General features: G+C 36.7%; 2 protein-coding genes across 8 annotated transcripts; one reads left to right on the forward strand and one right to left on the reverse strand.

Annotated features, from left to right (window-relative positions):
- Window positions 1-2808: 2808 nt before the first annotated feature.
- Window positions 2809-73126, reverse strand: SERPINI1 (serpin family I member 1). 5 transcript variants are annotated; one of them, XM_064585732.1, is made up of 10 exons: window positions 72601-72933; window positions 30719-31066; window positions 29664-29930; window positions 28403-28633; window positions 26211-26405; window positions 24445-24649; window positions 18279-18376; window positions 5087-5173; window positions 3371-3460; window positions 2809-3132 (listed from the first exon to the last, which is right to left on the reverse strand). In XM_064585732.1, exons 3-10 carry the CDS (start codon window positions 29911-29913, stop codon window positions 3056-3058), a joined length of 1233 nt encoding a protein of 410 aa, XP_064441802.1. In that variant the 5' UTR covers window positions 29914-29930; window positions 30719-31066; window positions 72601-72933; the 3' UTR covers window positions 2809-3055. The 5 variants fall into 5 exon arrangements, with proteins under 5 accessions (XP_064441802.1, XP_045759392.1, XP_064441807.1 ...); XM_045903436.3 differs by lacking the exon at window positions 30719-31066 and having other exon boundaries at window positions 72601-73126; XM_064585737.1 differs by lacking the exon at window positions 30719-31066 and having other exon boundaries at window positions 72612-72934.
- A 349-nt stretch (window positions 73127-73475) lies between these two features.
- Window positions 73476-121620, forward strand: PDCD10 (programmed cell death 10). 3 transcript variants are annotated; one of them, XM_045903439.3, is made up of 9 exons: window positions 73529-73627; window positions 74087-74170; window positions 91878-92088; window positions 100838-100891; window positions 105862-105979; window positions 106632-106758; window positions 112470-112548; window positions 112841-112923; window positions 115704-121620. In XM_045903439.3, the coding sequence occupies exons 3-9, from the start codon at window positions 91993-91995 to the stop codon at window positions 115783-115785; spliced, it is 639 nt and encodes a 212-aa protein (XP_045759395.1). In that variant the 5' UTR covers window positions 73529-73627; window positions 74087-74170; window positions 91878-91992; the 3' UTR covers window positions 115786-121620. The 3 variants fall into 3 exon arrangements, with proteins under 3 accessions (XP_045759394.1, XP_064441812.1, XP_045759395.1); XM_045903438.3 differs by lacking the exon at window positions 74087-74170 and having other exon boundaries at window positions 73476-73627; XM_064585742.1 differs by lacking the exons at window positions 74087-74170; window positions 100838-100891 and having other exon boundaries at window positions 73476-73627.
- The last annotated feature ends 276 nt before the right edge of the window (window positions 121621-121896 follow it).

Genomic DNA, 121896 nt, shown 5'->3' on the forward strand with positions numbered 1-121896 from the left:
AATCTTTATTTGAAACACAAAGATTGTATGATCTCATTCATAATGTGGAATCTTAAAAAAATAGTAGAACTCATAGACTGGATATTGCCAGGGGCTGGGGGGTGGGGGAAATGGAGAGGCATTGGCCAAAGATGAACAAGTTATAAGATGAAAAAGTTCTGGGATTCTAAGGTACAGCATGATGACGGTAGTTAAGAATACTATATTGTTTGCTTGAAATTTGCTAAGAGAGTAAATGTGATGTGTTTATCAATTTGTGGTGACTATTTCACACTGTATATGTGTATGAAATCTCATTGTACACTTGAAATATACACAGTTTTGTCAATTACACCTCAATAATAAAGGTGGAAAGATTTAAAAGCAAAAGATTTATAATTGTTGTTGATTTCTTCCCAAAATATATATTCAGAGAGAAAGAAATTTCCATAAGCTGTGTATAATGTGTGTGTGTGTGTGTGTGCCTGTGTGTGATCAACTACACTTTTTAAAGGAAGTGGAACTGAACTATGAGATGTTACCTTTTTAATAGAGCAGAAGATATTAAAAAAATATAAACAAAGTCAAACAATAGAAAAAACCTGGTACTATCAAGTATTCTATTTTTATGCATTCCACAGACATGCTAATAACAAGGCAGAATCCATTTTAATTTAAGGGAGATCTAAATTGTATTGAAATATGTTAAGGTAAACATTCTGGATGATAGAGTTTAATCTTATATCGGCTAATAAAAATTGCATTTGGGGCATTTTAAAATTCATATGCTCATCTAATGTTTACTCTTCCTTATAGGTAACTCATTTAGTTGACTGATGGACATACAGATATAGCAATGTATGTAATGCTTAACAAGTAGTGATATGGTAACGAAGAATATCACAAACTCTGAATATCAATACGGAATCAACAACAGTTAGCCCAATCTGTGTACCTTATAAATGAAAACAAGAGCACTGTTCTACAATAACCTCAGCTTTATGAATAAACTATAAGTCTTCTGAAAACACAAGCTGTAAAAGATTCAGTGTTAAGTATTGTGTCCTTGGGTATTCATAAATATTTTTGTGCACATTGCCTATAAATGTGTCTATATTTTTAAAAAATATATTTCAAGTGTTCTAATATGCAGAGGAAGTCTGCATTTTTCCATAGTACGTACATAAAAAAGAAGCTTTAGAATAAAACCATTTTTTCTCTTTTTGTGTAAGTGCATTGCATTTTTAATGTAGACTACTAGCCCACCCCCAAATCTCTCCAAGCTGTATGAATATTATGCAGCTTTCCTATTTCTACATATAAAAGTATCAAACATGCAAACCCTATGTTATGTGAAGTTTTGATTCCAACCTGAGTCCATGTGCCAATAGCAATCACATCACCTGGGAGCTTGTGAGAAATGCAGAATTTCACGTCCCACCCCAGACCTACTAAATGAGGATCTGCATTTTTAATAAGATCCCCCAGGTTACTCTCTCACACATAAAGTTTAAAAAGCTCTGATACCTTACGATACTTTATTGATTGGTCTAATTTTCTATAAATTAACCATATCTAAACAACTACTATGTAAGTAAGCATTCCATGTGTATCCTTTATTTTTGTGATATTTAAGATTTAGTGTGTAACAAAATCACCAAGGGAACTTGTTAAAAACATAGATTTTCAAGTTTTTCCCCAGAGTTTAGAATTCAGTAGGTCTGGGGTCAAGCCTGGTTTCCCCGAACGGTTACTCCCCTGAACAGAATTAAAGTTAGTGATAATATCAGTTCTTGTTGACAGTTCCAAATCATAGCAAAATACCTAACACACAAGAGAGTCTCTGTTAAGTTCTGAAAATGTTTCAAACTTTTTCTGCAACCATTAATCATAGAATCAGAAATGTGGTGTCAAATGGGCCTGGTTCCGTTCATGGAACCTGATGAAATCCTTCTCCCTCAGCAACTTCCCCCACCCATCTCCTAGCCCCAAGGAAGATCATTATCTCAGCCAAAGGATAAGTCATTTACTGGCGACCTTAAGAAGTAGGACTCCACTGGAATTGACTACTTCTTGTATTAGGAAAAAAGACGAATACATTCTGCAAAGTACTTACTGTACTCTCTAGGGGTCCCAAACACAAATGCATCCAAGAGCCATCAGGTGACCAATGGGAGAAACCAGGACTGTGATACCCTAATTGCAGACATTCAAGTTCAAAACACAAAAACCTTCCACAAGGACAAACAAGAACCTCTCTGAGGGCAGCATTCAGCCCCTGACCTGCCAGTTTCCAGTATCTGCACTAGTATGGTTGTTCTCATTAATTTTCTGGCGACCTATTGAAGGGCATATTTTTATTATTAATTTGCTCATATGGCTTATTTGGGGACTTTGGGGAACTTTGTTGTAATTTGGATTTTACTAGCAGCACCAAAACACGGTGATATACCAGGTTTCTAATCTATATCAGGCTGCTGAAGCCCAGGGAGTTTTTAAAGACAGTAAATACGTTATAGCCATAATCTAGGGGTTTGCACAGTCCTATTTTTTTCTATCAAGTTTTATCACAGAGCCTACAGAAGATGTTCAGTTTATATTCTTGTATACTACACTATATACCATCTCTGGAGAAATAACAATTAGAAATTTGGAGGACTGCTTGTCTTCATCTGACCTGTTACTGCTTTATTACGGTAAGCATAATAAATAGTGCTAAATTGACTTCACGGCTTTGCTTTTGCCTGATTATGAAAGATTTCAGATGTCCCAAAACATTACCATTTCCAAATTTTACCTAGAATTATCCTTATACTACAATTTGTAAAATGAAAACAGAGTTGTTCACATTATCAATATGCACTTTTATTTTAAATACCAGCACAGTAGACACAATGACACCACGGGACTATTACCTCAATAATACTGAGAACATTCCTTGGCTTATGATTTACGTACATTGTTTTATCTGGAACTATTTTTAAATATTACCATAAGATATACTGTAAAACACAAATCTTAAATATACCAGTTGCAAACATAATGTGTTTAGTTACTATTTTGCATATGAAATGATTTAAAGTTCCTCAAAATCATGTCCACTTGTGTTCATTGTTTCAGGATGCATGACTCGGCCCATGAATAGGACTGTACCTGCATTGGGTTGGAAGTGAACAAAACAGGGTGTGAACAAAAAAATGGGATGTTTACTTTCCTTCTTGCTTACAATTAGCAGTATTCTAAAAATAAAAATATAAATAATTCTCTTTTTAAAAAATCATTTGAATGTTAGAAATTATCTGGTAAGTAATGTGGAAAAAATGCTCTCAATTTTAAAAAAGTTATCTCTTTTTGGCCTATAAATAAAGTTCTGTTCTCATAACAGACTTACCTGTTCTCCTGTTCCTGATAAGAAAGAAAAATGGATGGTCGACAATAACTTGAGGGTACAGCACAGCCATCCTACTAATTGCAATCATTCCTACAGTGCAGGGAGAAAGCAATTACATGTCTGTGGATGTGCAGAGACTAATGAGTAATTTCTCCAAGACCATCTACATTTAATGCAAAGGCAACAATTTATAGGAAACAAAATTTTAAAGACTTTAAGAGAAAAAATTGTAAAGGTGGTAACATTTCTACTTGATCTTTAAACACACAACACACACACACACACACACACACAGTTTCCTACCTCCATTCCACCAAAAATACTAGAAAAATTTATTCTACCTCTTACAAAATTTTTATTCTCAGTTTCAGATAAATACATATGTCTTTACTAAAATGACCTTTGAGCTAAGGAAAGGGGGCAAATTAACAAACACCCCAAACAAAAAACCAAGTTTCCTTATATTCCCAAATCATTATTTCCTTTTGCGTAAAATGGGGATTTTTACACAGCAAGTCACCAGACTTCGAGTAAGTGACCAGAATGGTCGTGATGAAAGGGAAAATTCAGCAGTAAGAGAAGCATGATGTTTCCTACAGCTGAGAAACTGCATTCCCCTGAGATCCTTATTATGGGATAATCATTTTATACTTGCTGCAGGGTGATTCATTGTCAGGAAAAGGTCAAGATTAAATTATGTAAGATTTTCAGCTTTCATGATGCCCCAAGACCACTGTGTTTCTATTTCCTCCTGAAAACACTGTTTTAACTGGTGATATCCTTTTATTGGACAAATTTATGCAGAAGTCAAAAAAAAAATGATAGTTTACATTCTACCAGAGGAAGGAAAAATCCTACTAAAATTTGAACATAGCAGTTGAACATGAGATTGAAACAGATCCAAAAAAAAAAGCGGGGGGGGAAAATCATTGGAAAAAATCATTCTTATTTAACTGGGGAAATCAAAACATTCAGAATAATCAAGGACATTTAACATTTTGCTTTGAACACATGATTTAGGTCAAAATTTTAGAATTATTTATTTAAAATTATTTTATCAGCATTATTCAGTTAAAATTATTTATTACATCTTGTTTATGTGTGTGCTTTTAAAAAATCATTGACAAAATTAAGAATTAGTTTCCAGGGGTGCCTGGGTGGCTCAGTCGGTGAAGTGTCTGCCTTCGGCTCAGGTCATGATCTCAGGGTCCGGGGATCGAGCCCCGTTGGGCTCCCTGCTCAAGGGGGCAGTCTGCTTCTCCCTCTCTGTTTGCCCCTCCCCCCTCTTGTGTTCTCTCTCTCTATATCTCAAATAAATAAATAAAATCTTAAAAAAAAAGAACTAGTTTCCACAAGTAATTAGGTAAGAAGAAGAATGTTTAAATGGGCGACAAGAAAATACTTAAAATATTTAAACAGGCAGCGCAGCGGGGAAATCTATTCCACAGAGCCCCCAGTGTCCTCCTGCCTCTCATTAGATATGGGAGTTACTCTGTATCGGGGCACTGCAGTTAAGTGCATGCTTCATATTCTATTTAGAAAATTCTAGCTGGTTCAGCATTAGCTTGATTTCTAAGTTAGAGCAGAGTCAGGTTTTTTTTTTGTTTTTTTTTTTTAGCTTGGTTCTAAAAATGACCCCCACTCTTCACCCAAGATTGTTTTAAAAATACAAATCAAAAAAAGGTGAGAAGATTGTAGAAAATTATAACTTGGCACCTGAGGTTGCAGCAGCTTCTGAGCCTTCTTCATTAACCTCGATGAAGGACTTGTGAATTGCTTTGGAAAGGAAAATCTCCTTGTTATCTGCAAAAGAAAAAAAGAGAGAAAAGAAGCATTTCTTCAGTATCAGAAATAGAGGAGCATTTTACCCTTTATTTAAACAGCTTTGGAAAATATGAGTGACTTAAGGGACTGATATAAAAAGAAGCGATAATGTTGTTAGATTATATTATGATTTCAGAGAAGCCTTGAAGATGTGTTTTCTGATTTGTCCTTATTTTATATTCTCTTGTTAATGTTTCCCTTCATTTTTATTGATAATTTTCCCATTGTTTCTTATATTGCCAGAGAAAGCGGAAATGTGGCTCTGTTTTTAATAGCAACTTCAAATTAGTTCATAACTCAAGATAAAAACATTTCACACATTGCACTCTAATCTGAAATTTTAAAGCACAAAATTAAAACAGGTAGAAATCCACATATAATCAGAATAAGACATTTTAAAAATCTGATCTCTAATTACCGTGATAATGGAAATATCCTTGGCAAAGAAAAACAAAATTGACTCCTAGATTGTAGAAATGTGAATATAAAAGAGTTACTTTCCATTCCAGTTAATTGGCTTATCTAAGTATTCACAAACATGCTTTATCCTCATGTCAGAGGACAGAACACATTTTCAGTGTTAGGAGGGCTCTTTTTCCCTTAGAGTTGTCTTTCTATGTATGCTTACTTTTAAATGAATGGCTATTATGGGCTGAATTGTGTTCTCTCAAAATTCATGTGTTGAAGTTCTAGCCCCCAAGACTTCAGAATATGACTGTATTTAGAGATAGAGTCTTAGGTTAAAATGAGGTCATTAGGACGGGCCCTAATCCAATATGACTGATGTCCTTATAAGAAGAGGAAATTTGGGGCGCCTCGGTGGCTCAGTCGTTAAGCGTCTGCCTTCAGCTCAGGTCACGATCCCACGGTCCTGGGATCGAGCCCCGCATCGGGCTCCCTGCTCCGCGGGAAGCCTGCTTCTCCCTCTCCCACTCCCCCTGCTTGTGTTCTCTCTCTCGTTGTCTCTCTCTCTGTCAAATAAATAAATAAATACAATCTTTAAAAAAATAAATAAATAAGAAGAGGAAATTCGGACACAGAGAGAGAGGGAAGACCATACCTGATGGCTAATTTTATGTGGCTAGGCCGGGATATCAGTACCCAGATACTTGGTGAAACTATTATTCTGGATGTTTTTTGCAAAAATGTTTTTTTGGATGAGATTAACATTTAAATTGGTGGACTTTGAGTAAAACAGATGAGGGCCTTATCCAATCAGTTGAAGGCTTTTTTTTTTTTAAGATTTATTTATTTATTTGACAGATGGAGAGAGAACACAGGCAGGGGGAGCAGCAAAGAGAGGGAGAAGCAGACTCCCCGCTGAACAGGGAGCCCCATCTGGGGCTTGATCGCAAAACCCTGGGATCATGACTTGAGCCAAAGGCAGTTGCTTAACCAACTGAGCCACCCAGGCGCCCCCAGCTGAAGGCTTTAGAACAAAGACTGACCTCTAAGCAAAAAGGAATTGTGCCATTTGACTGCCTTTGGACTCTTCCCTCAATCTCCAGCTTGGCAGCCCACCCTGCAGATTTTAAATTTCTAAAGTCACAAGTGTGCCAGCCAGCTTCTTAAAGTAAATCTCTCAGTCTCATTGTCTCTTTCTCTGTAGAGATGTAGATATCTCTCTCTATATAAACACACACACACACACACACACACACATCCTGTTGGTCCTATTTATCTGGAGAACGTTAATACACTATAAAAAGACAGACCTCTACAAGCCAAGGAGAGAGGCCTGAGAAGATACCAAGCCTGAAGACATCTTGATCTCAGATGTCAAGCCCCCAGAATCATGAGAAAACAAGCATCTGTTTTCAAGTCCCCCAGTCTGGGGGGGACTTTGTTATGGCAGCGCGAGCAAACTATGCAATAGCTTTCAGCGATGAGTTTCCAACTTTTGTCCTCAGATTGAAACAAAATGAAGAGAAGATAGTTCAACTACATAAAAAGAAAAATAGCACAAGGAAGCAAGATACAAGATTATTCAAGTTTCTGCCACCACCACCCCCAGCCCCCTTTTCCCATTCCAGGAGGTCAAATTCAAATTTAAGATAACCTTGTTGCTGATGCACCATTCAGTAAAAGCACAGTGCATTTCTCATTAGGCTACTTAGTAAGACTTTGTCAGGAACCAAGTCCTATCCACAACATACATTTTCCTTTCAAGTTTTCAAAAACAGGTAATTATCTTATACTGATAGGGACTAATGTTCAACAACGTTTTTGGTACATCTGTTGCACAACACCTGCTTATTTTGAATAAAGCTCCAAGACAACTGAGTGGCAACTCTGAATATACTTTTAATAGGGATATTACTTCCTCAGCTTATGTTTAGTATTAAGATATAAGCATTGCATTTTGAAATAGTCTGTCTCACATATTATGATATTTTCTTCTAGAATGCATTTGATGACTAGAAGAAAAATAAAAAGCAATAGAGCTTTTACATTAAACAATTAAGTATAATTAGCTCCCTCAAATCCAGAAGACTAGTTTTTTTTTTTTCAACAAATAAAAAGAACAATATAAATTGCATTAAGTAACTAGTCAGATATATTTCGCTGGCAAAACAAATACATGAACTCCAAGACAGTAAAATATATTAACTATTTAGGAGTTAACTGATGCTGTGTTATATTCAGATTCAGCTACCCATTTTGTTCAGTCTGCCAGTGAAGGTGGGGTCACGCACCAAGAGCCAGTATTATGGCCCTGAATGCAAAAGTGACAGAATGTAGTTCCTAAAGGGTAATGAGTGTCCACCTTGCCAGCTAAGCCCTCTTTAAATATTCTGAGGGGAGTTCTCAAAGATAGAATGATACTTTAGCCATGTCAATTTGCACAGGAAAACCGCCTCCCAGCTCCTGAGCCTGATCTGTTGACTGCACTAGACACCTTGAAAGAAGGAATCTCATCCGTTCAACGCTGGCTTCTGCCACAAATGTACCCTCTTCCCCCAGTCATCTAACCTCCTATGTGCCCTCATTTGCCCCCACAAATGGTGAGAGGCTGGGGAGGAGGTGAGAGGCTGGGGAGGAGGTGCCAAGGCACCATGGCAGATAGATCAAGAAAGCAAGAATGCTGAGCATTCTCCCACAGAGCTAGTTATTTAAAAGATCATGAAATGGACAAACCTTCAACAAGATTCACGAAGAAGAGAGATTACCCAAATAAACGATATTAAGACAAGAGAACATGTCTAAAGATAGAATTTTTAAAAATCACAAAAAATACTTTGTATAATTTCCTGCAGATAAATGTAAAACAGCTTATGAGGTATAACCTATTTACTATGAACTGCATGTATTTACAATACAAAAATTAGGGGCGCCTGGGTGGCTCAGTCGTTGGGCGTCTGCCTTCTGCTCAGGTCATGATCCCAGGGTCCTGGGATCGAGCTCCGCGTTGGGCTCCCTGCTCAGTGGGGAACCTGCTTCTCCCTCTCCTACTCCCCCTGCTTGTGTTCCCTCTCTCACTGTCTCTTTCTCTGTCAAATAAATAAATAAAATAAAATAAAATAAAATAAAATAAAATAAAGAGTTACAATACAAAAATTACAATAAGGGAAAACAAAAATATATTTTACAGTCCACACCACAATTTGGTTAAGATTTTGTTTTCATTTTGGTTTTTTTTTTTTAAAGATTGTATTTATTTACTTGACAGAGAGAGGGAACACAAGCAGGGGGAGTGGGAGAGGGAGAAGCATACTCCCTGCTGAGCAGGGAGCCCGACACGGGACTCGATCCCAGGCCTCTGGGATCATGACCCGAGCCAAAGGCAGACATTTAACCAACTGAGCCACCAGGTGTCCTTGGTAAGTTTTGACATATCTGTGAACCCACCTCCACAAATAAGATACAGAATATTTCCATCTCCCCAAATATTCTTGTGCTTCTTCATGCAGATAATTTTGAAAATAAAGAGATTTGCCATCAACCGGACAATTTTATAGAAATGTATAAATTATAAAATTGAATGAAGAAAAAAATAGAATATCTGGATAATCCAGTAACCATTAAAGTAGTTGAATGAGTAGATGAAAATTTCCTCCTTCCTCAAAATTAAAGAACGTGAGCCTAGGGGCACATGGGTAGCTCAGTGGTTTAAGTGTCTGACTCTGGATTTCAGCTCAGGTCATGATGTCATGGTTGTGAGATCGAGCCCCGCATTGGGCTCTGAACCAGGCCTGCTTGGGATTCTCTCTCTCTCTCTCTCTCTCCCTCTGGCCCTGCCCCCAGCCCCCTGTCTTAAAAAAAAAAAAAAAAATCCAAGCCTAGATGGTTTTCTAGGTGATTTAACCAATCCTTCAAGGAAAAGATAGGATTTTCTATTATAAATCCATTTTCAACTCTAGAAAGAGAATAAAAGCAATCTAAGTCATCTATGGATAGTCTTACCTTGATATTAAAATTGAACCAGGGCAATCTAAGAAAAGAAAATCATAGGCCAAGCTCACCTATTAATGTAGAGATGAAAGGTTTTTTTTTCTTTATTTTAAATCAGGACGTTAAACCCAGCAACATAGGCAAATACTTTTTTAAAACGAGTTTCCAAGGGACGTCACAGTGTATAATGGAACAGCAGTTGAGAACGGCTCTAACTGCCTCCATTTCACATCAAGCTTTCCTCTGGGATGATCTCATCAGACAGAAGCCAGTTTATGCCTCTCCAACCCTTCTTAAAACCCTGTCTCCCCTCTAGTGCTGGCTCTGCCTCCGACCTTTCCTTCCATATACTGTGTACCTGCAGACCTAGGGTACAATGTGAGGGTCTGTGAGGTTGCCCCTGCGTCACTCATTTAGTGTGCTTCACCCCACCCCCTATGCTCTAGGTGATTTGAACTGGAATCCCTAAGCATACCACCCTCGCTCACTTCTGTGTCTTTGCTTCCCCACAAACTCCCTCAACATTGTACAGTCGACCTAATCTACTTCTGAGGCTCAGCTTCAAGCCCTAGCAGGCCTTTTCTGCCCTCTTCTGGTTGCTGTTCCCCACCAAGGTAGAACGGACCACTCTCTCTGACTGAACCAAGGCTCTGATTCACATACAGCCTTTATGCTGTATCATATTTGCATCTACATCTCTCTCTTCCTGGACTGTCAAATTCCTGAAGGCAAGGATTGTGCCATTGCCCTTCATGTACCTGGTTTCTGGCACGTGGTGGGCCTCATGACTGAACTAACCTAAGAAAAGAGAGTTTGCTGGTAATGTGTAAGCTTCCAGTATTTAACCTAGCACGAACAGGAATTTAGGAATTGTTGAATGAAAGGGACTAGATATTTCCTAGTGTAAGACTTTGGAGGTTGTCCCTCTATGGGCACCATGACCACAATTCTGTTCACAAGTGTGCCTATAAAGTTTATTCTTGTAATAAATAAAACATATGACACTAATCCAAAAGTAGATACTCTAGAAAATGGATGGACAACAGCACTAGGGACGGAAAGAATACAAAGGCCACACAGGCTAAAAACTTAAAAATCCAATCGAGTAGAAGAGCTAAGGGAATGGGATCCAACAGACCGGTCATCATGTGTATTTCAAAGACAGCAAATAAAGATTGAATCCAACGTTCCAACTCCCAGGAGTGATTAACTGCTACACAATGGACAGCAAATATCTGCAGATGTAAGTGAGACCTCAGGACTCTTAAGTTGTAGAAAACCACCACCCCTTTAGATATACCAGTAGGAAAAAAATGTGACAAATAAATCACATCACAAATCCTGAGGGGAAAAAAGAAAATGAAATTTTTTCTCTTGGGACAAACTTCAAGCAGTCACATTCAAGTATAAGCTGAAAGTGGTTTAAACAAGAATGGGTCTGCTGCCCCGATCGTTTCGTACAGGGCTTCCTATACTTGTCCCGCAATATTACTCATCCTGATGTAATTATGTGCCATCAAGGCCACCTTTCCTGCTGGGCCGTTCACCTACTCCTTAAGGGCCTGGACCTTGTTGGTCCAATTTATCTCCTCCCTGCAATTCTGTGCACACTGCCAGGCACCAAGTAGGCACTCAGGTATTTGATGAACCAGAATGGGAGGGGAATTAAGGAGTTTACACTGATGAGCCCATCTTATCAATTAGAGAAAGTTCATTGTTCTCTAAAAAAGAAAATAAATCAAAGACAAAGCTACATTAAAAAAAAAAAATCCATGCACTGGCCCCAAGCAGTCTTCCCCTCTGGCCACAGCAGACATTGCTGCCAAATAACGGGTCCTACTTTCCTCTGGGCAGTGAAGAGCTGGGCTTTTCACAAAGGATAAGATCGGAACGGGGCCAGCAAACCCTAGGTTTCCCAGAGAAGAGCTGGGCAATAATTCAAGCTCTTCTGAAGAAAGCAGGGCAAAATACGAAGGCATTCATTCAGTCACTGAGCAAATATTTATCAAGCACTCTGCTTGTATGAGATATTGTGCAGGGCACCAAAGGCTCCAAGTATCTGTGATTCACATAACGTGGCTGGCAGGGCGGCCACCACACAAGTGCGTGGCCCCCGCTTCCTCTGTGGCACTGTGTCCTAAACACAGCCAATTGAAATAGATTTCTGCGTCACCAAGGCCATGCTTAAAATAACAAAATGAAGAGAGTTCCATAACAGAACCCAAGAATACTAAAAGCGGCTCTGTACTTGAGTTGCTAAAATATTTTTAGCGTCAGTCCCACCCATGAACTTTAGAAAGGTTTGTAGAATTTGAGCTCCAAGGTAGGAATCGTGTGGGTTTGTTTCTCTGGAGAAATGTTGTGATAGACTAGTCATTCATTCATTCATTCATTCATTCATTCATTTGGGTACTAAGTACCTCCTGTGTGCCAGACATTACTGATATACTGGATTTACTATGGTGAACTGAACAGTTCCTTCCTAAGAGGAGGAAAGCAAACATTAAGTAACAATGACAATAAAAAAGCAAATGGAGAAATGGCCACAATTTCAGGGTCTGGTTAAGTGTTATGAAGAAGCAAGATGAGGTGATGCGTTGGCTGGTGACAAGGGCAGGGAAGAGGAGCTACTTGACTTGAGGTGTTGGGAAAGGCATATCTGAGAATGTCAACTTGGCTGAGACCTAAGGAATACAAAGGAGCCTGCCATGGGAACACCTGAAGTTAGTTTCCAGCAAAGGGAAAAGCTAGTGTAGAGGCAGATACAAGCCAGGTGTGTTCAAGGACCCAAAAGAAGGCCTGTGTGGCTGGAGCGAGGATAGTGAGAAGGGCCAGAGGTTTGAGAGAAGCCTCCACACTTGGAGTGAGGTGGGCCCAGCAGCCCTTCTTACCACACGCACCCACCCAGCATCTGTCCCGCTCTCCACACCACTTGGGGCTCTAAGGACAGAAAGTCATCTATGTATGACACAGCCCTGGCTTCTGAGGAGCTCTAAGATCAGAAACAGGTATGTGAACAATCTAAGGAAAAGGTAGAACATGTGATAGCACTTTGCACTATGACAGTCCGGAGACGGGAAAGTAAACCATTTGGAAGGGAGAGATATCAAGGAGAGCTTCTCGGAAGCGGTGCCATTTGGGCTGGTTCTTGAAGGATAAGTAGAAAAGGGAAAGTCAGAGAGTCAAGGGAGGGCATTCCAAGCAGAGGATTGTACTTGTGAAGTGAGACATGCAAGCAGCAATGACTTGAAGGTCCATCTGGAGCCTGATTACATCATAAGGAGGTGGGGAGTGGCAGGGGATGCACTCGATTTTAAGAGCTTGGACTCTGAGGCTGGAGAGCCTGGGCTTCCTCCAGAAGTAACAGGGCACCTCTGCTTTGATTTTAGAAGATACCTGTGCCAGGGGCTGTAAAGAGTGAACCAGATGAGCAAACAGCTAGGGGCAGGAACATCAAGTTTGCTAGCTGTTACAATAGTCCAGGCAAGAAAGGAGAGGGGAAATGGAGGTACGGCTCTGGAAGAGAAATACAGTCCTCTGGCTTACAGGTGCAAGGAGAAGCAGAACAAACAAAGGCAGGATGGAAGAGTCAGTCCGGCATAAATCTAAGCACTTGAGTCTGACCTGAACGTGGCTTTTGCTGTGTCTTCTTAATTCCTTTACTTTATTGGCTCCTTTATTAAAGCTCGTACTTTGTGCTAAAGGATTTAGTACTCTCTTTCTCCTTCCCCTTCCACCTTCCAAGAGGATTATCTATTAATCCAAATGCTGACAGTCATTCATTTCCATTACAAAAATAGCCCTACTCTATAACAGGATCCTCGCTGCAACTAGATGAGCATTTTAAATCGAGCCTGAGAAGAAAATGATTCTCAGCACTCTCTAGATTCCATGTTTATTGTATAAGTCTTTGCTGTGTTTTATGTTAATGGAATTTAGTGTAAAAAGCCATGGACATCAAATTGAGATGACCAAAAATAAGCACAATAAATACAGAGCATCTCATTCATTTCATTCAGTGAGTACTAGGCAGAAAGCACAGAACCGTGTGCTTCCTGAACACACATAAGGATCAATCTTGGCAGAAGATATCCGATGCATAAATAATGATAATATGAGGTCAGATGTGATATGCAGCATAAGAAAAAGTACAGAATGCTGTAGAATTTACGAAGGAGTTATTACTTCTGGTTGGTGTAATCCTGTGGCTTGATGAAGCTGGGGATATTTGTGCTGCAGATCCATTCAGGAGATATTTCGGGTGGGAGAGATTTTATAAAGCCGGGGCCCTGGGGAGACGTGAGGTGCAGCAAAAGCTGTGTGCGAGGAATCAGCCAGAGTTAAGGCTGGAGTGAGCTGAGGTCTGAACGCCCTGTGGAGTAGCAAACAGTGCACACAGCAGAATGAAGGGAGGCTTTGAACGGGAACTGGGATGATCTGAGAGCAGGTTTTAAGGTGATTAATCTTGGCAGTGGTAGCGAAGCCAGATTAGACAGAAAAGAGATTGGAAACCGTTTAGGAGGCTGTTGAAATCGTCTGGGGCAGCAGTAGTGAGAGTCTGAAATAAAGGTGGATGCCATGGGATAGAGAATGAAAGAGTGGATTCAAGAGGTCTTAGCAAAGGACTCTCAAGTCACTCAATTTTTCCAGAAGCAAGAAAATGTGGAGCAGGGTTGTTTTTCCACTGCTAACTCATATTTGCTATTTTTAAAGAAAGATAAAATTTCATTGCATAATTTAAGAATGATAAATTCGTACTTTGTGCTAAAGGATTTAGTACTGAATTGTTTCCTGGGTGCTTTTGAATTTACGAATTCTACTATGCGATTTTTAAAAATTTTTCCCAGTTTTCAACTAAGAGTTTTAATTGAAGAAGTAATACGTGCACAAGGCAAAATCCCAAACAGTGCACAGTGATAGACGAAACAAAATCTCCGCTCTCATCTAGGGGCCTCTGTTCTGTATTCTAGAGGCAACCATTGCTATCATTTTCTAAGACATTATTCAAAAATGTTCAATGCATTTGAAAGCTTAAATGCATACCTATATTCTCCCCCTCCATCCTTTGAACCAATACGCTCCCATTCTGCCCGTTGACTTTCTTTTCCCTCTCTGCCTCCACAATGCTTTCTCTAGTATGGGGTTTCTTGGTTCATCACTATTGACATTTGGGGCTGGATTATTCTTTGTTGTGGGGTGTGTCCTGTGCAGTGTAGGTCACAGGAATGTAGAAGCATCCCCAGCCTTTACCAGATAGGTGCCAGGAGCTCTCTGCAGTTGTGACAACCCAAAAGGTCTCCAACTATTGCCAAATGTTCCCTGGAGAACACAATTGTCCTGGTATGTCCTGAACACACTGCTCCAATAAAACATTTCTATCCTGCTTCTTTTTATTAAATCCAACTGTTTATGTCTTTCTCCCCCCAAGTCTGTATCCTTCTTTAGAGCAGGTATGATATCTTAGTCATTTCTTCATTTTTATGACCTAGTCCTGTGCTCACACCAACTGACTCACGAAGAGTTATTAAATGAAAGGAAGAGACAGGGCATTGAATGTAATTAATGTATATCTGAGACACCATGAAATTATCCCCATGAAATTCATTAAGGTAGAAAGTAATAATCAAATACATGCTAATAATTTTCCTGGGTACTTGTAGGGGTTATTAAGCATCACAGACACTTTAATCAGTGGGGTTTTCACATCATTTGGAGAGGCAAAAACCTAGACATGTGAAAAGGACACCAACCATGTGGGGCAGAGCATACGGTGCCCAAATGAACGATGCAGGGAATAAATACTTTCAAATCTAGCGAAAGCAGAGAGGCAAGTTTTATTGTTGTGTCACTGGTTTTTGAATGAATGATTCATAAATTAATGTGTATGTGCGTGTGTGTGTGTGAGAGAGAGAGAGAGAGAGAGAGAGCAACTGAGAGAGCAAGGGGGAGAGAGAGAGGGAGGGAGGGAGGGAGGGAGAGGGAGAAAAAGGAAGTATTGTTTGGGGTGGGCTGACATGCCAAGACTACCAAGGTCTTGGCAAAACTAGGGAGTTAAGAATGAAAGAGTTCCCACTGAAAGCTTGAGAAGCTGACTTTAGACCTTTCATCAAGTTATCCTGAAGACTTGAATTGGGTGGTGGTTGAGGATGGCCAATCCTGGATTTCTTACTGATGTTTTAAGGAGTTCGATGTTTCAAGAAATGTAACGTAGAAGGTGGCTATGAAGAAATCTCTTGTCTCCTTCCCTCCCTCGTTTTGCTCCCTCAGTGGACATTGACTGTGTTCCGACTAGGTGTCAGCCAGGTGCCAGGCCCTAGGAATGCAGCTGTAACCACTCTGAGAAGGATTCAATTCTGACTGAGGTCTGGTCGAACAAACAGAGCCTTCACACATGGACTATGTGAACTCTGAAAGATCCGAGTGGTATTTCAAATTTCCAAACCATCTGCATTCATAATACATATTTATTCTCTATTGTCTCTGGACATACTAAAGGCAATTAAATATTACGTCATAAACCTCCCACATATGTCAAAAATTTTAAGCTACACTGACCACAATAATTGATTTACCACCGCGGCATGACTCCCTCAGGACTGAGAAGCTGCAGATACTCTATGCAGGGGAAATAACTGCCTAGATGTTTGGGTGAGACAGTGAGGAATCTCTAATAAAACAGAAAATAGAGCCACAGTAAGAAAGTGGAATTTGGCCAGTATGGTAGACAGATTCTCTCAATTCCTGAGGAAGGGAACATAAGAACTTTAAATTACACTATGCTTGAGCCATGAATATATTTCTGACTCAAGCACAAAAGTACCCATTAGCTTTTGAATATCCACCAGTCCTACCTCCTTGACAACCCCACTGAAAAGTTCAGAGCCGTAGGAGCTTGGATGTGAGCCCTGAAAACCTTTACTAGGGCAAAATTTGCATTTCTCTAGTGGACAGGAACATTTATGTAGTAGACAGAAAAATTCTACTAGTGTTTTGAGATGTCAGTTCTCTAATTAAGGGGTAAAAGTTGTGGTATCAAATACATGAACATCATCTCATTGCTGAGTTCTGCTTGGAAAACAAGCTGTCCAATTCTAAATCTGGGAGTGCAAGGCATTTTTTGATTATAAACTCCTTGAGAATTTCCTGAAAGCTATGAACCTATCTCCACTCTCTTTTTTTCTTTCGTGTGTGTGTGTGTGCATGCAAAGGCGTGCACACACACACACACGTACTTGAGTGCACCCCTATATGCAATTTCCGGGGTAGAGCACCCACTTCACTGAACTCAATCCATGGGTCCTCATATTCCAGGTTTAGAAGCTATTATTCAGTCGGCTTGATTTTCTATAGGCTCTTACTTCAGGAGAGAAAAACTAAATTCCCTCCCATAGCATTTGAACTGCTAAAGAAACTTCTATGCCTCAGCTCTCTCTGGTTGGAGAGTTGGGTCCAATAAATTGCATATATAGAGGACTTAAACACTGAGTTCTTTTTTATCTTGATCCCATCAGAAAATAGATTCTTATATTTTCCATATTCTATAGAAATGATAGAACATCATTATATAAGCTAAGTCTTAAACTCACAGGTACCTTAAATGTCTTGGGGTTAGATGCTTAAAATATTTCCAGAAGGATTTTACATGTTCTAAGTACTTAATGTTGCTAATATGTTAATGATTTTTACCCTGAACAAATTAGGGCATCTGAATCCAATAATTCAACTAGGTCCCCCGCTCCAGGATTTTAAAAATAAATTACTCAACACCCAATATGCCAGGTATATTTTGAAGTTATTTCTTCAAAACCGCTCTTTTCTTATTGAAGACTTGAGATAATCTTTATATCATCTCACTAGATATTCCTTTAAAAAGTGGTTCTCACAACAGGCATGCATTTATCCTCTCTTCCTTCTTTCTTTCCCATATAATTTACTGTAACTGGACATATTGAGGTATTAAATCAACATGTTTATTGATTATCTACAAGGCATTGTGTCAGATAGGATGGGGAATCTAAAGCTGTGTAAGACAGGTCTTCTGGAGAGTATCTACTATTGAAGATAAGACATGGACCAGAATAATATAAACTTGCTGTTCTCACTGTTATTTATAGCTTTGTGTATAGAAGGTAAATCTATTTGTTATATTTATCTGGCAAATGATAACTTTATTTTACCTCAGAACTCCATAGCAGATAGAGGGTTCGACATCATCACTTTTTTTTTTAAATTTATTTATTTTCTTAAAAGGAGCTAGAAGTTTAGTGACTGTTCCATAAGGGGGCAGCAGGAAGGACAGCAGAGGGGAGGCTGCTTGCCAGGAGGCAGTGGGCAGGGGCTGCTTCTGAAGGAGGAAGGGGAGGAGGTATGACGACGTATGGAATTTTCCCTTTTTTGGTAACTGTGCCTGGTTGCAAGTAGCCCATTGGTTAGGTAGGGCCTATGAATACTTTGAGGTGGGCCACCTGATGTGCCTGTCTACATTCAGCCAGGTGGTCACTGTGGGCCCTTTTGCCTTGATCAAGTTTTTATTGGTCAAGCCTGTTGCCTGAAAGCGGCCTCTACATCCCCCCCCCCACCTCCCGCCGCACAATTTCAACCCTTAAATCTTTAAGGTGCTTGAGAACATCGTCATTTTTAAAATCTTTCATGAAATAATAACATTTTTTAAAAATCGATGTTTATTTCCTACCAGACAAAGCTGTCAAATTTGCATTTTTGATGAAAACTTCAGTTATTCCAAGAGCCTTCAAAACATCTTTTAAGTCAATTTCCTGTTCCACTGTGAACCTGGAGAACACAGAGGGGGAAAAGCATTTAGTTACGGCATTTTAAAAGTTTTTAGTTACAGCATCCTGTTACCTGGGACAAGAATAAAATGTTGGCTATGTTGATTTTAATGGTAAATTATACTAAAACTGGCTTTTGACTGCAAGTGGTATTCGATTGTGCTTATAAAAAGAGGAGACAGCAAAAAGAATAATGTATCAGAATAATATTAAATTATTAAGTAGGAACACTATTTGATGTGGACGCAAAACTGTAATATATAGGGTGAAATAAGTGTTTTGAGGTCAAGGATGTCAAACCTGTAAATGGGTTGCCTTCAGAATCATGTGACCTGGTAATAGATTTGATTTTTTAAGCTGTCAATGTCTTATCAAACATTTATCCAAGGCATTTCATTCTTTTCTTAGTGTCCTTACTCAGCTCCCTGTGGAAAGGGAGAGCCAATGCTGTATCCAATTGCTGTATAATGGATACATCTTACATTTCAACTCCATACACTCAGAGAAAGGAAACATAAAAGCTATTGTGTTAATAATATATATCTTCCTGGTTATTTTAACCTCCAGGACCAAAGCCTGTTTCCTTGGTACCATCACAGAAAAGATGTTCATCAACAAAAGTGAATTAAGGATTACATCTTAAAAACTGTACACTTTTACAATTATATTAGAGATTTTTTTAAGCAAAAGAATAACAAATTTGTATTTTTTGTTCTAATGGGCTTTATGAATTATACATAAATGTGCATCACATTTGCAAGAAGAAATAAAACATTACTTAAAACTGAAATGAAAATAAGTACAGTGGTCATGAGCAGAATATTAATTAAAAAAAAATGGTTTCCACAGAGAGCCTCATTGGTCCTAATATAGTCTTTCCCAAACCAGTGAATTGTATCTCCCATCTTTCTAGTGAAAAATACGGAGTAAACATGGCTGCATTAACACACAAATGCAGTTTTTTTAAAGCAAAGATTATTACTTTTTTATAAAAAGTGAGAACAACTAGAAGTAAATGTTTCCTTTTTTTTCTAAGATGTTGCTTCTTGATCAATAAAGATCATAAATGTAAGTTTTTAGGCAATGGGCTATATCCTTAAAAAAAGCTAAGTTTGTGACAGTCACAAAACATTCCATTAGCATCATTTCTGATGTCTGGTTTTAAGAACAACAAGGGAATGGTTGCTATAAACAAGACTCAGACATCAAGAGGAATAGTCAGGGGAAAATAGTTTTAGCAGGTTCATGTTTATGGAAAATATGACAAATAGAGAAATAAATGTATAGCAAACATATTAAACCAAGTCCTGAATTTTATCTGTATCCTACACTTTTACTTGGACTTAGCACAGTCTCTTTTGTTTTCTACAAAAAGCAGATGTCGGTTGTGGAAGTAGAAAAGGGGGATGAGTAGGGAGGTATGGGATGTCTCAAAGAATACATTCAATGGCTTGATTAAGGTGTTTTGTGTGTGTGCTTTACATTTATTATTGATTGATTGATTGATTGACTGACCTACCAAAAACTATTCTAAGACTATAACAGATTAATTTAAATATCCCTAAAATCCTTGGAGGTCAGTATTATTATTATCCTCAGTTAAGAGAAGAAGAAACCAAGGAAGAGAAAGATGAGATAACTTGACCAAGGTCATGTGGCTAATAAATGGCAGAGCAGGGGCATGGATCCAGGTCGTATTCTGTATGTCCTGATCCACCTAAAATAGGAAAGTGAAGGGAGAGATCAGTAGAGGATTCTTTGTATTTCTTAGGAGCAACCTGGTTTGTTTCACACTTCTGAGGTTTGCTGTTTCAGGTGAGGATGGTAATTTAGCCAGATTGAATTTGGGCAAGTTCCGGATTTGGCATGTAGAACATGATATTAATAATACCTGCCTCATGGTATTGTTGAGGGGATTAAATAAGGTTTCTAGAAGTCTTTTTTTTTTTAAGATTTTAATTATTTATTTGACAGAGAGAGAGAGAGAGAGTGACAGGAAAGGGAGGAACAGGCTGGAAACAGGCTCCCTGCTGAGCAGAGAGCCCGATGTGGGGCTTGATCCCAGGACCCTGGGATCATGACCTGAGCAGAAGGCAGACGCTTAACCCACCGAGCCACCCAGGCACCCCCCTAGAAGTCTTTAAAAAAAAAAAAAATTATTTTTAAGTGATCTCTACCTCCAACATGGGGCTCAAACTCACAGCCATGAGATCAAGAGTTGCAAGCTCCATCAACTGAGCCATCCAGGGGCCCCAAAGGTTCCTAGAAGTCTTAGGATGGTGCCACTATGTAGGAGGCATGTAATAAAGGGCAGATTGTATTGATAACACTCACAATATTGCAGTTATGTATAACATTCACGTTATTATAGATGTTAAGGTGTTTTATATTTGCATTTTAGTAGTGGTGGAGTAATTTGATTAAATAGCTGTTTCATCTCTGCTGCTTTAGCTGTAAATTAGTCAAATACAGTATCTTTTTTTATTTCAATATCTGTAGTATCTGGCATAGGACAATACACATAGGTTGAAGGGAAAAAATCTAGGTGACCAAAAAAAAAAAAAAAAAGAGAGTGTTTGTTCAAAGTTGAAGATAGGATGTGAACAATTTCCACTTATCCATTTCCCGTCTTTGTTTCCTTATCAAATTACGGGAAATAGCTATTATCCATTTACTCTTTCCTCTTAATATAGACTAATATGCATATAAATAATCATTATCATCTCCCATACCTGAGGGCTCACTATATCCCAGACACTATGCAAATCCTTTTACATATGGTATCTCATTTAATCATCCCTATGATAATGTCACAGAGTCCTGTGAGATTATGTATGGTTATCTCTATTCTACAGAAGAACAAACTGAAGTTCAGACAAGCTAAACAACTTGCCCTAGTCACACAGCTAGTGAGTGGTAGAATGAGGATATGAGCTGAGGTCTGTCTGACCGCAAAGTGCCCCACCACTAATAACTACAATTCTAACAACGGCTATTTAAAAACAATCAAACTATAGGTAGATTTTACATTTTGCCCACTGAATTTAAAAATAAAAAGCCACAACACTGCTTTTTTAAACCCAAAAGGCAAGCCTATTTTAACAATGTAATCATGCATTTGCAACTTTCTGAGTAAGTTGAAGAGGTATGTTGAGGGCAGAAGCATGAGAAACTCAGGTGTGGAGAGCAAGTGTTAGGAAAGTATAAATATATTTTACATATAAGGAGATTTATTCACCTTGTAAGCAATTAAGAAACTAATCAAGACACCTTCTGTAGAAAAACCTAATAAAAAGCACTCATGTTAAAGAACAAAATCAGATGGCGTATGTATTAGTTTTCTTTTATAAACATGAAACTAAAGTGCTTTATTTCTAAGACAATCATTTCAAAATAACAGGATGGTCTCTGCTTACAAAATAGAAAACCACTCTCTATCTGTTGATTTCCAGCACTCTGATCACAAATGACAAATCTGAGACTACAAAAGTCAGAGTGGAAAGATACGGCAGCCAGGTACCTCTGCATTCCAAGTATTAAGATATTTGATTTTCATTTTAAAACAATCTTCTTGCACCTTATACAATGAAGAGGGTAATGTTCATTAGAACGAGGTTTTTAAAAAATCTTACTGGAAGAAAAGTATATATAAAGCTACCCATAGGGGGCGCCTGGGTGGCTCAGTTGTTAAGCGTCTGCCTTCGGCTCAGGTCATGATCCCAGGGTCCTGGGATCGAGTCCCACATAGGGCTCCCTGCTCGGCAGGAAGCCTGCTTCTCCCTCTCCCACTCCCCCTGCTTGTGTTCCTGCTCTCACTATCTTTCTGTCAAATAAATAAATAAAACCTTAAAAAAAAAAAAAAAAGCTACCCATAGATTAACATAAGGTGAATACTAGGACTTAAAATGTACACTGAAAATAAATAATAATAGTGATAATAGGTAATAACTATATGATGCTTACTCTGTGCTAGGCATTATTCTAAAGTGCTTTTTAGATATCTTACATATATTTTTTTATCTATATTGCCAAACTGTTTTTGCTACCATGAATAAATTGGAAGAATATCTGGTAATCTCATTTAAATCTTAGAAATGTATGACTGTGCATTAACCTTTTAGTATTTCACTGGATTTATGGTATCACATAGGTATAGCAATTTTACCCTCTCCTGAATAGCGTTTTGTATTTTCGATAAAAATACAATTTCAATTCAGCATCTGATTCCTGTAGGACTTATTGTTCAGGGGGAAAACTAATAAAAATGCAAAAGTAGTTGTCCCTTCTCCCCCCCTCAACATACCCTATACCTTTTAAGAAAGGCATTTAAAACCTATATGCAGGGCGCCTGGGTGGCTCAGTTGGTTAAGCGACTGCCTTCGGCTCAGGTCATGATCCTGGAGTCCCTGGATAGAGTCCCGCATCGGGCTCCCTGCTCGGCGGGGAGCCTGCTTCTCCCTCTGACCCTCCCCCGTCTCATGTGCTCTCTGTCTCTCTCATTCTCTCTGTCTCAAATAAATAAATAAAAAATCTTTAAAAAAAATAAATAAAATAAAACCTATATGCATAAAATCTAATATAATAGAAAGTAAAAGTACCTGTGGAGCAGGACAAGAATGTGGTCAAATTACAGAAATGCAAAGTTGCTGTTTCAGAGTAATATCTCCATGCGAATAAATCTATACAAACATTTTAAGACAGACACTTGAGTAAACCTAGGAAATGGCTATTAAAACATTTTTACCCTTGCTAAAATGAGGTCACAAACATCATTACCGTCATTGGACATTTAGGGGATCCTAATACTGTAAAATGGAAGGGGTAGATCATTTCCTATTGATCATTACCTACACATAAGTATTTGAAAACAGTCAATTTCTTAAAAAGGGAAACCAGATTTGTGGTATCTAGCTATTTAGCCTTGCTCTCTATGCATTAACCAGGCAGAAGGAGAGTTCATAGAACTTCTGGAGAAATGGATACATGGTAATTAACTGTGCCTAGTTTAGTATCAGGCATTAATATGAGCAAGCAAGCTAAACTATTTCATAATTGAAGAGGATCTCTTAGAAAATGAAAATTTAATTTTCTTCTGCTGCCACATTCAATTTCTCAGTGGACAGGACCTGGAGGCCACATTTTTAGTGAATATGGTTGAATTAGAATATGTGATACTTATTAAGCATTCATTTAGGATTCTGTTAAAATACCCCTAAATAACTTTGCATCCTCACAGAATTGAAGCATTTGGACATGCTGCACTTAATTTATGGAATTTAATAAGGGAAGCATTAACACTGTACTGAATTTCTCATTTTATCAAAAAGAATTTCTTTAAAAATATACAGAGAAGTACACAATATCAATATCAGGCAAAGAAACATGAGAAGAGTATTTTAGGCCAAGGCAAAAACATGCATAGAGACCCAGAGGCAGGCAAAACCATGCGACTTGTATGTAGCATAGCAACAAGCACATGGATAGAACATGCTACAAAGTGTTTGTTGTGGTGAGTGGCCAGACACAGGGTTGAGAAGAGCATCAAGGCCCTGCATAGATTTTATTATTTAATCCACAGGGAGAATTATAAGCTTTTTCCTGCTTATTTATGGTTGCATCTTGGCACCGAGCACAGTAACTTGTTTGTGCTTCTTCCAACAATGTGGGAGATTATTTTCTCTCCAGCTATAATCAACTTTAAATATTAATGAAATACAGAAGACTGCCAAAGCAAATGATATTCAGAGATGATCTATTGAGAAATCTTCTAAAATGAAGCTAAGAATATTGAGTAGGATCTGAAACTAAGTCTTGGTAAATAGTACTGAGTGAATCGATAAGTGAGCTTGTATCTCTGGGCAGGACGTCATGAGTACAAAAGACTACTTTAAAAAAGGAGAAGGGAGAGAAGGAGAGGAGGGAAGGGGAGGAAACAGGAAGGGGAGTAGGGGGAAGAGAGGAGCTAAGACTTAAAATTCAAAGGCAGTGGCCAGAGTTTTCCTGAGTCGGAACCTACATTGAAATCTCTCCCTCCGTGCTATCAGAAGGAGTCCCACAGGAGCCTCTTACCTGGGCAGGTACACTTCCACTTTTTGTTTCTTCACAGAGTTTGCCCATTCTTCAATCAGCTGTGCTTTGACCAATGGCTCCAGAGTGGCCAGTGGAACTTCCTGTCTGGACAATGCCAGCATCATGCTTATCTCCTCTCCCTCATAGGGTATTTCTAGGACTTGGTAGATACCACCAGCTTCATTGGAGCCATCACTAAATTCTCCTAAAACAAAAAGAAAGGTGATAAAAGGCCCATATTCAAGCTCAAATAAAAGGTTTAATTTGTTATAACTCTCTTCCAAAATAGTATATAGAATATAAGAAATTCAGGCATCTGAGAAAAAAGGTGTTTTTTTTTGTTTTTTTTTAAAAGGTCCTGAAATCAAGTGAATCTTCAGTCCTAAAGAATTTATTTTATTTTAGAATCCCCATAATTATATCACAATTGTTATAATATGTTCTACAGACTTACTTTTTATTTTTAAATGAGATACTTCAAATGAATATATAGTTAAAGAACATCTTTAGAAACGATGGTAAGTCCTGGTTAGAAAAATAAAGCCCTAGATCCAAGTAGTTGTAATTCATATTTGCCAATACCCACCTGATTTCTAAGAAGGGGGAAATTGACTATGTAATACCTGGGACTTTATCATTACCACAGCTAAAAGTTTTGAGGCCAAGATAGCATAGTCAAAATGAAATCTATTACATTCTACAGTAGTTATCCACAGTAACTGTGTTGCTTAAGACCTCCAAATTAAATAATGAGGTTAGTAAGGTAATGGGCTTTCTGTTCTAATAATTTAGCTAAATTCACCAGCCTTCCATAAAAAAAATAAAGAAGTCTTTAAAAAAAAGAGATCCTGCTGCTACCTCAAAATTACGCCATTTTCAAAAAGAAAATGTAATGCTTTTGTTATGAGTATTTTCCTATAACTGATTTAGGTCCTTTAGACCATTAAACATTTTGGTTCTCAAATATAGCGTGTAAGAATACAGTCCATTGTAGTGTGTAAGAAGGATTAACACTCTAAACTTCTGAAAAGTCCAATGAAATATCTTTGAAAATAATGCCAAGGATATTGAGTTGTATCACAAGTCATAGACTTTCAATAAACAAAACTATGAATGATTATGTCTAACCATACATACACAGTCTGAAAGCAAAATTTTATTTATTTATTTTTAAAGATTTTATTTATTTGAGATAGAGAGAGACAGAGAGAGAGGGAGAGAGAGCACAAGCAGAGGGAGCTACAGGCAGAGGGAGAAGCAGGCTCCCAGCTGAGCAAGGAGCCCAATGCGGGACTCAGTCCCAGGACCCTGGGATCATGACCTGAGCTGAAGGCAGACACTTAACTGACTGAGCCACCCAGGCATCCCTGAAAGCAAAATTTTAAAGAAATGCTTGTAATTCAAAAAGTGGTAAGGAATCCAAGCAAGAGCAAAGTGGAACATATGGGTCACTGACAACCACCCCAAAGCCAATAGCTTTTTGGAGTAACTCAGAATGTTCTTATACAAGGTCAGGTGTTTACCCATGAATAAAGCCATTCTGCAGGTGTAATCAACTTTATAATTTAAAGAAGTATATTAGAAAACTGTCAATGCATATAATATTCACTTAAGGTCTAATTAGAGGCCTTTGAAAATGGAGCCAGGGAAACTGAATTGTAGCCCAAACAAGATTGACAAGATATTTGAGTAATAAATGCTTCATGTTCTTTCTTAAAAATTTATTATACTGTAAGAAGAGAGAAATAAAAGCCAGAATGTCTTACCATAATAAAATTCCCCTTGTTGATACATCATTGGAACTTGGACTTCACTTTCATCATCTTTAGTGAAGGAAAAGGTCCTAGTATTTTCAGGTCTAAATTGTGACTTCCAGTTCCCCTTGAAATAGATAGCATTGATGAGGGCCAAATGAGTGCCCGCATCAAAATCCCTCGGGGATACCAAATCCTTCAACAGACCTATTCAGGAAAAAATGAATAGATGAAAATTTATATTAAATTTGAAGGTGAATGGGGACCAAAAGATTATCAAACTACCATCTAATACAGTAATCCAGAAAAACTGTATACCACTACCAAATTTACAATAAAAATTAAAAGTATCTTGCTTTCAAAGGAAAAATGTTACACACACACACACACACTTACAGATTAAGGGGATCTAAAACACACCTACCTGTAATAACACTGGTAGGATCTTGACACTTGCAGAAACTATAGAACCAAGTACAACAGAATCTCAGGCTTTACTACTTTCTAGTTGTAATGATGTATGCACATCTCTTAACACAGAGTAAGCATTCAATAATGATTACTGAGTTTATTCTTGAACAATGTACATGATTAAAATGTCAGCCAGTTCAAAAATTTCCCCCATATATATTGGATATCTTTCCACTAAATATAACAACTGCATTCGACTAGGTGAAAACAGACGAGTGAAAGCCAATTGAACTAGTGATGCCTTATTATTGATCATTTGAAATATTCCTTTACAAATCTATTGTCAAAGATACTGGCTCTTTGTTGATAGCTAAAAATGTGTAAAAAGATTTTTGAAATAGCTTGTAATCATTCAATCTATTCAAAGTGGATTATTATTCTTGACTTATTCTTTGAATGTTAAAATACAGACATAAGTTTATTTTATCCTACGTTTTAATGTCATAGTTGAAAAAGATAGGACCAAAATTTGTATTCTCTCATTTTATTAATGATAGCACTTCTTTAGGTGCTTACAAAGGTGCCTCGGAATTTTTGGGATTATAGGACATAGGGTATGTGGTCAGGTTTTTTTGTTATTGTTCCAAAATAAAATATATTAGATTGACATTATTTGAGGAGTTTTGACAATATGAATTAATTTAATGAACATCTGCAATCTACTTTCAATTTGGCTTCATTTTTTAAATTCTAATTTCAATATTTTGATGGTAAAGTTAGAAAATAAAATGGTAAAATATGAAACATTTGGAAAGCTTAAATACATTTTTAAAGACTAGATTAGAAACAAATTTTATTTATTTTTTAAAGATTTTATTTTTTTATTTTTTTACACCCAATGTGGGGCTCAAACTCATTACCCCGAGATCAAGCATCACATGCTCCACCAACCAAGCCAGTCAAGTTTAGAAATAAGTTTTAAAATAAATGTTCAGATTAGAAATAAATTTTAAATTAGATTAGAAATAAATTTTAAAATAAATGTATCTCTTTCTCATTCTCCACTTATTTGGGCTTAAAATGGGCTGCTCTTTTTTTAAGAAATCCTATACAATTTTTTTGATTACCAATCAAGTTCTGTTGTTTAGAAGCCCAACTTTGAGGGTGCCTGCCTGGGTAGTTCAGATGGTTAAGATGGCTAAGCATCTGCCTTCAGCTCAGATCATGATCTCCAGGTCCTGGAATTGAGCCCTACATCAGGCTCCCCGCTCAGCGGGGAGTCTGTGTCTCGCTTTCCCTCTGCCACTCCCCCTACTTGTGCTCTCTCTGTTTCTCTCTGTCTCTCAAATGAATAAATAAAATCTTAAAAAAAAATAAAAGCCCAACTCTGATTTTTAACTCTTTCTTACATTCTATTTTAAGTATATTTTTAAGAGGCCCACCAACTGCCATCCTAATTGGTATCTAACTTCTTAAACAAGTCAGCTCAAGCAAAATTCCATATAGTAGTTAAGATTACCATGCAGAGGAAAACCATGATTGGAGAGACAGATTTCAGACTGATTTATCATAGTGCCTAAATTCTTCACATGCCAAAAGATTTAAGTTCTTTCAAAAATGTTTATTCATAAGCAATGCCTCTAAAAAGACTGTAATCTATACAAAATAATTATTAGATACTCAACTAAATGCTAACATTCAAAAATTCAACTGGAGTGAAGAGAAAATAATTTCAGAAGTAGAAGAGAGTTAAAACTAAGCCACTAGAGAAAGAAAGGAACCAAATGACATACTATTTGTGTTATTCTCCACCCACTTATTGATATGGTTAGCCACAGCTATATTTTGACTGAAGTCCACATGATTTACTTCTGCTTTGAAGTATTTTTTCAGCATTTGCAAAAATTCCTCATTGACGTGAAATCCATTTTGCACAAAGAGGGAATTGGCAATTTTCATCACATACTGGCTCTCTTTAGCAGTTACCATGTTAGAAAAATCCTTCAAGAAGGAAAATTCGTCACCTGCAAAATGACAAACAATAAGTTTATTAGTGGAACAAACACAGTGAATGATCATGGGGATTGGAAAAGCACTAAAAAACAGCAAGGAAGATTGATGAGACAGGGGCCCAAGGGAAGAGCACTAGTTTATTCCCCATATCGACATGACTAGGAGGTTCCAATATTTGTGCCATTTCTAGATCTTCAAATTAACTTTGAGTATTATGAACTGGTATTATTTTTCGTTTTAATTGATGTCTTGGTAGAATCTATAGAGATTTTTTTGGTTGTCTCCTTTCAAAGTACTTAGGTTATTCTCATTAAATTGGTCTTCATTTTATAATTAATAGGAATAAGAATTAAGCTTAATTACCTAATTTAAAAATCAAAATATTCCTTGAAATTTTACTTTCACTGGACTTTTTTGCCTTATAACTAGAAACATGCCTTAGAAATCATCGAGTTCTTAACTTTTTAATGAGTCGATTCTCATGTATATTAAAAACATTAAAATAGAAATCATACATCATGTCAAAATGATTACAAGAACCTTTTGGCTAAAAACTTTCCCCAATACATAACATTTTCATAATAATAAAACATTTCAAAAAAATTCTTGGATGCTGCTTAAAAAATGAAGATACAATTGGTTTTAAGCAAAAATTTATAATATTCCTAGAGAATCATGTTGCTTTTCTTCATAGCAGTTATCACAGTTGTAAATATTCATTTATGTGATAATTGATTGATACATGCCTCTCCCTCTAGACTGGAAAACTCAGTAAGAACCAGGTTTGATTTTATTTGTCACAGTGAGTTTTATTTAAATAATAATAATAAAATCTACAATTTCCTTAGATTAACTCAGCTAAGGATACAGCAAGGAGTTAATACCTTCCTTGGGTTTCCTGATGGTTCTCCTAACCATACCATCTCAATGAGATCACTTTCTCACATTGTGTGAATATTGCTACCTGTGGCCTAAGATGACATAACTGAGTTGAAAGTTAAAGTCAAACCACCTTGAAAAATTAAACCTAAGGACACTCACCATTTTTCAGGCTGTCATATCCCATTGAATGACGGATTTCTTTCAGGGTAGAACCTTGGGCCCCAAGTTCCATCATTCCCATAGCAAAGGTAACACTCAATGGAGAGAAAAGAATATTTTCATCTTCCCCTGTGGCTCGAAGATGGTTATACATATTCACTGACAACTCAGCAATGGTCTCATCAGGGAAAGTGGCCCCTAAAGCCAGACTTTGCAGAACCAGCAAAGAGAAGAGTACAAGGAAAGCCATGTTGGGAGAGCTCAAGCCTGAAAAACAATAATTTCCATATTAATTATTAATTATCTCTGACAATGGAGTGAAAGGCAAAAAATAAAATAAAAATAAGAATTATTTCTTGCAAAGCTGTAAAGCAAACCAAATTTCTAAACATTTACATTGTTAATATCTCCTAACAAAAGCCCCTTTAAAGGATATGTTGGGAGATACTATTTTTAAAAAGGCAATTAATAGTCAAATGAACAAATAACATTGCTAAATTCTGAGGATATTTCCAGGAACAGGTAGCCCTGGTCCCCACCTTCATGGGGTTAAGAGTATGTATAGCTACATATATAATGGAAAATTTAGACCATGTTTGGTGAGGCAAATATATCAATTTTTCATATCTTCACCATATATATTTTGGTCATGATTTTAAAACAATTTACTCTAGCTTACACTAAACTACAAAGGTCCAGGAAAACTATAATGGAAACCAAAAGATATTTACAGGGTTTAAGATGAACTAGTGAAGTCAGGCATTTGAAAATGTCGCTCTACTCATTCACTACAATTTATAAAATTAATGCACCATGCAACTGGGTTGCCAACTGGCAGGAAAAGATCAGACACACACCTGCCACCGGCCCTAGTTTGTTCAGCCCAGGCTGCAGAACCCACAGGAAGTGGTAACCTAGAGAAACACATTCAGCACATCCTTGTGCTCCTTTCTCTTCCACTGTGGCTACCTATGAGGCTGTTACTCCTAATGGTGAGCTCGGGGCAGGGAGGGGCCTTCTACCACACTGTCCTTTTATACTTAGGCTGATATTACCATTTCAGCTTATACCAGAACACGATGCTTCTATTTCTTTCTTTCTTTTTTTTTTTTTTTTACGATGCTTCAATTTGAATGAATATTTCTAAATACGAGGTTTATCTGGTTCTTGAGCCATTTCTCTGTGGAAAAGAAAGTGTCAGTGCCAGACATCTCTGGTTGATAGTTCTTCCTCCTGGCACACCAGTGTTCCCGAAGCCCTGTCCACCCACAAACGGCACACACTGACCAGCACACAGCTGGGACAGAATTTCCTTTTTCCTTGTATTCTCCTTCTTTGTCACTGCAGGCATCTAAAAGCTGAACTGCCTAGTCAAACAATTAAGCAGCTTATTTGTTCATGACCTTCAAGGAAAAAAAAAAAAACTATCATGAAAACAACATGTAAAGTGATACTGAGCGAACACATTTGGAAAATTGTATTTCAACGAGCATGGAACATTAACAATCCCCTTTCCTCAGTTAACAGAAGGCATACACATTTTACTTAAGAGCAAGGTGTTTCTGACAGGGGTTTGAGTCAGAATGTCCTCCTCCCTCCTATCACGTTTTTCATTCCAACTTCTGGAGAGCTGCCTATTAGTTTGTAAGTCCTTCACATTTTAGGGTTCAGTTTTAGGGATCAGTTTTGTTTTGTTTTGTTTTGTCTGAGAAATTCCAAGCACTGCTGTCATCCCTCTGCTTTTGTATTAAGGTTTAGATCAGTCTCCTTTGTTTAGGAAGGAAAGGCTCAGCCTGCATGTAAATACGGACTCTCACAACCCCTGCTGTGGGAGACCCCACTGTGGGAGATGGGGATGGCTGCCTGTGGGAGATCAAGTGCACTGCTGCAGAGCAGTGTCTGTGGTGGGACTGAAGCCCGGGGCAGAGAACACAGCTGCCCTGCCAGCCGGCAGACTGAGGCCATCAATGCGAGGCTGCCCCAAAATTTCCACCCCCCCAACCCCCTGCTTCTGTACTCCAGAGGACTCCAGGAAAAGGTGGAAGCAGAATAGGGGAACTTTCTCAATGTCTAGATTCAGATGGAAATTTAGCAGGTACCCTTCTAATTTGAAAGAGACCCTAAGATATATCCGGTATTTAATACTTAGGTTACTAGAACTCAGAAATCCAAGTCAGACTCAAAGCCATGCTCTTAATCATGACACTATCCTGCTATCTGACATACCCTACAAAGACCCAAAGCTGGGCCTCATTACTTTCGTTTAATGTTATCTAGTAGTTAATGAAGTTAAAGTCACTATATGGTGGTGGTATCTGTCCCTCAGTAACATGGCTATTTGGAAACCATTGCTTTCAACATGAGTATCAAATTTTAGATGAACAAAAAGATTTCATTCGGGGCGCCTGGGTGGCTCAGCCGTTAAGCGTCTGCCTTTGGCTCAGGTCATGATCCCGGGGTCCTGGGATCGAGCCCCGCATCAGGCTCCCTGCTCTGCTGGAAGCCTGCTTCTCCCTCTCCCACTCCCCCTGCTTGTGTTCTGTCTCTCGCTGTGTCTCTCTCTGTCAAATAAATAAATAAAATCTTTAAAAAAAAAAAAGATTTCATTCATATAAAACAAAAACCAACCTATTGCCAACCAACAAGCATTCTAGAAAAACAAGGTCAAGTCTATCATATTCATCAGCATTTTTATTTACAAATGAATGTGCCATGAGATAAATAAGCTAACACATGATGTATGACCTTTGGCAAATCACATGCCTTCTCTCGGTCTTAGCTTCCTCATTCATGAGATGAAGATGCCAATTTCTACGCCACACAATTTTTTAAAAGATTTTATTTATTTGAGAGAGTGAGAGAGCACACATAGGGGAGCATCAGAGGGAGAGGGAGACACAAGCTCCCCGCTGAGCAGGGAGCCCAACTCCACACAATTATTGAAGATGTAAATGAAATAGTGCCTGTTTGAAGCATTCATTTTAAGCTACAAACGTACTAATAAAAAACATTGTCATTAGAGAGTATGTTTCCTAGGTTTGTATATTTGCTGTCAGGGAAAAGGCTCTAGAGCCAAAATGAGTATTTTATTCTTCCTGTTGGCTCATCTAATGTAGCACTATTAAATGCCATTCATTCAGCCAAGATTGAAAGAGGTACCATGAAGATACTCAAATGTACAAGCACGGGATCTTGTCCTCAAGAAACTCACGGCATTGTACAAGAACATGTAATCTATTATAGTGGTTCTTCTCTTTTTTAAGAAAAGAGATTCTTTTAAGAATCAGGAGAAGGGTAAACAATCTCTTCAGAAAATGCATGCATATGGCTAACAGAACATTACTTTCACTGGCCAGGATATTTACTGGCCTCAGGTTAAGAACCCCCTGGTCTGTAGCAGATGGTCCAGATGCAGAAAGAAGCAGTGTTTGGTGGACCTGCAGCTTACTGGGGGAAAGCAATGTCAAAACTACTAATGTATCTTCAGGCTTGTGGCAGAATCCTGGAAAAAACATCCGTATGTCTGTGAGAAAGGGCTCTTCCCAGGGTAGTGGGCAGCAGGCCACGATTTACATGCTCTGCTGGGGAATTAGAAGCATTATGGCAAGGAATGGTGGAAGTGAGTTATATCAGGAAACTCTTTAGTCAAGATTTAAAGAACTCTGTTCTGGAAGCACACATTTTATCTATATTTAAGTGATCTTTCCTTCTTTTAAAGGCAAAATGTCCAGTGTGCAAGAAAAAAAAAATGGCTTCTGCCAGACTGGCCCAGCCTTTCTGATGCTACCTATCCCACCCCTAGCCCCTGGCTCTTTCACCTCCGCTGCCTCCGATTACTCCTTCTGAGGATTTTTTCTGGGGAGAAGGGAAGCTTCCCCCTTCTTCTACCTTCTAAGTGGGGAGTGTTCTCCAGGGTTCTATTCCTGGCCCTCTTCTCTTCTGTGTACTGTTCTTCTCGTGCCTGCTGGTGAACTTCCCTCAAAACAAAGATACTTCAACTATTATCCCTGTTCATATTGTTCCCCAGTAAGTAAAATTCTAGCTCTGGCTTTCTTTTTATCTTAATTCCTGATGTGCATTGCAAATTGTTTTGGGAGTGTCTTAGTCTTTGATTCTTGTCAGCACTTCAAATTCAAGGTGACTCAAACTGGGCTCCTTGTTTATCAATCAGGCCCATTCTTTTTTTTTTTTTTTCCTTTTTTTCTTAAAACATCAGAGTCCTTTGACTCCTCTCCATGTCCCTTTCCCTTATGTTCGATGAGCTGTCAACACTTATTCCATACTGTGCTCTGGACACTTCTACCCATTATCCGATGACCATTTCCATAGACGTTGTGGCAGTTCTTCTTAATGCATTCTCAAGGGCTCCACCAATGACTTCCATCCATTCTCTGAAGCCCAGGGTACTGCCCTCCTCAATCCAATGGATGCATAGTCTCCGGATGAATTGTTTTGAATTACTGTTATGAACAGGTATTCCTATATTTACAAAACCTCAAAATCTTACTCATGCCTGTAGAGTAAAGCCCCAAATCTTTAGTCTCACTTTACTGTGATCCAACATGTTTCTACCCACTACTCCCCTTCAGGGATCCTCCAATTCAAGCCAGACTCCTTTTTGCAGTACATATCCCAGAATTTCTGTCTCATGGTGCTGGCTTGTGTAGTTCTCTTTCTGGAACTACTTCAACCTGGTTCCATATGTTCAAATCCTAACCACTCCTCAAGGTTCTGCTCCACTTCCATTTCCTTCATGAATACCCTCCTGGTTCTTCAGTTACAACAGCAATTTCCCCCTCTGAAATGTTGGCACATTTTATCTCTACCTCTCCAACAGCACATATCACTGCTTCCCTCTATTACAGATAATTCTGTACACGAGTCGGCTGGTTTCCTCAGCTTTTTGAAGACACAGATAGAAGTGCATTCCTCTTTGTCTATCTTAAAATAATCAGAATAAGCACTTAATACATTAGATATCGTAGGTACCAAATATTTGTTGAATGAATGTAGCTCGAGATGTACAGGCTCACGAATGCTGCATTGGAAGGAATAGCAAGAGTAGCTGCTTCTCCTCAATTCTCGAAGCTAATTTAATCTTAGTCCACAGGTAGTGGCTCATTTCCATTTTTTATTCCCTTTGATAAAGTGTTTCCTTATTGAGTCTGAGACCATCTTTCCAGTCTGACAAAGTGGTACTGTCACCAATGCTGGCCTACTGCAACGCTTGGACATGGGATGCATTAACAAACAAGTGCACCACCTTGAAAAATCACAAAAGGTGCTACCCAAATGTTACTGTATTAACATTAGTCTACAGAATGCCAGGGCCCCACCACTAATCATAATAACCAACACATTCTAAAATGAATTACTCTCACATGGAGCATTACTTTGTAGTTCATTATTTTCAAGCTACTGAATAAAATGCTTTACAGAAAAACAAGGGGCCGCAGGACCAGCGTAGTAGTAGATTGTGCTGCTGTGCTAGAAAAGGCAGAAGTAGTTGAGCTACTAATAAATTGCCATTAACTCTTGCATCTCTCCTTTACGTGGTTTGGGGCATGTGTGCGTGCATATCCTGCTTTGTCAAACACTTCATTCAAACAGGCCAGGGAAATAGATCTTATAATTGAGGTGTGAGTGATCACAAAGTGGAAAGCTAGCACAATAAGGAAGATGAGTTATATCAGGAAGATTTAAAAAAAAAAAAGCTTTCTTAGTAGTTAATCTTATTTATAGAAAGATTGATACTCATAAATGCAACTTGTTGTTTTTTTTGGATAGCGCAATTATTTGAAATGTAAAGAAGATGGTTTCGTAATTGTGAGCTAAGTAAAAAAGGAAGGTATTCTTTAGAAGGTGAAAAAAAATGGCTGAGGAAGATCCTTTCTCCAACAACAACAACAACAACAACAAAAAACAGCCATACAAAATAACTCAGGAAAAAATGCCTAAAGCAAAGAACACTATCTTGAATCACTCTGGCGTATTAATTCTCAGATTTTTGCATGTAGTTATTTTTTTAATTGAGGGAACCAATATAAGGTTGCTCAATTTTTATTTTATTAAGCAAATACATTGGAATGGGGGCAAGTTTAACAAAAAGAATGCCTCTGACAATCACATAAAAGAATGAACATTTCATCATGAAAAGAAGATAGTTCTTCAAAGTGGATATGTTTGAATTCATGGTTTCACTACTTTTTCTTTCTTCTCCCCCCCGCCCCCACCCCCCATGGGTTGGCACTGAGTGTTTGGAAGCCACTTCCAAAGTGGAAGTGTTTGGTTAGTACCAGTTCACTTGGTGAAATTTGGAACAGGTTGGTCTCCAGATGTTTGTTCTCTGATTTACTAAGAGAAAGGGTTGACCTAGATCAGCCGCAGTGAAGCTGGAAAATTTGTCAAAGAATTTGTCACACACAAAAAAGGAATCATGACCGGGATGCCTGGGTGGCTCAGTCAGTTAACTGTCTGCTTTCGGCTCAGGTCATGGTCCCAGGGTCCTGGGATGGAGCCCTACATCAGGCTTTTTGCTCAGTGGGGAGTCTGCTTCTCCCTCTGCCCCTCCCCCTGCTCGTGCTCTCTCACTCTCTCAGATAAATAAATAAAATCTTTAAAAAAAAAAAAAAAGGAGACATGACCTTGTGAAACAACCTGTACTTTAGCAACCTGTAATTTAGCACAGTTCCTGAACCGCAACATATGTAGTGTACCTCCCCACACCCAATTTTAACTCTTCAGAAATTAGAATAAATCTTATGATCAATGTCCAAAGAAACCAGTGGATCTCAGAGATGCAGCTGTGCCACTGTGATCATTTCCTGTGTAAGCGTCATAGCCTGGATAAGTGTAAACTTTTGGCTACTTGTTTATCCTTGTTTCTTCAGTCGACTTATTTTCATTGGTGCTGCCTCCCACAGTCGAATTTTTGCTTAAACTTGGACCCAGAATTGTCCTCAATAGCACTGTATTGTATGGCAGCACTGAAAAGAAAAAGGGCCATGGACCCAGGGAACAGAGGGGAGAATGTAAGTTTACTGTAAGTGATGCAAGCATTTATCACTTGAGAAATGAACCAACTGATTTTCTTGTAACACAACAACTGAGTATTTTACAAGGATCCACGAATATAAGACCCATGTATGTAAATGAATTTGTGCAAGAGATATATCTCTTGTCCTTAGGATATGTACAAAAGAACTGTTGGATGCCTAGCAGCGCAATTAGAGGCAGACGAATTTGCCAAATCTCTCAATATAAATCATAGTGCTTTCAAAGTGAGGAAAGGTGAATGACCAATGCATGCTTTGTGAAGGACTATTGCTCAGGTGCTAGGCTGTCAATAGCTTCCTGGTAACTTTCAAATTAGCTGTATAAATGTGTGGAGGGGTGTGCAGGTGGAGTAGTCAAATAATCAAATGGAAATGGAGAGAATACACCAGTAGTCTTTGAAATGCCTTAAGATTATATTTTCAATCACAAAGGTGCTAAAAGTTTTTATCAGAAAATGCATTATGAAAAGTATCATGTCATGTGCCTGATAAACAATGGCCAGAAGTGATTCAGAAGGATGAAAAGAAGGCTCAGACTTAAAATCTTAGTTATTAAGGGCATAATACGCTAGCGTATAAAGATACTCCATTGTGTTATTTTAAAAAGAACTGTACATTTTTCTCCTTAAAATGTTCTTTCTCCCTAAAAAGAAGATGCTATGTAAATTGAGATATATTTTAATACCAAGGGACCAGAATCAAGGAGAGAAAGGAGTGCAGGAGGTTTAATTCTGTAATCATGGTATCTATGAAATTATGATTCTTCCATCTTTTCCTCTTTCTTTTGCTTCTCCCCCCAGCTATCTAGCCCACTGTGATTCTTTCCATACTCTCTTACACTTTGCAAAAAAACACATCTTTATGTCCTTTTTCCTGTTCTATTGAATCATGCAAAAAGGAAAGCTTATCAGGTATCTCTTAAACAAGGAGTAAATGGCCAGGTAAATCAAAGGGACAGAACTATGGAGAGAATAAGTTACAGATATGTAATTTACCAGAAAGAATTATGAAAGACTTGAAAATGCCCCAAGATGATTGCTGGATGTCTTCAATGAAAAACTATGAATTATCTAGAACATAACCTTCCGGGGTATCTGACTATGAGTTTTGGGCACTTCGTTGTCTTTGAACAACTTCACCGTTCTCCAAGTTGAAGATAATTGATAGTGATGCAAATGATTCTTGTCTATATAAATGCACAGTGTACATGTATGATTGAATGCAATTGATTGTTGCCCTGTGGATATTGACCAGTTCTGCATTTATTAAGCAAATGTGTTTCAGTATTCCTCATGAGTTTATATATTCATCTGCTTTTTGGATTCTTTAATGAATTGGTTGTAAGAGCTTACTGATTCTCTCATTAGTTAATGAGCTAAATAAAATCTTTGATATCTTTTCATTTTATATTTGTTTGAGAGTCAAGATTATAACCTTTTAACAATAATTATCCTTTAACTAATTTTAAAAATCCTTACAGTTAGAAATTTTTCTTTCAAAAAATGTTTATTTTCATGGGATAATCCGATAATCAGAGTAGGAGGGAACTGGAATATTAGTCTTTTCTTAATCACTGAATATTCCTTAATCATTGGTTGAATTAGTACTATACCACTGGTACCCCAAAATGATTTAGTAGAACTCTGTGGCTTGGAACTACTGATCACATAGCAGCTAGCACTGAGCTGGCGGTGCTAGAGGTCTAAAATTCTTCGGTATTTTGCATGCATCCAAGAGGAAGGTTAGGTCTGGAAGAGACTATGGTAGTCTGCTCATTTAGGGACTAAACAGTCCTGGAAATGTTGAGAAACAACCAAGGGAAGATGTGCTCAAACTCCCCAGAATTTTTAAAGTGCTTTGGTAAATATAAATATATTAAGTCTGAATTCCTCAGCAACCAGAGGGAGGCTAATTGGAATGAAGATGGACCGTGACTCACAAGAGTTCCTTTCTTTGCTGATACGCAAGGCTTCCAAGGAGCTTTGGTGATTTTTTGGCACCAAACATCCTCTAACTAGTAGGAGATAAGGGTTATAAACTTTCAAGAACATTTCACAATAAAGATAACCTCTTGGGAAATTGTTTGACTTAATAAATAGATGATGAATAAGTAAGTCTCTAGTCAAACATTTTCCCATGTTAGGCTGTAACAAATTTCTAAAATCAAAAACCAAAATACTCAATTATTCTGTGTCCTTTAAAAAGTTGGAAAAATGCCGTCCAACAGAACTTTCCGCAATGACGTAAATATTACATATGTGTACTGGTCCAATAAGGTAGCCATTTGCCACTTGTGGCTATTGGGTATTTGTAGTGTGGCCAATACAACCGAGAAACAAGTATTTTAATTTTATTTAATTTTAATTAATTTCAATAGCCATATATGGCTCGTGGTTACCATATTTGACCATGCAGAGTTAGAAGTAGGCCACATAGATCTACTTCTCATAACATTGGTTCTTGACCAAATACAAGTGTTTAAAACAAAAACAGAAAAAAAACATAGGTTCTTGACCTAATACAAGTGTTTAAAACAAAAACAGAGAAATTAGTAGCATGAACTCTATAAAACATGTCTCCTTACATAAGCAGTTTTATTTATAAACATACTCCTTTTCTTCAAGAGATCTCAATTGATAAAGAGGCTCCATTTGGAATTCCAAAGGCTTTTGATTAAAGTAGGTGACTACTGGGAAAATAAAGGTGATGCCAACAAGCATCAGTGAGCTGGCAGATCCCAGCCCTCCTGGAAACGTGACTTGGGCTTTTCCATAAAGTGGTAATGAATAATTCTGTTTGGCACAAGCAGGGAGACTTTGTCCTTGCCAATGAATGACTTCCTTTGGAATACTGTCAGGAGAGCTAAACAAGTGACACACAAGCCCTAAGGCAAGATTCAGGGAGTAGTTTCAGAGAGATGGGTTAAAAAGTCATCATCAGTCAAGGTCATGTGTGGCTCAAGGCCATTTTGGAAGAAGCCAGGCATTAATGGTCTTAGCTTACCCATTAATGCTTTAAGAAATCCCTGCTGATTGCTCTTACCCAGCCTATGGGCTTAGCTGTTTAAAAGACTGCAGAATGTTCCTGCGGGAAACACCTTGACCAGACCCTCATTTTACAGGTGAGGAAACTGAGTCATCTGTACTGAACAACTTTTTGTACACAAAAGATGTTTAATGAGCTACTATAGATACGAAAAAAACATAAACTTTAAATGTGAACGCAATACCTAGAATTTAATTTACTCATTCATTCATTCATTCATTCATTCAATAACTACTTATTCTTGACAACTACATACCAGGTCCTGTACTAGGTGCTAGGGATACAGAGGATAACAGGATGATGCAAAAGATATGCTTTTGTGGTATTTTCCTTCATGTATTAGGTATATATATTCTTTAAAGAGATCTCCAACTTTTTATTCAGAGTTTTAAAAATATTGGAATTTCTAATAAATAAAATCTTTAAAAAAAGGGGGGGGGCGCCTGGGTGGCTCAGTCGTTAAGCATCTGCCTTCGGCTCAGGTCATGATCCCAAAGTCCTGGGATTGAGCCCTGCATCAGGCTCCCTGCTCAGCGGGGAGCCTGCTTCTCCCTCTCCCACTCCCCCTTCTTGTGTTCCCTCTCTCACTGTGTCTCTCTCTGTCAAATAAATAAATAAAATCTTTAAAAAATAAATAAAAATAAAAATATTGGAATTTCTAATTTCTCAATATTAAAATATTGCTTGTGTAATAAAGTTTTTAAAAGCTGGCTATGTCCCTGAAAATCTGAAAATACTCAGATATAAGGTTGCTTCTCAATTACTTTGTTAATGGAGGGAGTATTAGCCTAACTTACCCTCCAATTATTCGCTAATGCTTGAGTATATCCTGAAGGGCTGGGAAAGGAGGTAAAATATCCAGAGAAATTATTTAAAGAAAAAATTCTCCCAGGAAGACTTTCAGAGCGTTCAAAGCCAGTTTTAACCTGTCTTGATAATGCAGTCAGAACTGTAAATACAGTATTGTAATGTGATGATACCCTAACAAAGGACAGTAGTAGTTAGGGCTGTTGGCCATACACACCAAAATAGCCCAGATTCAAAGCATTTATTTTTGTATTAAATTATATTTGGGTTATATTTATGGTGTTTCTTGTCTTTCTTTTTTGAATTCTCCATCTCTCTGCACTATTTTACTGTCTTAGCTTTAAGAGCCCTCACAGCTATTGTTATTTTTCTCTTTTAGCTTTAACCTCTTGCTTTATTTTATAAGATTAAGTGGGAGGGTTTGAGGACATCCCTAAACTCTCCTGAGGTGAAATGCGTAGTTTCACTTTGCCTCAGTGTCTGTTGAGACCACACAAAGCTATTTTCTTATCTTGGCTAATAACTATAATATTCCCAAGACCCAAGTGTTCTTTTAGTAAAATGGTGTAGGCTCATGGGTTTCTTTTTCTTTTTTTTTTAAATTTTTTTTGAAGATTTTTTATTTATTTATTTGACAGAGAGAGACACAGCGAGAGAGGGAGCACAAGCAGGGGAAGTGGGAGAGGGAGAAGCAGGCTTCCCGCGGAGCAGGGAGCCCGATGTGGGGCTCGATTCCAGGACCCTGGGATCATGATCTGAGCTGAAGGCAGATGAGATGCTTAACGACTGAGCCACCCAGGCGCCCCTCTTCTTCTTTTTTTAAAAGATTTTATTTATTTGAGAGAAAGAGAGAGAGAGTGAGAGACCATGAGCAGGGGAAGGGGTAGAGGGAGAAGCAGACTCACCCCTGAGAGCAGATCCCAGCGTGGGGCTCCATTCCAGGTCCCTGGGATCATGACCTGAGCCAAAGGCAGATGCTTAACTGGCTGACCCACCCAGGTGCCCCTAGACTCAGGTTTCTGACACCAAGATGATTATAGAATTATTATATATATTAACAATAGGCTGAATTTTGTGAAATTGCCATTTTTATAAGTCAAAGTGGTCAAATATTGGCATGTTCATATGCTTCAACCTACTATTTAGTGAGAATTTATTGTGTGTCAGGCTGAAGATTAGAATTTTTGTATGCTGTTTTGCTACCTTTTATTTAATACAGTTATTTCAGTGTTTTGAAAAGGCATCATATCTCACATTTTTAAAATGCATACTAGTTTAGAAATCTGGAAAAATTTATTATGATTTTCTTAGAATTCTTTTCACTTTGTGCTAGAAATGCTAGAAACTGATGGAGAGAACTCTCTAACTGACACAAAACACAAACTTAAATTAGGTGGCTCTTTCTTTAAAAGAAAAAACAAAAAAATACTTGTGGCTTACTTACTGTACCCTGGGGAAATTAAGTTACCTACATTATTTTCTAGACAGTCTTTTGCAGGACTACCATGGTGAAAATGAAAGTGAGAAAGAATGTGTCAAAAAATAATTTTACTGCTTTGTTTTTTAATACTCCTATAAACAAAAAATACAAAATTACCTTGATATTGACTAATGTATTAATGTTACCTGAAAATATCCACCTGTTAAGTCTATTTATAAACCTGCCTCACACATTGTAATAGGGGGATTTCTAAAAAAAGTTTGGTTTCCTCTTCCTGTTCATCACTGTCAGTGTCTGAAAAGGCAACTTGTAATTTTTATTGCAGAGTGTGGGCAAACAAGTAAAACATTAAGTGGATATAAAAAGGCTCCATGAAAGTATTCTGGTTACATTTCCCTGTAATTTTCAGAACCACATTTACAATATAGTAACAGCGTTAGAAAGTGTGTAGAAAGATGAATTAAGGAAATAAGCCAATGTTAATGTCAGATAGGAAAAAAAAAAAAGAGAGAAAGAAGAGGAAATTTGGGGAGATAGTGTACTTCTCCAAAAAGCAGTTTCAAGCAATCTAACTAATAATCAACCCCTCTCATTTTCAGAGATCTGGAGAGACATGGATATAATTATTTTCTTCTGAATCTCTTCTAAGTTTAACAATCCTCACTGACAGGAAATTGTCCCTTATCAAGCTCCTTACACAGCAGCTCGAGGCTTTTCCGTCATTGGGTGGGTAAAATGGGAGGGATATTTTATGGATCTTATGTTGAACACTAGCGCTCTCTACCCTGGCACCCCGTGAGAGTGTGTCGCTCTCCTTAGTTAACCACTGAAAGATCGCAGAAGCGTCATGGTGAAATGCAGGCAAGGATGTTGGCTTTTCATTGGGGGGCCGCTTCTTACACGTCTTAAGCATTATTGAAAGTTAAAGCTAGGTGTGTCAGAGAAATTACACAGAATATTTTTAGGACTCCAAGATATGTGTCAGGGTCTTTCTTGCAAATGACTTGTCTATAAGTTAATTAGAATAAAATGAAATAGTTCTCTCAAGTTGGCTTTTTAAAAAATACATACAGATAATTGGCCCTGCAGAGAATGACTGAATGATGGGCATCAGGTTGATACGAGCCTCATAGATTTTACACTGAAACACATCTATAGATCTATCTTTTAAATATACAGTTATAGTTCCCAGTAAGAAAAGCAATGAGAGTCAAAGCTCAACTTGAGTTAAGCTCAAGAGAGGCTACCCAAATAGGATGGGATATGCTGTTATTATTTTCTCATTTCTGGTATTGCTTGAGAGTCTACATGTGAGAGTCTGGGAGCTTGAAGACTAGGGAATTGTTAATAAAATTCAAGAATATGCTAGGAATATCTAAATTTCAAAATGAAAAGAGAAATTCTTCCTATAAAATAGATTCTCTTACCTCAGTTTTCTCCCCAGAGACCAATTAACTCAGGGACTTCTAGAGCTAAAATCATATAATGAACTAATCATTTATACATAATAACAAATTATTGTTAGTCTTCATAACAAGCTCGAAGGTAACCCCATTTTGCAGATTAAGAAACTGAAACTTAGTGAGTTTAAAAAATTTTACCATGTTCACACACCTTACTAAGGAGTAAAAAGGGGATCTGAGCTTTTATCTGAAGGCTTCAAATCCCATGCTACTTTTTAAAAAGATTTTATTTATTTATTTGAGAGAGAGAGAGAGAGCAGGGGAAGGGGCAAAGCGTGAGGGAGAAGGACAAGGAGACTCTGCCCTGAGTCAGAGCTAGATGTGGGGCTTGATCTTGGGATCCTGAGATCATGACCTGAGCCGAAATCAAAAGTCGACCACTTACACAACTGAACCACCCAGGCACCCCCCACCCCACCCCATGCTATTTTTGCTATGCCTTGCTGTCCCAGTTGGATGGGATTTAGAGGTCACTTGATACACTTCTCATACTGAATTCAGGAATTCCCTCCACAAGACTGACTCCGCTCAAATTCCTTGTGTGTATGTCACCTTTGTATTTGTGTGTGTATGTGTATGTGGGACATCTCAGTGTTTGACTGGCTTCCATGCTGGCAAGATAGCTCATAATGTTTGGATGAAATCTCACTCCCTTTAACATACTGACCCTACGTTTGCCAAATAACACTACAACAGGCTTTAAGTATAAAATATATTAATTAGGATCTTAACTTGCTATATAGAACATTACAATACTTCAACTTTTTTAATAAAAAAAAGCTAAATTGGTAAAACATTCACAGACAACAAAATTCAAAAGTTATGAAAAGGCCTATAGTGAAGACCTCTATCTCCTATTCCCTAGTTAGCCAATTTCTCTTGGTGGAGCCAACCAATGTTATCATCCAGAGATACCTTATGTATATACAGTATATATAGTTCCCCTTTTCTTTCTTCCAGAAATAGTAACATAATATACATCCTATATACACTGTTTTGCAACCTCATTTTTTCATGTAGCAACATATCTTTTTTTTTTTTTAAGATTTTATTTATTTATTTGAGCCAGAGAGAATGAGAGAGAGAGAGAGAGAGCACATGAGAGGGGGGAGGGTCAGAGGGAGAAGCAGGCTCCCCGCCGAGCAGGGAGCCCGATGCGGGACTGGATCCAGGGACTCCAGGATCATGTCCTGAGCCGAAGGCAGTCGCTTAACCAACTGAGCCACCCAGGCGCCCGTGTAGCAACATATCTTGAAAACTATTTGCTATCATACATAAAGAGCTTCCTCATTTTATTTTATTTATTTATATTTTTAGCAGATTCACAGCATTTTACTGTATGGGTATGCCGTAATTTACTCAATTAGTCTCCTACCAATGGGAATTTAGATTATTGCAATCTTCTGCTATTACAAATAATGAGGTAATGACTAATTTCAGAAATATATCATTTCACAGATGTGCAATTATCTCTGCAGGATAAGTTCCTCGAAGTTAAATTGCTAGGTCAAAAGGCACAAGTACTTGTAACTGCCCTCCATTGAAGTTGCATCATTAAAAACCCTAGGAATATACTTAGAAAGAAATAAGGAAGAAGTATACAAAAGAAAAATTGAAATGCTGCTTAAACATAGACACAAAGACTAGAATGTTTCATCTTTTATGGAACACTCTTCCTAAAATAAGGACAGATGAACAAGTTAAACAACACCATAGGGTTACAGTTAGCAAGATCCAGGCCATGGGAAACTCCACAGTACAACTGATTCAGTTTCAACAAATAAAATGCAGGAATAAAGGGCAGCGAGAGCTGGGAGGCAGGAAGCCAGTGGCTTCGAAGAGACTTGAGAGACATATCAATAGATTGCAATGCCTGGCCTTTATTTGATGCTGGTCAAAACAAACAAACTTTAAAAATTACATATGGTATTATGAGACAATGGGGGAAATGACTAGGATAAATGGAAATGGACACCTTATTCTTAGATAGGAATATTCAAGATCATAAAGATATTATTACTCTATACATTTAGTGCAATTTCAATAAAAATAGCAACCTTTAAAAATTAGACAAGCAATTCTAAAGTTCACATAGAAAAATATTAAGCAAGAATAGCAAAAAAAAAATTCTGGGGAAAATATAACAGTGATGAGATACTAAAATGCATTTAAAAACTATAATAATTAGAAGAGGGTGGTGAGAAATATAATTTAGTATATGATAAAACTTGGCATGTCCAATCAGTGGAGTAAGAGATCATCCAATAAGTGCTAACTGGTGTTGGAAGAACAGAATATCTACATATTAAAAAATAAAGAAGATAAGTGCTTTGTACTTTAAATCGAAATAAATACCAGGTGGGTCAAACTTTAAAAGTAAAAGTCGAAGCTTTGGAATTCCAAGGAGAAATCCTGGGAACTTACAAATATATTTATATGTAAGTATACACACATACACATATATTTTCCATACATAAAACATGTATATATACATATGTATGTGTGTATATGTTACATTTACATATACATATGTTATGTGTATATATATGTATATGTACTGTTTAAATATTTAAAGAAGTATTACACACACACAGTGTTGAATTAGAAAAGGCCTAAGTGTGACAAAGACCGGGAGCCATTAAAGAAAAGATTAATATGACTATAGGCAAAAATTAAAAATCTTTACAGCAAAAACATGAGTGAAGTCAAAGGCAAGTGGCAAACTAAAAAATCTTAAATTACAGATAAAATGATAATTTTCCTACTTTATACAAGACCTATATAAGTCAGTAAAACTAACAAAAATCCTATGGAAATTAAGCAAAGGACATGAATAGATCTTTCACCAAAAAACTCTTAAACACATAAAAATATGGTCAAACATTTTGATAATTATCACTTAAAAGTAAAACTACACTGAGGTACCATTCATTAGTTACATACCAGATTGATAAAAGTAGTATTAAGGCCTTAGCTCTTAATATTTAAGAATGGCCCTAAGGCCATCTGACTTGTAGAAAAAGTGGTTGGGGCAAAAAAGCAGTAACCTCTTAGAAATCCTAGAACACTCCAGTAATCTCTAGGATTAGTGCTATGGTTCTATCTCACACAAAGCTTACGACATCAGGTGATCTCTCTAATCCAGAATGCAATGGAAAAACTAGAAGAAACAAAATCTTTAAGTTTTTAAAAATAGTCAAAAATAAAAATCCATAAAAATACACATTTTTTTTGAAGCTTGTATACTTGACTCAGAAGGGCATACTTTGGTCCCTACTCTTGAAAGCTTATTTTTATTCTATATACAATCCTAACATAAATGTTTGTTTTGGTTTGGTTCCCCATCTTTAGCAATTAAAAGAAAAAAAAAAATAGAGGGCATCTGGGTAGCTCAGTCGGTGAAGCGTCTGCCTTCGGCTCAGGTTATAATCCCAGGGTCCTGGGATCTAGTCCTGCATTGGGCTCCCTGCTCCTCGGGGGGGCCTGCTTCTCCCTCTGCCTCTCTCTCTCTCTCTGTCTCTCATGAATAAATAAATAAAATTAAAAAAAAGAAAAAATAGAGGAAAAGGCTTCTGGAGACAGGCACAATGACTTTAGGGAGAAGCCACAAAAAATGTTGTTCTACAATCAAAGAAAACCTATGCAGATCTGACATAAAGACTGAAAGCCGAGGACGATTTACTATAGGCACATTTCCTATGAGAATCATGGTATTACTGCAGCACCCAGTGTAAGATATTCATGAGGATGCCCTTCAGCCATCTCAAAAATAATTCTTACTCTGTTCAGTACATCCCTCCATATGGGATGTCTGATATATGTGTGATAAACTACCATGAGCCATCAGAAACAAAATATTGGGGTATTTACCAAGATACATTTCATTTGTCTGGAAAACTCAATTGTACAGTAAAACAAATTTCTCCTGGGACACAACTAACCTGTGATATGACTGTAGTTTAAAAGACAAACAATAAATTGTCATTGGTGTGCTTTTGTTTTTTAACCCACAGGTCAGATTTTCCAGGCTTCAATAATTCTGAATTGAATAAAACCTAACTTACCTTGTGATTACTTACTAAGGAATAGTTCTGTGGGTTTATGACCTTATCACAGAACATGTCGTATTTCAAAATTACTTGCCTTAACGTAATGATGTTAATGAAATGAAATTACGTTCATATTTGAATCTGCATGGCTTAATAATGGCAGTAGTTAGCATTGTCTGTTGATGGCTCTCTGCAGTGTCTATGGTAGGAAGGCTCCCTTTTCAATTTTCTTTTTTGGGTTGTGCTTCTCTTTGATGTCCCTCACTTTTTAGCAATGAACATGGATGGCATTTTAAAATTACTCAAGTATTTTTTTGCAATGAAGCTACTCTACTAGGCAACAAAAGATGTCCTCAGAGGGGCAAGTTACTTTAAGACTGAGAATCTCGTAGGATTAGATAGCGTGTGTGTAGCCTCTAAGGATCATTAATATCATTAATGTGAGGCAAAAATCCCAGACTAAATGGCTTCTGGGGAAGCATAATTTATTCAGAATGACATGACTCTAAAATGTTTTTATAACCTAATATTAAAAAGGGAACTAATAAAACTATTTCTCTAAATCAGCACTTCCCAGTGTGTGGTCTGGGAACTTCCCCATCAGAATTTCCCAGGAGAGGAGGAAAATGCAGGGTAGGGGCCACATCACCAACCTCTTGGATCAGAAATTCTAGACATGGGCCCCAGTGTGTTTAAAAGATATTTCAGGGGATTGTTTGACATACCCAAGTGTGAAAACCAAGTTGGTAAGATACCAACGAGGATATGCAGAGTGCTAATTAAAACGAGGCATTTCACAAGCCAGCTCGTTTACTCCTTTACAATGTGTTGGGCTGCTATGTTTATTTAGCGCATTGCTTGGCCTGTCTGCCCTCAATATTTGCTGAATGAATGATTTATGTATAATATCTCCACTCACAGAGGAGCAAATTGAGACTTGGAGAGGGTAGGTAGACTAAGACCACTTTGTTTATAGTGAGTAGAGACTCAGGGCTGGTATCAAAGCCCAGGTGGTTTTCCCTCAACAGCCCTACCTTGTTGTGGGTCATTGGATTTGTTTGTAAAGGAGACCTATATCAACTTAGCCTGTTAACACTCAAATCCTCAAAAATCCCTGTAGTGGAGTTTATTTAGAAAATATAATAAGTTATATAATATTTTAGAATGTGATAAATATCCTAGGGTGGAGGGGTGGGGACAACTGAGCAAAACGGGATAAGAGAGTGAGAGGGTGATGAGGCCTATTGCAGGTTTGTTTTTTTTTTAGTTTCAGAGGTAGAATTTAGTGATTCATCAGTTGCATATAATACCCAGTGCTCATTACATTAAGTACTCCTTAATGCCCATCACAGAATTAATTATCCCTGCCCCCATCTCCCCTCCAGCAACCCTGTTTCCTAGAGTTCAGCATCTCTTATGGTTTGCCTCCCTATTTTCATCTTATTTTATTTTGTAATAAAAAAGATGAGGAAGGCTTCACTGAAAATATGAAGAACCCCTTCAAGCTCCTGATAACTAGAGCCAGAGACCAGGGTTTAGCAAGAGCATATGCCTGAGGAAGGAGTGTGTCTGTTTGGTCCCAAGATCAGCAAGAAGCCAACCCAGGTGGAATGGAGAGGGCAAGGAGGAGAGTGGGTGGCTATGGAGGAATGGGAAGAGAGGATCTAGGAACTGAGCAAAGACAGCCCCTTTGAAGAACAGAGAAATCTACCAGTAGCTGGATGGACACTAGTCAGGAGAGGGTCTACTTTGTTTGCTTGTTTGAGGTACAAAAGAAAACAGGATGCTCGTCTTCTAGTAGCAATGCTCTGAGAGAGGGGGGATTGATGATTCAGGAGAGGGCACTGTGGAAGGGGAGAGAGGATGAGCACCTGTGTAGAGGTAGGGAGTGGCCTTGCGTAGAAGCACAGCTAATTCATCTACAGACACAAGGCAAAAGGCAAAGTATGTGGGTACCAATGCTCTTAGGTGGGGAGCTGTGGTAGCAGGAGACTGTGGAAGATTTTTAATGGGTTCCCTTTTCTCCATGAAATAGGATGCAGGGTCATTAGCTGAGAACAAGCCAGGGAGCAGGTGTGAGAGAACCTGCCTTCAGAGCATTTTTCACTGAGCTTACTTGTATATAAGCACTGAACTTGGTACTTCTGCTTAAACATATGGAAATATCTTATGCACATACTCTTGCCAAAGCAGCGTTACTCATCTTTGGTTAGAATTAGCTTGGAAAGTAAACTGTGCAAGTAATGAATTTTGAAAATAAATTAATACAGATTGAAAACCTTCTTGTCTGCTCCCACTTGTACTGTAAATTTATTCTCTCAAAGTTATTTCATGTTCTGAATGTCATTGAGGAATTTAGTAGATCACTGAGCTGCACCCCAGAAGTGGGCTTCCAACCATAATTTAATTGGAAGGGTTGTAACTAAGTTTCACCATATGGGACTGCCAGATGTAATCAATGCAATGTAAGTTTGAAGACGGCATTACTGAGTGTGTCTAAGCACATTTTATAAGCAATGAAAGCTATCATTTATGCAACAGAAATCACTCTAATGTCTTATGAAATTAGGACATCAGTAGAATATTTAAGTGTTAGAGGGTTAATGTAGATCAAGTAATTTTGGTTGAAAGATAACACACTATTTAAAGACAAATATTAGTCAGATAATACAGGTATTACTCACCCCTCCTCCACCCTAACACATCAATCAAATTTGTAAGGCTAACATGGCTTACAGTTTTTATACTAATACAGTTAATGATACACTTGGAAGCTGATACAGTTGGGACTTTAAGTTTATTAAGCAGAATATCTGGGCAAATTCCTCAGTCAGTAAGTAGAGGCCCACAAAATTTTTAATTTGGGCCAATGAATAGTTTAACACGCTGAAATTGCCACTCCTGAACTTTTAGTTTGTTCTTTGGACTCTTCAAGACTTAAATGTCTTGCAACTCAGTGGTTAATCTTGCAATGAATAGACTTATAACAAAATCGTGATCCCAAAAGTCTATTACTCACATACCTAAAGGCAGGCTCAGAACAACAACAACAAAAATCATACCTGAGTAAACCATATAAGCAGCACTGTTTTCCCTCTGCTCTGGGTTAGGCTGACGAGGACTCTTGTACAAGCGAAGAGTTCATTGGCACTAATTGTGTATCGGTAACTGTAATAGTATTAAATCTTGCTGAAATACAGATGCATATATCCTCTATGCTATCAAAACAATGGCACTCCAAAGCTAAAGATTCAAGACTATCCACCATTCAGAGATTAATCCTTTGGTCTTATTCTCCCTGACTTTGGCCACTGTTATTTGCAGAATTGTGGTGAATAAAACATAAATGTTAACACCTTAAATGATCATGATGTTGAACTCATCCCCTGCAGAGGCTAATGAGAACATATGTGTGAAACCAATGAAGGAAAGGCAAATTCAGATCCTTTGAACTGTATAATCTTTGGTCAGATTAGATAAATACAGGAGAGATGTTCCACTTAAATAATCCATACAGTTTAAGCAGATTAAGGATTTTAAAGCCGTTAAGACCACACATGTGCGTGCACATGTGCACCCCGCCGCCCCCCCTCCCCCCACACACAATTCAGAGCAAGGCTACCAGAACTGAAGAATCTCCTGCTGCCAGCCTATGAATTTTCAACCCAGGAATAGTGTGGGAGGATTGGAGGCCTGACTTATTCTCTGGTCAGTTGCCTTCCTCTGCCCTGGTGTCAGGACAGCTTATGATGAGTTCCAAAGCCAGGTAGGTGCATCTTCTTTTGACTTCAGTTGTCTAGCTGGTGGCTGGCTCTTCTCCTACCAGAACCATTATAACTTTAGTAAGATCTGATTGATGGCACCATACAGAGGAATTGATGAGGCTAACCAGCTGGACTACGGGGATATTCAGGCAGCAAGATGAATTTAGGCTTGCCAGTGAAGTAGGATATAAGTAGATTCTAAAACAATCCCCAGAGCAAAGTCAATATGAAGAAACTGAAGTATACTTTTCAATAGTCTGTAAGTGGCCTTTCACTGGTGCACGGGCACTAAAAGTTTACAGAGAAGTAATAAATGGGACCTCGAGGATGCTGGGGTTCAAGGCCAATTCTGTTGTACTTGCTGCCATCTTTGGAGGCTGAGTTACTATGGTTCCTGCTTAGAATGATATTTCTAGCCCTTTCCCCCTGGTTAACTTCTATTGCTTCTTCATAACCACCTCATTGAAGTCGGCCCCCCAAAGTCATTTCCATTTTTGTATGCATAGTGCTCAGTACAGGGTTTTGACTGGAAGATTCTAAATAAGTGTTTGTCGAATGAAAGAGAGTAATAGAGAAATAGCTATATTTATGGAATATGAATGAAAAGAAACTGGATTAAGAGTAGGAAGACTTGAACTTGAGTTATAACTGTACCACTCACTAAGCAGCAAATCTTTTCCTCTTGCTGTTTCCAAGTCTATTAAGTAGGAATAATAATGCCTTCTCCATCTTCTTTGTGAAGCAGTTATGAGAACAAAGGGGCTAGAAAAACGAGATCTAACAGAAACCTGGCTCCATAATGGGCAGCCTTAGGCAAATCACTGAAGTGGCTGGCACGTATTTCGTATTTCAAGTGTGGATCAAAAAACTTCTCTATCTCTTAGGCTTCTTTTATAAAAGGCCATTCAAATATCAGAAAGGGTTATGGCCTTTTAATTTATTTTAAAAAATATTTTTAAATTTTAATTTGAAATAATTTTAGACTTATAAAAGACATTGAAAAAAAGTAGGGTTCCCATATATCCTTTACCTAGTTTACCTAGTTTCCCCAAATGTTAACATCTTACTTATAACTGATGCACAATCATCAAAACCAGGAGATTAACTTTGATATGTTACTATTAACTGATGTATAGACCTTATTCAAGTTTTTTCCAATTATTCCATTTCCTTTTTCTGGTCCTGAATCCTTTCCACGGTCTCACACTGCATTTAGCTGTCATGTCTCCTTAGTCTTCTCCTTTATTTATTTATTTATTTATTTATTTATTTATTTATTTATTTATTTATTTATTTTTGAGTGTGCACACACGAGAGAGAGAGAGAGCGCGTGCATGTGCATGCACATGAGTGGGGGGGTGGGGGCAGGGGGAGAGGGAGAGAGAGAAGCCCATGCAGGATCCACTTCCAGTGCACAGCCTGATGCAGGGCTCAATCTCATGACCCTGAAATCATGAACTGAGCCAAAATCAAGAGTTGGACACTTAACCAACTGAGCCACCCAGGCATGCCAGTCTCCTCCAATTTTTTTAAAAAGTATCTTGTGGGTAGATATACTAAGACTGTAAATATCCTATTTCTCAACATGTTTTTGGCCACTAATTTTCACATCCGTTGATTATTCTTATCTGCAACAGTTAACAGGGTGTTTGTCAAATGGTGATTTTTCTACTTCCATTATTCTTTGTACATTCATTAATTGGAATTCTACTGTAAGAAAGAGCTATCCCTTTTCTCTCATTTACTTACATATTCAAATTATTTATTTGTATCAGTATGGATTCATAGGTAGTTATTTTATTCCATGGGTTATATAGTCCATCACTATCATTTATTGTCCTTCTCAGGTTGTCCTAGATTTGCTATGGCCTTTTTAGATGGCTCAACTCAAACGAATCAATGCCTTGCTAAAAATCAATCTACCCCAAGAAATGCCTGTTTGGAGATGTGGCATATGATAAAAAATTAAAATGTATAGCTGAAAAAAAAATGTCTGGGGTATCAAGGACACAGGGATCCAGATACTAGCAGCTCCAAAAATGAAGACAAAAGACCTATAAGGATACAGAGGTTCAGGGTACTGAATATCCTAGACATTTGTACTCTAGCTGGTGATTTACCCATCTGGCAATTCGCAAGAAGTGTGTGTAGGGACATTTATATCCCTGGTTCATCTGAATATACAGAGGCTGGCAATAAGTATTTAAAGATCAATAACTATATCTTATGGTGTGTATGTACGTATGTGTGGGTGAGAGAGAGAGAGAAAGAGAAACAGAAAGAGAGAGATTATTACCAGTTTAGGCTACTTTAATGCAAACTTTTTGAAAACAGATAAAGCCAGTCTTGAGTATGATTTGTGTAACATAAATCCCTGTGCAACAGAGAGGTGATCGTGTTTGTTCATAAAGTTACTTATTAATTCATCACACACTTATATTTTGAATGTTTAATATGTCCCTGGCACTGTGCAAACACCATGGATATAAACAATTACATACTGTCTTTAGTGACCTTGAAGTTCAGTGGAACTGAAGTCCTTTCAAAAAGCTGAGATGTTCCAGGTGGTCCTAGAAAAAGCTCTTGGCTTTATCAGTAAAACAGGAGGGTTAGTCTTTGATCTTTAAGATTCTTTTCAGCAGTAAAGTCATTTGATACTGTGATTCACTGATTTGATTATTTAAAAATTGCTGTTTAATGTGCCTTTCTCTCAAAATATCCTAATCAGTAATAGATGCACTTTTCTCTTTAATAAGTCCTTTGTAGCTGTTTAAATACTTAATCTCACAGAGCTGATCCCCTTCGGGTGGAAAACCTCATTTATATATAGCCCTGGACTCTATTTTTCACACAGAGGTTCAGACTTGTGACATGAGAAAAGTCAGTGGAGACTCAGAATACATTATTTTTAAAGTCAGAGGCAGACAGTTGGTTGCGTATTGCAGTTACTTAGTTTTCTTCTTTTGATTAATGGAAATCAAATAGCTAATCTAAATAATTATAGTGGTAGACTAGAAATTGCTTTCATGGCTATGACTGCCATATTAATTACAAGGGGCATTTGCTTATCTGCCTCTTCCAAAATCAGAAAGATGACTTATCCTATGACTGATGGCCAGACAGACTCACTTGGAAGTTTAATTTTTTAAAAAATTAGAAAAACAGTATCACCTACTCATTTTAATAGCAAGTAATAGCTAGTACTATAATCTCAGAGGTTACAGAGAAGAAAAGTAAAAAACATGAAAACCAAGATATTTTTAAAAAGATGATTTATGTCACATCAAATTCACATTTTATATTTGCTACAACTCCAAGTATGAACAGTGATATTGGTCTGCATTATACAAGGTTCCAGTCCTAACCACAGGCTTCTTGTAGTTCCCTCTCTCCCTAACATGTTAACCTAAAATAACAGATCTTTATATAAAGCATAACAATACATCAATGAGCTCATCTGAAGGAGTCTAATGCTGTCATTTAATTTCTTTAAAACAAGAACTTATTTTCACATGTAAATTGATTTTAAAATATTGAATCTATCAGCATGATTGGTTACTTGCCAACTCCAAATCAGAGGTGAAGCTGTGTTGCAGATAAAAAAAATCTTAACTTACTCTAAAACGAGGTCAGGTTAGAGGGATTACAATACCATGTGCTTTCTTTCCGTTCCTTAATTAGGAAGTGCTTCCAAACCTCTGTCCTGAAAAACATTATGGATTAAAATGTATCATTTTTCCCTTTACAGATACACTTATGAAATGTAGATGGGGGGGTTATATGTGTAATGCTTATTGTGAGAGGTATGACCTAGTAACCTGCTAGACTTGAAATATTAAAGCACAAGAGGAGGAGGAGTAGAGTTGCCGAATGAATATATATCTTGACAATATTAGTTCCGACAACAGAATGGCTCATTGTGCTGCCTGAGGCTGCAGGAAAGTCATCAAAGATGTTTGTGAACAGCAGGAAGGGAAGAAAAGAAGTAACTCAGGAAGGCCAACGAGGTTAGGTGTCAGTCACAGGCAAAGAGAAAGTGCTAGAGGGAATCCAGGGGGCACACAACTACTGGAACCTGGGGGTGGAGGCTGGGGACAGGACAAGGTCAGTTTAACCTTGAAACCCATGGGTGGGCAGGTATGCAGACCAGCAATGAAAGACTGAGAAACCCTAAAATGGAAGGAAATGAAAGGATTTAGTTGTTCAGATCTGGGAGCACTGCAGAGTGGCAGCAAGAAAATGACAGACGGTACAACTGCAGGGAATCATAAGGATGTGTTCAGTTAACTTCTCTTCTTGAATATAGCTCTACCAGAAGTAGTTTTACTTCTAATGGATTCATCTGATTAGTGACATTCCCAGGGTATCCCAAAGATGTGCAAATTCAGATTTTGCACTGTGGGTTTTCTTAAAGCCAGGTCATAAACCTTTATGTTATTCTATGTTGACATTTAAAATGTTCAAATTTGAACAGCCTCCATAGACTATAGAAAGAAAAGCTTTATGCTAGAAACAGCAACTTATGAAAATATGTGCTCCACAGAAGTAGGGCACTTTGAATTGCCTAAGTATTTCAATTGCATAAATAATCCAACTGCTTGTCAACATTTTACAATTATAGACCAGTAGAGGGCTTTAAGAGGAGCTTTCATCTATTCTGATTGTCGAAGTCGCGTCTCTGTAGCCAGGGGTCTGGCTGGGATGTGTGGCTCTGTTGGCTGATGAATTCCCACTGCTCCAATTTCTGGGATTTGTGGACATCCTGTGGTGATTCTAACCCTCATCCCTCTCTCTTGCCTGGATTTCATGCCTAATTAACTGACATAAAAATGATTGCAAAGCTCACAAATGCTTAAACTGAGATAAAACAAAGGTAAATGTGGCATAACTGAGTCTCTTCCGATCGGTCCTTGGAAGTATAAATAGTTCCCTTGAAAAAGGAGCTTGAAGTAAGGTTCATACATGATTTCAGAGAGGAAGAAATGTACTCTCTTCCCTCCTTTCCCCCCTTTCTAAGAAAAAATTATGGACTAGCAACTGTCTTTAGGATTAAATCCAAGGTAATAGATCCAGAGGAACACTCTACCAAGCACACATTCTGGTATTTCTCACCAAGAGAAAGACAGTAGCACTGCTAAAGAATCACTGCAGTTCCATACACACACACACACACACACACACACACACACACACACACTTTTGACTAACAACATTAATAGCCTTCTGACATACAGCCCTCATTTATCAGATATTTCAGTGACACTGGTTCTGCCTAGTTCTGCCTAGAACTAGGTGTTTCTTAACCTCTGCTCTAGCACACCCGAGGAACAGAATATGTTCAAGAATAGCCACTCTGTAGTAGGCAGTGGAGGTGAGGCGAGTGAAGTTTAGGTAGTTTGAAAAGAGCCTCAAAGGTTAATGCACCCATCTCACTGCCCCTCATTCTCAATCTTTGTGGGAGCCCAGAGCTTTAGAGAATCAGTGGTGTAAAAAAAAAAAAAAAATCAGAATTACATTTTGAAGATGTTAGGATTTCTGGCATTTAGGGAGTAGCTGCTATGTACTAGGCACTTACTATGTTTGTTTTTTAATTGAACCCCTTGTCATGAGACAAGAACTTTGCAAAAGAGGAAACAAGTTCGTTCATTCAACAAATATTTATTAAGCATCTACTATTTACCAAGCACTTTTCTAGGTGTTGGGGATACAGTAGTGAACAAAAGAGACAAAGTATCTGCTTTCAAAGCTTATAATTTAGGGCCTCAAATAGTTGTGTTAACTCACATGAAGTAAAGACGAGATTTGGGAGCAGCCCGTATTCCATGTACTATATACCATACTTCTGGAGGACTGTCATATCACAACCTCTTCCGAACAATCTGGTCTTCTGCAAGTACAAACATCTAAGATAGACTGTTCTTCACTTTAAGCAGGTACCATCTACTATGTTCTGGGCCCTCACAGTGGTGAGCACAGCAGACAAGGGCCCTGCCTCATGGAGTTTACACCAACCAAATAAATATACATGCAAATATCTCATTGTAAATTGTGTTAAGTGCAATGAATAAAACATACTGTGCTATATGAAAGATTCATGGGGGCCTACTTCTTATTGGAGAGGGGATCAGGCAAGGCCTCTCTGAGCGAGGATCATGTAGACTGAGGGCTGAAGGATAAATAAGAGTTAAAGAGGGAAGCAGTATTCCAGACAGAGGGAATAACATGAATGCTCAAGGGCAGGAAAGAGCTTTGTGACTGCGAGGAACTGAAAGAAATCAGTAAACAAAAGGGAAAGAGGAGTCCAGCTTAAGTAGGTAGGGGCCAAATCATATAGGGCCTTGTAGGTAGCAAGGAGGCTGCATTTTCCTAAAATGTAGAACAATTTAAGAAGCTGATATTTACAAAATGGATTATAGGGAGTCCAGAGTAGAAGCCTAAGGACAAATTAAGTAGTTATTACAACAATCTACGTGAAAGGAGATAGTAGCTGTATTGATGTAGGTAGAAAAGGAGCAGACAGATTCTGGACATTCTTACTAAGAGAGAGACTGGACAGGCCTTAGGTAACAGAAAGGAAAGATGATTTCCAGGGTTCTCCTAGACCACTTGGGTGGGTGAGGGTGTCCTTCTCTAGATGGAGAAGGTTGGACCAAAAACAGAGAGGGTTGAGAGAAGGTCATCAGGAATTGTGCTTTGGTTAGATAAATCTGAGATGCTTACGTGACATCCCCTTTGGGAGTTAAGGAAGCTGTTAGATAAACAAGGTTAGCGTTCAGAGCACAGGACTGGGACAGAGATATATTTGGAAGTTGTCAGCACATTTCAGACTATCAGGATGGATGAGATTTCCTGTGAGGTGTGGGGGAGATGGCCTATGGCGAAGCTCTAGGAAATTCCATTATGTGTAAGACTTGGGAGGATAAGGAGAGAAAATTATCATCCATGTGAGAACAGGGCCTGGCAAAAGGGACACAAGGCATGTTTATTACTCACCTAGAAACAGTTTCCCTTGAAAAACACATTCCCAGTTTGGAACAATACTATGTAGGTTGGAATAGCTGATGTATTAGGTTGAACCATGTGAATTGCCTTTTTTTTTTTTTTTTTTTTTTGTTAGGTCAAAACTAGTCAAATCTTGGCAACTTCATGAAGTTCAACCTAATACAAACACAATTTGGAAAAAAAAAAACAAAACATTTAAATCATGGGATAGTATACAGTTCTAAAATGTTGCCCTTTCACATATGAAAAGTAATCTTTTGCTTACATTAGAGGCTCCTCTATTACCTGAGATATTACAAAAGACATTAAAACAAATCATACACACTAATGCTATATACCACTTACCCATTAGTTCTACCCTGACAATCGGGCTGACAGCCTGAAAATGCCATTGACAACCTATCACCATATTCTGACTGTTGAGAACCCCAGGAATCCTATTCCCTGGTAAGCACATTCAGCAGGGTAAGCACTTGCAATTTCACACATCTCCAATTTTCTGTCTGGCTTAAGACAAATCTCTTCACCAAGTTGTCAAGACATGTGCCCTTCTGACAACTACACTTTTTTAGTTTTGCAGTTTTCTCCCCCTCTCATTTATATCAGAGAGGGTTTACATTGAATCATGGTTAATCTGTCTACACATACAAATTAAATAGTAAACAGTCAATTAAACAGTTTATTGGAAGTAAACAGGCTCTGAATAGGACTTAAGGGCCTAACAAATAAATGTAACTTTTACAGCAACAAATTTGGCTGGGTTGTGAAGCTTACTTCCTGGGTTCTAAGGTTTGGTGTTTTGGTAGGAATTCTGGATCCATTTGATAAGTGAAATCTTAAAGCTTTTCATTTACAACTTATTTTGATGGGGAGAAAGAAAACACTTCTTAAAATATTAGCTGGTATACTATTAAACAAATACAAAAAGAGAAACTTGTGTTGTCAGCCTTACAACCAAATGCTTGTCTTCACTTGTATAAAGATAGCAATTACTCTGGTTTGTTATATATGGTTATTGATTCTCAGGGATGGATTGATTACTCACGCTAGTTAGCTAACTGAACGTTATGTTCCTATAAGGGTAAAATACATAATTAATATTTTGTGGCACTCAGAAAGCAGGTATCAAACCAAAAACTAAAATTTTCCAAATAGGGTGACATAAAAGGAAGGTGATATGAATATAAACTAGAGCAACAACAAAAATTTTAAGACTGAAAAAAGAGGAAATGAGAATTTTAAAGTTGACTTCTTTGCTTTGAAGGCAAAGGGAAATTTTTACATAGTCATGTATCAATGTCTCAATAAGCCATTACTTTTTATAATATGAACCAAACTGAATGCAGATGAATAAATACAATCCCCTTAAGACAAACAAATTTAAATGCTTCAGTAGATTCATAATTGTTGCTATCTCTTTAGGTTTCTAAACTTACATTTTAACGTGATAAAAAACATATTAAAATTCTCCCATCTTAACCATTTTTAAGTGTATGTAATTGTTACTTTTTGAACAATTATTCTCTTATTTCTCAGACTCATGACTTTCTTAGTCATTCTTCCTTAGCCATTCCCCTTATCTTATTCCAGGAGTCACAAACTGAAATGCCTACAGAAGCTGGGGGCGTAAGGTAAATGACCCTAAGTAGCCCCATATAAGACAAAAGGGAATGGTGGTGATTGTGGAAAACTGGTATTCAAATACAGTAGACAGACACAGACACACACAAACACACACACAACTTACCTGTGGGCTGACTTCTGACTTGTTTCGTAATCTCTGCACAGTAGCTAACACAAGGACAAAAACTGTTGTGTATCCCACATTTTCCCTGAATCTCCATCATCATTACTGCCATTTCTGGGTCAGCACCTTGCCTCTGCTTCTTCCCAAGTCCATTTCTGTCCTCTCTTTATTCTTTACGTTGTATGTTTACTTGTTTCCCTTGAATCCAGATCTGATACCAAGGCCATATTTTCTTTTCCGTATTTTAATTCTATATTTTAATTCTACACAATCAGGATAAATAGGCTCATGGCTATTAAATGTTCAGTATGGATTACGTCTTTACCAATATAAAATACCTTTTTTTTTCCACCAAATTAAAGCCCTTGCCTTGAACTCTGTCTTGTTTTAAAAATATGGCCACCTTATATTTTTAAATTAATTTTTGTCTATTAGTGCTTTGCCACCTTTTGACTTTAAACTGGTATCATTTTGCCTAGCTTTGTTTCTTTTAAAAACTAATAGTTTTTTTTTTTTAAGATTTTATTTATTTGTCAGAGAGAGAGAGCACAAACAGGGGGAGTGGCAGGCAGCAGGCTCCCCACTGAGCAAGGAGCCTGGGATCATGACCTGAGCCGAAGGTAGCCGCTTAACCGAATGAGCCACCCAAGCGTCCCTAAAAACTAATAGTTTGATTTTGTTTTTCATCCAGTGTGGTGATTTCTACCTTTCAATAAAAGACTAAATCTATTGGTAATTATAATACATGTGTTTAGCATTTTGTCATGCTGTTTTTCTTTTTGCATTGATCACATTTCTTTCCTATGTTCTGAAATATATATTTTCTATGAATGTGAAAAAAAAATGTCTACTGAATCCATGATTTACACAGTAAGGCATTTAATTAGCTTTCTTATATAGCCTCCTGTTCTTGAAGTGATCTGAGGTATTTGATCCAAAGTATTATTAACTTTTTCCTACCATAGGAATCTTATTTCATAAGAATTAATTTTAACATCTTGTTTTAAAACAATAGCAGCAACTATATAAATGTCATTTGTTTCATTATTTCATAGTCCCAATCTTGAATTCTTAATTCTCATTATTTGGCAAGTAAGTATGCATTTTTTGTTGTTGGTGGTGATGGTGGTGGTGGTGTGTCTGCCTTTGTATGACTGAGACATATTGTTCTTGTTCTTATGAACACTGAATCATAGCCCAGCTGGATAAGCAGTTTTGAATCATAAACTTACTCCATTGCAATTCTGTACACATGGGTCTATTACCTTCTATTACTAAATGCTGCAGAAGGAAAGTCTGGTGACAAGCTGATTTCCACTCCCTTTATTTTTATTTGCAGTTCTTTAAGGTTCACCCTCCCCTTCATTTTAAAATAAAAACTAACAAATGAAAAAACAACTTTAACAAAGTGTGGCTAGATCTTTGTCTCTGTTCATTAATTTTGCCTGGTGTTCTGAGATTAAATTATATAAAATGAGACTATTTCTCTATTTTGTCTGCTAGTCTGGGTTCCTTATAATTCAATCTTTCATAACTCTTTCCTATATATTTTTTTCAACTTTATAATATATAGTTGGCCTGTGAACAGTGTGGGAGTTAGGGGCTCTGACCTCTGTACAGTAGAAAATCTGTGTATAACTTTTGACTCCCCCAAAACTTAACTACTAATAGTCTACTGTTGGTCAAAAGCCTTACTGACAACTTAAAACAGTCAATTAATACATACTTTGTATATTTAAACACTGCATTCTTTCAATAAAGCTAGGGAAAATATTAAGAAAATCATAAGGAAAATACATTTATAGTACTGTATTTGTCAAAAAAATTGACATATAGGTGGACCTGTGCAGTTCAAACTTGTGTTGTTCAAGGGTCAACTGTATTCACATTTTTACATGCACATTTTTAAGGTATACAGCTTAGTGGGTTTTAATGTATTCATTAAGCTGTACCATCACCACTATTTAATTTTAGAACATTTCATCATCCCAGAAAGAAACCCTGTAACCATAAAATTAAAAAATTAAAAAAAAAATAAGTGACTCTACATTTCCCATGTCCCTTGGCATTATCTGTCTTTATGGATTTGCCTATTCTGAATATTTTATATAAAACAGCCTGTTGTATCTTGTTTTTCTTTTGTTTAGCCTACTGTATTTAAGAGACATACATGCTGTAGCATCTATCAGTTCTTCATTCCTTTTTATGGTCAAATAATATTCCATTGATGGCTATACAAATTCACTGAGGGGCAGTGGGCTGTTTCTGTCTTTTATTTTTTAGAAGGGGAGTAGGGAGAGGGAGAGAGAATCTTAAGCAGGATCCATGCCCAGCAGGGAGCCCGACACGGGACTCGAACTCACAACCATGAGATCATGACCTAAGTTGAAATCAAGAGTCGGATGCTTTACTGAGGCACCCTAAACCACCCAGGTGCCCCTATTTACACTGCTTTTCGGCTATTAATAATGGTTCTATGTAACATTTGTGTACAAGTTTTTGTGTGGACATATTTTTTCAATTCTATTAGGCATATGCCTAGAGTGGAATTGCTAGGTCACATGCTAACTGTATAGTTAACATTTTGAGTACTAGCCAAATTGTTTTTCAGTGTGGCTGCTCTACTTTGTAATCCCTCCAGGAATTTATAAAGGTTCAATTTTCTTTACATCCTAATACTTGTTATTGTCTGTCTTTTTTATTTTAGCCATCTAATGGATGTGAAGTAGTATCTCATTGTGGTTTTGATTTGCCTTTCCCTAGTGACCAGCATTATGTATCTTTTCATTTGCTTATTTGGAAAAAGAAATGTCTATTCAAGTCCTTTGCTTAATTTTAATTGGGTTGTCTTTCATTTTTGAATTATAAAAAAGTTCTTTATGGTCCTTTGGCTGTAAGTTTCTTCCCAAATATTTGATTTACAAATATTTAATCCCTTCCCGTGGTTTGTCTTCTCACTTTCTTGATTTTGTCTTTTGAATCACAGAAGTTTTAAATTTGATGAAGTCCAATTTAGATTTTCTTTTGTCACTATGCTTTTGGTGTCATATCTAAGAAACCGTTGACTAATGCAAGGTGATGAAATTTACTCCTATGTTTTCTTCCAAGCATTTTACAATTTTAGCTCTTATGTTCAGGCCTGTGATCCATTTTGAGTTACAATTTCTGTACATGGTGTGAGGTAGGGTCCAATTTCATTCTTTTGCAGGTGGATGTCCAGTTGTTTCAGTATTATTTGTTGAAGACTATCCTTCTCTTGTCAAAAATCAATTGACCATAAATATAAGGGTTTGTTTCTGGACTCTCAACGCTACTCCACTAATAAATGTATGTTTGGGTACACTGCATTTTCACATAAGTTTTAAGATTATCTTGTCAGTTTTTTCAAAAAAGATCTATTTCGATTCATTGGATCTGCAGATTAATTTAGGAAATAGCAACGATATTGAGTGTTTCAATCCATAAACACAAGATATCTTTCAATTTTTTTAGGTCTTCTTTAATCTCTTTTAGTGATGTTTTGTACATCATTTTATGTTTTTGGAGTACAAGTCTTGTACTTCCTAAGTATTTAATTTTTTTGATGCTATTTTAATTGGATTAAAATATTTTGGTTTTGGATGTTCTTAATTTTTTGGGTGTTCATTGCCAGTATATAAAAATACAGTTGATGTTTTTATCTTATATCCTGCAACCTTGCTGAACTTATTAGTTCTAATAGTTTTGTGTGTGTGTGTGTGTGTGTGTGTATGGATTTTTTAGGGTTATCTATATACAAGATCATTTAATCTGTGAATAAAGATAGATTTACTTCTTCCTTTCCAATCTGGATGTTTTTTATTTCTTTTTCTTGCTTGACTATGCTGGCTAGAACCTCTAGTACAATGTTGAATAGAAGGTGGGAGCAAACATCCTTCTTATTCCTGATCTTAAAGTAAAATATTCAGTCTTTCACCATTAAGAATGCTGTTAGCTGTTGGGTTTTTGTATACGTCCTTTATCGGGGGGGAGATTCTTTTCTATGCCTAGTTTGTTGAATGTTTTCATCATGACAATGAGTTGCATTTTGTCAAATGCTTTTGTGTCTATTGAGATTATCATGTGCCTTTTATTCTACTAATATGGTATATTACACTGATGGATTTTCATGTTAAACCAACCTTGCATTCCCAGAATAAATCCCACTTGATCATGGTATATAATTTTTATTTGTTGCCAGATTTGATTTACTAGTATTTTGTTGAGGATTTCTAAGTATATATTCATATTTTCTATTTCTTTTTCTGTTTTGGTAGTTTGTGTTTTAGTAGCAATTTGCCCATTTCATCTAGGTTATATAATTTATACCATATAATTGTTCACAGCGTTCCCTAATAATCTTTTATTTCTATAAGACTGGTAGTGATGTCTCTTCTTTAGTATATTTACTTTTAAATATCATTTTCTTCTAAATTCTAATAAAGTATATTAACTTCTTTCTTAATTGACTGGCATGGCTTCCTACAATATTCAATATGCTGTTCACTCTTAAGTGTATTTTAAAGATTGGGCTTTACTTTTCCATACATTGAAGTTGTTTCACTTTTACACTGATCACATTGTACCCATACAATATTTTTTGCAACACTTGAAAATGTTTTACAATTAAATGACACCCTTCCCAGTTTCCTGAACATTTATTTGAGCAGTAGAGAGTACTTAAAGAGTTTTTAGTTTTCATTTGAATTAAAAGTTATAGTTCACTTAAAATAATAAATCATAACAAAATAAAATCTAACAATTAATAAAATAACATTTATGAACAGGCCAGGTATTCTGCAATGCACTTTGTGTGAGATCTTATTTCATCAATATAAATAGCCTTTGAGTCAAGTTACAGATTACAAAACCAAATTTGAACCCAGTTTTGTTTGACTGCAGAGCCCACATTCTTAACTAGTAGTTGACAAACAGATTTTTTAAAAGGGCCAGATAGGAAATAGTTTAGGCTCTGGGCCATATGGTCTTTGTCACAATGACTCAACTCTGCTGTTGTATCAAGAAAGCAATCTTCATAATATGTAAATGATGGGCATAGCTGTGTTTCAATTACCAAAAATGTACTGTGCCTGCAGGCCACAGTGTGCCACACTGTCCTCTTAACCAACACACCACACTGCCCTACTTCCTCCTCAAAGCTGTCCCAATTGCCACATTAGATCAATTTTCTTCTGCTTCTGGATTGCTACTATAGTAGCTGTTGTAATACCAGTCCTAAGTCACATATCCTTGTTTTTATATAAATGTGTCTCACAATGTCTTCTTTTGTTAACTGAATTGACAAAAGATTATGCCAAGGAATAAGTGACTTTATACATTTTGTTGTATCTCTCTAAGGCCCCCAACCCCATACTACAGATTGTAAAAGTAGTTTAATAATTTATATATCACTCTATCTGTAGAATTTTGATAAAGCCACTCACTTGAAATCACACGACAGAAGTGTAAAAAATGAAAAATAAGATGTTGATATGGAAAAGTAGACAACTGTAATACAACCAAGATTCTATGGTCAACTTCTTTGATTATGAGGGTTTTTTATGTAGAAAAACTATGTATTTGTTTCCATTTTCTTAATTTCCACTTTTTCCTCAGACTTTCCTAACCTCAAGGAATCAGTTTTATCAAAAAATCAGTTTATCAAAACTGTAAGTCAAAGATGTTTCCTTGTAAGAATTAGTCAAAATTTAGGTATTAATTACTGTATGGATGTTGATAATATTTTTCACATTTAAGGAATGAGTAATAACACCATTTTCCAGGATTAAAATTTTTTAGAGTGAGCTCCTCTCTATGAAACAATGGCTTATTTTGCTTTTCCAGAGCTAAACAAATCTTTTTTAAAAAGAATCTTAATATTCAATTGTTCTTTCATTTGTTCTCAAATGCAGGCTACATGGAGATTCTTTGACACCTTGAGGTTTAAAGTAGTTTAAAGTAGACAGAATCAACCTTTCAAGTGTTATTATGTCTGTAATAAAAAGTATAGGACAAGTATTAAATGTGGTATGGGCCAGATGACCTTTAACCAGAGAAACCATCAGTCTCCGATGAATGCCTTTGCTCAGAGACTTGAAGTTTGGTAGTCATAGAAGTGAAAACCTGGGTGTAAGAAGGTTAGCATTTTCTAACCTGGGGGAAAACAACAACTAAACATGAGGCAGAGTCAATTAGAATGAAAAGAAATACAAGTTAAAGTTAACATGGTTTTAATTATCAGACAACAGCTGAAACTATGAACTGGTTACCCCCAAATCATTCTCAAACCAGTTTCCCTGCTTTATCCACCACAAAGGCCAAAAGTTCTTGATACCTCAGCTTATCTTAAATAAGTAGGGCCGTCCACATGCTAGGGGCCAGCAGGTCCACAGTAGACATTTGCAGGAGGAGGATGTTAGGAAAGCTATTATTTCCTGATTAAAAGAGAAACATTCAAGACGTATAGCCATTCCTATTCTTCCTACCCTGAACTAGAATATGATATCTGGATCAGCAGGAATATCCATCTTGCAGCAAGCATGAGAAAAAGCATGAGGACAAAATCCTTACAACATGGAGCCTCTAAACAAAAAGTAAACCACTACTTCTAGACTTCTTATTTTGTAATAATAAATCCCTATTGTTTTATGTTATTGTATGTAAAACTTGAAGCTGAAAGCATTTCTAATTCATACATACTATAAAACTTTTTTTAAATTGTCAATTACTTTTGGGCCATATGAGTAAGAATTTGCTTTCTCAGATAATCTTGATAGTAAGATTTCTTCTCATTCAAAATGTTTAACTTTATATGAGGAATTATTAGCTAAATCTGCTGTTATAATAAAAAAACATGAATAGTTATTATTAGGCCTTTATGATTTTAGGTTATCAGCATTTTATTTTTAATATAATTTTTAAAAGTACCCTGACTTAGCAAAAGCAAATATTATACCATTGTTATGTGGCTATAAGGATACTGGTATTGCCAAAATTTTATCCAGTATTATATGTCAAATGAGTTATAAGATATAATTTAACCTGCTTTGAACATAGAACAAGTAATTTAATATTTGTAAGCAATTTAGGATACTTTGTACAGGTTTCTTAACTAGAAGGCTGACTCTATCTAAAAAACATTAATTGCTTCAATGATTTTAGATTGCTTTGTGAAGTACACAACAATTAAACGAATAGCAAAATTATACATCATAATACAGTGTTTATAGCACACTCCTGAAAGATGGAAAAAAATAGAGTTTATTAACTCTTCAAATGACATAGGGTTTAAAGACCTCAAATAAAACTAGTTAGTTTTTCAAAGGAAAATTTAGGTCATCAAGAAAATGACAGAAGCAATCCAATGTGGGCAACATATCAAAAATACTCCAGTGAGCTGTTTTGGGCCCATTCAAAAGAAGCCAAGCTGCTAGGAGGGAAATGGGCTTCAAATTGTTAGGTACTCATTAAATTGTTAGATTGTGCAATAGGTATCACTTTGTGACGCTTGAGTCACTGTTATTGAGAACCCTGGTATGAGATGTATCTGAGAAAAACAGTACACTTAGGAAAATGAGATTATTAAGTCAAAATAAATTCCATCTGCTTTCCTTCCCACACTAAATTAGGATCTGCGAGGAGCTCAGAAAGCTCCTTCCCTAGGCAGAACCAGAAGGAGGTCTTGAAGCAATGGCTGGAGTTAGAGGTACCATTCAGCAGTTTTGATGTACAGAAGGCTAGCACTGAGCACTGTTAATGCCAAATCTCAGAATTCATCCCTTCCCCATGCTTGCTCAAAGATGACAAATACCTGTATAATTTAGGATTAAAAAGCCTGAGTCAGGCCTCCCAAGGTAACCATTTCACTAAAAATTGAACACCTAAGACCAGTTAAATTTTAGTTAAGATAAAGCCTTATATTACATTTATCTGTTTTTCTCTAAGTATTTCTGTGTCAAGAAAAAACAAGTCATACAAAATGTGCATATGAATGTGTGGGGAATGTTACTTAAAAGTACATCTTTAAGTCAGCAAAATTTTAGAGGCAGAGAGAAACCAAATTCCAAAAAGCATGCAATTAATAAATTTATATCTAAAGTACACTCATATGCAGTGTTGCAATTAATAGCAATGTTTGCTTTATTCATTCACAAAGTCAACAGTAGACACCAATATTTATATTTAGCTCTATATAAGCAACTGTTGTGGGCAGAGGGCTGCATTTGGTGCTAAAACAGATGTCTAAGGAAAATTCACTTTTCTAGTTGTACTTGTTTTTGAACAATGTAAAATGATGTTTCATTATAGGTTGTCAAATACTTAAACAAATTGTTACCAAGTATAGACTTTATATAAGGCTCTTAAATAGAAAGGCAAATGAAACTCAGTTCTGAAGTTACTAAGCATCTGGTGAGGAAGACAGTTATGAACTCAGCTAACTCCATACAAGGCACAATGCTAAGCATGAAGAGTAATGCCAAAGGAACATGAAGAAGGAAGGTTAATTAGTCATCAATTCTAAGCCAATTTGTATCTATTTGTATGCTGAAAAGATGTTAAAAAGCAAAAAAAAAAAAAAGGCAGTTAAATATCTGCTGTTATTAAATTTACTACTAAAAAACTATCTATAATTAACTCAAATTCTCCAGGTCTTATAATAATGAAAGGAAAATCACATTTGAATTCTTCATTCTAACACTAATCAGATTAATTTGTTTCTGGAAGGTTGAATGCCAAAGACAATAAATGCCCAACTCCACCTGTGCTTAAACACAGTCTGATTTCTTTTCTTCTTGTTTTTTTTTTTAAAGAAATGATTAGAAAAATGGAAGAACAAATTTAGTTTTATGGAATGAAATATGTGTTTCATGAGTAAACTTCAACAAAGGTATCTTACTTAGGTAAAATGGCGTTGAGCCATAGGCTTCTCTGGCTAGAAAATGCAGACCTTGTTTGCCACCAGTGGGAGAGAGCCCTTTCCCCTCATCCATATTCCCTATCTCTGGCATGAATTTAGAAATGTTGGCACACAAAACTGTAGATCAGTCTTCACAGCCCACACAATCTAAATGAAATTGGGCCCAATGGACACTTTTGCAAAGGCCAACCAGCACAGATATTCTCAGAAAGCCTAATGTACAGTAATTATTCTGAGGTCAACTTAACTCTTGTCTATCAAAATGCAAAATGTCTCAATGTGTACATTACAAAAGTCTTAGTAGTTCTAATTCAGTAAGTGGCTACAGGGCCACTTCTTTATGCTGAGTGTGACACAGGATGCTCAGAACAAGCAGGAGATAGGAAAGAAGTATGTAGTCTCCAGGGGCTAATAATCTAGTTACTTAAAAAATACTTACCGAACTTTAAGGACTAAATTTTGAAAACATTAGAAGACTGAAAACAAAACAAAAACAAATCCTTACCTTTGTATAATAATTAATCCCGATCCCCCAAAGCACTCTTTAACCTTAGAAGTTTGCTGTAAAAAGGGGCACGGGGGTGTTCTTGCTCATTTTTAGTGTCTGGTTCAAGGATCTCTGTTATGAAGGGGGGAAACACCTTTTAGGTTTTTACTTCTTTTTAATATTATGTCCAAATAATTAATTCAATTAGAAGTGAATGTATACACAGAGGATCTTTTTTGCTTTGCTTTAATAACCCATGATTACTCAAAATCTAATGAATTAATGTCAGTCAGACTCCAGTTTAAAATGACAATATAGGAAAGTACTGTCTCCCACTATGGGTATTAGGCTTCTAGTAATGATTGGGGAAAAAAGGCCATGGAACCACTTACAGATATTTAACAAAACAGATCAAATCTCTTTTCTCTCTTGCTAAAACAGTTTCTCAAACTGTTTATCAAATAGTACTTTTCGTATCTATTCCCCTCTATAAATCACCCTCCCAACACACCAAAAATATTTGATCTTGAACCTTTAAGTCTCACTCTTTTATGCTGCATGCATCAGTGAATCCTGTTAGAATGAGAAATCCATGCTACTCAATTATTTTCACTCAATAAGCTTAGAGTCATAATTTTGTATAAAAAAGTTCAAAATATATTGTAATTTGAAATTAACCAAGTCTTTTGGCTAAAGAACAGTGATCCCCAGAGTACTGTCCATTCCAGAGAGACATTCTGCACTCTGTTGGTTTTCTTTCTCATCATATCATATGCTCACTAATAGCCATACACAAATAGTAAAAATCAAGGGCAGAATAAATAAGATGCTTTTAGCCTAAGTAGTGCTTTACATAAAATTATAAACTGTCACATAAAGAATCACCTCAACACCGTAACATACAGTCAAGAAGTCTTCAGATTATCTGAGATTTAATATGAACACCAATTTAAAATCTCTTGAGACAAGTTCAAGGTAACAAAGTACTATATATTGCTAATGATTTTCTCCTTTATAAAAACATGCTTTTACTGCCGAATGATATAGGAACCCAATCTCTTTCATTGATAAATTAAAGAAGATCCAAATCTTGGAAGCAGGCAAAACATCCAGTGCTTTAATACCACAAACTCATCCACTCCTAATGAGATTCTATCCTTATGATACCTCACAGCAGAAGACCTAAAAATAGTTGGGATTCAAAGTACATCCAAATTTCAACTGTTTTGATATTTTTTCTATCCCATTTACTTGATTATTAACTGATTCCCAACCAAACTCCTTATAAAGGCTCTCTGAAAGAACTTCATTGCCAATATTATTATTAATTATTATTATTACATGGGGTAAATAAATTAGTGACAGCAAGTGTTCAATTTCACAAAATCAATCAGTGGCAGAGACTAAGAAAGATTCTAAGACTCTGACTCAGAACAATCTGCTTACTCACAAATAACAAGGGTAAACACAATCTTTTCCAAGCCTCACTATACTCTAGTACCCATTTTTTTCCTCCTAAAATCATTTACATAGGGTCTCATCAGCTACGTGGATTAATAGATTCTCCCGTGATATAGCAAAGATAAACTTGGATCCTTACCGTGGCTAAGTTTACTGGTTACTGTTGCTTTTCTTTATTCTAAGCTCTTTGCTGCTTCTAATACCTGATCTGCTTGGGGACAATCTAAAAGCAGCTGTTTTTCTAAGATCTGTCCATCTATATATTTCTCTGGTGTGTAAGAATGTGGCAGGGGGTGCCGGAGGAGAGGAGTAAATACACTGATAAGTCTTTTAGGCTTATCAGTAGTAGCACTCAGTAGGACAGAACTTTAATCTATGAAAAGAATTCCTTCTGGCCATTTCTTTTTTAAAAAGGAATTTTGTGTGTGTTACAAAAATAAAATCCAAAAATCCTAAGTAAATGAGAAAAACATGAAAACAAGGAAATAGAAGGTAATTACTCCATTGTATTGATCCTAGTTTAAAAAAAAATAGATTATTTGCAAACCCTGAATACACAATTGTCACAAGAAAGCATTTCAGAGCAAAATGTGCTGCAATATGCTACTGTGATTAAAAGCCATGCAAACTGAAAGACCTCTGTAACAAAAATAAAATGACTAGGAAAATAGCTATTTACATACTTTTCTAAAAAGAAAGACTGCAATTTTGTGATAGTTACACAAAGGGAGGTGTGACTTTCACATTTACCTAGTATTAAAACATATTTTCATCCACAGGTATTTAATAACATTCAAAGAAATTGCACAAGGTTTAATACCAAGAATAAACTATGATTTTATGATATTATTACATGTGTTTTAAGCCTAAACCCATCACAACACATACTAAGGGTAATCATTTGGTACACACTCCCTAAACAGAAAAGATCCTCACAGTTTTTCTTGTACTTTAGTTTTTTAAATTGTACCAATATTACCAGACCCAAATGAGAGAATAAGGGGCAGCAATGAAATACACCGTATGTTCCCACTGTAGGCTGAGTCCTGGTCTTTGTTCCAATATTCTAGAGCCACTGGAAGGAAAGCTAAGTATCCATCCATTAAAACGTTTTTACATTATTGCTGGCAAAGTTATACTTCTGACAGGTCTAGTCATCTTGATTATTCCTGCCTGCATTTGCTTCCTTAATACAAATCTCTTTCAATTTTAGGAACCTGCAGTAAACCACCCTGGAAAACAGGTCGGTAGCAGGACAATCTGATAAAACAACGTACAGGGTAGACATTGAAGAATGCAAAGTTATTTTCCTAGTGAAAGAGTTCTGAAGTAATTCTATATCAATGACAATTTTTTTTTTTTAACCAGCTACGCACCTATCCAGATATCATCCACCTTATCCTCAATTACCAGGGTTACCCTCAATCTTAAGATCTCCCAGAACAGTTTTAATGGTATAACTCACACCAAAAACACTAACCACGCCCTTTATACCCAGAATCAAGCCACCTTTTGCTTTTTCTCCCCCTACAAAGTCCAAAATGTACCTTTCATCTAAAAGGGTTCGCACCAGTTCCCTAACCCGAGTCAGAGACTCTAGCTGTGCCTTGACAGAATTCCTATTAGAAGACGCTTTCTCCCAGGCAGTGTGAGGACGCCCAGAAGAGACACCCACGCTTACCTCCCACACACCTGCAACCCCTGGCGGGATGCTGGAGCTGATGTCGGAGGACTGCGCTCCGCTCGGCTCGTGCTCCTACCTCTCGCCTCTCCCGGGAAACTCGAGCCCAGACTGCGCCTCCCGCTGCTTACAGGGACCCAAGCTCCGCCTCCCCCTCCTCTAGTTGGCGAATTCAGCAGCTGTTGCTCCTCCCCCTGCTGTTCCTGCTGCTGCCCGGCTGGTGGCGGCGGGAAGCTGCTGCCCTAGTACCTTCCCGCTCCCTGCACTTCTGCAGCTGTTCTGCCGCTTCCCTTCCCCTGGGACCCCTCTCTCCTCAGTCAGTGGCCTCACACCTGGAGCTGCCTCCTGCCCCGCCCGGGCGCCCCCTCCAGAAACCCAAGCTCACACTATCCCTTCCCGACGACCCTCAGGTCTGGCCGCCTGGTGTGCCTGGGGCTTGTCCGCTTTCAGGGAAGCTGCTCCTCCGGCCGGGACGCATCCCCACACCGCTCCCTCGCTCTACGCCGGCGATCCCCCCCATGCTTCCTCCCCCTGGTGCAGCGTCCACAGCTCTGCCGCCCCACGTTACCCGCCTCAAGCTCTCCCCCCAACCCCCTTCCTTCCTCTGCTCTGCTAGCCCGCCCCCACAATGGGTGAGTCGCCTGCAGGGCCGACCCAGCACCCTGATTGGTGCAGGTGAGAGCTGACCCCTCCCTTCCTCCTCCTTTCGAACACCCTCTCTCTCGGTCTCACCTCCTCCCGCAAAGGCAGGGAACTCTCTTACTATTGGCTGGAAGTGTCCCCACCCATCGCCTTAGGCTCTGCCGCACAGCCTGACGGGAATTGTAGTCTTGCGTGTGCAGAGATTGCGGACGACGGCTGAGAGTGGGACTACGAGTCCCCATAGGCCCCTGCGCGACTCCGGCTGGGCAGGATTCCGGACAACGCCTGGTTCCTCTCGGGTCCTTCCGGCGTCGCCGGAGTGAATTGATCCGGGAGTTGAAGAGGGCTCCAAAGGTGGGAAGTGAAGTCAGGGTCTCAGTTGCCGGTAAGGTGTGGGTCTTCTATCCCAGTCTCTGTAGCCCCGAGCGGAGCAGAAGAGGTGTGGGGTCACACAGGGGCCGTGGCTGAGGCACTTGGGCTTGGTTCTGGCAGGCGGAGCGGACGAGGCTGGGAACGGGGCCCTATGGGCGTAAGCGAGGTTACCCTACGCGAGTGGCGTAAAGCGGGTTTGTAAGTGCTGCCTGCCCTGCTCGGGCCTGAACGCCTCCAGGAAGTCTCCTCTAGGTGGGGGCGGGAGGGGAAGGGCGAGGTTGGCCTCTGGTGCCCCTGGAGAAGGGAGAGGGCGGATGTGTCTGGGGTGGGGTCCTCCGAAGGTGTGGCTTGGGGCGGGGAGATGTGGCTGCTGTTTTCCCCTGCTTTAGAAGTAGGATAGGGAAGGAGTGGAGGAGGGAAGGGGCGCTTGGGAGTCTGCTCTTGGGGTGACTCAGGTTATGCCCTTTGAAAGAAGGGAGAACTGTAAAGGAAGAGTCAATGTTGACAGAGATCTGCGGATTCAGTTCCAGTTTCATGATGTGGCCCTTCTGAGGAGGTAATTTTGCCTCTAAGCAGAAAACCTTAACCTTAGGTGTAATTCCAAAGGTATCTTTACACCCGTTCTGTTTTTAAAGACACTGTTTTCGGATGCCTGTGAGAAACTGAGGGGATAAGTGACGTGCCCAAGGTCACACACGTAGGGACTGATTTGAATCTAATCCAATTGTAATCCAGTTTCTGAATGAGGGCTGACGCACCAGAAAGAGAGAATAGGGAGGTTGGTGGTTTTTTGAAGTCAGTGGGGGAAATTGCAAAGTAATGCATTTTATGTATTTCTCAGAAGCCCTTTAAAGAGTTTTTTGAGTTGGAGGAATTCCTCAATAAAACAAGGACACACTCTTAACTTTTTGGAACAATGAGTGAGTTTCAGCCTACTTATTACGGGTGTACTAAGTGACGGACTGTACCACCATTTCAAACGGTAGATAACGAGATAGGAGAATGTAAAAAAAATATACCCCATCCTTACATTTAAAAGGTGTTCCTTTTCCTCCCTACCTTAGGACTGACGGTTTTTCCTATGATTTTGTAAAACTGACAACAGTAGTATAGGAATTCTGTCACAGAACTTATTTTACACGTTTTTCAAGTAATAATAGTATCAAGAGAATTTGGTGTGCTCATTACTAGAAAAGAAGTTACTTTGCATTTCTTGGACGTAACATCACATTTTGTTGATTTCTGTTTACTTTTCCCCTTATTTTCTTGACTCCAGTGTGTGTGTGTATGTATGTGTAAAATCATGAAGCGCCTACTTTATTTTTCTTAGCATTATAAATGACTTTTAATTCATCCTATTTTTACTAAAGAATGGGAAAGTTGGACATTTATATTTTATATTGAGCAGAAAGCAGTATTCTTGTAACTTAACCGTCTTATCCTTTATAATTGTTAGTGTGACCATTTATAGCTCATGAATATTACTGGATCTTTAATAGAATTTTAGGTGTGTTTTTGACATCAGGATTTCTTTTGTGGTAAGTTTATATACAATAATTCAGTATCTGCTGATAGCTAGTAGTTAATCCTTGCTTACTGTTGTATAAGTTGACCATATGCTGTTTTTTGAATGTACTCTGCAAATATTAACAGTGTTTAACTTTTGAATGCAAAAACTCTTTCTAGGATCATATATTGTATATTGCTCCCCTATGATTGAAGTTAAGATGGTCTGGAGATTAATATAACATTTAAAATAGAGGTATGATATTATAGAATGAAGTAGGAAGTATAGGAGTAACATAGCACCATGAGTAATGCAGTACACAAGGAAAGAAGACCAATTAAACAAAATTACATTGGGATAACTGGCTCCATGCTGTATTATAGGAGGAAATGGTAGTTTACATAGAGCGTAAACTGAACATGAGTTAGTGATAGTAAAGCAAGAATGTTAATGTGTTTTCTAGATGGCAGTGTAGGCATTTCCTTTTTGTTGGGGGAAGCGTGAGATGAGTTCTCTAACTTTTGGCATGCAGCTTTGAGGTTGTGGAATGAGCTTTTGAATTAAAAGTCAGGAAGATTTGGAAATAAGTAAAATTAATTTAATGCACTTGTTCAGTGTGTGTTAGTTTTTGTCCTGGGTTCAGTTCTATCATTACTCTTCATCTCTGAGGCCCATTATAGTTTTGGTATTTCATCTATATTGTAAAATGATGGAGTAAGGTTGTTACTGTATTTACAATCTTTAAGTCACACTGTGGTCACTTTGGATCTCTGCACATTGAAGAATTTAGGGTTCCCAGAGTTATGTGAATACTTGTATTTTTAAAATAGTTAGCAGTTCACCAGTATCCACATTTGTTCTCATTTTTGGTTCTGCAGGAGCCTTGCGTCAGCTTTTGGACATCATCTCTTACAGGACTTAGGATGTCTCCCACATGCATCTATCTTTGAGGGTAGAAGGTCATGAGAACAGGATTCTGTGTTATCATTGCATTCCCAGTAGGTAAAATAATTGAGTACGTGTTTACACAGAGAATGAAGAAGTTCAAACTGGCCAAGTGTAAAGTCATGAAACTAGTGACTGGTGGGATTAAGGCATAAGCCAGGTCTTCTGACTGTAGATCTTACTATTACAGAATAAAGACTCAGTTCCCAAAATTATTTATTTTACATGAGAAAAGGACTTAAATGACCCTAGTATTCAAATTCTTTTACCCTCATACACTTTTTAATGCTGACAGTTTATTCTTTGCCTCCTTTCCAGCTCTCCACACTTACTACCAACCTTTCTTATTTACTACACCTTTCACTTACTACATACATAAGTTTCTTCCTGACTTGGGAACCTTTGTACATCATGTTCATCTCCCTGCGGGACTGCTCCCTGTCTCCTTCCTAAATCTGATGAACTCCTAGTTATTTGCAGATCTCAGTTTAAATGTCATTCCTCAGGGGAACCTTTCCTGACCTTCTTTGACCCTTCCTTCCTAAAACTAGAACTTACTATATAGTAAGTTCCCAGTGTATCTTCACCAGCTTTGTACGTCTTTGTAGCATCATCACAATAGGAACTTAATTATTTCTTCACTTATTTGATAAATGTCTGTCTCTCTCACTAGACTAAGCTACCTAGGTAGGACCCTCTCATTTGTCCTGTGCCTTACCTCATTACTTAGACAGTATCTGGCACAAAGGAAATTTTCAGTAAATACTTGCTGAATGAGTGAGTAAATGATTGAATGAATGAGTGCATTCATGCACAGTGCCTCCAGCATTGCTAGGGATGGAGATACAGAAGTAAGTAAAACAGACTTGCTTTCCTCCCTTAGATGAAAGGACTTATGACAGAAGTTTTATGATATAAATTGTAGAAAGATGTTTGTTCTTTTTGGAGGTCTCTTAAGATCAGGATAGATCGTTTTCTATAGGGAAATGAAAAAGGAGTCATTTTCTGTTACAGCAAACTTTGTGTGTAACACAGCATTTTGGAGACCTTATCACTGTCCTCCTTTTTGCGAGGAACATTCGTTATAACAAAATACAGATGTGGAGGAAACAAACTTTTAATGGATTCTATACTTCCTAATGTGATCTCATTTTGTCCTGAACAGAATTCATGCTTTTTTTCTTTTTTCTTTGTTGTTTTATTTTGTTTTTAAACCATGGTATCTTTTGAATTTTACTTTTAATATCATCTGCTTTAGACAAGGTGACTTTGTAAAATGGAGTCATGGTTGTTTCAAAGGAGCTTATATTTTGGGCTTCTTGAAAATTTTCATATTTCACTGGGTCTTAAGGTAATACCTTATTTGCTTTAAACTTAGATACTTATGAGACTAAAGTGATCATTATTTTAAAAACATGCAAACCAAATTTCAGGGATAAATTTGTGTTAGATTTTGGTTGTGAAAACAAATTCAGTAATCCTTTGCAGTACTGTAATAATCGCATAGAATAAATTGAACAGCTCTGAGTTGCTGTAACCTTATATGCTTTCATGAATTCACCAATTCCCTCTCTCACAAGAGATAGTCAAAAAATGATTGCTGGCATTTGGTTTTAAAATTTGATAATGCTCCCGGTTTTTATTAATAATTGTTAAGTCTTTGATAAGTCCTAAACTTACCTTTTTTAAAAAAAGTCAGTTTTTATGTTATTTTTTATTTTTTTATGATCTTTTTTACCAAAGAAATTCATATTTACCTAGTATAACTAGTATATGGAGAATAAATCTGAAGTACCGCTTCTTACATGTTTTTGGATCATTAGGGTCATTATAATAGGTAATGTTACTAAGAGTTTAAAGCTAATTTCATGGTAAATAAAATTAGAAGTTAAGTAGTGTGAGGTTTGTTTTTTTTTTGTATATATTACTGCATTTGAAATGTTATAGAAAGTTGCAGTCTTAAATATTGATTTTTTGGGGGCACACACACAGTGTAACTAATGAAAACACCTTTATTGCAGCATTTAGAAATAATTTATTTGCAGAAAGATAAGCAATGTAGTTTGGTGGTCCATTTTTGTAGGAAAATGAAAAATTCAGTTTTTAAATTTTAGCTACGAAATTAATTGCATCTTTGATGTAGTGTAGTGTTACAATCTTATTTTCAAAATCATCCTTATATTTTTGGTTTGAATAATAACCTTTTTTTTTTTTTTAACTACCCAAAAAGTGAGTTGAATCTATTCAGTCTTAATCTTACTTTTCTGTGGTTGCTTAGAATCAATTAATTGTTGCTATTTAAAAGAGAGAAAAAAGAGGATTTTATCAGCAAGCTTATGAATTATTGGGTAACAGCAGTGCAGTATATTAAATGGTAGTCACTACTGTTTACTCAGGCCAATTCCTTGGAAATAAGTTTGCCAGAAGTAAGTATAGATTGCTCAATAATATTTTGGCTTATTCATTTGTCAAATATTTATTGAGTATATATTACATGTGAAATTATCCTAAATGATTAGAATGAGCTGGGATATAATCTGATAGTTGCATTAAAATTTTTTTTGGGGGGGGCGCCTGGGTGGCTCAGTTGGTTAAGCGACTGCCTTCAGCTCAGGTCATGATCCCAGGGTCCTGGGATCGAGTCCTGCATCGGGCTCCCTGCTCTGCGGGGAGCCTGCTTCTCCCTCTCCCACTCCCCCTGCTTGTGTTCCCTCTCTCGCTGTGTCTCTCTCTGTCAAATAAATAAATAAAATCTTTAAAAAAAAAAAAAAATTTTTTTTTTTTAAGATTTTATTTATTTGCGAGAGAGAGAGAATGAGAGACAGAGAGCATGAGAGGGAGGAGAGTCAGAGGGAGAAGCAGACTCCCCGCCGAGCAGGGAGCCCGATGCGGGACTCGATCCCGGGACTCCAGGATCATGACCTGAGCCGAAGGCAGTCGCTTAACCTACTGAGCCACCCAGGCGCCCTGATAGTTGCATTTATTGAGCAGTAACTCAGTGCCAGGCATCACACTAAGCATGCCACATGATGTCATATAATCCTTGCAACAGTCCTATGAGGTAGAGGCACTATTATCCCCAATTTAAACGGGAGAAATTAAAGTACAGAGAGTTTAAGCAACTTGCCCAAGGTTATACAACCAGTAATTGCTTGGAATTAGGATTTGAATCCAGGCTGCCTCACTCAAGAGACCATATTTTAAGTCATTGCCATAAAAATGATGTAATGATTGAGCTCTATTGGAGGGCAGTTAGATTTAGAGTTGCAGTTAGAGAGAATTTTTATATTAGATGCTAAGGTCGGTATTGCAGGCAAAAATTTCTTACATTCAAACTTCCTCGAAAAAATCTTGTAGGGAGTTAGGGCATTGGAGACTAACATAACTTTCACCCAGCCAGTTTTTCTTTAGCACTGGGATAGAATTACTTTTCCTTTGAGTAGTAGGTGAAGCATTTGACTTGTTATTCAGAGTCATGTTGGAAAAGAAATATGTATAACACAGGAATCATAGTGTGGTGAGGTGCTCATAGTGAGAGGTACTGTGTCCCTAAGTCTGGCAGGGGGAATAGCAGATCCGTGTCTGTCCTGTCTTTCATTCTGGGACTTACGTGCGTGGAATGGATTTATGATCACCTTCGGATTTCAATAGTTCTCTTTTTTGTTTTCTTCAAAAAATGTTAGGCATGCGTGTTGAACTTGTGTACGATAAGTATATGTGTAACATGAGGCAGGTGTGCTTGAGGAGTTATGCAAAGTGGCAGCTTGACGTGTTGTATTTCTTTATTGTTCCTCTTCCCTGCGGGACCGCACCACCCTCAAGGGCATGGACTCTTTGACTTTTCATCACCAATCTCCACCTAACACTTGCTAACTTAGACTGACTATGCAGAGTACTGCACTAGCTACTAGGAAATAGAAAAAGGAATAAAACTTCTCTTTAATGCGTTTATCATTTAGTGGGTAGAAGGGGAAGGGGATGGGAAGACTGTTACACGGGCAGTTTTTTCCTGTTTTTTTTTTTTTTTTTTTTTTTCTTTTTATCTTTGGACCTCTTTTACCCCCTTCCTTACATATTAATGTACTTTTGCATGCACCAATTCATTTGATAATTTTGGGTCAGAGCTAATAGAAAGGGAAAAAAATTATAGTTTCTCTAACTTACCATCTGGTCTCTGGTACTGAAACACGCCTTCCTGCCTCATTCAACCATCCTGTCTTCAGGATGAACTGGAACTCTAGTGGAGATTGGAGTTAAGGAATGACAAAACCCTAAGATGTTACACCCCTGCTGCCATCTTAGACTTATGTAAGGTTACTACCACAAAAGCCAGTTGGGAATGGTAGAGGAGTCAGACCTGGCCTCTAGGCTGCAACTGCTCCCTATACCAGTTGACAATGTTGCAAGGTTTAATTAAATTCCAAAGAACTTCGAATTTTGCTGTGATCTCTTATTCAGAAATACATATGCTTTCTGGATGTCTTTATCCATAATAAAATTGGCATTCTGGCAGTGTTGTCAAAACTCTAGATTTCTGGGGTCCTATCTTAATTTTGATTTGCCTCCTTAAAAAATTACAGTTTTGAAAGGAAGGCTACAAGAGGAACTATATATACAAGCAGATATCCTCATTTTTTGTGTGTGAATGTAACTAATAGCATTTGTATTTGAGATCAGGAGCTAAAAGTGAAGTTAAATGCTATCATCAAGATAAAACCTTGTCCTGGGCGCCTGGGTGGCTCAGTTGGTTAAGCGACTGCCTTCGGCTCAGGTCATGATCCTGGTCATGATCCTGGAGTCCCGGGATCCAGTCCCATATCGGGCTCCCTGCTCAGCAGGGGGTCTGCTTCTCCCTCTGCCCTCTTCCCTCTCGTGCTCTCTGTCTCTCATTCTCTCTCTCTCAAATAAATAAATAAAATCTAAAAAAAAAAAAAAAAAAGATAAAACCTTGTCCTCATTAGCACCTAGTTTTAAACAAATGACCCAGTGAATTTGTTATCTAGAGCTAACAATTTTATCAACATTTGAGTGCCTTGTGGCCGTGTTGGTGCAAAGAAATTTTGTAAGTAAGGTAAAGAAAATACACATTGCATTTGGTAGAGGACCTTAGGCAATTAAGAGTCATTAAGATAAATGGTAGATATTATAAGTGATACAAGGCAGGGAGGCCTAGCCCATGTGGTACAGTCTCCTTAAATTGTACCTTCAAGCATAGGGAACATAGGAACAGTATGAAGGTTTAAGTTTAGTTGAATTTCTAAGGGATTTTAAAGGAAAGCTTTAGCATTATATTGGAAAAATTAAAACGGGAGATCACAAAATAAAAAGGAAAATAGAAAGATGTACCTCAGACATTTGATGAGCCACTAGATTAAGAACTTAGAAAAGATGAACATATTCAAAGGTTGAATTTGTTTCCTGCCCTACAACAAATGTTTTCATTTAAATTTTGTTCAGACTAGGATTTAACAAAAATTTAGGCATTGGAATAGGAAAATTGAGGATTGTCACAACTAAAAAGATGTACTGTTTTCTCCTGAATTACTTGTGCAGAAGTATCTTAGAAGCCGGTTGTTGCTACTTTTATTGTTCCTATTTCCTGTCAGGTAATTCAGAGGTAACAAGCCCTTTGATTTTGTTGTCAGCTATTTATTGTCTTATGCCCTTTTATGAATTCGCTTGAATCATCTTGAGGTCTTTGGTTGCATCTTTATTTCAGTCTGCTACCCAGTCTGCTTCTGGGTCAGTTTTCTCTATTAAAGTTGATTTATTTACATGAAGAGAATAAAAAGTAATTTTAACATAAGCTTGACAGACAATTTTAAAATTCACTTATTGACCAAAGCCTTTTAAGTATTCTAAAACTTTGTAGCTTGCTTTGGATGATATGTAACTTTTTTTTTTTTTTCTGGTAGTCCAAGTATTTTATGCCTTCACTTTGGCCAAATGGGGGAGAAAAAATTTTTATAAATATGCTATGTGAAATGACCTTTATGACATTGTGATAACCAATAAGAGGTTGTCATTGTGTGTGCTATGCAGGTGTGGACTAGTGTGAGGTAAATGAGGGGCCTAGGGTACAAAATTTAAGGAGGCAGTTACTCTGTGTCATGCAAGTCAGAGCTAAGTTTTGTGCTCTGAGTGGTCTGGTTTGCCTCACCCTAGTTCCAGTCCTTTTGCTATGTCAGATTCATAGAACTCTGTCTAAAAATGTCAGTAACTGGGGTTATCTGGGTGGCTCAGTCAGTTAAGTGTCTGCTTTCAGCTCAGGTCATGATTTCAGGGTCCTGGGATCCGCCCTGCATTGGGCTCCCTACTCATCTGGGAGCCTGCTTCTCCCTCTCCTGCTCCCCCTGCTTGCGTGCGTGTGCGCTCTCTCTGTCAAATAAATAAATAAAATCTTTAAAAATAAATAAATAAAATGTAACAATATGAATTAAATGCTTATTGTGTCAGCCACTTTATTAACTGCTTCATATGTGTTTAGAACTCTTAATAACCATGTAAGTTGAGTACTTCAATATTTTCGTTAATTTCTCAGTATAGAAAGAGAAATGAATAACTTAAATGATAACACCCAGCTGAGCAAAAATTGAAACTCAGGTTCTTGTTTCAAATTTGAGAGCATACCTAGTGCTCTATACTGTCCCATCTGTGTGTAGAAAAATTTAATTCTTGTCTGTTTTATAGATTTCTGTATTAAGAAACAATACTCCCCTTCCCCACAAGAAACTATGCTCTCCAAAATATGCAAGTGCATACACTGACATGATGCAGTTAACTTTTAAGGTGAGTGAGTCAGAGGTCTCAGCAGCACCAAATTGAGGATCCACAAATTTGTGCTGCTTAGTAACACCTTAAATCAGAGCCCCATTCCTGCTGGTTTCAGTCTTCAAACACTGTACGTGGAATTTGGGGGTTGGCTGTAAGCAGATTGACCCATGGATGACTTAAAGATCAGGGCAGGTTAGTCTAGAAGTAGTTCATTTGGCAGACTAACATGTCCTATACAATAGGCTATAGTAGCTCAGTAGCGTATTTGTTTAAAATGTCTGTCACCATTCTGTTTGCTTTCTTAATGTGAGTGTCTGTGGACATTTCTAAGTTGTAAAATTTGGAGATTGGATGAAATAATATATAATGGCTGTTTTCGCTTTAAAATTTTAGGGTCTTAACATTTAAGTTTCTTAACTGAGTTATGGAAAAATCTGGGCCCAGAGGGGCTTTTGCCAGCACTCGACCTTACTTTTGGGACCATTCGTTCCCCTTTGTTCTTCATAATGCTTTGTTTATAAAGCTTGTGTCCTGATTGTCCTAGAGCAATAGTTTTCCAACTGTGGAGAGAGAGTTGCTGAAGAACTCCTATGAGAAGGAGGGGCTAGGGGCTGGAAACTAGTTACTTCATCCATTTATTGCACGAATGAACAGTTTAGTGTATTTTATCTCTCTTGATAAAAGATTTTACTTGAAAAACAACAGTTCTGCTGTTTTAAGGAGGCTTAAAATCACTTACCTTTCTTTATTTGTCTGGCTTTCAAGCATTCTTGATTTGCCTGGCTAGATGATTGTGCAGGAGACCTGATTTCTAGAAGGAGATCTGATTAAAATGTAGTTATAATAGCTAATATTGAATAGTTACTATGTGCCTTGCACTGTTCTGAACACTTTATCTGTAATAACTTGTTGAATCATCACATCAGCCTTAAGAGAGAGACTATTATTCCCATTTCATAGATGAGAAGACTGTAGCACAGAGAAGTTAGATAACTTGCCCCAGGTCACACCATATATTAAGTGGTAGATCCAGCATTGAATGTAGGCAAGTCTGATTCTAGAATCACTATGCTTATTACTCACCTCTCTAATGACAGTGTTACTAATGTTAGCTAAGTATAATGGAAGCAGTCATATTCCTATTTTCCTGTAGGTAACATTGTGGATTTTGAAGTGTTTTTTAGAATCTTATTTCTCCACAGAAAAAATAAATCGTAAGTTTTAAGTGACTGATTTGTAAGTGTATGTGTAGTACCACGTCTGCTTATTAGTAAGGGAACACCTATCTGTGACAGACATGGGAATTAACAAAGAATGATAAAGGAATGGAGTTAAATTTAGAGCACTTCTATATTTTGCATTTTTTCCTTTATGGGTCATTGTGTTCTAATTTGCCAGTGTTACCTGTTTTCAAAGACATCTTAGCTTTCAGATGATGTTTTAGTTAGAGCCTCTCTTACTTCTTAATAGCTTAGCAAATGCTTGTTTGGTCAATCATGTTAACAGAGATATTGAAGACTTTATCTTTTTTATCCTGTTTTTTAACAAAGCATAGCTGGAGTCCTTCAACCGTTAGTGGTATCAGATACCTGGAAATTGTGTTATAACAGAGAGGGTGCCTTTAAAAATTTGATCGAGAGGTTAGACCTTCCAATGAAGTGATAATTCATAGTGGAATGTGTACTTTCTTTGAATAGTTATTTAAAAGTACAAAAGCACAGTGCTTAGTAAATTACAGGTATTTAATATAGAAGTTTTATGGTTTGATTTAGAAATCACCTCATCTTTTATTCTAACTACATCTCTTTTCAAGTATACAGCTTGGTTTTTGTCCATTTTAAAAAAGAAACTAAAACATGGAGAGGTGAAGTGCTTTGCTCAGAGATAAGATGGTTTATAATGACAGTATGCAGAATTTGAGCCCTTGTTTTCAGACCTTAATACTTAGGCTTTTTTTTCATAGCTGTGCACAGATTCTCCATTGATATCTTGAAGATGTCTAGAAAAAATTTTGATATATGTAAACAAATATGGTGGCAAAGTGTCATATGTTACACTTAACCATTAACAAGGGACTGTTTCTAGATGTCCCTAAATGCAAAATTCAGTAAAAACTGAACTGATTGTAGGGCGTGCTCAGGAAGGTTGAATTCCACATAACCTCATTAAAAAAGAAAACTACATATGGAAGACCTTGAATTATAGGAAATATAATTTGCAGAGGAAGGAGAGAGATGTAGGTATATCTTGAAGGTTTTAAGCTTATTTTGGTTTAAGTAGGATCCACTTAACCCTATTCCTCTGCCTCCCTTTTTCCTAGCTTTCTCCTCTAAATATTTTGGCTCTTGTTTAAAAGTGGCTACAACATTTTGAGGTGAGAAGGCCCTAAAAAGTAGGTTGTGATTATCAAAGGCTCACTTTTCAGCTATGCTAAATGGCCAGACTGAGCTACACAGCCTTAGAATAAATTTAGTTTTCTAGGAGCCTGATGGGTATGATTCAAGCTCCCAGGTGCTTGAGAGAATGCAAAGAGTTGTCAGGTATTTGAGACCTTGAATCAACCAACTACTGGACAGGCCCTCTCTACTAGAAAACGTAAATAGTTTTTGTGATCTGATAAAAAATTTTTTTAGTTTCCCATGAGATTACTTTTGAACCTGTGGTAGATCACAGTAATAACATTTATTATCACTGAAATTTAGAATACCAGAGCCTTTAAAATGATATAATTTTATTCCCTCTTTGTTTCTGTTGGGAAAACAAGGCCAGTGATTAAGTGAAACTTCCACAAAGTCAGAACCAAAAAGAACCCCTGTCTCAGGTACTTAGTCAATTTTACCCAAGTCCCGGAGCCTGGCCTTGGCAGCTAGTTTTTCTGACTCTCTAGGCACTGTTCTTTCCATACCAGTGGTTTCCAGCTTGTCCTGTTCATGAGAATCACTGGGGTTGTCTGCTAAAAATACAGCTTCCTGGACCCTATCTTGGAGATGCTGATTGAGTCATCTTGGGAATATTTTTAATGAGGACTGAAGTGATTGTGATGGCTTAGGTCGTCCAACATTTGGAAACTACACCAGTCCTGCATCCTTTCCCATAAGAGAAAGTTTTGCTATGGGCTGAAAGCTGGATAACTTTTTGGATCTTGCTTATGTATAAAGCCGGGCTAACCTATGTTGGAAATTCTTGCATTTTGAGAATTTTGTGAACTATTAAATTATATGCCAGTTTTATTCCATGATCTAAAAGATATCCTAGCAGCCCTAATAAAATAATTTATAATCTCTGATTGTTTTATTTTTTCTTTAGTTTTCATGTAAATTTCTCTTGGAATTCTGATTTTAGTTGCAATCATCTGATGCTGATATTCTCTTAGCTTACCATACTAGGAAGAGCTTGGGATAGCAAGAAGTAGTAAAATCTGCTAAATGTGACTGGTAAATTAGACTCTGTTAATAGAATTAATTAGATTTCTATGTTTGTTTTGTTTTGCTAGGCTTGATATTTGAAAAGTGTTAGCAAGACTGATTCAACTTACAAATTGCCCATCTCTTATCTCATTAATTTCATTCAACAAACATTTATTGTCTACTATGTACCTTCTATACTGACTAATGTCCCTATTGGGAAAAAGAAATACAGATTTGGTGGCATAAACATGGATTCTGCTTACTGCCAGAATGAATAAACTTCTTTTAGCTAAGTGTTCATGAATAGGTTGTGGGTCCAATCAAAATCAAATCAATCAATCAATCTTTCCCTCTTCAGGGAGGGAAACTAAAGGAATTATAAGAATTTAAGACCAGGTGAGAGGGCTAAGTTTTGGATTCGACTATACATAAAAACAAGACAAATATACCTGCCTACAAATGTTTTAAGTGTAGAATTTATTTAGGAGCCTTCTTTTTTTTTTTTTTTTTTAAGATTTTATTTATTTGAGAGAGAGCTAGCACATGAGGGGGGGGCGGGTCAGAGGGAGAAGCAGACTCCCTGCTGAGCAGGGAGCCCAATGTGGGACTCGATCCAGGGACTCCAGGATCATGGCCTGAGCCGAAGGCAGTCTCTCAACCAACTGAGCCACCCAGGCGCCCATTTAGGAGCCTTCTTTTTCTCCCCAAGAACTGCATATTTCAGTACCAGGGACTTCATTTGTCCACTCCTTATATTTGTGAGCAAATAACTTTAGCTCTAGAATTATCTCCTGCCCAGTTGGATTAAAATGAGGCTCTCTCAGAAAATGCTGATTCTGACCCTTGAGATATATCTGAGTATAGTTCTTTATTTTTTTTAATTAATTAATTTTTTTTTTAGATTTTCTTTATTTATTTGACAGAGAGAGCATGCACACACAGCAGGGGAAGTGGCAGGGAGAGGGAGAGGCAGGCTCCCCACTGAGCAGGGGGCCCAATGCGGGGCTGGATCCCAGGACCCTGAGATCATGACCTGAGCCGAAGGCAGACGCTTAACCGACTGAGCCACCCAGGCGCCCCTGAGTATAGTTCTTTAAATGAACAGACTCCTGTTCTTTGCTCAGGGCCGGATAGAAACTCCAAAGACTAAGACTTTGGCAGTGGGATGGCCAGGAACCTATTTTTGTTTTCCCCTCACTTTAAACAAATAATAATGGTCTTAAGTGCAGGAAGGTATTTAATACTTATGCATCTTATGTCAGAAATTAGTGCTATTTTGAACATTGAAGGAAATAAGGGGGAAAGTATAAATGAATCGATTGCTTATATTCTATTTGTATAGGTATTACCATATCACAGAGGGTGTTTTTGAAGAAAAATTTGCTTAAAAGTATACGTTTTGTCTAAGTTATTGACATCTATAGTTCTGGTTTTTTAAAAATGTTGTGATGCTAACTTCTCAGGAAACAAAGCTTGCTTTGAAATGAAAACTTTTCCCCCAGCGCAACACATTGGAAATAGGAAACTAAGTAGCTCTTGCTGTGTTGCCACTATACCCACATTAAATTTTTATTATTTATTATTACTTAGCAATTATAATCATGGCAAGTCATTTTTTGGACTGTGGTTTCTATTGTACTACATGGTAGATGAGGTGACTTTTTAAGGCCTTTCCAGATTTGGGATTTGGAGTTACTAATTGTTAGTTGGCTCTGTATGCATGATCAGCACTCACCTCAGAAACCAGTATCCCTTAGAGAGCTGAAACTTTGGTAATGTGCTGCCCAGCTGCCCTGGGCCTGACGTTACCCGTGGTGAAAGTAAGAAACCTTCTCAAAGGGGCAGGGACTCAAGCTCTTGCTCAGCTCAGTTGACCCTTGCTCTTCAGGTTAACAGGCTCTGTTGCTTGGAGTAATTGCAGGTTGTCCACTGAACCATTTCAAATAAAGAAGCATGTAGAAGGAATGACAGCATATTTTAACCTGAACTAAAATTGGCGTATTTAAAAAGACTTATTGAAATTGTTGATTTTTAATCTCATATAAACACTAATGAAACTGAGTGGCCCCAGTTTGTGAATGTGTGTTCTGAGAAGTTCAGTTGTAACCTGGTTCTTTGGAACATTTTCCAGAGGAACAGTATTAAAAGGTAGATTAGTATGATGTAAGACAGACACCTATTTAGCTCATAATATTGCTGTAATTCTTTTTTTTTTTTTAAAGACTTTATTTATTTGAGAGAGAGAGAGAATGAGCAGTGGGGAGGGGCAGAGGGAGAGAGAGATGCGGGGCTGATCCCAGGACTCCGAGATCATGACCTGAGCCCAAGGCAGATGCTTAACCAACTGAGCCACTCAGGCACCCCTATAATACTTTCTTTTTGATGACAAATAGTAGCTGATAGTACTGTAAGTTGGTCTTAGAGGCAAGAAATACATATATATGTTTGGTTTTTCTTAAATTTAGATCATAAATATGTTTTTTTTTTTTTAAGATTTTATTTATTTATTTGACAGAGAGAGACACAGTGAAAGAGGGAACACAAGCAGAGGGAGTGGGAGAGGGAGAAGCAGGCTTCCCGCAGAGCAGGGAGCCCGATGCGGGGCTCGATCCCAGGACCCTGGGATCATGACCTGAGCCAAAGGCAGACGCTTAACGACTGAGCCACTCAGACGCCCCTAGATCATAAGTATCTTAAGTGAAATTCCTGACATGGCACAATACTATTGATTCAACACAATTAAAAAAAATTTCAATGCCACTGTTTACAAAGGTAAAAATTAAGTATTTGAACAGGTTTAGTGGGGTAGATAGGTAGGTGCCAGCAGGAATTCTGAGTGACTCTGGCTACTTTTACTGATCCCTTCACTTCTGTCTGCCTTTATATATGCAGGGATACATACATGTTCAAAAGAGTAAAAGACAAAAATAATCCAATTGAGCCTACTTTAGGAATTCACCTCCTTTTTACTGAGATCACCTCACTCACCAGCTCACCGTCTCAGTTCCTACAGATAGGTAGTTCTTGCTCCCGGTATACAAGTGACATTACTCTTCCAGCATTATTCATGACCGCATCAAGAAATCCAATCATTTTTTAAAAGTTACTGTCCATGCTTGGGAGCATTTAAAACTTTGGACCACCTTCTCTTTGAAACACCTGGTTTCTGTGATGCTGGTTCTGTCACCCAGTTCTCCAATAGCAGTATAGCATCTGCACTTCTCCCTTGTTGATACTGACAATTGTTCACTTTCTGGCTTTCCTTTCATAGTATAAGCTCCATGAGGTCAGAGACTGTCTTGTCTTGTTCACTGCTCCGTAGCTAGTCCTAGGCCTAATTCTGTATAGGTAATGGATAAATATTTGTTAAATAAACGAATGATTTTTTTTCTGTTACCCCATGAGCTGGCTCTTCAAGTTCTGGTGTTGACCCTGTTCTGCTATTTCTTGCTTGTTTTTTTTTTTTTTTTTCCCATTGATACTGATGCCTTCAATTACTGTCTATACCATGCTTCCAGTATCCATCATTTTCATTTTGACTACTATCCCTGCATTTCAGCCCCTCTTTTTTGTTCCAAGTTTAATATGAAAAAGTATTCACAATTTATTTCTAAAGTGGAAAAGAAGATTACCGAATGGCCAGTTAAGTAGTTAATTAGAAACAGCAGGGTCACAATTGATTATTTACCTTCTTCCTCTTGCTACTTGCTCAGGTCTGGTTGGTCTTTTATATAACTATACTAGGTCTCTTAAGTTTCCCCTGCCATCAGGTTATGTTCCTCCATTCTATCCTTAACAGTATGACCAAAGCAATCCGCTTAAATAAATGATCTGATCAGGTAATGGCTTTCTGTTACCCTATAGAATAAGACTTAGGAATTGGCCTTCTTATTTTTATTTATTGATTTGGTTCTGTGAGGTCAGTGAGCAGCTTGTAGCCCCAAAACGAAAAACTTTCCATATTTAGAACTACCAGAAATGGGACTAGCCTGTTTCTGTAGGTGTCAAGTTCCCTTTCACTGGTAGGGATTATGGAAGGATAGTAAGCAGTTCTCAGATGGGATAAGTTATTAGAGCTTTTTGAAGTTCTGCATACTCAGACCTTTGATTGTATCTTTCAAACTGCTTAGGTCTTCCACAGTCTGGCCCAGATAAGATTTAATGATTAGGACCACATCTTAATCACCCCCCCCCCCCACTGCATCTTTTACAGAGTAGGTGCTAAGCCTACATTTATTCAGTGAATGAATAACTTCTGGGTATTTTCTTGGGTAGATGAGCTGAGATTCTTTGTCTCTACTTCAAACTTAGTTTTTTTTGTTTTTTTTTTTTTTGTGGAATTATTAGATCTGGATTGAGAGTATTAGGATCAAGTCTTGGGCCTCTGCATGTGTGTTCTTGGTCAAATCATTTATCATCTCAGAACCTGAAATAAGATTAGAATGACAGTTAATGTAAAGTAATTGTGAGGACTAAAAGTGTGTGAAAAATGTTTTATAATCTGAAAATGCTTTATAAATGATAGAAATTATTCAAAATTGATGGTTTTGAAATATATATACCAATATACATTGTTTAAAATATAGATATGTCCCTAATATTACTCTCTTACTTTATAATTAGGCTCATTTTTTAGCCTAGCAAAGGAAATAAATACAGTGGCTTTCTTTTAAAAACCAACATACTTCCTCAACTATTCAAGGCAAAATTTCTTTCTTATATTGTTGAATTCTCAGTATATTGTCAAACTATCAGTGTCTGTGGATCTCTCTACTTAGGTTTTGTGCCAGGTTTGGACAAAGATTCAGAAATACCACTGGCAAAATTAAATAACATTTTTTCCCCCAAATAGACAAATTTATAGAATTTTCCCAGTTTTAAGATTTGTCTTAAATCTTTGGTGCTTGGCTATGCTTTTGTTGTTATTTTTTGGTGGCAAAATCAATGAACTATTAGCAAAAAGATTTTAATCTAAACACCTTTTTTCTTAATTTTTTTTTTTTTTTGTAAGATTTTATTTATTTATTTGACAGAGACAGACACGGCGAGAGCAGGAACACAAGCAGGGGGAGTGGGAGAGGGAGAAGCAGGCTTCCCGCTGAGCAGGGAGCCTGATGCGGGGCTGGATCCCAGGACCCTGGGATCATGACCTGAGCCGAAGGCAGACGCTTAACAACTGAGCTACCCAGGCACCCCTTTTTTCTTAATTCTTAATGCAGTTCTCCGTTAACATTTATGCTTTATGTATTTCACAGTTATAGTTTTATGTTATGTATAAGTGTCATAATTATACACTTTGTTGATAATTTCTTGTATTAACTTTTTTGATTGTATATATGATAGAATTAGATGCATCATTATTCCATGGTGCTTCAGGGAGCACTCTCTCTAAGATGAGTGGATTTTTGAATCACAGCTTCGTTAATGAGGGAAAATTAGTTGTAAGAAAGGGCAAATTCCTGAGTCTGAGGAGGAAAAGAGATGTCTTACTGATCAGGGGTACCTTCACAAGTAAGATACATTAACAAATCAGCTGTTCATAAGATAGAGACACTGGAAAAGAAAGTTATTGGTGTTTGTAGTTTTCCCTTAATAGAGGAAATCTCTGTTCTTTCTTTCCTTTTAACCAGGTCAGTATATATTTTGTGCCCTGTTCTTTTATCACAAAAGAGAAAAGAAATACTGCAGTGAATGAAGATTCCTCTGCATTTTAGCACTGCTTTTTCTACTGTAGTTGGCTTTTGAATGAGGATGACAATGGAAGAGATGAAGAATGAAGCTGAGACCACTTCCATGGTTTCTATGCCCCTCTATGCAGTCATGTATCCTGTGTTTAATGAGGTAAGTAGGTAAACATTTCTCATATGATCTCTTCAATTCTTGATGCCTGCGTCATTTATTCATTTGTTTGTTCCTTCATATAACAAATACATAGATGAATTTCATCTGTGTGTTAGGCATTGTACCAGGACTGGACATAAAACAGTAGGGAGGGGGAACCTGCATATATTGCTTCCCATCTGGAGGTTTCATTATAGGGGGAGAGACAGACATTGAATAAAAGAATGCAAGTAATTATATAAATAGAAAGTTGTGGTAAGTGCTATGAAGTCATGAAAAATTGTATGTTCAATAAAATAGCAGGTGGGATCTGCTTTAGGGTTCAGGACCAGCCTCATTCAAGATGAGACATAAATGCTAAGATCGAAAAGAGGTAAGTAAGGGTTTGACAGTTGAGTTCAGGATAAGCACATTTTAGGTAGCCAGAAGAGCAGGCACAAAAATATCCTGATGAATTCTAGTCAGTAGAGACAAAACATATTTTTACTGATAAATGGAAGCTACTATTGCTTTAGTATCTAGAGAAGATGTAGTTGCTTTTTTATTTGAGGAATTTTCTAGGACTTAATACATTTTCGGTTTTTCTTTTAATTTAGAGAATTAGAGCTGGAAATTCCTTAGAAATAATTTAATCATGCCCCTCCTTTTAATAGTGAATTGAGTTCCTAATATGTGAAATGGTGTTCATAAAATTACCTAGAACTAAAATCTAGGATTCCAAATTCAGTGGCTTCAGCCTTAGCCTTTCTGTATATTTAATTAGGGTCTTTCTGTTTTTGTTTTGCTAATTATAAAGCTGTCAACACCATTGACCTTATTGTTGCTGCTGTAACTTGGAAACCCTCACCATTTCCAGTGACTGTTTATTCCTTTTTGTAAAGTATTTATATTAGAGTAAGATTCTGGATTACAAAACCCTTTCTCCCACATTATTAGGTTTAATAATAATGTATTTGATGCATTTGTGGTCTTAAGTCTTGGGGACAATAGAGAGTGATTCATCCTCTTCAACTTGGAAATCACAGACCTAGTTGCCATTTCAGACATACATTTTGAAATTCTAAATGCTATCTGTCAAATAGTGTTATTAGGTTTGGTGATCATAAAAGAAAAAAGCAGTTGCTTGGATAAAAGTTATTTCTCTTGCATAAAAATTATAGCGATAAGTGGTCCAGTGCTAGTGTTATTATGACTCGGTATCCTAGTGCTTACTTTGCGTTATCAAGGTCACCTCAGCATGTGGGGTAGCTGCTGAATCTCCATTCATTATGTCCTAAGTTGTTGTCTGGAAGGCACAAAAAAATGGAATAGAGTTGGGGGTGTTACTTCCAGCCAATTAAGCTTCCTTTAAGTAACGTTTTTGAAAGTCCTATACAAGACTTCCATTTACATCTCATTGGCAAGAACTTAGTCTTATGACTACACCTACCTGCAAAGGAGGTTGGGAAATTTAGAAGTTTTGTTACTAAAGAGGAAGCAATAGGAGGCATCTTTTGAAAAACCTGTCCCTGTTATACTAATACTGTGGAAGCATTGGAGGCACTCTTTTAGGGCTGGTAATACCCATCTCTGGCAGGTATAGCCAACACCCCAGTAATTAGTTCCACCATTTTGTTCTAATACGTACCCATTCATTACAAGACTACAGTTACTGTTAGAAGCAAGTGCTTAAGTTCTGTTTAGTAAATATTTACTAAATGTCAGCCATTTATTTGCTGAGTAGTCTGCTAGGGTCCGAGGATGTGAAAAAGAAAAAGGCATTATACCTCTTCTTAAGAACCATAGGGAACTATTTTCTTAAACATCTTAAACAGATGTTTAAGCAAATACATTATTTAATTATCCTTGTACCAGGTATGAGGTAAGAAGACAGTCACTGAAACTATTAAGTAATGTATGTTGATGTTTAGTGTTTTAACTTCTCAGGTACTTCGAGAACCATTATGGCAGTTCTACCCAGAAGTGCTCCCTCTTCTTGGGTCTGTATAGCTAGCCACCCCTGTGGACTTTTGGGCCAAGTTGTATGGGGCATTTCTGTATTTATCTAGTATTTTGAGTCTTTACTTGAAGGAAGGGCAATTTACATTGCAGAGCTGTTTGATCCTCTAGTTAGTGAAGAGGAGTGAGAGAAGTTTTTTTTCTAACAACTAGAGTGATCTTTTCCTACATAAGGAAAATGGATTTTATTTGAATCTTAGCTTTGGAAAATAGTTATATAGGATATGAGATTCTGATAAAATGAACTGTTGGGATTAATACTGAGATATCTTTTCTAATTTATTCATGTGTAAGAAAAATTAATTTGAAAGAAAAAAGGCTATGAATGGACTGGTAAATCTCTTCCAGAAATAAAGGCAATGATTCTTGCCAGATGACATCTAAAAAATATGTGGGTTAATGGGCCTGGAATTAGAACGTGTTGCCAAATGTTTCATAGTTGGTTCAAGAATTGCTAGAACTGAATTTGAAAATGAAATGGCTAGATGTAGCAGACTGAGAGATACTGTGTCAAATTGTCAGGGTCTAGCTCTCAAATTTATGATCTAACATCATGGTATCAAGCTTTTTATAAAAATTATTTTTGTCACGTTACAAAAACAAGTGTTCAGAAATAACAGGCTTTTAGGAATAGTGGTAGTAGGTCTCCTTTTTGATAGAGATATGAAATCTGGGGCTTGATTTAGGAATGGAATAAAATAATTGTGCCTTCAAATGTGAAGTGTGTGGTTGAGAAGAATAAAATACTAGCATTGTTGTCTGACATTCCAGTGTATTAATGTAACATCTAAAATAAGATACCTAGTCAGTTAAACATTAGATTTAACTATAGTTCAAACATAGATTTTTCTACAGATCTACTAATGGGGAAGTTAGAATTTAGTTTGGCTCTGTTTTTCTGTGCTATACGGATTTAAAGATAAAATGATTGTCAAATTAATCTTACAGAAAGTAGTACCAGAGTAGGGATGAATGTTTAACTCTGGAGCTAAATGATACACTTAATTTTGTCCACAGTGTATTGGAAGAGTTAAAAAAACGTACCCATTCTCACCTTACCATAACATTCATAGTAGTAACAATGGTAGTCTGGAAGTCTTCTTGTAGAACAGATTTTTAGATAGTAGGGCATCCTTATATCTGGGAAATTTTAGTACTGTTACTCCAGCTCACAAAGCAAAGTTATTTATGGCATTCTGGGAGTTTGATGTTTGCTAAACTTAATGAAGCTATGCCAAGACAGCTGAGAAAGGAGTAGGTTTCTTATTTAATCAGCTGCTGCAGAGTTCAGAGTCCAAGTATATTGCATGTGTTGTAAATGTACTGTGAAATAGGTCTCCTGGTTACCTTATGAAATAGTGAGTTTATAGAAGTGTCATGACAAGTCTTAGGTCAGTTCTCATGTACTGTATTACTTTCTACTGATCTTTGTGTATGGAGGAGAGAGGTGTAGTTCAATTCTTCATTCCAGGGAAAGATACATCATGAATCATCGTTTCCTGTGACTTTTTAGAGGAATTATTTTAAGGTGAAGTATAATTTCTGAAGAAATATGTATTGTGTTTTGAGATAGGAATAAACAGTTTCGCAAACAACTAAGAATTTTAGATCACCAAGGGTTTATATGCTTGTTTATAAATCACACAAAAATGGTACTTCTGAATAAGTAATTAATATTATATTCAGAAGCATCCAACACAGTTATTTCAGCCAACTCAGCAGAATATGCAACTCTTAATTTTTTCCAATAAGCAAATGAAATCTGTGAATACTTCTCCAACTTCACATACCTAACCATCCTTTTTTTTTAATTGAAAGAAAAAAATCAAACCCCAGAATTGGAGCATAGTAAACATACTTCTCCATAGTGAAGGCATGGGTTTTACCTGCAGTCCCTCCATCCAGAGGTGATCGTAGTTAATATCTTGCATAAGAATTACTGCTCTGCCCCTTACTCTAGGCTATGTAGTCTTATCTTTCTGACCTTGTTTATAAACTGATGATAAACAGTAATATACTTATTTCTCATAACTCTGTAAAATAAATGACTTAATATATTGTAGTACCGAGAATAGTACCAGGCATGTAGTTAAGTGTTAGAGCTGTTATTCAGAAGTCTTTGTGCAATTTTCTGGATAAAATTGTGAGCATTCCCTAGAGTTTTACATTCTAGTAAGCAATTTTTAATGAAACATATTTGTGATAGGTGGCTCTGCTTACATTTTTTGCTGGAAAACTTGGCAACCCCAGAAACGGATTATTTTGGAAACATTTACTATGTATAAAACACATGACTGCATCTCTCTTCTTATGGCAGCACAAAAGTTGATAGGTGGCCTCTTGAGTCTGTCTACTTATGTTCTAGCTTTTTTTATCTGACTTGCCTCATTTTCATTTGAGTCATAAGAGATGTACCTTTTATTCTTGTGTCTTTTTTTGTTAAGATTTATCTATTTATTTAAAAGAGAGTGGAAGAGAGTGCGCACATGAGCGGGGGAAGGTCAGAGAGAGAGGGACAAGTAGACTCCCTGCTCAGTGGGGAGCCCATCTCTGCTAGGGGCTCCATCCCAGGACCCTGAGATCATGACCTGAGCCAAAATCAAGTTGGATGCTTAACCAGCTGAGCCACCCAGGCACCCCTTTTCCTTGTGTCTTGGCCATGTATGATTCCTTTTAAAGAATAGGATTAATAGTGTTTGTGGGGAGGGGAGAAGGTTGTTAGCATGGAGAAATCATGCCTGATTTTGAGGAAGCCAAATTAGTAGATAATTCAGAACCAACTAACCTAATTATTTTGACCTTAAAAAAAGAAAATACTTTCAAAAGATTTTATGCAAGACCTATAAAACTTGAGTAACCAAAGAGTTAAATGGATTTTTTTTTTTTTTTTTTTTTTTTTTTTATGGGTGTAAGAGACAGGCTTGATAACTAGAAAATAAAGTATAGGAATGAGCTGATACCTTTGGAGGGAGGGACCAGTGCAATAAATGGAGGGACCAATGCAATAAATGCACTCTCTATGGAATCACAATTATGTGTAAGCTTTTGAAATATTTTTATAAACATTCTAGAGAGTTAAATTTGACAAGTTGGTAGTTAATAGTGCTCTCAGAAGCTATCAAGAATAAATTACAGGAGGAGCTCACAAAACAGAGTAGGCAGAACGTGAGGTTGGGGTGAGAGCCCTGCTGTTAGGTCCACCCCAGCCTATTATTTCCTTCTAGCTGGGACTTCAGGAGGTACTTTCTTTACCTTTTTGGTGAAATGAGATTAGGTGCCCTGTTCTCTTGTGCTTATTCTCTTTTTGCCCTTTACTCTTTTACTGGTGACATGGAATTCCTAGATGGCTGAGGCCCGAGGAAAGCCTCTCCTTGTCCAGATATCCATTAATGCAAGGCGTAATCATATGTTCCCTCCTCCTCCTCTGAATTCAGAATCAATTACTACTAAGAAATGATTGAATTGTCTCTTTAAAGATAACCTGGCCAACAACTGTTACCTCAAAAGCTGAAAAAAATTACTGGACTAATTAGTGGAAGTATTGGAAACAAAATGGAAATTCTTGTCTGTTCTAAACTTACATAAAAACTTTACTCCCACATGTGTTACCCCTGAAGAAACCCGTAAGTTTGCAAATGGCCCAGGAAGGTGATTTTATTTTATTTTTATTTAAAGATTTTATTTATTTGACAGAGAGAGACACAGCGAGAGAGGGAACACAAGCAGGGGGAGTGGGAGAGGGAGAAGCAGGCTTCCCGCTGAGCAGGGAGCCCAATGCGGGGCTCGATCCCAGGACCCCGGGATCATGACCTGAGCCGAAGGCAGACGCTTAATAACTGAGCCACCCAGGTGCCCCACCAGGAAGGTGATTTTAAGAGTCTGTGTTCTTCAGGGACCAGTTCAGCTTTCACCGCCATAAAGACTTTTTTTTTTTCTACTTCAGTTGACAGTGATCCCATTAGTTTCCATGTAGCTGCTTACTTAAATTGATCTTTTGGGGTTCCAGGACTATAATCTATTTCTTTTATCTCTCACACTGACTTTCTTACACATGGGAGAAACTCAGGCATTTGTTAGTTCTTCAGTAGTTGAAGAGATTCAGTGAGAGAGTGGATGCCAGTGTGGGAAGGGTGAATTCAGGGAGGCAGGGTAGCATTAAGTGGCTTGTGCACAGGTTTTAGAGGCAGACAGATTTGTTATGAATCCTGCCTCTGTATGCACTAGCTCTTGAATATTGGATAAATTTATGCAAACTGAATTTCTGCCTCTGTAAAATAGAGATGATGATAGCTAGTTACAGATTGTGAGGATGAGATACTCTCTATGAAAATACATAACAAAATTCATTATAGGTGCTAAGTAAATGATAACTGTTATTAGGATACTGCCAGAACCTTATACTGTCATGAAAGGTAAGGTGAACGTGATTTTATCATCAAATCATCTATCACAAATGAAAGATCTAAAGGGGAAGCACTTTTTATTAGGGAAGATAAAAACATATCTTGCTAAGTATTACAGGCTGCAAATTATAAGTAGATTGAAGAACAATTTAGATAAATTTATGGTTGAGAGATTAAGTTCAATTCAAAAAGTAGATAGGTGCCTGTATGCCTGGTACTTCCTGGGTAGTGGGGATATCATATGAGTAATGAAGCCTAGTGGGTTTACTGCAAGATATGTGGGTATATAATGTATCCCAAAATGACTCCCTGCAGAGTTCTGTTTGAGGTGCTTCACAGCTCACAGATTTGATTTAGTATATGCCTGACCTTTCCCTTTCTTTTCTAAGACACATATATGTAAACTTAATCTAGAAATCTGATGTCTATCTTGGCTAATTTTATTAGTTCTTCACAGACTATTCTGGGCCTCCTTTATTTGCCTTGACCCTTTCACACACCAGCCAGGGCAGTACAGAATGAGTTAATGATGCAGATACTTGAAGGTACACATCTGACTCAGACCTTTGACTTCATGAAAGAGGTCGGAGTGTGGTGTAAGCCCAAATAAGGAAATGGTTCCTATCAGACTGGAAACATTCATCCTGTCTCTCTGCCTCTCCTTCCCTTACACAACAAGAACTTGAGATCAGAAGAGCTGTATTATTATTTTAATCTTAAATAGGATTCATTACAATTAAATGAATTCCATGGAAGAAGAGAATTTTTCATTTGTGGCAGCATATTTTCATTAATTTTATAAACTTACATAGTTGCTTTTTTGCTGTATTTGCCTACCTTGTCCTCTTGTGTTTTCCCTTTTATCTACTAAGGCAATGTTAGATTTTACTGGATTTGTAGAAGCCAAGTAAAAAACTGAGTTAAATGGCCTTTTATTTATTTTTGGAGATAAAGTGTTTATCTTGGCACATTTTGTTGCTTTTTTGCTGAAGGTGCGTAACTTGTAGGGAGATAAGGTTCTTGGCATTTCTGTCTTGTTTAGAAAATAAATTGATTTAATAAAGTGTAGGCCATTCCTTAGATATGTGTATGTGTATATATGTTGTTTATAAAGGAAAACTTACATTTATTTCCTCGAGGGATTGAAAGGAATATTTATTGCAAGATATGATATGTTCCTAAGATTTTTGTAAAAAGATTCCACTTGCATAAGAATCCTATAAAAGTTAACATTGTTTTTGAACATTTAATATTGTCCCCAATAAAAAATATATACATTGAGCTTTATTGAGTTAATTGGCCCAATCTTTAGGGACTAAAAAAATAGGAATTTAACTGAAGGTAGTTGTTTTAAGCCTAGCAGTTAACTTTTCAACAAATGGCATTATTTTTATGGAATTTTTTTTTTTTTTTTTTTGCTCACTGAAAAATGAATTCTGTAAAGTGTATAATAAGGACATGTGTCTTTCAAAATTGTAAACCTCACATATTTGATATTAAAATTAAAAGCTTTGGGATTGAACTTTTGGTTCAGTATTTTAGGTAACCTTTTTTTAATCTAGATAACATAGAGGACAGATGATCCACAGTCTTTATTTAGTATCAAACCTTTTGTCAGTGCTGTTTGCTAATTAATAGAATAGACTAATCTCAACTTAATCCCTGGCTGAGGGATTGTAAAATAATTAAAAAGGAGTAAGGTAATAAATACAAAAAATCTTAAATAATAGATGTTTTCTTGGTGTTGGTCATTTTCTATTCAGTGCACACCACATTTGCCATATACTTGCAACAGAGCATTGAGAGTTGATCTCGAACCTTATTTTCAGTAATTGAAGTAAATATGTTTATTCTTTCTATAGGGACTTGATATTATTTTGCATTCTGTGCTTATCTTAAATCTACTTTTAAGGTAGAGTGTGTTTTGTTTTTAAAAAGAAAAAGAATGAAGAACTCATACATCCTTTAATTTCTTATGGTTTCTAATGAAAATTTTAGATGACCTGTGTATTTCAAGAATTAAGGTAATTTAGAATAAATAGCAAGTGTATCTGAAGAGCTTTCCTGAACTTGTTCCCATCTTGTGTTTGTTCCCATCTTGACCAGTAGTGATGAGGCTAAAAATCTGAAGCCAGGTTACTATCCCTTGTTTTAGAAAGATGTATTTAACTATCTAAGTACAAAAGTTTACCCTCATTCTACACATACTGGATTTGTTTCCTAAAGGTCACAGTCATTTGTTGATCAAATGATGGATTTATCAGTGTTATTACTGTAGAATGGAATATCAGAAATGTGCTTTTTCTGAGGAAATTGATATTAATAGTGATTTAAAATTTATATTGCAGCTAGAACGAGTAAACCTGTCAGCAGCTCAGACACTGAGAGCAGCTTTCATTAAGGTGAGGTGCAAATAATTTGTTATGATGATTAAAATGTATGTTGTATGTAAATCTGAATACCATGTGATAATTGCCACTTTATTTCCTTTTAGTGAAAACCTCTTCAGCTGTCTCACGTCTGTTTTAGTGTACTCTGTAAAGCTTAAAACCTTTCCCAAAAGTGAATTGAAACAAATGCTGTTTCCTTAGCAATCATCTTTTTGTCATACTTTGTTTTGGAAACTGACTTCTTTGGAGTCTTTTCTCTTTAGCTTTAGAGTATATTTTTTAATTTATTTTTCTGTTATTTGACTTGATAAAAATTTTTGTAAAGTTATAACTCAAAAAGATGTTCTTCATATTGCTTAATTATAGAACATAAGTATAAAACAGTATTTTTGATGGGAAAACAAGACCTGTGTGTGGGTCAGATTAAGGGTACCTTACAAACATACATCTAAGTCACTCTGTCAGAGTGAACTTTTTTGTTGTCTCTAGACCTGCACTGTTTGATAAATACTAGCCACATGTTGCTAGTTCAAATTGAGTTGTACTCCAAGTGTAAAATACACACCAGATTTTGAATACTTAGTATAAGAAAAAGAATGTAAAATAACTCAGTAATAAGTATTTTATATTAATTATATGTTGAAATGATAATATTTTGGATGTACTTTTAAAATGATTTCACTTATTTCTTATTTTGTAACATGGCCATTAGAAAATTTAAAATTACAATGAATGATATTTGTTGCTTACGTTATATTTCTATTAGACAGTCCTATTCTATATATTAGGTGTATTCTTTCATGTAAAACTTTATCCATCCCCCTTCCTTTCCCAGTACATATCAGGGTACCCAAAACTTCAATATTATTTACTTATTGTGTGTTTGTTCCCATTAATATCTAAAATAACTTCTATTTCAGGTATTTTAATGTTTAAATCTAGAATAAATTTATAGTTAAGTTTTATTGGATTAGAACTATAAATCCATCAAGCTTAAGTTCTTTTTATGGCAAAGATTGTTTATTGATACCACTCTTAACTGCTAGGATAGATACTGTCACTAGACATCTCTCTTCATCACAAGAATTTACATTGTATATATTATATTAGAGCTATTTTGATGTTATTAATACTCTAAAATGCAGTGCTTGTGTATTCATACATAGTAGCTTAATTAAAATATGTTCTGACAAATCAGTGGGTTAATGAAGAGAAGGAATGAAGCAATATCATCAATTTTTTTTTTTTTTTCTTTTTTCTTTGAGCTTCAGTGTGGCTCTGGAATGGCATATTTGGTTATTAGGGAGGCATGATGGAAACTGTTTTAAACTGACTTGCTATTTTCTTTGTGGCCAAAGAAAGGAAGGAAAGGCGACCTATTGCACAATATAGTATTGATAAGGAAAAGTCAGTTTTTTAGCTTTTCTGATAGCAAGAACAGAGAGAAATTTCTCCTGTGGATCGTCATAAGGAGGACTCTGTCTGAAGTAGTAGATGGTATCTTCAATGTCATTTCTAAAAGAGATAAAATAACAAATTTCATTAAGCTTTTTCTTACAAATATCCTTACATATAATCTGATGTTTTAACACTAAAGTACATTTTAAAAGCAAATAGTATGTTTAAAGTATGTGCTTTGATAGATCTGGTTTAACATATGGATAAATTTTATTATCCATGGCACTCATTGTTAATTGGGCAAAGTGGAAGTTATTTGAGAGGAAAATAAATTAGTCAGTTTTGCATTGATTGATTTTTATTATCATATTTAATTTGTTAAATTTCAAATGTAATTAAAAGGGTATGCATTAAGAAGATGAAGATTTTTGTGTTTTTAAAACTACAACTTATTTGAAAAATTTAAGAGTCTCACCCAGGAGCGCCTGGGTGGCCCAGTCGGTTAAGCATCTGCCTTTGGCTCAGGTCATGATCCCGGGGTCCTGGGATCGAGCCTTGCATGGGGCTCCCTGCTCAGTGGGGAGTCTTCTTCTCCCTCTCCCTCTGCTTCTCCCCCCCTCCCCGTACTTTCTCTCGTTCTCAAAAAATAAAAAAATAAATGCCTCACCCACCCATATATCCCTATTAATATTCCCAAAATATATGTCCATATTTCCAGTTATTTGACCACAAGTGTCATTTATCAAGGTTTGATATTTTTATTATCACGAGAAAAGGGATTAAAATTGTTTTCCCCAAGATAAAATACTAATGAATATTATCTTTTAAGATGTCTATTCTCTTTGATTCTTTTCTCCTGTGGAAAGTTCTGATAGGTTGTGCTGTTGAGAATCACTGAATCATGAGAGTGGATGTTACTGCCTTTGGGGATAGTTTTCTTTCATAGTGGGATTCTTCATAAAAATTGGATCCCCACAGAATTCAAGGTTGTAATTCTGGGAGAAAACCTGAAGGTATAGGTAGTTAAAAGTCTCCGATTTAAGCACAGATCTATTTATTTTGTCAGTCAGAGACATTGGGTAAATTTCAGGCTTTTAAAATGAAAAGTAAGTAGCTTAAGGATTTCAGCCAGAAGATACTAAGACGGTTGTTCCTGAGCTAGGTACTGAGGCACCCTGGGGCCCCACAGCAAACTCAGAAGAGTGCTATGAGTTATTTTAAAACTTTAAAGGAACACAGTGATACTAAACATCTGACACTGTGTGAACTATGCTAGCTTGAGGTAGTTTGCAATTTCAACATACTAGATCGGGCTACATTCCTTGCAGTGATGTCATATTTTTGTAAAGTTGGAATTTTGGCCATTTCTGTGATAAAAAGTAAGTACTACAAGAAAATCAGTGTCCCAATAGGAAATGAGGATTGTAGGATCCAGTCTAATTCCAACATTTGAGAAATTGTGTAGTGCCCAACAGGTGAATGCATCTCATTAATAAGTAATCATGGTTATTTAAGAATGAAATAAAATGTTTTTCTTTCAATTTGTGTATTTTTAGAACCCCTAGGTTCTTAAGAGTTAGGACACGAGTACTTACGAGGTTATTTGAACCTAACTACTACATAGCCACTATTTTCTTAGCCCTAAGAACACTTGTGAACTGAGAAAGTTAGAGACCTCTGTAAGATTTCTAGAATGCTCTGGTTTTGGCAGTTTGGGGCTCCACACAACTTGGTGTTGAAAACTTTATTCTCAGGCTTTCAGCATTTAATGACTGTGGCAGTTTATTATAACTTAATCAGAGAGAGATTATTGTTCTGCTGGCATATTCTGTAAGCACATGGAGAGTACTCCCCTGCCTCGTAAGATGATGCATTATATAGGTAATTTAATGCTACTTAGAGAAAGAAGATAAACCACTTTATCAAATGCTGACTTATCTAAATAGTGTATATAGTTTTGTGGCAGGTCACCAAATTAATAATGTTGACACCATCTTAGCCCATGTTTGTACAACTTTTCCTTTAAAGGTAACCCTTGTTTTTTAAAAACAGATTCTATCTTAAATATATTCATGGAAGGAAAAATCAAAACAGGTTATAAAGGAAATGGAATTCAGTAGGATACACTTTATTGTTATTAATCATCTATCAAAATGATTTCCTTGAATAGCATATGACAGCAGTTAAAATGATCCCAGGATTGAGATAAACGTGAATATTTTCTTTTCCCATTCCATTCCGAAACCTTTCAGTTTCTGATACTTGAAGCCTAATGAGAAACAAGATACTTTAATGGACAGAGCAGTAGGAACAGGAAGAAACTGGATCTGCAGTGATACCAGAATGGAATTGAAAAGGCAGAGGTTAAATGTGCTTGACACATATGGAAGCAAATAGATTGCTGTCTGATTAGGATCATAAATTGTGTTTCTATTTGCTGTTTAATATTGGGCAAAAAAGATAGGAAATCATCAGCATAATGATTAAAACTGGCAGGCATCCTAAAAGAAACAAACTTAGAGTGTCAATACAAAATTTTTAAAAATAATAAAATGGGACAGAATTACTGGGGAAAACCCAAATCTGAAAATTAACTATGATAAACTCATAACTTTCTGTGTTCAGTCTTTTTTTTTTTTTTAAGATTTTTTTTTTTTTTTAATTTTATTTATTTGACATAGAGACAGAGAGAGAGGGAACACAAGCAGGGGGAGTAAGAGAGGGAGAAGCAGGCTTCCAGCTGAGCAGGGAGCCCGATGCGGGGCTTGATCCCAGGACGCTGGGATCATGACCTGAGCTGAAGGCAGACGCTTAACCATCTGGAGCCACCCAGGTGCCCTTCTGTGTTCAGTCTTGAGATGGCTAGAAGATTTTAGTGTCCTAGTGAGTGTAAGTAACGTAGAAGTAATGCAAACTCATCAGTGAAACAAGCTCAGGAGGTAGCAAAAGGATTAAATGATGTTCTGTAAATTATTCTTGCTACAAATATTCTTGCTACAAAAGGAAATATTCTTGCTACAGAAATAAAATAGGAAATGAAAATTATTACATGGAAAAGTAAAGGATTATATGGCTTAAATAAAACCTGCAAAAGAAATCCTGTCTTTTTGTTTCATTTTTGTTTTTCTTGACATTCTGTTCATTTAAAAGAATCTGCAAAGTACTGGTAAGATGAATTACAGCTTGATCCTCAAGTTGAAATATTAGCTAATGAAAAAAAGCTAAAAGTCCTTAGTATATTTAAACTACTGAACAGAGTAATTGATGGATTACCAAAATATATAAAAATCTTTATTTCTATTTTTGTTACTGGTTTGATTGCAAGTGAATGTAGAGGAGAAATAGGAAATGTTAAGTACTTTATGTTCAAATGGCAAATGGGACCATGGCTGTAATAAGTCACCGATGCATAAGCTCTGACAAAACATAAGTGAATGCTATCACCACACCTACTTTATAAATATTTCTGCTGTCATAAGTTGATTACTCTAAGAGGTTCCCAGCAGGTTCTAAACAATTAAGTTTTGACTTTAAAATGCTGATTAAGCTTCTGTATTTTAAAAATAGCTTTCTCTTTTTTATAGGCTGAAAAAGAAAATCCAGGACTTACACAAGACATCATTATGAAAATTTTAGAGAAAAAAAGTGTAGAAGTTAACTTCACAGAGTCCCTTCTTCGAATGGCAGCTGATGATGTAGAAGGTAGTCAGTCTTATTTAATTTTCTTACAGTTGTTGAAAAGCACTTCCTCCAAGTCTTTATTTGACAGATGGGTCTTCTGCCCCTCCCTTTTCTTACTGTTATTGTTATTATTGTGATGATAATGGGGCAGACATCTATATAAATTATTGTGTGTTTTTAAGTGAGATTTCAAGAATGTGCTGAAGATATTAGTAGGTTGTTTGGGTTTTGATATCATGAACTCATTACATATTCAATATAGATGTTGGTTATTAAGCTCTTCTTCCCCCTTGACAGATACATATTGTCATTATATTTGTTATGAATGTCATTACGTTAAGGTTTCCTTATGAAATACAGCTTCAGAGGCCTGGTAAATTTGATTGAGCCTGTCTTTTATTTATTTGTTTGTTTGTTTAAGATTTCACTGAATTTCCATTTATCCCAAATTGAAAATGTTTAGTCTTTCATCTTTTGATCCTTTACTTGGGAAGAGCCATAATATTATTTCTGAACTAAGTTGAACTTTAATGAATTCTGCCTTGCAACCTTGTCTTTCCTTTCCTTTCCCTGTCTCTTTTTCCTCCACCTCTTTAACCAACATTCGGAATTCGTAGACCTGAATTTGGCAGAGAGTTGCATGATGGTTTTTTTTATGTATTTATTTTATCAGAGTATATGATTGAACGACCAGAGCCAGAATTCCAGGACCTAAATGAAAAGGCACGAGCACTTAAGCAAATTCTCAGTAAGATCCCAGATGAGATCAATGACAGAGTGAGGTTTCTGCAGACAATCAAGTAAGCAACTTTTGGCTTTGGTTCTTCTTTTCTTGAAAGTACTTCAAAGGAACCACTCATTCTAGGTGTTTTATTTTGGTACGACATTAATACTAAATGGAAATTTTAATTTGAAATCAGACTTGAAATTTTTAAATGCTGCCTTTTGATTATTAACTCCTAAGCTGTGGTATTTGGCTTTAGAGTATGATAAAATTTTTTAGAATGTTCATATAAAAACAGTGAATGAAATGTACATAAATTGGAATGTAGTTAGAACTACAAAAAATAATGCAAAAATGTAAATGTCAGATTAAAGTAAATAGGGAAGTTGGGTAAATTATAGTATTGGTAACAAAGGATACCAGTATTGTTTTTGTTGCAGAAATGGCATAAGTTATTCGAATAAGTAATATACTCTTAGGCTTGAATAGCATTTTTAAGTATTGGCCAAATTGTAAACCTCCAAATCCTTACCTTTGGGATACAGGTTAAATAAGACCGAGATTACGCTTGGGGCCAGAAGGCTGACTGGTGAGCAGCAGCAAGATGGGTCATCCTTGAGCAGTGGCTCTCAAACCAGGGGCACTCTCCTCAGGGGTTAAGAGGGTGGGAGAATCAGGGGAAAATCCAAACAGAATTTCTGGATGAGTAAACAGTTTCAATTTTCTTCAGCCCCACTGGATATACTATGAAGAAAATTGGGAATAATTAGAGCTGCACTATCAATGCAACCTTTTGGTGAAACCACAAGTAAAAATTGCTGAAAAGGAAAGATTTAGCACAGGTTTTGTTGTTGTTTTCTGAAAGAGGCCGCATCATCATACTTCGTATCTTGAAAGAATGGAAAGAGGTTCGCTTGTAGTAAATATTAACATTCATCTCTTGGAAACAGTATTTTTTGTAATTCCCATTGCAAAATGTTATTTTAGCTAGTTTGGGCACCTATTTTGAGTGGTATAGGGGGCAGAGTATCCCATCTTAGAAAGTAGTGGTTTATGATGGGTACGCAACCCAGCTATTAAGGAGTCTCTTTTGGGTCTTCTAATTGAGAACCTGAAAATATGAAAAAGATTTTTCATTGCCTAGCTAAAATTCATGTCACAGGGAACAAATCCTGAGGTAAATATTTTACCTTTATAGGAAAGCCTCAACTTCCTTTAACTATTTTTAATGTGTGAAAAAGGAAGATAGTCAACTGTTTTAATGGTTTTTTATTTTTAGTCTAATATAAAGTAAACTTGTTTAGCTCATAAAAGGATAAATTGCCAGTTACGTGAAGCACAGTTGTTTAAGCAACTTATTTTTAGAATTTTCAAATACTTTAATAAAATTTTAATTTGTTTTGATGATCATATATTTGATTATGATCTGTGGGGCATTTCTATGAAGATCTGACATTTTAAAAATAATATTTTCAGCAAATTTTGCCTCGGGTCATTGAAGGAGAGGTTTATTGAATCAGTGCCATCTTAATAATAGTAGTCACTTATTAGAATTACGTTCTCAGGGCTCTTTTAAGCATTTTACATATATTAACTTATTATAACACTGCTATAACAGGTGAAGAAATTAAGTAACTTTTCCAAGGTCACAGAGCTGGTAAACTGATAGATCTGGGTTCGAACCCAGGCAGATGCACTCCATTGTCTTCTCTGCTGCTTCCCAATCTGAGATGAATAATGCTGGTCTAACTTGGTAATTGAAAAAAGTTTTAGCTATCTGGAAGAGGTGTGATAAAGGATATCTTAATATAGAATGCCAGTAGGTAAGAGAGAGAAGAATGTTGTGGTTGAAGCTGGGGTAGGTGTGGTAGGCCCAGAGCCCTCATCCTGCTACTTTGACACCATCTTACCCCTTTGAGGGAGTCCCCAAGGCATCTCTGCTAAACCCATTGTGGCTTTAAGAGAGATATATTTGAAAAACACTGTATAAACAGCCACATTTTAATCATAGGGAAGTTGAGGTCAGGAGCCTAAGAATCTTATCCATAGTCATTGACAGAGGCTGAATTAAGGGCTTTTCTCTCATTTATGGGGCAGTAGTAATATTTCAGTTCTGTTTTCTGGAGTGTACTCCGCACAACTGAATTAAGAGTATTGGCAATTAAAATTTATTTCTTAACCATTTTAGGAGGTATAATTGGCCCTGGAAAGTTTGTTGATAATATATGAGACCATGTATAAATTAACATAGATAGGTGAGGTGTGATTATTTGTATCACAGATATATACTCACACATTTTGATACATATTGTCTCCATAGTTAGTTGTTTAACAAATTAGTGGATAAAATTGCACCAAAATAAAAAATGGCTTATCCTTCAGGCACAACGTACTGTGCAGTTACTGTTTTTTCTTTAAAATATTTTACTTTTTCATACTTAAGGTAATTATCTTCTTCATTTATTTTAGCAGTATTTTCAAGAAACATGTATAAGATACTTACTATCCAAGTACTATATGTGATTTCATAGGTTATATTAAGTAGAAGGAAGATTCCCATCAGCTAACAAATATCCAGGTATTTGTGTGTATGTTAGCAGACCTAGGTTTGAATTTCCATTTCCACATTTAGCTGTGTGACCTTGGATAAGTTGCTTAGCTTCTGTTTTTCTAGTTTCTGCCTATAAAGATGAGGGTAACAGTTTTAAGAATTGAGAGAAAGGACATACACAAACATACATAAAGTGGCTCACACAGAACCCAGTATGTGCTCACAGCACATACTAGCTTTGTGAAATAAGGGTATTTTTCCCCCACTTTTCTCTGTGGGGTTGATTAGGAAAAATGATCCAGCAAATAAATATCTTAAAAGTTCTTTTGAGGGGCGCCTGGGTGGCTCAGTCGTTAAGCGGCTGCCTTCAGCTCAGGTCATGATCTCAGGGTCCTGGGATCGAGCCCCACATCGGGCTCCCTGCTCCGCAGGAAGCCTGCTTCTCCCTCTCCCACTCGCCCTGCTTGTGTTCCCTCTCTAGCGGTCTCTGTCAAATAAATAAATAAAATCTTAAAAAAAAAAAAAAGTTCTTTTGATTAATGAATGTTTCTGTTTGACTACATTTAAGCTTATGCAAATATTTAATAAATTTAATTGCATAGGGTTTTTTTTAGGTCTGATACATTCTAACGGATGACTAGTAGAGACTTGTGACTTAATAAACCAGAAAGCCATGCATTTATCTGTTTACTATGTATTTGCATATTCATGCGCTAAAATTCACCAGAGTTTGGTTTTCCTGATGGCTGCAGAGTAGCTTTTCCAGAGATGTCCAGTCTAGACCTAACTAAACCCACAGCATAGGAATTTTCTTCCTTTAGAATGTTCACATAAATATGTTATATAAATTTGAGTTACATGATTAGAAAGTCTACTATTGCAATTTTTTTATAAGATGTATGTTTATAGTTCCTCTGATGCCTGTCGTCTTCTCTTTTGAGTGTATGTTTCCCCAAAGTGTATGCCTCACTAAAAGCTGCAAACTGCTAAAATTCTGTCCTACTATATGTCCCTTGTCAGAGAATCACTTAATTCCAGACTGTTTGTAATTACACTGTAGTTATTTTCTTTAATTCTTGATCTGTTTAATTGTCTGAAGTATTTTTTAGTGCTGATTATTTTCTCTTGTAGGAAACAAACCCTTAGTTACTAATATAATTTAGCTTCCCTGGTGCAAACCCTAGCACCTTAAATGAAAATACCGTTCTGTGTACATACAGATGATGTAATATTTGATATAAATTGCCACAGATTGTTTTTAGAGAAGGCCAGGCCTGGGGATAAACAGCCTGGGTCATTCTATAGAGTTCTTTATAAAGTTCTGTGGCTAGTGATAGATCAAACCTTAGTTCTAGGCTCTAGGTTTCCAAACACGGGTTTCCACATTTGGTTCATCAGCAGAATCACCTGGGGGGCTTATTTTTTAAGTTTTCTTTTAAAGTACAGATTCCCAATACTCATTAGTAAGTCTGTGGTACCTTTCAGAAAACCCTTTTTTTTTTCCTTACAGGTGAGTGAGAACTCACTGCTCGTTTGACCTATGGAATCTAGCCATTATCATTGTATATGGAGCATATGTTCATCTTGTCGATTAGCCCTGAAAGCACATTTTTATAATTCCCCCTTTTAAAGCAGAATATTAAAGTATTCTACAAAGTAGTTGTGTATAAACACCTCCGTGTTTGATCACTGTAGTTTGCTTCATTATGTTCTGCTTTAAATGGGCTCATTGTGGGTTTGAAGTAACTTCCAAATATTTGTTGAAATTGTAATTTTTCTCATGTCATGGTCATATGACATTTTATTAAGCAGTGGTTTACGCACATAACAGCAATACAGGAGTCAACTTACTTGAAACCATAAATGAAAGGAACAGTTATGTAAGTTAAAACTGCTGTTCCTAAACTAGAGGCAAAAAGAGAAAAAAAAAAAAATGAGTGGACGGATACCATTTCCAGGTATTCATTCATTGTCCTATTTGAATCTAATATTTTAATTTTCAGCCCAATACCAGTGTTTGACATACAGGAGGTAATAAGTAATTATTTATTAAAGTATTTAATACAAATATCACTACTATTTCGAATAGGCTAACGTACTTTTTTTGTACTCAAATACTGTATACTTGTAATTCTTAGACATCCTACATGCTTATTTACTAGGAAAATGCTGTGAAACACACACATATAATCTGGATACAGAGCTTTTTGTGTTTTTTTTCTTTAGTAAAGCTGAAATGTTTTAGGTATGAAATAGCTGAAATCTGACATTTGTGATTAAAAAGTAATGAAAGATGTTTGGGATGGTTTAGATTTATGTCCTAATAATTCATATCTTCACACTTGCATTGCATTTGCACAGCAGAAGTTTAAGTTCAGTTTGGCAAAAAAAAAATTGTTATGCAGTTAGAAGATGAAAGTTGAAAAAAGCATAGATAGAAAAGACAAGAAAAGTTTAGGAAAAAAAAATGGTTAATGGATAGGAAGAACAGTCAACTCATGAGAACTATTGATTTCTTCTCTTTATCTGCTTAAAAGGGGAGGAAGGTGTTGATGCATATATAGTCCAAGGATAATTGCTGAAAGGTTAAGGTAGAAAAATATTCTGATACTGTCTCTCTCAGGAATTTAAATATATTTTCCAAAGGAAATAATGATAGCAAAGTTTTTGGAAGAGGGGTATAGGCAGTTGTTAGAAGGTAGATGTGTCTTAGAAGAGCTATGTAGGTATGTAACTTGAAGTGCTGATAAATACAGAAGTGTGGTACACGTAATAGTAAAATTTTATGTAATTGTTCATGACATAGCAAATGTAGAGAATATACTAGCTTGAATTCATCAAAGGAAGGAAAAATCATAACTGGAAAAGATGAGAAGCAGAGGTAATTCTTATAATACATTTGAGTAAGTAGTGCTGAGTGAAATGTTACTGATTTGGGAAGATTGAAATTAGTTATAGAACGTTTGGTCAGCCTGCAAGAGAAGTCAGGATCATAAAAGGGTACAGGCTAAAATCCATCCAACCAACAAGTCAGATGTTTGGGCTTGATGCAGTGTTAATGTGATAATTACAGTGTGATTAGTAATCCTTAAAAAATATATATATATCTATAGATATATATTTATATATATATATCTATAGATATATATACCCACATCTATCTATATATATATAAAATAACACACCCCTCTTCCAAATATAACTGATCTTAAGATTCTTTTTTCCTTATCCAACAGGGATATAGCTAGTGCAATAAAAGAACTTCTTGATACAGTGAATAATGTCTTCAAGAAGTATCAGTACCAGAACCGCAGGGTAAGTTTAGTAGAAGCCTTATATGAGCTGCCACCCTAGATGTTGATTTACACTTAGTTTTATTGAATTAAATACTAAGATGGTTTGATTATTGAAAATAGTTTTGTATCATTAACCACTGGTTTTGTCCTTGAATTAAAATATGTTTAAGTAAATACTTCTAAAAATTCCAATTTGTAATATATAAAGTCCATCCTATATTCTATATAATCTCTTGTCTTTGATTTTGGCTTTTCTGTTATTTCTCTTTTCTTATTTAATATTTTTTTCTTACTCTGTTTGATGTCTGTAGGCACTTGAACACCAAAAGAAAGAATTTGTAAAGTACTCCAAAAGCTTCAGTGATACTCTGAAAACCTATTTTAAAGATGGCAAGTAAGTAGTGTCATTTATTATCCTTTTTTAAAAAAATTAAATTATGTGGTTTTATACAATACTAAAACCGTATAAATTAAGCCCTTTTACTATATTGTTCATACTCAAGTTAGCTAGTAACTAAGATAGACTGTTGGTTGATAATCTAGCCATAACTAGTCTAGAGCAGAAGTTGGCAGAATTTTTCTGAAATAGGCCTCATGGCAAATATTTCGGGTCCACCTATAGGTGGGCTTGTCAGAACTACCTACTTCACCTCTGCTGTGGTGTTGTGGTGCAAAAGCAGTCATAGTATGGAAACAAGTAGCATTATGGCCGTGTTCTAATAAAACTTGATTTATAGACACTGAAATTTGAATTTTATTTTATTTTCACCTGTTACATAATACTCCTTTTTTTTGGTCATTTAAAAATATGAAAGTATTCTTAGCCTGCAGGCTGTACAGAAACCTGGGAAGTGAGATTTGGCTTACTGGCCTACTTCACCAGCCCCTGAAGCTGTGGTTCTCAAACTTTAGGATCATCAGAATCACCTGGAGGGCTTATACATGTAAATGTAATTGCTTTTGGAGTTCCCCTCCCTCCATTCTATAGGTCTAGGGTGGACCCAAGAATTTGCATTTCTCTTTTTTTTAATTTGAAAGAGGGAGAGAGAACATGCGAACTGGGGGAGGGGCAGAGGGAAGGAATCTCACGCAAACTGCCTGTGGAACTCATTTCGGGGCTGGATCTCACGACCCTGAGATCATGACCTGAGCCAAAATCAAGAGTCAGGATACTCAACCAACAGAGCCACCCAGGTGCCCAAAGAATTTGCATTTCTAAGAAGTTTTCAGATAATACTGATACTGCCAGGTCTGTTGAGAACTGAAAGTTAAAGCAATGGTTCTCAATCCCATTTGCATATTAGAATCGCTTTGGTTCAGTTTTTTAAAATTCCAGTGCTTTGGTCCCAGCTTCAGGGGTTCTGATTCAGGTAGCTTGGAGTGGGACCAGGATTTAATAAGTCTTTTATAAAAAGTGTTCCAGGTGATTTAGAAGTACTACAAAGGTTGTGACCCATTCTGGAAGGAGGGAGGCTTTCACTGTTGTTCTGTAAGATAAGTAGTATACTAAAAAGGTAAATTGGATGTTGTTTTTAAGTTTAGGCATACAGTTATCTATAGAACACTCCAGAAAACCAAAAAATTTATGTGTTTTTACATATACATTTTACACATGTACATATACTGTATAAGCTGATGGAGGGGCCGTGTCTTCTGTAGCATTGTACCTTATAGAGAGCTCTTTGTATCTCAAGTAGAATACTAGAAATTTTGTGAACAAGACCATTTTCTGACAGTGCTTAGGGTCAGAAAAACAATCTAAATAGTGATTATTTCATGTATCATTGGCAGGGACCTCTAACATTTATCCTACCATTGAAGTTTAAAGATCCCTATATCCATGTCAAACATTACAATATTATTATAATATAAAAATACATTAGAATGGTCTGTTAATTTTCATTTGTTTTTAACAGTTCAAATAGGTTGAAATCTTTACAGTTCTTTACATTTATATTATGAATTAAAGATATTGAGGTACATTTTATTAATGATTTTTGTTACTGTTCAGATAGTCTAGGGGAAATGCTCCTTGATGACTTAGTTTAATAAGCTTACAGGTGTGTTCTGAAAATAAACTTATATCTGTTTTTTCTTGGTCTCCACTGCTAAGCCAAAATAACCAAAACACATCAAAAGAATAATTTACATGATGGGATCATTATTTCTGATTCTAATTAAGAACTATTGTGAAATAAGCACATAGAAAGGTAGAAATTCCTTTAGAGCCTAATTTTCATTAATCTGAAGTTATGTACGCTTCATATGGATTACTGAGGCTCCCTGCTTTTTCTTCATTCAGTAGCTTCTTTATTTGTATATGAATAATGTGCCATTATTTTTGGTTTTAGTTTTGTATCTGTTTTCTTGAAACTGAAAACTGTTAATAGAGCCTGTTCTTTGAGCCATCTTCCAGTAAGGGTATGAATTTGCATTGATGCAACTAATTATTTCTGGTCCCTCTTTTTTGAGAAATGTCTAGGATGAAGATACAAGTTTTAGCTATGATATTGAGAAACTGATAAGACCACACAGTGGGACTAGGGCATCAGTTCTTTGTTCCAGTCACATGAAGATGGGCTGATAAGGAGAAATGTGTGCAGCACAAAGTAATTTTTAAGAATTTTTATATACTGTCAGCTCTTAAATATTGAAACCACATGATTATTTTGTTTTAATAGATTTATTCTAAAAGTAGTTTAGAATTCTCATAGTTTTTGTTTTGTTTTTTGTTTGTTTTTGAAAGAAGGTAAGAGAGATATGTCCATTGAAGGAGAGATTTTGAGGCTGAGTATAATACTGGCACAGATATTATTTTGGTAACTTATATGAAACCAGAGCTGGAGACTACATTTGAATCCTCTTTGGCCAGTTACTTGTTCAACCTCAGGAAATCCGGTTGTTGAGGCGCCACCTATCATTAGCAGCCCACCAACACCTTATTGCCAGCTGGAACCACTAGGGGGCAGTAATTCCTAGATAGTTTCAAATGATGCAGGACCATTCAATTCCAAGCTGGTGTAAAACATGATCCTTAGTACTAACTTGCCTCTTTTTTTTTTCCCTAAATTGATTTCATTGCTACTGTTAGTGGATGGCATCAAGTATAAATATTTTTAAAGGATGATTTTTTTTTTGATAAAATTAATGCCTTTTTTTTTTTTTTTTTAACAGGGCAATAAATGTGTTCATAAGTGCCAACCGACTAATTCATCAAACCAACTTGATACTTCAGACCTTCAAAACTGTGGCCTGAAAGTTGTATATGTTAAGAGATGTATTTCTCAGTGGCAGTATTGGACTGCCTTTATCTGTAAATTTTAAAGTTTGACTGTATAAATTATCAGTCCCTCCTGAAGGGATCTAATCCAGGATGTTGAATGGGATTATTGCCATCTTACACCATATTTTTGTAAAATGTAGCTTAATCATAATCTCACACTGAAGATTTTGCATCACTTTTGCTATTATCATTCTTTTAAGAATTATAAGCCAAAAGAATTTACGCCTTAATGTGTCATTATATAACATTCCTTAAAAGAATTGTAAATATTGGTGTTTGTTTGACATTTTAACTTGAAAGCGATATGCTGCAAGATAATGTATTTAACAATATTTGGTGGCAAATATTCAATAAATAGTTTACATCTGTTAAACATTTCTTTACTTGAAAAAATACATATATATATATATATATGAATATATATATATGATCAGAAGACCAAGATGACTTGGTGTAATGTCTAAAGAACTAACGGGAGCTTACTAGCAGTTTATCAGATAATAAAGCAACAAGAATTCTATTTTTTGGTCCTTAATCACTCTGGGCAAAAGGTAGTCAATGGAAATATTTTTGTTAGTTAATATATATGAGGTACTGAATATTTTTGCAGCCTGTTTTAAGAGACTTATGAGAAAGAAATGGCAATTTATAGTGTCTTCACACTCTAATGTCACTTTTTCAACTCTATGACAATGTAAAATTAAGGTTTTCTGGTATGCTGGGCCCTAATAAGCTTTGTACCTTTTTTCCAAAAATAGCCACAACTAATAGTAATTTGAAGCTATACCAGTGCTAGTTGGTTTGAAATTGTCATGAGTGTTATAACTGTTATACACACTCTTTAAATATATAGAGCTTTGTTTCACCATAGAGAAGTTTTAAGGAAATTATGTATCAAGTGATCATGTTAAGTGGTTTCATTTTTCAATTATAAAATAAAGGGAAAATCAGGATTTGTTTATCTTTTATAAAGATTTTAAATGTTAAACTAAATTTCTGTTTGGCAATATACACTTCTTTGCTATAATGCAATTTAGTTATTTTTAAACTTTTTTCTTTATTTTTAAAAACAGATTTTTAAGGAATTACTGTCAATGGCAGTATAAAAGGAAATTGTCCTATTAGATGTGAACAGGAAATATATGGAAAGAAGCAAAAAAAAAAAAAACAATAGACAATTGGGTGAAATCTCATAATTTATGGACATTTTGCTGAGTTGATTTTTTTTTTTTTTTCCAAAATACACAGCTGGTAAAACAAATGGAATTGGTGATTTTAATACAGTTTATTTTTTATATGAATTATTCATTCTTGGAAATAGATGGTTGTTTGCAAAATAGACTTGTGAATATATGAAGAAAAAATACACTGTTTTATCTTTTTCTGAGCAGCAAACTTTTCTAATACAGACTAATACTATCTTCCCTCCAATTGTCTTGACCTCTTTAACAGAACTCACCAGTTAACCAGCCATTCCCCAAGTCATCTGTTTTTATGAGCCATCTATCTTTCTATTTCACTGTCCAGTATCTCTGGCTTCTGTTTTCATGAAGTTTATCGGAAAGTTTACTCAGAAGGAAGGTTTGTTCTCAGGATAATGCTGTTTCTTACATAATCCTAATGGGGGGCATGTTTTGATCAATGAGGAAAAGGCTAATATGGCCCCAGTCAGATTCATCTCCAGAGAACAGAAAGAAAAAGGAGAGATTTGTTGAGCACCCTTCTCTGTGTCAAGTGCTATTTTAGATACATTAATTTAATTCTCTTAACAGTCCCATGATTAAACTATCTGTCTTGCAAGTGAGGAAACTGGCTACAAAGCTGGTAACTTCTGGCACCAGGATTTGAATTCAGTGTTTGCCTCCATGCTCTTTCCACTGATCTGTACTTCATCCATTGCTGAAAACACACCTTGTTTAGAATACTAATTCCCTAATACCAAACTGACAAAGCTCCCCTTGTCCACAGGGAAATGAGAAAAATTAGGATAATGTGATAAGTTTTTTTTCTTAAATATGAATTTATGCATTTTAAAGGACCATTCTTTTTTTGGGTATGACTACTATGTTTTGCATATTTAAAATGCCCCTCCTCACACTTTTCTTTTTTTAAACAAAATGACATAATGGTCAGTGGTAGTTTTTTTTTTTTTTAATGATTGCAGTTTAATAGCCTTGTTAGCAAAACATGAGGTTCACAGCCCAGTATCAGTTCCTCCTAATTGTTTTTTTTTAACTTTCTACATGGAAATGATTTAAAATTTACCAAAAATTGGCAAAATTAAGAATAATACAAAGAACATCAGTACATCTTTTACCCAGATTCCCCTATTGTTTAAACCTTACCATTTTGTTTTTATCATTTGGTGGTTCGTTTGCCCTCAAATCCCCTCTACTCTGGGATCATTTCCATGTCCCCCTTTGTCTTTTATGGCATTGATATGACATTTTTGGAGAATGCAGTCTTTTTGTCCCCCTCCCCCTCCCCAATAGAATGTCCCTCATTTGGGGCTTCTGCATTAGGTTCAGGTTATGCATTCTCAGAATACTCCATCGGTGATACTGTCATCAAAGCATCACAGCTGGGGGCACAAGGTGTCCATCTGCTCCTCATTGGTGATGTTAATTTTGGTCACCTGGGCAAGGTGTTTTTCAGTTTCTCCAATATATAGTTATTGTTTTTTTACCTTGTGTCTAATAATCTGAAGAAGACTCTCTTAAGTCCATGCTATAACCAGAATTTAGTAGCCTTTGGTGATTTTTGCTTATCAGTCTTTGCTAGTTTCAAAATGCTGATTTTTCTAACTCCAGCGTTCCGTCCTCGTCTACCATTTGGCACTCAGCATTCTACTGTTAGCAGGAACCCTTTCTCCCCCAGCCATCCATTCGTTCATCTATACCTATGCGTGTATGGTTTTATATTTACTATTGTTTTGGACTCTTGGTTGTCTGTTTTTTCAGTGGCTTATAATTCATTACTTACTTTGGTGCTTAAATTGTCTTAAATTTGCTCAGTAGGAGCTCCTTCAATCTGGCTCCTATATCCCTGTGACATCGTTTTAGTCTTATTTATTTATTTATTTATTTTAGGACATTCTCTTAAATAAAAGATGTTCCAGAATCTGGAATCAGCAATTTCTCCAAGAAACCCTGGGGAATGACATTAGACACATAGCTCTGGTTGCTGGGTGTCATCTTCTAGGCCTATTCAGCAGACAGAATTAGGAAATGTGCATGTACAACCGTAAACACAAATATGCATGTGCCATGTACATTTTAATGTGCTTATATACACATTGTGTTTGATTTCAGAAATCATGAGTTCACACTAATACCTCCAATTTCTATCCATCCTCAGGGGTCTTGTCTTGACTTCCCCATTCCATATTTCTATGTCTCTGTTTTTTCAGAATTCTGGCACAAGTCAGTTTATTCACTTGGTCCATCCTGTAGTACATCTGAAATAGTTCTTAGAATTGCTTTTGCCCATGTCACTGTAAAAAAACACTTAAAAGCTTGTTTGCAGTTCTCTCCCTACCTGTACTCTGCCCAATAATAAGGATATATAATTACATTCTGTGTTCATAAATTACTTGGGTTAATTCTTTTTTCTCTCACTGTGATTATGTTATTTATTTGAAATAAATTGGATTCATTTGTTTCAGTTTTTTTCCAAGTTTAAGGTCCCCCCTACACACATACTTCACATCCTTGTTGATTTAATTTTTAAAAATACATGGAATGCTAACATGTTTCTAAAAATCATAACTATACCAAAGGTTTACTGAGAAGTGTTACTCTCTCATATCCCTTCTGCATTCCCCAGCCCCTTCTTGGGTATCCAACTTCACTGTTCCCCGCCCCCCATGTTTCTTTTCTTTATGAAGAAACGTAATGAAGGTGTTTTCTTATCTCCACCCCCCCCTTTCTTACAGTAAAGGTAGCATACATATAGAGAGAGAACCTTTTTGCCCAGGCCTGTAAGTTTCTCGGGATGGGACTTTCAGTGCTAAAACTGGGAGAGTCGGGCAAACTGGGAGGGCTGGCCACTCCATAAACTTGCTTTCTTAAAAAAAATAAACTCATTGGTGCATATTGTACATATTACAAAATTCACATATATATCCTTAAAATAACTTTATTGAGGTATAATTTCACAAAATTCACTCATTTTAAAAAGTTGTGCAACCTGACCAAAATCCAGTTTTAGAACATGTTCATCATTCCAGTAAACTTTCTCATGCCTGGTTCCCACCACTCCCTGCCCCCTCCCCTGTTCCAGGCAACCACTAGTTACTTTCTGTCTCCATAGATTTTCCTTTCCTGGATATTTCATATAAATAGAAATCATACAATATTATCTCTTGAGTCTGGCTTCTTTTACTTAGTATGTTTTTATGTTCATCCATGTCATTGCATATGTCAGCATTTCTGTCAGTATTCTTATTGCTAAATAGTATTCCATTATATGAATTCCTGTTTTATTTATTCATTTAATAGTCAATGGACAATTGAGTTGCTTCCTTTTTGGCCCTGATGCATAATGCTGCTAAGATCATTCATGTGCAAGTCTTTCTGTTGCCATGGGTTTTCATTTCTTTTGGGTAAATACCTAAGAGTGGAATTGTTGGGTTGTGTGATTAATTTGTATTTAACTTTTTAAGAAACTGTCATACTGTTTTCCAAGTGACTGTACCACTTTACATTGCCACCAGCAATATATGAGGGTTCCTGTTTCTCCACATCCTCTCTAACATTTGTTAATGACTTTTTATTATAGATGTTCTTATAGATACAAAGTGGTAGTTCATGGTTTAAATTTGCATTTCCCTAATGACAAAGTTGAGCATCTTTTCATGTGCTTATTAGCTATTTCACATAATGCTCTTACGGATTTTGCTTTTTTCACTTAGCATCTCCAGAAGTCACTTGTATTTTTCATAGAGATTTCTCTTTCTCTCTCTCCTCTCCTTCCCTCCCTCCCTCCCTCTCTCTCTGTTGTGGCCTAGCATTCCACTGTGTGGACGTACATAGTTTATACAATCAATCTGCTATACTTGGGCATTCAAGTAGTTCAGTGTTTTGCAAAATTACAGATAATGTTACAACAAATGATCTTACATATTTATGTTTGAAGTATACCTTCAGGGTGGATTCCCAGAAGTGGGATTACTAAGTGAAAAGACATATGCATATGTACTTTTATTACATATTGCCAGTACTTTTCCATAAAGGTTGTGGTAATTCACATTCCACCAGGAATGTATGAAACTTTCTGTTTCCCCAAAACTTCAGTATGTTGTCAAGCTTTTGAATTTTTGCTAATCTGATGGGTGAGAAATGGTATCTCATTATAGCTTTAATTTGCATTCCTCTCACAATGAGTGAAGTTAAATATCTTTCATGTTTAAGGACCATTTTTATATCTTTTTTCATGATTTTGAATTTGCTCATGCTTTTTTTTAATCATGCAAACTTTTTTTTTTTTTTTTTAATGTAGACAAATTTAACAATTCCTCCATGAAACCATCTGGGCTTGGTGCTTTTTTGTGGAGTAATTCTTTGGTAACTGTATTTCTCATATGCAGATTGTTTTTGTAAGCTTTCTATCTTTACAGGAATCAGTTTATTAAACCATATTTTTCTAAGAAAGTATTCTGTAGGTTTTCAGATATATTTCATTTGAAGTGGCATCCTTCATGTTTAAAATTTTTTTCTCTGTATCAATAGCTCTTTGTTATTTCTTGTTCTGTATATATGCACTTTCTCCCCTTTATTTTCTTTATTAAACTAGAAAATATTTTGTCTATGTTGTTTTCATTTTTCCAGGACTCTGTGCATTAATTTGACCAACTGTTTTTATGTTCTCTCCCTCTTTAGTGTTGATTTTTAAAATTTTTTAATTTCTGCTCTTGTATTTATTAATTTTTTCCTTGGGTTTTGTTTTACCTTGATATTTCCCTAGCTCTTTCAGTTGGGAATGTAACTAATTTTTATTTTTTATTGATACAGGTATTTAGTGCTATGAAATTTTCTCTGATCACTGCTTAGAATGTAATCCTACAGATGTACTTATTATTATTTT

This window comes from Mirounga angustirostris, unplaced genomic scaffold (assembly GCF_029215605.1).
Source record: "Mirounga angustirostris isolate CCGP_5_RB_7025 unplaced genomic scaffold, mMirAng1.0.hap1 SCAF_1, whole genome shotgun sequence".
NCBI lineage: Eukaryota > Metazoa > Chordata > Mammalia > Carnivora > Phocidae > Mirounga > Mirounga angustirostris.

Excerpts from the sequence above, each read along its gene's own strand:
- SERPINI1 (XM_045903436.3), bottom strand. The coding sequence starts at position 29,913 with ATGGCTTTCCTTGTACTCTTCTCTTTGCTGGTTCTGCAAAGTCTGGCT. Across the intron at positions 26,406-28,402 it reads GGTGGAGAATAACACAAATA|GTCTGTTGAAGGATTTGGTA; the intron begins GTATGTCATTTG and ends TTTCCTGAATAG. Across the intron at positions 24,650-26,210 it reads ACAAGGGGAATTTTATTATG|GAGAATTTAGTGATGGCTCC; the intron begins GTAAGACATTCT and ends TTTTTGTTTTAG.
- PDCD10 (XM_045903438.3), top strand. The coding sequence starts at position 91,993 with ATGAGGATGACAATGGAAGAGATGAAGAATGAAGCTGAGACCACTTCC. Across the intron at positions 105,980-106,631 it reads GGCAGCTGATGATGTAGAAG|AGTATATGATTGAACGACCA; the intron begins GTAGTCAGTCTT and ends TTATTTTATCAG. Across the intron at positions 112,549-112,840 it reads ATCAGTACCAGAACCGCAGG|GCACTTGAACACCAAAAGAA; the intron begins GTAAGTTTAGTA and ends TGATGTCTGTAG.